The sequence below is a fragment of the Psammomys obesus genome, unplaced genomic scaffold (genome assembly GCF_907164565.1).
Source record: "Psammomys obesus unplaced genomic scaffold, mPsaObe1.curated_primary_1811, whole genome shotgun sequence".
NCBI classification, from domain to species: domain Eukaryota; kingdom Metazoa; phylum Chordata; class Mammalia; order Rodentia; family Muridae; genus Psammomys; species Psammomys obesus.
Window position 1 is genome coordinate 38,701,300 of NW_026596079.1, and position 122,608 is coordinate 38,823,907.

General features: G+C 46.0%; 1 protein-coding gene across 1 annotated transcript; it reads right to left on the reverse strand.

Moving 5' to 3' along the window:
• Window positions 1-46,721: 46,721 nt before the first annotated feature.
• Window positions 46,722-114,183, reverse strand: Baalc (BAALC binder of MAP3K1 and KLF4). Its single transcript, XM_055626422.1, has 3 exons — window positions 113,393-114,183; window positions 60,484-60,650; window positions 46,722-48,497 (listed from the first exon to the last, which is right to left on the reverse strand). The coding sequence occupies exons 1-3, from the start codon at window positions 113,550-113,552 to the stop codon at window positions 48,387-48,389; spliced, it is 438 nt and encodes a 145-aa protein (XP_055482397.1). The 5' UTR covers window positions 113,553-114,183; the 3' UTR covers window positions 46,722-48,386.
• Between the last annotated feature and the right edge of the window lie 8,425 nt (window positions 114,184-122,608).

A 122,608-nucleotide genomic window follows, 5' to 3' on the forward strand; every position in this document is an offset into this window, starting at 1 on the left:
CGCGCGCGCATGTCTGTGCGCCCTCAGACTCCTCACTATATAGACGTGATAAATGGGTACAATAATGCTTACTAATTTTTTGAGTCCCTTATGCCTGATCTGTAGGACTCTGGTATGAGGTACAAATGAACTTGTAGAAATGCACTGGCAAATGCAGGGTGACCTTGTTGTTATTCCTTATGGGGATAGAACCCAGGGCCTTGTGCACACTTGTAGCACATTCACTATGTTAAGCTACGACTCCAGCCTGTAAAGTGACTTTTATGTAGAGACTGCCATTAGCTGAATGACTGTGCTGCAAAAAAAAATGTCACCTTTCAGTACCTGGATAAAGGACACTGGACGAATAACCAGACAAGATTTGAAATCTGCAAAACATGAAAACGGAAATGAATTTGGAGGGAAGAATTCTTTCCCAGCTTTATCAAAAGTTTATAGGACAAGTTAGGCATAATGGCGTACACCGTTAATCCCAGCACTAAGGAGGCAGAGGCAGGCAGATCTCTGAGCTCCAGGACAGCCAGCCTATACAAACAAAGCCTGCCTTGAAACAAAACAAAAGCGTTTAGGATAACTGTAAAGGACCAGGCAGGACTGAAGAAATCTTGGGGCCACATGATGACCCATGCCTTTGATCCCAGCACTTGGGAGGCAGAGGCAGGCAGGTCTCTGTGAGTTCCAGGCCAACCTGGCTTACAAAGGGAGTCCAGGACAACTAGGACTGTTACACAGAGAAGCCCTGTCTCAACCACAATAATAATAACAGTGGTAGTAGTAATAGCCTTAATCTTAATATCGTTAAAAGCCAGCCAGTTTGTGTACTGAATAATGGGTTTCTATGTAGGATGGTTCTGTGTTGAAAATTAACCTTCTACATGAGAAGAGTGTTTTTCACAGAATTTCTAAGTTTCTATATAGGAGGAATGTATTTCTTAGTTGGGTGTGGTGGCACAGGCCTGGAATTGCAATACTTGGAAGGTTGAGACAGGAGAATCTCAAATTCACAACTAGCCTAGGTCATAGAGCAAAGTGAAGGTCAGCCTGGAAGATGTAGTGAGGACCCCCAATCAGAAAGAAAAGGTATTTGTAGCTCTCTCATTCTTACAAGCTTTGTGAAAACTTCTCTGATCAGGCTAGAACACCTGAACCAGACAGTGGCATTTTAATGTGATACATTTGAAATCCATAAACACAAACTATGTGATTTGGAGGAGAAGTGCCATAAGTTTATTTATACAGAAGTCCAGTCTATTTTTATCCTTAATTGCATTTAATTATATAGTGAGTGGTGATGAACTAAAATGATTTGGGGACATTTGAGGGTGGATGTAGCACTTTCAAGCAATTATCTGTATCATCTTTGACTTTCAATATAAAAAAATTATTTCAGTGACATAAGATTAAAAGCACGAACTTGAGAGCTCAAAATTGCTAGAACATGGGGCAGTGTTCAGCCTCTCTTTACCCAAGTCTCATCATCTCTAACAGACTTCTTTCAGACAGTGATGGCTTTCCTCATCTTTTTTCTTCTCAGCTCCTCATGCCTCTCTGATCTGATGCTTGGGGTGTGAGCACTAAAAGTCAGGGCAGACTTTCACTTCTAATTTGAAGAATAATTTTTCAAGGTATAGAATTTTAGGTGGGTAGATGTTTTTCTCTCTTATCATATAAAGTATTCCACTCTTCTTTTTGCACTGCTTCTGATCTGTCCTTCTCTAGTAAATTTTCTCACCATCATGTATGTTAACTGTATGTTCTTTACAGGTATTCTTTAGCAACTTGAAGAAGCTGCCTTTTAGTCTTAGTTTCCTAAGAGTCAGGTTTTGCCAAATGCTTTTTTTTTTTAAATCCATTGAAGTGATCATGTGACTTTTCTTCTTTAGCCCATTCATGTAATGAACTATATACATTGATTCTAAAATGTTGAATGAAAGAATAAATCGTAGTTGTAATATATAACATTTAAATGATTTACTATATTATTTAGTTTTAATTTGAAATTGTGTTTACGTGTACACGTGTATCTGCTTGTTTTATGTGCACCACTTGTATGCAGTGCCCACAGAGGGCCTGGAACTCTAGCTACAGGGAGTAGTGAGCTGCTTGGTGTAGGTGCCAGGAACCAAACATGGGTCCTCTGCAGCAAGTGCTCGAACCCCCCGAGCCACCTCTTCATACCCTTGCTTTATGTTTAATTAGGTGTGTGTCGTAGTTAGGGTTTTAAATGCTGTGAAGAGACTCTATGACCACGCAACTCTTAGAAAGGAAAGCATTTACTTGGAGCTGGCTTACAGCTCAAAGGTTTAGTCCGTTTCTCCTGGCAGGAAGCATGGCAGCATGCAGACACACGTGGTGCTGGAGAAGGAGCTGAGAGGTCTACATCTGATCCATAGGTAACAGGAAAACACTGTGCTACTGGGCCTAGGCTTAAGTGTCTGAGACCTCAAAGCCTGGTCCCCACAGTAGCATACTTCCTTTAACAAGGCTATACCTTTTCCAACAAGGCCACAACTCCTAATGGTGCCACTCCCTTTGACCAAGCATTCAGACAGGTGAGTCTATGGAGGCCGTTCCTATTCAGACCACCAGAGTGTGTGGCTGTGTGTGTGGATACATGCAAGTGAGTGCAGCTTTACACAGAGGCCAGAAGCACTGGATTCCCCTAGAGCTGGAGAAACAGATAGTTGTGAGCTGCCTCAACAGTGGTGGAAACTGAACTCAAGTCCTCTAAAAGAGCAGTATTCTTAGTGGTAAAGTCATCTCTGCAGCTATTTTTATACACTGTCCAATCATATTTGATAATTAAGGTACCTTAATGTATGATGTTTTTGTCTAATTTTGGTATTGGGCAATGCTTTTATAAAAGGTGCTGGAAAATATTCACTCTACTTTGTCTTCTGGAAGAGATTTTAGGGAACTAATCTTGGCTTTATTGATGCCTCATATTAACCTTGGAAATTCTCAACCATGTGGCTTTAAATATCTCTTCTGTTTCCTTCTGCTATTCCCATCACATAAATGAGCCAGTTTTTTTTATTATTATTATTATGCTCCATTGCTTTTCCCTTTTTTTGGTTGAAAAGTTTCTGTTGATTTATCTTGAGTTCAGAGCTTTTCTTCTCAACCATGTCCAATCCATTAATATTAATGGGCCCATCAAAGGCATTCTTTATGTCTGTTACAGTGGTCCTTTAAAAAAATGATGATTACTATTATTTGTTTTGCCTGTGTGTATGTACACACACCTTGTGCATGCCTAGTGCTCACAGAGCCCAAAAGAGGGTATTTGATTCCCAGGAACTGGAGTTGCCATGTGGGTGCTGGGAACTGAACCCAGGTCCTCTGCAAGAGCAATAAGTTCCCTTATCTGCCGAGACAACTCCAGTTCTTACAGTTTTTATATCTAGGAAATTTTAACATACTTTTCCATAGAGTTTCTGTTTCTTAAATTTTCCCAATTGTTTTTGTATATTTCCTACTGTTTTCATTGCAGCCCTTAGCATATTAACTTAGTTGTTTTAAGTTGCTGAACTAATAATTCCAGTGTCACTGCCATATCTGAGACTTGTTCTGATGCCTTCTCTGCCTCTTCAGACTGTGGGGTTTGCTTTATAGGGTGCCTTGTGATGGTTGAGTCAAAGGTGAACATGAAACTGCAGTCACAGGGATTTTGTAACATGGTGTCAATGTGTTGGGGGAAGCTGTCATGGACACCCAGGCTTCCATCTTAGCCTTAATGAGCCAGGGGCTGGGAAGTCATGAGAATTTCCTAAGTGTTCAACCTCCTTTGACAGGACATGTGGCGAGAGGTTGAATATTGTCCCTCCTCTGGTTGGTTTAGTTCCCAGTAGTTTAGGCTCTAGTAGCTTCTCCTGAGGGTAGGTTTGTTAAAAACAGTGGTCTGGTGCTGTCTGCCAGCTTCCTGTCGAGGGGCAACCCCTGAGAGAAGCACCTTGTAAGGGAAGGTGTTTATCTTGGCTTATGGTTTCTGTCCACAGTCACTTGGCCCTGTTGCTTTTGGGCCTGTGGCAAGGCAGCATGCCATGGCTGGAAAGTGTGGTAGAGGTAGCCACTCGCCTCACGGGAGCCAGGAAGCAGGTTGAGATAGGAAAGGGATAGGCTTTCCCACTGTCCTTGTGGGCACACCTCCTAGTCACCCCTACTCCTTCCACTGTGGGGTCTAGGGAATGGAACTCAAGCACATGAGTGCTGGCCATGTTGCCAACACCCTGTCTGTTAGAGGTTCAGCACCTCTCAAGAGCGCTACAGGTTAGGGACCAAGTCTTTAACACAGGAGCCCATGAGGAACATTCAAAATCGAAACTGTAATGTCATATTTCAAATAGTTAGCTGCTCTCCCCTCCTTCCCAGATGTAGAAGGGGACTCTTCTTTGGCTGTCAGTGGGAGACCCTGAAAGCAAAGCTCACAGAGATGGGGGTGGTCCCAAAGACAAGGCCCACCTGACCCACTAGCAGCTGGGCGGCGCCAGTTCTGGTGTTCCTTCTGTACCACTTCCTTCAGAGGACTCTGCTGGTGGGTTCTGCTTTGGCAAGCTGGCATTCTCTCTCATCACCTGTTTGCCCAACCAAGTTGGGGAAGTTTGTCGTTTGGCCTTACTTCTCTGACAGATCTAAGAAAGAGTTGTTGATTTTTATTTGCTCATGTGCTTATTTGTTAGGACAAAGTGACACTTTCTAAGTTCTTTAAATGTCAAACTGGAAGCTCCAGAGTTTCATTTTTTAAAAAAATATGTATTACTTTGGTGGTGCTGGGATTAAAGGCATATGCTACCACACCCAGCGATACTTTATAAACTGTAGTAGAAGTTTTCATTGCATTGTTTATCCAGATATCTTCAGCCCATCCCTAGGTCTTGCAAATACATGCAATAAGAAATGTCTTCATCTCTGATCTTTTTACAAAGGCTCATTCGTGAAAGCAGAGTATTCGCCTGGGTGCCCCCTTCCCTTTTGAAATTCTCTCCCATTTCCAGTTTCCTTGGAAGCTCCTCCCATGGCTCAGGTTTCTACAGGTGGTATTTGTGAAGTTAATCATGCTTTGACTTAACTTAAGGGTGCCTGTGAACATTACCTAGAGCAGTCTTTACTTAAAAACTAACATTCAGATGAAACGCCTTGCCGTTGCTTTCTGCTCTAAACTCTCAGTGCTATGATGTTTGCAGCATGGTAATTAACCTTTGTGTTACGTCCATATAGCCAGCCAGACAAGATCAACTTTCCAGTTGCCACCTCTAGTATGACTGGAAAAGTAAACGTTCAGTGCAGCAGGAACATGACACTATGGGATAGAGCCACATATTTTAATGACAGTTTGATGCATAAGATTGCCTTTGGGGAGCTCTGGTATTGTCATTTGCAAATAAACAGATTTATAATGCTGAAAAAAGTGGCTTCAGTCTTATTAATGCTTTGTTTGAGACACATTTTCTTTCTGTGAGTTTACTTTGCTGGGTTGTGTTTTCAGTGGCTTCAATAGTTGCCATCTGGTCATCTTTAATATTTAATACCTATCTTTTTATTTTCTTTTAGCAAAGAAGTCATATTAAGTCAAATAGCTGAAATAGTATTTTTCCTTAAGCTACTAGCTAACATCTAGAAAAGGGCTTCTTACAAGAAGCTTAGTAATTTATATAATAACTAAGTTACTTTCCTTTGATGTGAAAACCTAAATTTATACCTAATTGTATATCATGGGCTGCTAATGACTCTGTGTGGTTTTTAAAATTACTCTAAAAATAGATGGGTAAATGCATAGATTATTAGAATTAATGTTGTTTAAGTGTTTATACAATCCAAAATAATATAGATTCAATGATACTCATATAAAAATTTGAATGAGCTTTCTTAAAGAAATTGAAAATTTTGTACGGCATCACACCTGCTGCTGTGGTAAGAAAAAATACCCTGGCAAAAACACCTTAAGGGAGAAAGGGCTAATTTTGCTTTTCAGTTCAAGGGTGTAGTCCATTCTGGCAGGTAAGTCAGGTTAGCAGGAGCTCAAAGCAACCACAGTTAAGCAGAGGGAGATGAGTACTTTGTGAGGTCACTTTCTTCTTCTTAGTCTAGGACCCAAACCTAGGGAATGCTGCTGCCCACGCTTAGGATGCATCTCCCCATGTCAGTTACTCTAATGGAGGAAGCCCTCACTGATATGCTCACAGGCTTGTTTCTTAGTTGTTTCCAGATCCAGTCAAACTGACAACCATTATGAACGGTCACTACAAGTCTGCCTCTAGTCAGTTTTACACTCAAACACATAACTTTTAAAGCATAATATTCCACCTCTTGCCCCCATCTAATGAAACATCAGAATGCATTGAGCTGACTTTCAAAGTCACCAGTTTTTAACAATTCCAACCTCCTTTAAAACTCTGAGTCTTCCTGGGTGCGGTGGTGCATGCCTTTAATCTTGGGAGGCAGAGGCAGGCAGATCTCTGTGAGTTCCAGGCCAGCCTGGTCTACAAAAGTGAGTCCAGGCCAGCCAGGGCTAAACAGAGAAACCCTGTCTGGAAAAAAAATTTTTTTCCAAATTTCATCTAAGACCCCAGGCAATATCTTAACTGGGATTTTTTTTTTTTTAACTACATACTTCCAACATAAAAAGATACAGAAAACATTCCTATTCCAAAAGGAAAGAATAGATACACGACAAGGAATTACCAGACCAAACCAAGATCAAAACTCAGCAGGGCAACAATCAGACTCTGCAACTCCATGTCTGGCATCTGGAGCTCATATGATATCAACACATCTCCAAAGGGCTTAGGTAGCCCCTCCCCTGCAGCACCCATTCTCTTTTGGGCTGGCTGTTTTCCACCTGCTCTTTTCTTTGGCATATGTCTTGTGGTTCCTGCAACTCTAACATCCCAACCTTAGGGGCTCAGGTATTGCTGGTTGGTTAATCTTGTCAGCCTTATTGGATTGGAGATACATCTGTTGGTAGACATGTGAGAATGTTTTCTAGAAAGGGGTAACTGGAGTGGGGAGACCCCCATCTAGAGGGCAGCTCAGCATGTTCTTGTCACAGCTCAGGACTAGAGCCCTGAGGGAGAGCAGGGCTGCCCTTACCTGTTCACCTTGGCCTCTGCTGTTGAGTCCACACTGTTACTGATACTTCTGCTGCTGTCCTTTGATGACATAGGAACCCAGCTTCTTTACTTTCCAACATGAGCTGAAGACAGGTGCCTCTCCAGGAACCTGAAGAGCATGCCAAGAGAACCAATCTAGATGCAAAGACCAATTTTATATTATTTCACTTATGTACAGAATGTAAAAACGACAAACTCAGAAGGCAGAATAGAAAGGTGGTTGTCAAGTTAGGGATTAGAAAAAAACAGAGAGTTGTTAGTCAAATTGTAAGATGAAGCCTTGGAGAGTCAATTCTCAGCATGTTAATGATGCTGTCATTAACTATAGTTGATGATTCAGTTTATCGCATATTTGAAATTTTCTAGGAGAGATCTTTTTTATTAATTTTATTAATTACAATTTATTCACTTTGTATCCCAGCTGTAGCCCCTCCCTCATCCTTTCCAACCCCTGCCTCCTTCCCTCATCTCCTCCCATGCCCCTCCCACAGTCCACTGATAGGGGAGGTCCTCCTCCTTTCTCACTGGCTTCCCTCATCAGGACTGGCTGCATTGTCCTGTCTGTGGCCTGGTAAGGCTGCCTTCCCACACCTCAGGGGGAAGTGATCAAAGAGCCTGTGTCACTGAGTTCATGTCAGAGACAGCCCCTGTTCCCTTTACTAGAGAATCTCACTTGGAGACTGAGCAGCCATGGGCTACCTCTGTGCAGGGGTTCTAGGTTATCTCCATGCATGGTCCTTCATTGGAGTATCAGTCTCAAAAAAGACCCTTGGATCCAGATTTTTTGGTTCTGTTGTCTTGTGGAGCTCCTGTCCTCTCCGGGTCTTTCTATCTCACTCTTCTCGCATAAGATTCCCTGCACTTTGCCCTAAATTTGGCTACGAGTCTCAGCATCAGTAGAACAGATCTTACGAGTACCCATGTCCCTACAAAATGATAACTGTATGAGTGATGGGTGTGTTCCTTTAACTTGGTTGTGTTAATTCACAACACATACACAATTTCAAGTCATCATATTTTAAACTTTGAATATGTACAATTTTTATTTATCAGTGCCGTTTCTGTAAAGCTTTTGGGATGAAACATAAAATTTTAATAAAGCATAAAGAACCTCCCTCTATACACACAAACTGGGTAGGTATGGTGAAATGGTTAGTGACAACTTGATGAGTCAGAGTTCAACCAAGAGGCAAGGCACTGAGCACAGCTGTGAGGGATTTTCTTGGTCAGGCTAACTGAAGTAGGAAGAGCAATGCTAACTGGAGGCAGCACCGTCTGGTGGGAGCCCACGTAAAAGCAAGTCCAAGACCAAAGGGTTGTCTTTTTAATATTTATTTATTATGTATACAATGTTTGCCTACATGTACACCTGCACACCAGAAGAGGGCACCAGATCTCATTGTAGATGGTTGCGAGCCACCATGTGGTTGCTGGGAATTGAACTCAGGACCTCTGGAAGAGCAGTCAGTGCTCTTAACCTCTGAGCCATCCCTCCAGTCCAGGTTTTTTATTTGTTTGTTTTTGTTTGTGTGTTTGTTTGTTTTGTCTGTTGGCTTCGGGTCTTGCTTTGAGTTCATCTACATAGTTTGCCAACTCATCCACCCTGTTGCTGCCACTGCTGCTGCCACATCAACAGAAACCAGCTTCTTCAGGTTCCAGCATGGACTCAAGCTAAGCAGCTCTCCAGTAATCCTTCAGGCCTTCAGCACCAGAGTGGGACCATTGAGGCATCCAGCCACATGGACTGGGCAGACACCAAGTTCTGGGCTTCTCCACCATTCAGATAGCCAGTGTTAAACTTCCCAGGTCACACCACACAAGCCACTCTAACAAGCCCCCTTCTGTAGCATATGTTCATTCTGTCAGTTCTGTTCCTCCAGAGAAGCTGACTACTACATTTGTGTTAGAGAAGATAAGTGAAAGAAAACACAGAACCAAACATTTAGAGAAAGTAGGAGTTAAAAGCATTATTATGCAGTTCAGGAGTTTCTAGAGGAGGCAGGTTTTGTGGAGATATTCAGATATAAAATTTTTGAGAAATTTTGAGTACCCAACCCATTATGTGGATTAGTTTGTAGATGGTAAACTTGACACAATGGATTTTAGGTATTTTCTCTTAAGGCAGAGGCCGAGCAGGATCACACACCTTTAAATTTGGCACTCAGGAGGCAGAGGTAGGCATATCTCTATGAGTTCAAGGCCAGGATAGTCTACAAAGCAAGCTCCAGGCCAGCAACTGTTTGGCAAGACCCTGCCTGGAGAATTAAAATCTCCTTAAGGCAGAGGCAGATCATCTATGAACTAGCAAAGTGTTAGTTTCAAGACTTCCCGAGCTCCAACTCAACACATGAAATTTTATTTATTTATTCTTCTTTTTTACTATATTTTTGTTTAAAACAAATTTTAAATTTAAATGTATTTTGGTCATACTCTTCTCCTCTCGCGAGTTCTCTTCCTCCCTATCCACTCACACAAAACCCCAATACAACAACAAACTTCCCAAACCAAGACAACAAAATAAAACAACAGAAAAGCCTATGGAGTCAGTTCTATGGCGGTCTCCTACTTCTTAGCACGACGCCTGCCCTGGAAGGGTCACTCTGTCAGAGAAAACTGACCTTCCCTCTCCCAGAAGGAATAAATGACAGTTCAGTTATTAACCTTTACCAGAGTTGCTTTCATTTTTCATTAAAAAAAAAACACAGCAAAATAAAATATAAAATAAAACAAAACCTATCACATCAATGTTAGAGAAGACAAACCAACAAAAGGAAAAGAGCCTTAAGAAAAGGCACAGAAGTCAAAGACCCACTTGTTTGCACACTCAGGGATCTCATATGAACACTGAACTGGAAACCATAATATAAATGCAGAGGGCTGGTGCAGACCTGTGCAGGCTCTGTGCATGTCACCTCAGTCTCTGGGAGTTCATAGGAGCTTTGATCACATTGATTTAGAGGACCTTGTTTTCTTGGTGTTCTCCATCTTTTCATGCTATCTAAAGAGAAAAACATCAAGCCAGCCACAATCCTTTGTCTATAATGGTGTGCTGCCTGCAGGACATGCTATGGCAATGGTGACAAGGCTTATGGGAGAAACCAACCAGTAACTGATTTGACTTAGGGCCCACTCCACAAGATGGAGCCCATACCCAACACTGCTTATGACCAAGAGTCTCAGACTAGAGAGCCCAGGGACCTAGGGGAAAAGCAAATAATACTAGTCGGAAATTTTTTTAAATGTAGTGATAAAAAGACTTTTAATGCTATTCTTCTATAGTCATAGATTAGTGTCTTGTTTAGCCATAAGCAGAGAAGTTTCCTCCCACAGCAAATGGGAACAAACATAGAGACCTCTAGCCAGACATTTCACAGAGAGTGAGAGACCTTGGACCATCCATCCCTAAGTGGGAGGTCTCCATCAAATCTCTCCCCTCAGAGCTGAGGGAACCCCTCAAAGAGGAGGTGAAAAGAGTTTAAAGCAAAACAAAAACAGAGGATGCCTGCATGCCAAGCTTCCAGGATGTCATAATCAGAAACACCCATGGAGATTAGGGGAAAGGAAGTTTCTAGGTGGGTTTAGAATGAGCCAACTTTTTCTTTCTTCTTTTTTTTTTAATTTTAGAAACTTTATTAAATTACATGCAGCATAAATGTTTCCATCAGTGGCATTGGTCACATTCACAGTATCATGTAATCAGCGTTATTTTGTTGAAGAATACTGACCATTTTCTCTTTAAATTAATTTTTTTATTCATTTTACATCCTGATTGTAGCCTCCTTTCTCCTCTCCTCCCCATCCCATTTCCCTTTCCTCTTCCCTCTATCTCCCCTCTCCTCCTCAGAAAAGGAGAAGCTGCCCCACCCACCATATCAAGTGGAATCAGAACTGAGTGCATTTTCTTAACTGTGGCCTGGCAAGGCAGTCCCCCTAGGGGGAAGTGATCAAAAAGCAGGCACCAGAGTCCATGTCAGAGACAGCCCGGTTCCCTCAGCTGCTGGACCTAGGCTTCCTACACAGATGTAGCTGCTGGGCAGCTCTGGTTTCATGTGGGCGCCCTAAGAATGAGTCAAGTTTTCTTTGCATCACTTTGACAGATTTTCGAGATGGGACACTGGACGGCCATGGCCAGCCCTTAGCTCAAAGATCTTCAAGCCTGGGACAGCAGCGCCAACTGTTCCTCTATCCCTCAAACACTCTAGTGCTAGACATTCTCCTCCAGCATTGCTGCCCTGGCGCTTTACTTTTTCCATTAACTAGCTGTGAGCAATGTCTTTCCGTCAATGAGTGTCTCCAACCCTTTCCCCATGGATTGCATTTCCTCTCCCAGCCCCATATCAGCATTTTCACAAGCTGAAGTTAGCCATCCTTAAAGTGATTTCCTTGCCAAGAATAGTGGCACATACCTTTAACCTCAGCACTATAAAGATCTCTGTGAGTTTGAGGCCAACCTGGTCTACACAGAGAGTTCTAGGAAAGCCAAGACTCCACAGAGAGACCCTAGCTAAAAAAAAAAAAAACAAACAAACAAACAAACCCTGTTTCAGTATTCAAGTAATTGGCAACTGATGAAAACATCATAAAAACTCCAGTTAGCTTTGTTTCTCTTCAAACATGGTTTTGAACGATGCCTTTCCACTTGTTTTTCCTGTAAGCCTAGAATGGCTCTAAAACTGAAAACTACTGAGGGAGAAGGAACGAGGGGAAGAAGAAGGCAGAAAGAAGTTACGGAAGGTGGAGACGAGAGCCAGCGGTAAGAGGACTGCAGCTGTGGGAGAGGACCCTGGTTCGTTTCCCAGCACGGACTCGTCGGCTCATAACTGTGTATGACCCCGGTTTCCAGGCATCCCATGCCCTCTTCCGGACTTCAAGGTCACCAGGCATGCGTGCGGTGCACATGCACACACGCAGGCATAGCGAACGCCTAAAAAATAAACGGATCTTAGGAAAAGAATTCTGAGAACTTCCCGGCATAAGACAAGCATCTTGCTTCCGAGTATCCCCTGGCTAATTTAAAGGGACAAGGAGAGACTGGAGGTCCCCATTGGGACCTGAAAAAAGTATAGGCTGAAGGGCTGATATAGGAATATCCTAAGACATTAGACAGTAAGCGAAAACCAAATGATGGTCTGCCTGCATTCACACTGTGTGCCTGGTAGAATCGTGTCCGTTGCGATATGACTGCAGTGGGGTGGCGGAGGATTCTCACTGCTCAGTCACATTCAGTCGATAGTTACTGAGTCCTCATATGTTGGATATAGAAAGGCAGTGAGTCCAGGTCCTCAGGGGTAACTGAAGAAACACAAGAGGCAGAAAAATGAATGGTATTCCCGATCTAATAAGAAAATTAGACAGGCAAAGGCATTTCTAGAGAAGTTTATGTCTTGCTCATGTTTCATCCAGCTTGTCAAATGGAGTTCTCATTTAAGAAATCTTATAGCACAAAGCTATACACTGTTATTGTACTGGGCAGAAAATATTGAAGGACACATTCCTTGGCTTTTTTCCTGGTTGGATTGGTTTAACTATAGTTGAAGTGTTGGCAGCTATATTCAGCAAGAAAAATAGCAATTTGAGACATTTTTCCAGCTACCATGAGCCCTGGAGAAACTGTATTTAGAGGAGAAAACCAAAATTACCTTGGATGTTAGGCATGACTATTAGGACTGCCTTCATCAGTTTACCTGAGATTTGATTCCCTGAGAAAAGCATTTTGCAAAAGCCCACCTGTTTTTGTAAACTTTATTTGCAGGCATCCCCTTTTCTGGGAGAATGGAAACTCTCATATTGAGGAACTGATTTTTTGGGAAAGGAGCATTTCTTCTATTTGATCTCATGCTTTTGGCAATGGATCTTGTGGTTCCTTGAATGAGAATAACCCCCACCAGCTTGAAGGCCTGGTCCTCAGTGGCAGAGTTTTTAGGAGGCATGTCCTTGCTGGAGCCGTGTTGCTGGGAGTGGGCTCTGAAGTTTGAGGTGCACATCATTCCTAACGTCTTTCTGCCTCAGCTCTCAGCCATTCCTGCCGCCATGCTTTTGCTCCACCGTTGTAGATTCCAACCCTCTGAAAATATAAGCCCAATTAAATGTTTTCTTTTACAAGTTGTTTTGATCATGGTGCCTTATCACAATTTGAATAAGCGTTCTATCGTCTCTAGGATTGGCTCACTGCTCAGCCATTTTGATTCTAACTTGTCTTAATTTATGAGCATACAAAATAAAGAGTATAATCATTCATAGCTTTGGTGTGAGAATTCTATGAGAGAAGGCACATAGGCTCTTCTCATTGTTCCTGACACCTAGAGAGTTCCTGAACTTTCCACCAGGTAGAAACTAGAGCTTCATGTACTGCACTTTAGTCATGTACAGCATGCTGTCATGAAAAGAATCAAGAGAAAAGTTGGGCCAAGCTGCTGCAGCTCTTTCAGTCTTTACCACAATGTGTAAGGAAAGAGGAAAGTCAATATTCACCAAATTATGTTACAGTTAAAACAGGTCATAATTGTGGTGAGAATTTTGGTTTCTTAAAAAAAATTTTTATTATGTGAATGTTTTTGTTTTAATCCCAGGTGCGGGACTTGTGGCTGCTTCAGTTTGTCCATAGCCACTAACTGTGATTGTCTCGTGCTCTAGGAGGGGCATAATCTTTGCCAGCTGCAGATAGTTTAATTCGGGGGACTCTGGAGAGGATATAAATGGGAGAGCCCCGAGATGGCCTGTGGCAGCTGCTGCCCCCACTGCTGCAGTGTTTGCCATTGCTAGTTTGCCGGTATTCTGACAAAGAAGACTAGACTTTCCCCTGGAAGCCCGACGACTCTGATCATCAGGAAGTAGTCTACAGAGATATACGCCCCATTTCCCTTCTAACTTTCTTTTTCACCTACCTAGTGCTGGAGGGTTGGAAGAGGTTGGGGTAGGGAAGGGAGGTAGATATAAAACCCAATAAAGTAGCACCAAAACGTGCACCTACACATAACGATTGACTTTTACCTTGATGTTCCAGCACTCCTCTATCAGAAACAGAATTATGGGTGTCCTGTGGAAAGTCCATGAAGGCAAAGGCCCAAAGCCTTTCCATATTGTTCCATAATGGTGACAATATCAGCTCTCCAAGAATGTGCCACGTCCTCCTAATATTGGTGATCAAGTATGACTATTGGAAAGTTGAGTTTGGGAAGAAATTACTGTCCTCTGTCTGAACATTATGCCAGAATCTCATGTAAGCAGAGCATGGGACTTCAGAGGAGCAGTGATTGAAAAGACACCTAGAAACTACGTTTCGGGAAAAACAAGCTATCATGAGCTAATTTCTTTTTGCTCTCTTAAATATTGTTCAGAGGTGGAAAAGGTGATCAGAGAAACCTGACTTAGTAGTTAAGAGCACCCACGGTGGCTACCAACCGTCTGCAATGAGGGTTCCAGGGCATCTTACTCCTCTGGCTTCCTCCAGCAGCAGGCGCGCACATGGTGTGTAGATACACATGCAGACAAAACATCCATACACGTAAAATAATGTAAATGAAAATCTAAAAAATGTTCTAACTTTTTAAAAGAAAGAAAAACAAAAAGGGATCATAGAAAATTATTCACTTCCACCTAAATATGTCTTTTGAAAAAACAAAATGGAGTCTTGGCAAGTGACTGCACGAATGATATCTCCCACACATGATGAATAAGTCCAATGAGGGGTGGGGAGAAAGCTATGGGCCTTGTGGATTTTTTTTTTGTTTTGATTTCAGTTGTTTTGTTTTGTTTTAGCTGAATATAAAACTAAACACAAAGCTAACCCCCATTAGTGTTAACTGAGTATCCGTGGAAACAGATGATCTTGCACGACTTGGTAAAGGACCTGGTCTGCCTCTGGCCATGTCATGACACGTACTAAGAGCAGCCAGTGGAGCTGAGTGCTGGCCAACCTTGCTAGGGCTGGATGACATTTGGGACCCAGCATTCCTCATGTGTTTACCCTTTCCTCAATGGCTCCCTTACATGTTCTGTAAAAAATGTTACACATCTAATAATATATAGTTGAGCAGTGGAAATGCAGTCAGTGCCCTTACTCTGGTGAGAGAAGCCTTCATTCCTAGGTGTCTCATGAGCAGGATGGACCATGATCAGGCGCGCCTTCCACACAGTTACGAGGCTGGATCTGTCTAATGAAATGTCTAAGATTTCCTCTGGGGTATTCTGCTTTAGGCCTCATCAACACTGTGAGAGCTAAGTCTTCAGAGCCTAGTCTTCCACGAGGAGAGACTGTGAGAGATGGCGAGGTTTGGCACAGAACGTTACATTTCGTAATAAGCTAAGTCTCCGTAACATATTAGAAGCAAGCACGTCTGCAAACAGTTCTATGTCTCTTATCTAACAACTCAAGGAAGAGTTAAGCATAAACATACAAAGCAATGTGTTATGATTAAAGCCTCTTGACATGTCATAATAGTGTTGTCAAAAAAACCCAAAACCAGTCCTGGGAGCCAAACAGTAAACAGTACGAAAACTTCTCTTACTGTGTCAGGCCAACACACATTTGACATCGTTATAAACTTCCACGCTTGTGATAGTTAAGTAAATCTCCCATAACATTATGGCTGTAACACCATGCTAATGAAGAGTAAAAATATAATCTGTCCTATAAGAATAAAAAAGCCTGGAGTTGGCTGCTAGACCAAGAGACACAGAATAACGTAATGGGAGGAGTAAAAACAACAAAAATGGATGTCAAGTACCTCCCAGGTTTAAAGCTAACAGAGACACTTGGAGACATGTTTGACCAACAACTTCTGCTGACTTCCTGCTTCTTACCATTCCTCCTTCCCTGTAACCAAAGTTCTGGAAAAAATCATTTTGATGATAATGATAATGAACATTTGTTGGGCATTTACTTTGAGTCAGGCACTAGTTGAATAGTTTCATCTTTTTGTTCAGTTCTGACAATGACGCTGTAATCCTAGGCGACAGGCTTGAGTTTCTGTTTGTCTTATTCTGGGGGGTTGGTACAGGGACTCACCATGTGGCCAGAACTGGCCTGGAATTGACTATGTAGCCTTGTCTACAACTTGTGAGCCCCCTACTTCAGCCTCTCAGGTCCTGACATGGCAGGAAGGCAGCACCATACAGAGCTCTATCATTACCACTTTAATTGATGGCTTCCAGAAATAGAGTATCCTGCCCAGGATTACACAGCTAGTGACAAATGCAGGGTGGGAGGCAAGGCCTCCCGAGCATTTACTGTCCGCCAGCCACTTGTCTCAGCTCAAGTGTAGCCTTCCACAGTCTGGGGTATAACGCAGGCGCTGGCTTTCTGCAGCCCAACCTGACACCTGACATGTGGCTGTCTAGGTCACCCTAACTTAAAAAAAAAAAGAAAATTCAGTTCCGTCAGGTACATTTGTTTCAAGCACTCTATGGTCCCTGTGTAGCTCGTGGCTATTGAACTATGTCACATGGGTTGAAAGTCATTTATATCATTACTGCAAAGACTCAGAGATCATTTCCTACTGATGAACTTCCCAGTGCCATGGAAGCGCTTCAGGGAGAAGGCACCGCTCTTTTCCTAGCAACTGAAAATAGCTACGGACTATGGTGTCCTTTACGATTGAGGAGCAATGAGGAGGAGCCACTGCTGCTGGCGGGCAGAGCATGGCAGCGACAGAGCACCTCAGCCTGAGAGTGCTGAGTGCTGGACGCCCTAGAATGCTGTTTTCTTCTTTCTTCTCTAGTCTTGGGGTGAGAGCAGGTCCCCAGCTTCTCTCAGCTCTCTCACTATCCTGTTTTTGTGCCTTTCAGCACCTCCAGAATCGTAGTAGCTACTCTTCCTCGTGGATCCTCTACTTGAAATGCCTCGAGTGTTTCTGACTAGACTCCAGCTCAGTTCTTAACTAATAAATTATGGAAATGAAAGAGTTGGGTTGACCAAAAGCAAGGTAGTTATCGTTAACTAGAGTGACCGCCTAAACAATTAAAATACATGGGAAAGAAAGATACGACTCTTTTATTTAATAAACATTTATTATTTATAGAACAAAAAAAATTGTAAAGGTCCCAAGCCATAGGTCTGCTCCCAAATCACTCTCATCATAAATTGGTATCTGTTTAATTAGTAGCCTTTTTGTTGCTGGCCAATACCTGATACACTCAACTCAAGGAAAGAAGGGTTTCTTCGGCTCACACTTTGAGGTCAGTCTGTCATGGTGATTAAGGCAAACAGATGAGTGCAAAGCAGCTCGCCTCACCGCATCCGCAGCGAGGAAGCAGAGTATGATGAATACTGTGCTAAGCTTGTTTCTCCTTTTTCAGTCCAAGACCCCGGCGCAGGGAATGACAGTACCCGCATTCACGCCAGGTCTCCCCACCTAAGCCAGCCTAATCTAGAAACGCCCCTCCAGGCCTGCTCTGAGGTTTGTCCTAGCCTGGCAAAGAGTGCAACCATCGTCAACTCTTCCTAATACAGTCAAAATTAATACTAGCACTAGTGGTTAAGGGCTGAGAATGAAGAGGACGGGAAGACCCCAGAATACGCTCTTTCCTATTATCTGTTCAAGACTGCCTTTCCACGAAGGCGGATATTTGATCGCCTCTTCATACTCCTTCCACTACCTGCTGGGAAAGGAGGCCAAGGAAGGCTTCCAGCCTGAGAAAGGAGTGCAGGCGAGCCTTCTTGTTCACATTTATCTGTTTATTACGTGTCTGTGTAGATGTTTGTACGGGATGCAGGCACCTGTGTCCAGGTGCATGGAGGTCAAAAGTGTCAGTTTCCCCTGGAGCTGGAGCCCCAAGTGGCTGATGGCCACCTCATCATGGGTGCTGGGAACTGAACTTGGGTTCTCTGTGAGAACGACATATACTCGTAACCACTGCGCCATCCCTCCAGCCCCCTCAGGTGATACTTTCACCAATTAAAAAAAAAAGCAACATAGCTGGTGAAATATTTTAAACATCAAAGTCTCTGAAAACTATTATGGTATGGATGTGAAGTACCCCCGACCCCCTGAAAAAGCTCATATGCTTTCCTCCTACAAGATTCTCAACCCCAGGTACTTTGTAACAGATGAAAAACTAACACATTGTGTACAGGGCCAAAGACAATGGAGAAGCGTTCCTTCAGGAAAGTCTGTTTGCTGATGGCATGAAGGCTCAGCAATGAAGAGCACTCACTGCTCTCACAGAGGACCTAGGTTTGGTTGCTGGGACCCAGGAGGCTGTAAGACAACTGTATGAGTGTCATTCTGGCTAGATTTATGTCAACGATACAAACTACAGTCACCTGAGAAGAGAAAACCTCTATGGAGAAGAGGCCTCCTAATGTCAGGCTGTAAGCATTTTCTTAATTCATGATTTACAGCAGAGGGCCAAGACCGTTATGGGTGGGGCCATCCCTTGGCTGGTGGTCCTGGGTTCTGTAAGAAAGCAGGCTGGGCAAGCTGTGATGAGCAAGCCAATAAGCAGCACCCCTCCATGGCCTCTGCATCAGCTCCTGCCTCCAGCTCCTGCCCTGTTTGAGTTCCTGTCCTGACTTCCTTCAATGAACTATGATGAGGAAGTGTAAGTAAGCCAAATAAACCCTTTTCTCCCCAAGTTGTCTTAGTCATGGCGTTTCATCACAGCAATGGTAGGACAGATGTGCTTCTGGGAATTCTCCTTAAGGGTTCCATTCGTACTCTAGATTTACTGCCCAAGTAGATGCTTTTGGTGCCACTCATATCAGTACTTACTCATCACTCCTTTATACACTGACAGCAGCACCCATCACAGGTGCCCAGGGGTTGCCGAAAGATTTCTTCAGGCCCAAGCATTGCGCAGCTGTCAAAGCAGGAAAACTCATGTCCTGGAAACAACTCTACTAAAGACTAATGGGAATCGCAGAGTGAACACCCAGCTTCCTGTCCCTCCGCTGACAGGTCTGACAGGTTCTGTCCATCCAGCTTACTAGCCCTGTCTTGCTTTTAAACCCAGAATAGATCACTTTAACATGCTTGTAAGTCTGATGACTGCTTGGCTTTTATTGCCTTTAAACTGTTGATCTAAGTCAATAGCACTCAAGTACGGTCCTTAGCAGCAGCAGCAGCTGGGAACTTGTCAGACTGCCCGTTCTCAGCCCCTCCCTGCACCAGCAACCTGTATTTTAAGAAGCGCTCCAGGCAATTTTGATGCATGCTTAAAGTCTGAAAACCAGGAATAGCTTTCACATACTTGTAAATCCTCAGCAGCGTTCCATAGAGTGGGCCCACAAATTCCAGCCACATAAAATGTAAGTTTGCATTATTACAGGGTTAATGATTGGATTGGGGTGGATTTCCAAGTAGGGAGACAGTTCATCTCACTTGTCCTGGTCTGATTTCATTGGAGGGAACATTAGGTCTAGGTTTTATGATTATTATATTTGTTTTCAGGTATAAACATTTTATGTTGAAATTCATGGTTCATTTAATAGATGGAAGATGACACTAATTTGAGTCTAGTCCAGTGATTCATCATGATCAAGTGACACAGTGTGCTTCACAGGACTGAAGAGAGCTCAATTTTCTTTAGTCCTATCTCTCCTTGCCTGATGGCTGCATCCCTTCAAGGTGGGTTTTTCCTCGGTAATTCTCTTTTCCTTGATTCTACAAAAAAATGATACATTTCAGGACCTTTTGGAGAAGATCACCACCTGCTGACTTTAAGAGGCCTTCCTTAGTTCCCCACTGAGTTTTCATTTATTCCAGTGCTCTACACTTAGGTGGATCTACTGACCCACAAGCTGGCTAGCCGGTTAGTTAGTGTTAGACCTCCTTACACACTGGCTTCATGGCACACAGCTGGCAGACACTCAAAATTCTCTTTGAATGAACAAACACTCTAGTTTATGAAACACATTCATTTACTTACCACCAAATGTTTTATATAGCAAAATCTAATACAAGTAATGCAGGCCGGGAACTTTGCCAACATTAACGTGAATGTGCAGAGACCCGGGACCTTATAGTGCAGTGTGCTGTGCTGGTTGTCACGGAGTTCATCTTAGCTCCATCAATTTTTCAGGAGCTTCCAGCAGATGGCACCAATAAATACTGCCTCAGGACTGAATTGGAAACTGGTTGGTGTTTTTCAACATAAACTTAAATGTCGAACTGAATAGACCTTCCTTAGTTCAGCTAATAAAAATGACTGGCATGTATTTGGCACTTTCCCATTTACAAAGTGCTTTTAAATACTCGCCTCTATTTTTGCCTCAGAATCTGTCAGCTTCAAGAAGCTTTTATGCACCCTGGACCACTGTTGACATGTCATGTAGTCACAACAACAGTATAATTTATGTCAACGACAATTTTTTTTATATTAGTAATAACACCAGTCTTTCAAAGACCAAATTCTCTATGGATAATTTAGGCATGATCCCACATGTAAAGACAAAGCAGAGCACTATTAATTCCATTAACTCTTTTTCTCTTTCGTTAAACAGTCCTGATTTCTCCCATTTGTGTGTTGCACTATAGATCCAGAGACCTTGCACAATCTTAAGACGTGGGCCAAGCAAGTATTACACTGTGGATAAAGAGAAAGTGGTTCCCCTCTCTTCCCTTCCATCTTCGTTCTGGGTCCTTGGCCTTCTCACTTCCTTTCTCAGGGCGGTTGGCTCTAAGCTTACTCTTTTTTCTCAGTTTTTATTTTATTGTACATGTATAGATGCTTTGCCTCCTTGTATGTGTGTGCCCCACATGTGTGCCCGGCACCCGCAGGGGCCAGAAGACGGCTTCTAAGCCCCTAGAACAGCAATTATAGATGTTTGTGAGCTGGCCTGTGGGTGCTGGAAATTGAACCTGGGTCTTTTGGAAGAGCAGCTGGTGCTCTTAACCACTGAGCCATCTCTCCAGCCTAGCCTTGTTCTTTTATTTTTTTTTAATTTTTTAAACTTTTATTAGTTACACTTTATTCACTTTGTATCCCCCCCATAAACCCCTCCCTCCTCCCCTCCTAATCCTACCTTCCCTCCCCTTTCTTCATGCATGCCCCTCCCCAAGTCCACTGATAGGGGAGGTCCTCCTCTCCTTCCTTCTGATCTTAGTCTATCAGATCTCATCAGGAGTCTAGCCTTGTTCTTTAACGACACTCTGGAACAAATTTCTTTGCACTGAATTTGGAAGTTGTGACAGACAGGACTGGGTCACATAGGAAGTCTTGAGTGCCTGAGACTGTTTTCAACAGAAATTGGTCAGTTTTCAGGACTAGCGCTGGGGCTTACAGGGGGACCTCACATGCCTCACTCAGTTAGACAATGAACAAAAACTGAGCTGGGCTCGGTGGGTGCTTCAGCTTGCTAGAAGACACGGAATCTGTATTGAGGTTGGGTGTGAAGGTGAGTGTAACCACAGGAAGGGTCAGTATGTGGTGAGAGGGCCCAAATGACCTTCGGGAGGTTGTGGTGACACCTGTTCGGAAACTGGTGGGAATGAAAAAAATAAATGGTTTGCAAGGAAGATAAGTTGTCCCTTAAGGTTGGAAACACTTATATGTGTGTTTGTATGTTGGAATCTTCAAAAGATTGGTAACTTTTGGAGGCTCTGGCTGTAAATTCATGGAGACATCCCCAAAGCCCTTCATTTTGCTGTTTTTGGTGTCTTTGACTGATCAGTGCACTAAAGCAATGTGCTGGATGTTGTACTGTGTTTACTGGGCTGGGATCTGGCCCACAGCCTGTGGTTCTCTGACACCAAGTTAGCTCTCCAGTCCTTAAGCAATGCTTTGAGTTGGAGTTGCTTCTTGGTGAACATAGTCATAATTAAGAATAAATAAACTGAATATAACTGCAGTGAAAATTTTAATAGAATTTGCCATAGTCTTAGGAATAGTTTTTTAGTAAAGTGAGATTTTATGCTATCTGTAGTGGGAGATACTTAAAAGTGACTTTATACTGTAAATAAATGTAAAATAAAATTGTTGTGGGCTGGGGAATATAGCTCAATTGGTAGAGTGCTTGGTATGAACTGGACGTGGCAAGAGTTCCGGAACTATTCCACTGTATGTAAGACAGTGTAAGTTCAACATCAGCAAGACAAGAATTAATTGCCTTTCAGGAAAACACATTCACATGTTTTCATGCTAGATTGCTAGTGATGAGGATATAGGATGTGGAGTTGAAATAACTCCTTCGGGTTGATTTAATGCCCTGTGCTGAACAATTTGATGGACGCCATCCATCCGAGCTAGAGCAACAAACTCTAATCGTGAAAGGAAATAAAGTCAATGATAAACGATATTTTCGGAAGCTCTGCCTTTTGTTTTATTTGAGAGACTCTCCTGAGTTATCAATAAGAGTTCTGTATTCCACAGCTGGTCAAGGAGTAGACAACTGACACCTTTTGTGGGGAGGGGCTGGATGCTGACTGCTTAGGAAGACATGGGCCCCACTTCAGGGACCATGCCAAGTTCTTCTCAATGCCCATGCTGCTTTATAGCCTTCACCGCAGCCTGTGGCCTGGTGGAGACCAGGATGCAGACAGCACGTGAGCTAGTCTTCTGAGATGCTTACAAAGACTTTTCATCCTAAAGATACTCGTGCCCTCCTCAACTTTTCCTTGTGTAACCTTTCTCACTTGATGGGGCTACACTCGTGAACACACTTCCATGCGTTTCTTTAAACCCTGAAAGTGTCCCACTGTGCTGAAAGACTGGAGATAGGCAGGACCGCAGAGGTGAGCAATGGTGCGCTCACTTTCTCTTACTCCTATCACATGAAGGCTTCTGTATAAAAACACTTCCAATAAATACATCCATTTTTACACGGCAAGAGGAAATCAGAAGTAAAAATGTGAAAACTGCCAGGTGTAACTTTTTAATCTTTACATGGTCTTATGGGTAAGAAGTTTCTATGGAGATAACAGCTCAAGTTTTGAGAAGAAAGTGAGAAGACATGTGTTGGTTCCTTGCTTTTATTAGAGTGAGATCTTTTGGCAGGGGCACGCGCCACAGCCCATGGCACGCACCACAGCCACATGTCGGGGTCAGAGGCTAACCATGGTTCTCTTTTTCTCCTGTGTGGGCTCTGGGGATTGACCTCAGATAATCAGGCTTGGCAGCACTGAGCTGGCTGGCTTAGTTATCAAGTTTAGTTCATCAAGACTAGTTATCAATTTTGCGGGAAACGGTTGGCTGCAATTATTACAACTTGCTCAGAATATTTAAGTTGAATTTTGTTCTTAATTAACAACTAAATTCACATGTTAATGGAACTTGAAGACATTAGTGGCCTACAGCAAGCTAGGAAGAAGGAGCTACTGTAATGAGTGCCCGACTCTGGTTCCTGACACAAGCAGCATCGATTTCAAAAGACTAATTGTTTATGTTAACAGCAAGAGTGAAATTTCATGGGGGTTTTTCCCTCCTCCATGCTTGATTTTGAAATCTGTGACCTTGTAGGAGGGAGTGTCTTCTCCTGCTCTGTCTTAATGATGAATGGATTTCTTAAGTCTTAAAGCAAAATTCAAAAGCAATGACTTTGAAGTTGATTCTTTTGGATATGTAAGAGGATTGTGTTTAAATTTCTTAGCATGACAGAACCTGTGTCTCTCTGGTCTTCCTGTGGCTCAGGAGATTTCACTGCATCTAGTTGTGCTCACATTTGGAATTCTCTTTGGTAGGACAGTTTGGAATGGAGGAGGTTCCTCAGAACACAGAATGCCCACTCTGTACTCCAAGCTTGTCCATTTCCGTCTGTCAGAAGAGCACAGTTTGTTTGTTTAGAGGTGGATTTAAGTCGGCTTATTGTTCTGATCAGAGGGTGAGGTCATGGCTCTGCCACCTGCAGTACTTCATCAGGAATGTATTGATAGGTGGTTGTACGTTGGGCCGGCCCTGCAAACTGCTGAGGTGTGCAGGGACATCCCTGCCCAGACATGCCTTGTGCTCAGAGGAAGCCTCTGCCCTCCCTTCCCTTCTTTCAGTTCACCCTGACATCTTTCCCACACCTCTGCTTCCTCTCAAATGCTGAAGTGTACTTCGCTGTGAGAAGTTGATGAGCTCTTAGATAAAGATTTTTTAAAGTGTTTATCCTGGTTTTTTTTTTTTTTTTTTTTTGTTTGTTTGTTTTTTTTTTTTTAGAAATATATTTAATGATACAGGAGATTTTGAAAATGTAACCATTTTGGGTGGAGAAACTCAGCAGTTAAGGCACTGGCAACTCCTCCAGAGGACCCAGGTTTGATTCCCAACACCCCCACGGTGGCCACGGTCATCTGTAACTTCAATTCCAGGGGATCTGACACACTCTTCAGGTAACAGGCAGGCATGTGGTGCACAGACATATCTGCAGTCAAAACATCCACACATCAAAACACAACAAAAAGACAGAAATGGATAAAAGCTTAGTGCTCACAGACCTAGAAGCCATAAGGGTTCCAGCAAGAAGATCACCACCAGAGGAGGATCCCAAACCTGTCAGGAGCTGGAAACATATTCGTGTCTTTCCACAGTGTTAGATTTTACTGACTAACACAAATTTACAGGGTTCAGTGGTTTCAATAGAGTTAATCTGCCGGGTAACCCTGCATACCGTGGTCATCTGTCCGAGGTAAATGAAGGTTCTTTCATTGCAACCTTAATGACTGATTAATTTCCACATGGCATAGCTCAAAAACATATCTATAAATATACGACACAGTACTACTCTGGAGTCATGGCTGAGAGGGAAGCTGTGGCGTCAAAGTAGACGTGGGTGCGAAGCACAATACAACGAGCTCGAGTTGAGACTGGTGAACAGGCGATGGGCAGGCACTGAACAGGCATGTTCAGCAGCTGGGAATTGAGCCAAGTGGAAGCTCGGGACAACTGGGGATCCTCTGCTTGCTAGTCCGAGGGGCACACAAGGTATCCGATGTAGGCTGGCGTGGCACCATGCCACCGCAGTGTGAGTTGTCCGTCCCTTTATGGGCATGGGTATTACACCCATTGCTCAGTCTGGTGTTGAGAGACCAAAAGATTAAAAATCAGCAGCTATTAATATTTAAGGCCCAAACTAGCTGGGTGGAGAAGTCCAGGAATGCCCTGAGGGGAAGAACTGCCTTACTGCATTCTTTCTCCACCCACTAGAGATACAGTTGCTAGGAAACTGGCCCATGCCCCTTGGGAAGGACACCAGACCATTAATGATTGACTGGGGACCTTCCTATAGCCAGTCAATTCAAAATGTAGCACTTTGACCAATAGATGCTTGCCAGGCAGGAATCGCCCCTGCCTTGGGCATGCTGGGAGGGACCAGAATCTTTAAATCACCCAACTAACCTGAGCAGGGCACTTGGCTCTCACCACTTAGGTGGTGGTGGTGTGTGTGTGGGGGGGGGCCCAAGCTGCAGCTTGTAATGATTTATAATAAAAAGAACCTCATGTATTTACAGTGGAGTCTGTTTATTCCTGGTCTTTTGGGGTTCATGAACTGGGCAGAACAGTGTGTCTAATAAGTTTTTGGGCCCGATTTCCCCAACATGATTTCATCTGTCTTTACAGTCTCAATTCACCCAGGTAAATTTATAGGTCAGCTCGCTTCCCACTGCGAGGAAAGTCATCTATCAGGCTAATGGATGGGGTGCTGTTTGTAGCCCACCCAAGGCTCCAGCCATCCTTCTCCCTCAAAACTGAGGAACTTAGAGAAGAGCAGAGCCTGATCTTAGCAACTTCCAGAACCACAAAGCAAAATGAGCCTCTTTTCTTTACTAAGTAACCTCCTTCAAGTATTCGTAGTAATGAAAAATGGACCAGATATATGCACACTGAGTGATGTGTGACAGGAGAGTAAATATCAGTATTTAAGACTGGAACAACAGAACCCACATTTGTCTCACCATGTTACCAAGGGAGGTGGGATTAGATGATAAATTGTAGACACTGAAACCACCAAACCTTATGAATTATTTGTTGTGACAGTTTGGACATATACAAATGTGCTCATATGTGTTTCTGGCATAGCACAGCCATGGCAACCATGCCTCTGGGGGTAGCAGCTTAGGGGACTCCTCTGGTCTTATTGCCAGCAGAGTCCTGCGGTGGTGCAGAACATAGCATGGGAAGAGGTGGGCATGCTCGTGTGCAGACCTCTTTTTTATCATTTTGTTTATGTGTATTGGTATTTTGCTTGCATGTATGCTGTGTGCTTGGTGCCCATGGTGGCCAAAAGAAGGAGTTAAATTCTCTGGGACTGGAGTTACAGATGGTTGTTAGCTACTCTGTGTGCGCTGGGAATTGAACCAAGTACTCTGAAAGAGCAGTCAGTGCTCCTAACTGAGCTGTGTAGCAGAGCCCATATGTAGATTTCGTCATTATCACTCACTCTTGTGAAGCCAACCAGGATTCAATTGTGGTTCAGTCAGACTCTACCTTCATGAGCTTATCTCAGTTAAACATCCAGTCAGCTTATATTTCAAGCTGTTGACACCTTATAATGGGCATCACATTTCAACACATGAGGCCTGAGGGACACGTCAAGCCATATCAAAACCATGCAGCAAACAACAAGTCCTGGTTTTCTCAGAACTGTTTAAAAGGATTTCTGGGATACTGACCTATTTTTTATGAACCAGAAGAGTTGTGAACAAGCCAGGACAAAGTTGGCACCTTAGAAGGAACCTGTTTGTGAGCCTTAGACCATCTATGTAGGTGCTTGTTCGAGGCTGAAAAGCGTGTGTGAGTCATGGTATGAGGTATTATTGAAGCAATGTGAGAGTGAAGTTCTGTTCACTCAAAAGAACTTCCATTGAAACAGCAAAATGCTCGATCATCACCACTTTTCATGTACCATTAAATAAAGAAGGTGAAAAAGTTCTGAGCTGAATTATGTTTTAGAAACATAAAAATTATGTTTAGAAACATGATCTGACAAATTACAGACAGATGTTTCACAAGTCACACTAACTATTCAAAAATTATTCTATAGGCAAAGTTTAGTCTTAAAGTTCTCATTATATGTCATGATGTCATTCAGTCTTGGACATTTAAAATCAGATCAGCCAAGTCAGAATTTTCTATCAAATTATCATTTAATTTTTCTCTTCAATACCTGTCTTTATGTCTAGTACCCTAAGTCCTGACGATCATGGAGCCACATCACTGATAGGGAGAAGAATCCATACCTGCTGGCATCTGGGAAGCTGTTCATCATCCCAGCATGAATATCCTAGGACATCTGTGCACTCCATCTGGTCTGCAGGAATTGGTCCATGAAGGTCACCCTGAATCTCAATCAGAACCTCCACACCTAATTGTAGTGGAAGTTTTGCTTTTTTAAAAAAACTCAGTTGTGTTATGTAAACAGGTTTTTGTTTTAATCCCAAGTGTGGGATATGAATTGGCCTTTAGTTTATCCATGGCTGATAATTGCCTCACAGGGCTCTAAGAGAGGCACGGTCTTTGCTGGCTGCAAATAGTTTAATTCTGAGGACTCTGAGAGGGTATAAATACCAGAGCCCAGGAAGAGGCTTGGAGGAGGCTCTCAGGGAAGGACACTCTGAGAAAGCATTGAGGAGATGGTAAGAGGAGGAAGAAGGCCGGTTTTCTGGACTGCCGGATATCTGAGGAGGAAGAAGTCTGCTTTGGTTTGCTATTTGCTGTTTTACTGGTTCTGCTGGACTGCTGGATATCCTGACAACTGAGATTGGTATTTTCCCAAAGACTCTAACAACTCTAGCCAGCTGGAAGTAGTCAAAGAGAATTCTGCCCTGTCTCCGATCTAACCTTTCTCTCCTACCTAGTGCTGGGGTTGGCTGGAAGTTATTAGGAGGGATAAGGGATGAAGAAGAAAGGTAGAGGTATAAGGAACACAAACAAAAAATAGAATTTAAAAACTAGTGCCAACACCTAATGGCCTCTCTCAATGACTTTTGAGTCCCTCCTAATGGATAAAGAAAGGCTTGAGAAGGAAAGATGCTCTTTCACACTACTGTAAAATTTTGGGGAGTATGTGTTGGCGTAGGCTCTGCCTAGACATGCAACTACAGGGTCTGTTTTACCAAACCCATCTTATCAGGCAGGTCTGAGGAAGTGCCATGAGGCTTGTCACCTCCTGGACAGTGAGTGGAGAACAAGGCGCAGGACTGCTCTGCTTCAGGGTTCCATCAGGATGTCTGAGGTTTCTCATTCCCTCCTGGGAGATCGGTGATCAATCTGGGCAAAGAAATCTACCTAGGGACCCATAGCATCTATTTCCTCCTCCCATTTTCTTTCTGGTTTTCCCCTTTCCCAACTTGGTCCAAAGGATGTTTATCTCACCAGAGTGAGGACTTGCAGTAAATTTAGATTTATGTACCAACTTGGGCTCTTTAAAGTATAACCGAGCCTGGCATTTCCCACCATACATGCATTCTTCTTTTCTACTTTACTAACAGAGTGTGGCCCCTGTTTATATCTGCTGTATGTTCTTAAAAGGTTATATGTTTCTGGATATCTGCATGTTAGGCATGGCCACATGGAAGTCAGACTTTCTGGAATGGCCAAGTAATGGTTGGAATCAACGGAAAGGATATCCTTCCTCATATCCCCACTTTTGATTAAGTTTCTAATGCCTGGCTGTGGCTATAACAGTTGGAACTCAAGCCACCATATTGAGGTACTCTAAAGGCTTCAATCCAGACTGAAGTAAAGTTGGTGTGTGAATCTCCGGCACACCAGCTCTAGCCTGTCTTCTAGGCCTTGTACACTGTTGTTCCACTCCCTCTTGAGATTCCCTCAGTGTGAAGGTTAAGGAAAATGATCAAAGCAGGATGCTCCCATGGTGTCTTCCACTGGCTATTGCTCAGGCGGGGTGGGTGTTTAGCCTTGATTCAAAGTGACACAGTCTAGCATTTTGAGCACCTATAAGGGTTAGCGCTGTGCATTCCTCAGCCAGGGATGAGTAAGGCATTTCCTTCAGTTGTGACTTGAGATCATAGCAAATCATGCTGTGTGGTGCGGCACTCTCTTGAAAGGCCCTAACATGTAGGTGTACAGAGCTGCTGCCTGAGAATGGCTACTGCAGAAACTAGACAAGTTGGACAGACCAACTTGTTCCTCCAACAGGTTGCTCTTATTATGCCAATGGGCAAGATACCGAAGGAGAAACCCATCCCAGCACCACATAGAGGCACACTACGGGCTTCCCAGGCCAGAATTTAACGAGGAATCTCGATGACAAAATTCATTTTTATGTTATAGACTATAGTCAGGATGACTTGTGGAAGCCTCAATTCTACATGCTTTGTCCATTGTCAGACTAGGGCTAGAAGGAAGTCTCCTGGCTTTGAGGCTGTAAAGTAGCTATATAGAGATAACATTTTGAAGTTCAACTAACATGTACTGTTATTTACTATGAACACAGTATTGTGGCCATGTGGAGCTGATTTTTAAGCATTGTTTTATGAACTACAAGGGTAAATATCCCCTTGTTTAGAAGAAATTCACTGGGAAGAGAAAGAAAGATATCTCTAAAACAAATTGGTTATCTCAGGTAACTCCGCAGAGAAAGAGGGCAGTTTCACGGACGGTGGCTAAGGGTTCACCAGCTCCTGCTAAGAACCAGGCGCCATCTGAAGTGTTTTCATACTGTGCTATCAGCTCTCAAATCACGGCCCTTGTACCTCAAGCATCAGTGTCTCCCTTGGCAGGAGCCCCAGTGCCCAACAGCAACACTTAACGCTCCCACCAGATCTGTGAAGGCTCTGTCATCTCATCTCATGATCGAGAAAACCGCATCCTAACAAGAGTGCCACACAGCTAGGAGCTGAGGAATTGGAGTCTGAATAGACGTGTCCCTCTCCCAAGTCCAAGCTCTTAGACTACACCGTGTAACAGAAAACCTGCTTATATCAAATAATTTTAATAAAGCTTTAACTTACCCTCTTTATGTACATGGACTGGGGTGAGAGATCAATGTAAGGCCATGAGCCACTGGCTGTGTGAGGCTGTGTGAGGCTGTGTGAGGCTGTGTGAGGCCCTTTATTCTTTAGTGCTAAGAGAGAGAAAGAAAGAAAAATAAAGAAAGAAAGAAAGAAAGAAAGAAAAAACCTTGACCCAGAATCAGCCAACTCTCTGCTTTCTGCTCAGATGGTTTCCAGCTGTTTCTCTCAAATCCTTACTGTGACCTGTCCACCGTACCTGATTGATCTCCACAAAGGATCACTTTCTCCCTTTTTTTCTCCAGACAGGTAAGCCTTAGTCCTCTGCTCTTTTGCATTCTTTGTTCCTACTGATCTCAACCTGTCCTGGGGCTTTTCTGGTACCAGATTTATTCTCAAAGATGCCCCTCCCCCCACCCTCATCCCATGAGCCCTCTCAGATGTAATATAACTCATGACTCATGTTCTCAGTCCAGCTTCGCTGTTTCCTGATGACCTGGAAACCATCTTCCGCAGCAGCTTTCATCTTGAGACACTGACAGCCTAACCCAGAGCTGTCTCCAGACAGGCAGGCAGGCATATCTAGCCTTCCTCTGCAGTCAAGAAAAAAGGGATGGAATATTTTGGATTATTTATAGTTTGCCAAAACAAAAAAATTCACGGTTGCTTATTCTACAGGACATTTTTGCATTCTTAATTATAGTCACCATGAGTGAACCAGCAAATAAAGTCTGTGGAACACAACAGTCAATAAGCTATGAATCTAAGAACACCTTGGAAAAAAGTTCTAACTACTGTAAATTCTGTAGTATGATGCCACAACTTTAGTTAAACCATATTATAGGAGAGATGGTTCTGTGGTTAAGAGCATATACTCTTCTTGCAAGGACCCAAATTTGATTCCCAGCACCCACATTGGGCAGCTCAGAACTGCCTGTAACTCCACCTCTAGGGAATCTGACATCCTCCTCTGGTGTCTGTGAACACCTGCACTCACTGTGCATACATCCACACACACATAATTAAATTAAAACAAAGGCCTGGAGAGATGGCTCAGAGGTTAAAAGCACCAGCTGCTCTTCCAGAGGACTGAGTTTAATTACCAGCAACAACATGGTGGCTCCCAACCATCTGGTGCTTTCTTCTGGTATGCAGATGTACGTGGAGACAGAACACTGTATACATAATAAATAAATAAATCTTTAAAAAATCCTTAAAAATATTACAGTGTCCTCGGAACGGTGCTTCATATCCTGATTAAACATGACAGAAAATTGTAGTGTGATCCCGTGCTCTTCCAGTCCACTCCAATGAACACCAAGCCTGCCTTCGGTTCTCTTCTAAGCAGGAGGTGGGCAGAGCTTGCCCCTTTCTTCAGACTACCAATCCGCGGAGTCTCGGGAGCCAGCCGCCATAAAAGGAGAGGACAAGCTCGAACACTTGCAGCAGCCTGCCCTCTGCCCGCAGTTTCATGTTTTATGTGTGCTAGTTCCCTTGTTCTGTCTTTAACCTGAGCCCTTTCAACAAATTTTCAACTCTTTTTCACAAGAGCTGAGGCATGTAGACTTGAAGCCACTAGTTAATTCATTCCCAGTCACACAAGGAGTAATTCGTGGGGCCAGCACTTGACCTGCCACCTACCCAGCTCTAGAACCCGTGTTGTTTCTTCTCTCTTATGCCCTTCCCCTCGAGTTTTACAATTTTGTTTGCCTTTGGGAATGTGATCAACATTTGTTGTCTCCAGCAATGGTCTGTAAGAGGAAATTGAGCAGAGACTCACCCGACTCTCCCTGGGTTGCTTCCGTTGTAAAGTTGGGGTTAAATGAGAATGTCCAGCACCCTGTTATGCTATCCCCCTCCCAAACACATGTCAAAAGTTAATCTCCAGCAGTTATTAAGCATGCAATATAGTATAAAAAGGAATGAGTTTGGGGAGGTAGTTTTTTCCTAACCCATGAACCAGGAAGCTAAAAATCTCCAAGGGAAGGGAGACCTGGCCCCCAGAAGGCTGTGGGAAGGTGTCTGGAGCACGGGAGTGCTGGGAAATGCCATCACTGATCCTCCTCCTGTGGGAGACCTGATACCAGAGCCAAGACAGGACAGCCTGTCAGTCAGAGATGCAAAAGAGATTTCCGAGATTTACTGTTAGAGAGCAAGAAAAATGAGCCCAAGTTTGTATTCCCATATGACAAAATGCTCCTCCTCTTACTATCTCAACACAACCACAGTGACTCAGTCACAGTGATTTCCAGGGAGCGTTTGCCTTCAAATATTTGATGACAGCTTTGGAAAAGACAGAGGCATGATTCTTTTAGGTATTTTCTAGTCATCGCTCCGGGATCAAAGCTCATGATCCCATGAAACCCATGAAAAGGAACGTCTCTGGGAAATGAATTTCTTTGTGATTTACATTTTATTAATTCCTATTAGTACTTAACATAAGTTTTACATTAAGCAGCATGCAATTGGCTTTGAGCATTCACAAACTCAACCAACCAGGAGTCAAATGTATTTGGGATCCTTAGAAAATTGCCAATAAGTAAATGTGAGAAAAATAATAAGTAAATACATAAATTAAAACAAAAAAGCATCTGAAAAAATAAATATTTGAGAGATCATGAAAAGTAAATGAATTGGACTGAGAACATTTTGAATCATGTCTATTTTTCAAAGGTTTTGTGTGTTTGCCTCCAGAGTGCTGGCTTTAAAGGCGTGTGCCACCACACCCTGATGAACACGTTCTTATTGCAAAGGTCGTGGGTGCTTTGCTATAGAGGTGTGCTTTGCAGTAAGATCTTGGCAGCACTAAGCTGCTTTTCTGTTTCCTGTGCCTGCACACAACTCAAAGAAACCGCTGGTTTGGAGAAGATCCTGCAGGCTGGCGTGAATACACATCTCACAGATGTCAAAGTGGGTAGACACAGAGGTACAAATGTGGCACCCTGCCCCCACACCCAGCCTTGGGGAACTTCTGGGAGGCTAATGGGACACTAATGAAATGTGGGAATGCTCAGTAGTGCAAAAGACCAAAGACCGTAGAATAACGTGAATTTAGGAAACTCAAGAGAATTTTGTTACACCCTGTAACTCTGTCTGATATCAGTAGCAGCCAAGAACAAGCTCTGTCCTCACTTTTCCATCTGAACTCACAGTGAGCCCCGCCCACAGTGAGCCCCGCCCAGCCACTGCTTTCCTTTCTTTACCGTGGGAAACACGTCATTTGGTGGAATTTAGAGGTCTGGGGGAAAGATGGGAAAACACTGTAAGATAAGCTCTATTTTTTTTAACATCTCACTGCCAACTTTGGAAACATCCTCACATCATATGTGATTCTGCTTTATAGCAGGAGTTTTTTGGTTTTTTTTTTTTTTGTTTTTGTTTTTTTAATTGTAAAAAGCTGGCTTCATAATCTTTCCACAGAATTTGAGCATGTTTAGCTTCTTTTTCTTTACAATTTCTTGGAAATCCTAGAAGGGTGGATCCCTAGACACTACTCCCAATTCCTCACCCTGTGCTTGCAGTCTCCTTGCATTTGGTTGCTCTAGTGAGATGGCTAAGTGGAAGCTAGGGTTAGTAGATTAAAAACTACTTAGGCAGCAGGGAGTGGTGATGCTGGCCATTAGTCTCAGCACTTGGAAGGCTGAGGCAGGAATATCTCTGGGAGCTTGAGGCCAGCCTGGTCTACATAGAACTTTTCTCAACCCCAACATTCCCCCTCCCCCCAAGGACAGCAAAACAAACAAAAACTTACATTAATGAACCATTAAGAGCAGCTGCCACTTTTCTACAAGATCTTGGTTCAATTCTGTCTTAGAGTTTGTTTGTTTGTTTGTTGTTTGTTTATTTTTTGAGACAGGGTTTCTCTGTGTAGCCCTGGCTCTCCTGGAACTCACTCTGTAGAGGCTGGCCTCTAACTCACAGAGATCTGCCTGCCTCAGCCACCTGAGTGCTGGGGTTAAAGGTGTGGGCCAGGACTACCCAGAAAACACAGCAATTCTTATAAAGGGAACCACTGAAGTGGGGCTGGCTTACAGTTTCAAAGGTTTGGTCCATTATCATCACGGTGGCATATAGGCAGACATGCACTGGAGAAGGAGCTGAGAGTTCCACACCTGGGTCCACAGGCAGGAGAAGGGTCCGAACTTGAGCATAGACCTCAAAGCCTGCCTGCACAGTGACACACCTCCTCCAGCAAGGCCACACCTACTCCAACAGGGCCACGCCTCTTGCCTCTCCCCAGGGACCAAGCATTTGAATACGGTGTCTATGGGGGCCACATCTATTCACACCACCACAGATTCCCAGAACTCACTTTCGTCAGCTTGCAAACACAGGAACTCCAGCTCCAGGGGATCTGACACTCTCTTCTGGCCTCCTGCTCACTTATGGAGTATTCTACACAAACACGCCACCACCACCACCACCAACAACAAAAGCAAAAACATCTTGGACTAAGAATGACTCCTTTCTCCAGCTCCTGGATGGAGGTGGTGGTATTCTCAAGGGTAAGACATCAGAAAGAACCCTGTCTTCAGGCTTCAAGATAACGGCTTTCTCCTTGTCTTTCTATCTCACTCTACCTCTCTCGGATCCTGTGTCTTATCTCTGCTAGGCCAAATGTCACTGATTGCTTTGATACCTGAGCCTTCCTGCTAAGGCGCAAATTCACTGAGCTCCAGACAGCTCTCCATTTCCTAGAGCAGATGCTCATGCCGAGGACAGGTGACCTGCAGTCCTCAAGTCCTATCTAATTGCTGTCTAGGAATCTGAGACTTCTGGCCAGTCAGCAGGCTCACATTTCCAAGTAATTTGTATGACATTATGCAAGGTATGTGGCAATTCAAGTTTCTCATTACAATGTGGGGATTATAATCTCACAAGCCTGAGACTTGTGATTTAATGTATGTACACTGCTTGGCACTTAGGATATATTCAACGAGTTATATTTTCTTGAACCCTTATTAAGTTAATGTGGCTGGGTTTGGTGAGGTTTTCCAAAGACTTATTTTGGGTCATCCAAAGCATGTCACTGTAGTCAGGAATGATAAAGTGTTGTGCTCATGTTTGGTTTTCTGCTCAATTCCTGTTGTTTTTACCACATTTTACTTCAGCTGTCTATGATATTCAAGGTTGGAACTCTGTCCCTGTCTTCTATATGCCCCCAGTCCCTAAAACACCCATCAAGGGCTTATTAATGAACATATTAGTTGATGGAATCTAAAGTAAACATTTAGGCCATAAATTCTAATAATGCTGTATATCTCATAGGTATCCTTAATTTAATAAGCATTTGTTGAACATATAGAATTTGCAGCGTAGTGTTTCCTGTGGGACATAACTTTCTTACACAATTCATGAGGGCAACTGATCCATAAGTCGTCTTACTAATTAGTGAGAGGACTCCAAGCACTTCTGTAGCACAGACCCATTGGTTTCACAAGCACTGTGTACGAAAAGAGTCAGGGCATTCAATAGAGGGAGAGCACAGGCGGTCGAGAGAATAAAAAAGGTTTTCCTAAAAAAAAAAAAAAAAAAATGTTTTCCCGAGGATTGAGGTAGCTTTGGGGCTGGACCTTGGAAGAACAAAGCTCCAGTAGCAGTGGAGGCAAGGGTGTCTCAGGGGACACTGTACCACACAGAGAATGTGATGGGGATTGAGTAGGAGGCAAGCAACATGGAAGAGGCCTGTTGGTTGCTCCAAGGACGTGCAAGTTTGTGAGACCTGGAGACTGAAAACCTGCCATGTTGAGAAGTCAGTTGATTCAGGCAGTGAGAACTACTGAAAATGAAGGGAAAGTTGGGGTTTGGTTAGTTTGCTGGCTGATTTCTTGGTTCAGCTTGAAACAAGCTGGAGTTACCTGAAATAGCAACCTCAATGAGACAATGTCTCCATCCAGACACTCTGCAGGGCTTGTCTTGATTGATGGTTGTTGTAGGTGGGCCCAGCCCATAAGGGTGGTGCCACCGCCCCTGGGGAGGTCGTTCAAAATTGTATAAGAAAGCAGGCTGAGCAAGCCATGAGGAACAAGCTGGGAAGCATAGTTCAGCCTCCGCTTCAGTTCTTGCCTCCAGATCCCTCCCTTGACTTCCTTTTGATGAAGAGACTTCAGAGTTCCAGGCTGAAAGAAACCCTCTCCTGCCCGGGTTACTTTTGGTCTGGTGCTTTACCACATCAGCAGAGACCATAACTAAGACAGTTAGCGCATATTGAGTGTTTCCAGTTTCCGTGTGAGGCAAAGGAGGTTCAGATATTGAAAGTGGCAGAGCGAGATCCTATCTCTTTGTTCTCAGAGAAACACTGCCACCACACCCCATCTTTTTCCTTGGCAGCCTCCTTGCACTGCAAGCTGAACTGAGCGGGGCGAGGTTAAGCTGCAGGAAAGGAGGCTGCAGTTAGGGGTCCAAATGAGAGGAAGTGAGACTCTTTTATATTACACTCACCGCTGAATCATTTCCACAAACCGAACAATTTCAGACATGAGGTAAGCTTCAGTTTCCCAGGACCACTCCTGTAAAGAACCATAGACACAGAAGGGACTGACAATGGAAACTAAAGGTGGGAAGAACCAGATTTTGAAGCAAACAGTAAGCCAGCTATCTGTGATTCTAAAACCAGCGGACAGCCAGTAAAATGATTACATTTGCACTGTAATCATAATATTCTCAGTAGTGTGGTGCCCAAATTAGGCATGGAGTGTGTGGTAGAGAGAAGGGGAGACTTTTGTAGAAACCCAGCAGCTAAGATTGTGGCTTCGAGACACACGGACAGAAAAACAGATGTAAGAGATGTTTGGGACTTCTATGAGACAAAACACAAGAACAAAGGAGGCAGGGGTGCCTCCAGCATTTCTTCTAGACAATTTGAAGGATAGCTAAGCTCCTCTAGATAAGCAAAACATCTTGATAATGTTTTGCTGGGACCAGACACCGAGAATATATCAGGAAGAGAGAAAAATAGCAAACAGTGAGAAGGGATATGCAGTAGAGCTTACAGTCACGAAAGGAAATGGTACAGGCGAGAGAGGAGGAGAGCTAGCCAGGGCAGAGGCTAGCAGGGCAGTGGAGTGATACTGAACTCAGTTGGGGCACCTTGTTTCTTCACTTCTTCTATCCTATTCCTGCCATAGCAGCTTGGATTGTTGCCTCATCTTGAGGGTTACTAGTCTGGAACCATAAAAGATCATTTTTCCTGTCCTGATCATTCCAGGGTGGGCAGGAAAGCACAGTGAGTCCTGCTCTGCGTATTTCATGGACATGTAAAAAACAAAGAAAGTGGGGGGAATGCCTTTCTTTGAGGATGATAATAATGCCATTCACTGTAATCACTTCTCTGCTGTCCTGATTCCATGGCTGGTTTACTATGAAACCATGTGACCTGGCTTTTCCGAGCAGAGTTTCTCAATAGAATGAGAAAGGAGCTGGGCATAGTGGCACACACCTCTGATCCCAGCGCTCTAGATGCAGAGCCAGGAGGATCTCTGTGAGTCTGAGGCCAGTCTGATCTACACAGCAGGTTCCAGGAGAGCCAAAGCTACACAAAGAACATCTATCTTGAAAAAAAAACAAAACATAAACAAACCAAAAGAATGAGGATGGGTATGTATATTGTTTACTGAGATGAGCTCAAGCCATTGCATGAATATCATATATTACAAAATGTCTGCCTTTAGGCCTGACCATCCCTTGTCTGATGATCAAGTTGAAGACTTGGATTCATACCTGCTTGCTTTCCATCTCCACTCAGATAAGCAGATAATGCCCAAAGAGAGCTGGAGCATTCCTTCTCACGCTTGTCCTTCTTATGTATCTACTTTGCTCTCAGTGGGTGATACTATTAACCATCCAATTGTTTTTACTAAATTCGTCCTCTGTACAAATTCCAAGTCAAAATCGAAAAATTTGGTAGGTTTTAGGATGTGTTTCAGATCCATCTGCTAGCACTTCTAACAGTAGCCAGAAAGACCTTTTAAAAATAAAACCTACCTCTTTGCCTCGGCACATGAAATGCTCCAGATCTGGCCTCTGCCCTGTTCTCCCCATCACCATTCACCTCACCCTTCTCTTTCACCCTCAAATCCACGCTCAGAGTCTTTGCTCTTGTCCCTCACCCTAACTTGGACTCTGTCTTCCCAGGTCCTGTGCAGTTGGCTCTTGGTCAGCTAAGTGTCTGCTCAAATGCTTCTTCTGCAGAGGCTGTAATGAGCCCTGGGCGCAGGGTGAGTGCTGGGGACTGCAGCCACGATGACACTGTGGGAAGACCATGGGCTCAGCTGAAGGGGCATGTGGAGCGGGCCACAAGGCAACAGACAGAAAAGGGGCCCATTCCTCCCACCACAGGAGATGGAGTGGCCAGAGAAGCCTAGTGGGGAAGTCTCTGCAGCCACAGAAGAATGTCCAGGTTAAAAAAAAAAAACGACGACAAAAAACCACCACCACCAGCAAAAAAACTACAACTCCAAAGAAACTAAAGCGTAAAGTATCAGACAATCTAGGAGGTTACAGTGAACTTCCACAACTCTGGATTTCTTCTCTCACTATCCTTTGTCAAACTTCAAAAGAGCCAAAAGCGAGACACACTGGAAAAAAAAAAAAAAAAAAAAAGGATCTGATCACCTACCACAGGATGGCCAGGTGAGGAGAAACTTCACTGTTAAGTGAAGTTTCACACACAGGCTAGCGAATCTTTGAAATTAATCAAACTTCTGAATTTAAGGCATTTGCAACCTCCAGAGACTATGTGGTTGTCTGTTGTCTAAGAGGGTCCCAGGGTGCTAGAGGTGTCAGGGAAAACCTTCTCTTCCAAGCATTGTTTATTGCAGTGGTTTTCCACTCATCTCCATTCAGGATGCCTTAGTGAAGGAACATGCTTGCTTTTCCACCTGAAGGCTGATGGAGGAGAGTGGATCGGCCAGCATACAAGCTGCCCATTTGTATGTGGCTCAAGACCATGGGCTTTTGCAGCTTCCAGGGCGTTGCATAGGAGGTGAGCACTGGGGGATGAAGGAGATCCTTTCAAGGAGCAGTGCTCATGGAGCAGTCATCATCACTGGAGCATTCTACTCATCTTAAAGGATCAGTTAGAGAAAAAGCTCCATGACAGCTGTGTGTAAAAGTAGCTGGGAGCTGAGCCCAAATACATGTGACTCCCATGTCCTTGGCCTGAGGCCGGATGGTGTGGAAAGGTTTCTTTGGAAAGGTAAGGCCCCAGAGCCCACTCATTTTGTCTTAAAAATGAGCTTTGGTTTTGCTCATGAACTAGTAGACTTCTCTCTAGTCTTCCCCAAAAAAAGCTGTTGTAGAAGGTTCGCTTTTTTGAAGGGAGCTAACGGTTTACTTTGAATATTCATATTCTTCCGTATTTCTTGAATCCGTCGTAGGCATTGCTGATGTCACACCAGTGAGACCGGCTCTTCTACTCTCCTGGAGAACAGCTTTGGTATTTGATGCTGGCTTCTGGGCAATTCATTGGTGCAAAGGAACACTATGAAAACCTCAGTGCATTGCTCTGCAACGCCTCACATACAATTCTTTTATGTCCAAAGCTGTGTTTTGCTTGCTAGTTACCAGCTGGGGGAACTACCCTCCAGAGCCCACAACCAACTAGAAAACTTCCTTCATCAAACACCCTGAGTCTGTGCTTCTACCCAGAGCTGAGCCCGTGAGCCTTAGGAAGGCTTCTGGCTGACGCTTGTTTTCCACCCAGGGATTCCCAAGGGTAGTTCTGTATTGAGGAGGAAGTGTGTGTCTGGAAAATCAGTACACTGGTCTTCAAGAACAAAGTTCTTAGAGAGGCAGCTTTCTGTACATTTTCCTTTGAGAGCTAGAATATTCCTGTCTAAATCAAGCTCAGCAATAAGTCTTGTGTTTATTCTAATGTGCCAAGAAATAGTGCGAAGTACTGTACCTGGATCCTCCTAAGTCCTCCCCAATCTAAGAGGACTTAGGACTGGGAGCCCCACTGTATGCACAGGCAAACAGGAACACAGAGACCCCAAACAATTTACAAATGGCAGCAAAGGGGGGTGCTGAGGCTCCTTCAAACCCCAGAGCCTAATTCAAGATGCCCACATGGTGGCTTGTTTGGCTGAGATAAAGTCTCATGTTACCCAGGCTGGTTTTGAACACGTCAACTCCAAGTGATCCTGTTGCCTCAGCTTTCTAAGTAGCTTTCACTTCTCCTTGGAACCCGCCTAGCTCAGCTTCCACTCACTCTGGGACAGTGGAGGCCTACTCTGACAGCTTGCCTTGGGCGTCTTCCCAAATCTATTAGTATTACCCTCAGAGGACTAACATGGCAGCACGGCTCACAGGACTCCAAAGCTCTGGCTGGGGACAGTCAAGAGGAATAAAGGTGAGATTCTTCAGGCTTGGATACAGGGCGCTATGCTTTATCCTTGATTAGCCCTGGCAAGCTGGAAGTGCAGAGAGGGTGACGCTGTAAAAAGAGCTGTGAAGTCACTCGCCTTTCTCCAAGCCAGACAGGCAAACAGACCTTGACTTAGGCCAGTGGACAGACCATGGGTTTTTATCGATGGGCAGACGTGGGTTCAACCCCAGCTCTGCAGCTTCCTCGCTGTGTGGCTGTGAGGCTTGCAGGTTGCTTTCTCACATGTAAAGTGGAACTGGTAAGGCTTTCCTGGGCAGGGCTGTTTGCTGAATCAGACATAGAGAGTATAAGGCACCTAGAATGATCCCTGACATGCGAAGCAATAATTACCCTGTGGCAGAAGCCATATTATCTACATTTGTTATCTCACTTAATCCTCACCATACACCCTCAAAACGATGATGTTACTTCATTGAAGGAAGTGCGTCTCAGAGGCTGCGTCATGCGCCCCAGGACACACAGCTGGAAGACTTCAAGCTTGGATTTGCCCTCTGCAGGTGAAGCCCGAGTTGTGTCTGTTTTTACAGGCCTCTGGCTATCACTCTTTGCTCTGCAGGCCATCGAACGGTTGCTTTGTCTATTAGAAGACAAGGAGATGACCTTTAGATAATTAAATAAAATTTAAAAAGCAAACAAAACTTTAGCTATCTTCTCAGCATATGGCAATGGGATATTTAGATCAGAAAGGGCAATCATTTTTCGTGAATGCACATAGGTGAGAGGGTTTGAGTGTGTGTGTGTGTGTGTGTGTGTGTGTGTGTGTGTGTGTGTGTGTGAATGGCAGGGACAGAGTCCAACTTTGGGGTTGTTTCTTAGGGGCCATCTTCATTTTTATTTTATTATTTATTTGTTCTTATGTGTATGGATGTTTTTCCTGCATGCATGCCTGTGCTACTTGGTGTCCCGGAAGGCCAGAAGTTATTGGATCAGCTGGGAATGGAGTTTACAGACAGTTGTGAGCTGCCATGTGGGTGCTGGGAATCAAACCCAGGTCATCTGGAAGAGTAGCCAGTGCTCTTAGGTGCTGAGGCATCTCTTCAGTTCCTTCCTTGCTTTTTGAGGCAAAGTCTCTCTCACTGACCTGGGGCTTAGCAATAGTGGCTGTCGGTCAGCAAGTCCCAGAGATCTGCCTGTTTTACCTTCTCAGCTCTGGGTTACAAGTACAGGCCACCATGCCCAGCTTTTCATATGGTGCTGGGGTGGAGCTCAGATCCTGACACTGACACTTTCCCAAATGATCAGTCTCTCCGTCTCCCAGGGTCTCAGTTAAAGCTGGCCTTGAATTTACTATGTGGTTGCCGATGGCCGTGACCTTCTGTTCTTCCTGAGTGCTTAATTTATGTAAATTAGAGCTAGAGACGGACAACAGGACCTTGTGCATGCTGGCCAAGAACTCTACCCACTTATCTATATCCCTGGCCCATTCCTTCCTATAGTAAATGGAACCCCGCCAAGAGAACATGATCTACGAAAGTCAAGCTGTAAAATTTATTCTGACAGTAAACACCCAAACATTGCTGCATTGAACTCAAGTGACCCAGTAGAGGAATTGTATGAGATCCTTGATTACTTCCACATTTCCCCAGATGATTAAGCATAAGTCCCTTCTGATGCTGCCTGTCAGAATTTCCTGGGGCCAGTGGTTGTGGGCACAATTTGAAGTTAAAACTCAGTGTTATATAATGTGGAAGTTGAGTGCAAGAGAGGCCAGGAGATAGCCGTGCTTAGTGCTCAACCTAAGGCTTCCTTGCCCCACAAGCCGTGCAAATGAATGCATCCAGGCACATGGGGAGCTTGGGATACAGAGGACTTGGGACATAAACCACTCAGGCCATGGGATCAGAGGAAATTGTTCAGAGGCAAAAAGTAAACAAAAGAAAAATAAATTAAACATAGGTAGAATCTAGAGAGGGAAAGCTGAAGAGGAAATCTTGAGGACTATCAACACTTAAGGAACAGGTACAAGCAGCAAACAGAGTGGGGAGGGGAGGCAAGTGACAGGATCAGAGCTAGAACGGCCCCAGGAGGGGAGAGGTTATGAAGAACAAGAAACTGAAACAGAGAGGCCAAGCAGGGTGAGGAGTCAGACTTGTCACCGAACTTGGCAATTACAAAGTGTTGTTGTCTTCCCTAGAGAATAAAGTTTCAGTTAGAATAGCAGAACTAGATGGTAAACGCTTGAGAAGAAAATGAAAAGCAATGAAATGGTCCTAGGGGCCCTAACCACTCAATAACAATGGCCGACCTTGCTCATATTCCAGCAGCTACTAACCAGAATCTTGAGAGCCATCACAAGCTAGGCAGCATGGCTACCAGTGTTGGCTTAGAGTGTTTTAGTTGGGTCCACTGGTACAATCACCTTCCTTCTCTGGGGAGAGCGAGGCTTGGTCTTGACCGTCCCACAGTGTGGTGTGTTCTCTGTGGACCCCTTTCTTTGCCTGTGCTTGCTATGGCGTCTTCATAAGAGATAGTATGTGGTGAACAGGTTCAAGTAGAGTGGTTCCAATGGGCAGAACAAGTTCAAAGAGCAAAGATATTTGTCAAAACGAAGTATGAGCAGTTATCAAATATTACCAGTCATGAATCTGGTCCAACTCTCATCTGTAGTATGGATTTTAAAATCCTGGTATACTTGTTTATCTTAGCCCGTGGATTTCTGTTATCATTGTTGTTTTAATATCAAGTGCTCTGAAACACAACCTGCATTTTTCTTCTCAGATCTTACTGTTTCTCATGATTTACAAATTTATTTCTACTACCTGCTTGGCATATGAATTCATGTAGCTGGTGATGTCTGCCAAGGTATCTTTTGGGGGCATTTCTTTCCAAGACATTTCTTATATCTCTGAAGTAAAACAGAACATTTACCTGTTTGGGTTTTTTTTTTTTCCACCACAAAATTAATTGTGATGGCACTGAATTCAAACAGAGATTCAAGGACACTGTGAGTTGCACACTGACAACCGAGGACTTTTCAGATAGTCTAAGCAAGCTTGGTGAGAGAAGTGGTGGAAACATGTCTTTGAAATATATGGTGTTTAGGCGTGGTAATGAAAACGAGACAGGAAAAAGGAACGTGTTCATTTCAAAGCCCGTAGTGCCCCTCCCCTGGAGACTAAGCAATACAAGGGTATGTTATCAAACGAGCTACCTGCGGGGTAACTGGGTGAGTGCGTCTGGGAAAGTTCTAGGGCTCATATAAAACACAGCTCTTACATTTCCCACCGAAGCTGAGGGACTCCCTGAAGCAGGCATCCAGTGAAGGCTGCTGGGATGAGGGAGGCAGTGAGTAAGCACCCATAGCAACAGTGACCTGAAAATCCATGCCTGGGGGAAGCAAGAGAAGGTCCTTCCGCCAAGGAAGGCAGGCGGCCTGGAAGACCGCTGGGGAGCACCTAAAGGGCTCAGGGGAGGTAGGGGCAGCAGAGTCCCGGTGGAACTGTGTTCTCCTGTCCCCTGTTGCTCTTTTTCCTTGGAAGCGGGGTTCCAGAAGACTGAGCAGTGGCCTGCACACCCAACTTACAAAACACTCAGGTACTCTAGGGTATTATACGGGTTTGCTGGTCTCACAGCCCTGGTGACTCAATAGACGGAGATTTTCTCATAACTGAGAGCCTTAATGTCCGAGACCAAAAAGATCAGCAGGAAGTTCACCTGAGTCCTTTGGTCTGTATGTGGGCATCTTCCTCTGGTGCCACATGGGGCTCCCCTCTGTGTGTGTCTCTGTGCCCCAACTGTTCCTTTGTAGAAGTATGAAGGTTACAGTAGATTACGGCCCCGCAGATAACCTCAGTTTGTCTTAGCCGCCACTTTTAACACCCATCTACAAATTAACCACGTTCTGTACAGACAGATTTAGGACCCAGCATCTGAGTTTGAAGGCTATGCAGTTCAGTCTGTAACACATATAGCTCAAAATGGAATTGTTGAAAGAGTGTAATTTTAATAAATTAGCCAAATTGCCAGGAAGAGTCATAGAATGTGCAACCTCAGAGATGTCACTTTGGCATAACGATTATTCGGAGTGAAGGGCACTGTAGAAAATGTTCCGTGCGGACAGCCTGACTCCTCTTCCTTCTGAGAGCAGGACATGAAGCCCAGGGAAGCTGTCTTCTCTACACTAATGCAGCACACTTTCTTACCGCCACAGACAGGGGCTGGAGAATGCTGTGCAAACAGTCTCACTAAAAGAAGGCCTTAACGTGAAACTAGGAGAAGGATAGTGGTGAAGAAGAGGCCAGCAGGGGTGGAAAAGGGATCCAGGAAGGTTGGGGTGAATAAGATCAAAATGCAGTCTATATTTATTGGAAATCTTCAATGCGCTAGAAATTGGAAATAGACTTGGTCCCTGTCCTTATGGAGATAATGTCCTAGTACAACAAGCAAGTAATAATAAATAAATAAATAAATAAATAAATAAATGCAATAATTTCTTATTTCTGGCACCTTGAAGCATTTTAATAAATGCAGTACATGAAAGTGAATAAATGAATAATTTTAGCTGTTGGATCATATTTACAATTTGCCTCTTCAGAAACATTTCTCAAGATTAGCTGCTTGTAGAAATGATGAGTGGACGATCTGCATTTGAATGACCCTTAAAAGAAGAAGAAAGCCAGGTATTTGGGAAGACAGATTGGAGTATTTGGAGTCGGCATTGCACAGTCATGCCCCTCGGGCAGGCGACAGATGCAGACATGCTGTGTGTCAGCCACATGAGCGGTAGGAGTGTCTCCAGCTGGAGGTGCCAGTTCTAGCCCGTGCCAACATCAGCTCCAGAAAATTTGGTGTCGAGGGACTCAGGGACAGAGACTTTCCAGTTCTTCAAAAAAGATAAAACTTTCTACACCAATTTAAATTAGTTTGCTGGTGAAGTACAACCTGGAAGAGTAGATTAAATAAAGCAAGTGGTCTAAGTGGTCTAACCATATATACAGTTCAGGGCACAGGGAGGCCGCACGGAATTAGGAACGCGGGCTTCTAACTAGTTCTCAATTTGGCACAGCTATGACTTCCAAAGCCACTTACTTGACAGCCCAGTGAACCAATATTGCTCTAGTTTTTACCTCCACATTCTAAGCAGCAGGAAGAAAAGGGGACTATGAACTCGAACAGAACACACGACTATCTGAAAAGGAGAGCGCGTGTCTGCAGTGCTCAGTGAGGGCGCCTGCTGGAGCTGTGTACACGGCATTCCAAGGTTTGGGCAGCATGACAGCTGAATAAAGCATGCCTTTTATCTGACTTCAGCAGGAGAGCCCCCTGCTTGGAAACCCTGCTTAGGGAAGCAGATATGGGAGGGAGGTATTTCTGTGACACCGGGGAGCGGCCACAAATGGAGGCTGGTAGGTCTTTGACATAGTACACCCGGGTCTGGTGCGGGGAGCACCACAGAGATGGGCAGCAGCCGAGGCAGCTCTCTATGTCTTGGCAGCTATTACAAGGAGTTCAGTTTCTGCCTTCCCTGAATCATAAACTTTCTTCCTGACCTTAATCCAAGTGCCTTCTCATACAAGGTCAGGCTCACCCTGTCCGGAAGGCTGATCTGGGCCAGACCCTACTCTCTCATCGAAGCCCTCTCCAATCAATCACCTCCTGTCCTCTTAAGCTTGGGGTTGGCTCAGCTTCCATACATGACAGCTCTCCCTCTAGAGGGCTGAAGTCCAACTATGCTGACCATTCTGAGACAGGCACCAGACAGTGGGGAAAGCCCTGATCTGGAGGTTGACTTTCTTGTCTGGCATCACAGTTCACCAAATCCTGGCTGAGAAGACTATAAATACCTCTGCAAGTGTAAGTTGGAGCTAATTGCATTCCCCTTACCTAATTCACCTAATTCACGAGGCTGATTGAAAAAAAATCACAGAAATCACTTATGTAAAACGCCTTTGTTTAAAGAAAGAAAATTCTAAACAGCTGTGCATACAGTTAGGGGTCCAGTAAAGACTCTCTGTAACCATCCACATATGTTTGAAATTAATGACTTTATTGACTCAAACTCCGAAATGGAAAGTGTTATCCCGATAGGAGAGTAAGAATCCATTCCTGCCTTAAACACACATTTAAAAGTTGCCAGATGGAAATTTCAATGGTGTGACCGGATCACAGGCCCTTCCTCCGTTCCCTCTCCTCTCAAAGTGAGAATGTGTTGCTGTCTATTCAGAGACAGCTTCTCCAGATGGTAAATTCCAAACAACGTGCATCAGTGAACTGAGGCAAACGCAGAGCTGGGAAGAGAGTCAGGCCTTGCGTGGCTGCTAGCGCATCAAGTGGGGAAGCAGCATGTCAATACAGCGCGCATGCCCAGGAGAGCAAGCCCTTGACTCGCAGGATCGGAGGCTGCCAACCTTGCGGCAGAACCCCTGCCGAGTGAAGCCACTGAGGACACAGGAGTCACCGGGCTTGCTTTTGTTTTATTAGTTAAGTTGTCAGAACATGAAGTCCCCTAAAAGCCCTTTGACAAGGAGTCAAGATGAGAGGTTTGGGGAAACTGGTGTGCGTGGCAAAGGCTTGGACAGTGATCAGGCGAATGCATACATCTGTGATTAACAGAACGCTACCTTTAACCTAAAAGAGAGAGTCCACTGCAATAACTGGCCCTGTGCCAGAGGGTCCACGTCAGTCTCCTGAGTATCAGGCGCCCTGTAGTCAGTCAGAAGGTACAGCCGTGACTGGCCAGACTCCACATCCCGCCGCGGCTGTTACCATAGCCGGCACAAGGTTGGCAGTGAATGTTTAATACTAACAAATACACAGTCCACAGTTCTACTTGTGTTGGAGAAATAATTTCTGAGAAAGGGGCGAGCATCTGCATTTTAGCCTGCTTACGTCACTTCTCTTGGACTGAGTCATATGTCATCAGACTGCTATTGCTGCTAAATATGGAGTTTGTTGGTAGTTTGGCACAACCTGGACTCTACTTTTCCTAAGCCTGAGCACGCAGGCAGTCCTTTCAGATTCATGCTATGTTACACTTTGCAAGAAGATGTGTTTAAAAATGCTAGAAGAAGATTCCTATCAGAACATCATTTTACTGTGTTGGCTGTCTGTTTTCCAATCCAGTGCCTTGTCAGTCTAATGTCAACATGAATACACAGCAACTGGGTTCTGCCTTTCTAAACTAATTACTCTGCAGATACCAAAATAGCATAGTCCTTGGGGCTGTGTACAGCAAGGCCAAAGGGCCATCACATGTACGGTCATGTGTTCTGAGGTCACTTCCCTCCTGTGAGTGGTGTCCAGTTGATTACAATTGCAAATGACCTGACTGGAGGTTCAAAGGCCATGAGAATAAAAAGAAACTGGAAAGCTATGAAAACAAGCAAACAAACAAACAAACAAAATCAAACCACAAAGCTAGGTCCCAAAGGGAGTTGTAGATAGGCTCAATGGCCACAGACATGAGACATTCTGGTTCTGGAGTCAGTGTCTGGAGGCCAGCCTGGGAGGTCTTTCCAAGTAGAAGAGGAACATGTCTGTGTGTGTCATGGACACCCCTCAGGGACACTCCAGAGGCTCTGGTGGAGTTAGCCTGTGACGCTGGCACTGATCTATCTCACACCGAGTTTTTATGTTCCTCCGGTTCTTATATTTCTGGGTCTAGGGCTGGGTGGGAGCCATCTCTTCAGTGAAAGCAGTAAAGTTTGTGATGGCTGTATTTGGAAAGAAAGGAGGGAAGAGTGGGCTTTCCTGTGAAAGCCTTACACTAATGTGTGAGCCTGGTTCCAGCAAAGCTACCACTCCTGCCTTTCTGTGTTGTTCACTGACCCATGTAACCACTCGCCACGGCCACAGCAGACCATGCTACAGAAGCTGCAGAGGGAAAAACAGACAGACCATAGTTTGGCAATCCATGAACATTTCAGGACTTTTCAATACATTTTCTGTATGTGATAAACAGGAAGCTAAGAAGGTCCTCACAGCTTAGGTGTGTTGCCAGGTCAAGCCATCTCTCAAGATGCTCAGAGGCATCCAGGATTAGCAAGTGGCGCCCACTTCCTCAGGATTCTTTGACTGGACTCCACAAAGAAGTTCATCTGCTTCTACATCCAGGCACTGCTAATTGATGCAGTTCTTTGCGATTCTTTTACTTCTGTCCATCTGTCGGATGTTCTCTGTAACATTAATAGAGACTTCTCTGGCAGACATTCGTTTAGCGTCCCTTTTAGCCTGCCAAAAAGTTGGAAACAGTGAATTCAGTTCCTGGCAAATATCCAAAGTTCACATGATTTGTATTAACTTCTTGAGACAATTATAAACACACAGACAAGCTGGGAAATGACCTATGAGGACTCATTCACATAAGACCATCTTCAGAGGTTTTCCTTAATTAAAAGTTTCAATGCTCCATAAAGGAATTAAAATTGCACACATTAGTGGAGGTGACTTATGATGCCTTGATACATGCATACATACATGGATATTCTTGGGGGTTTCTCTGTTAACTCTCTATTACCAAGCTATCACAGGGCCTGGTATAGGATGTGTTCAGAGAATATGGATGAATGAGTATGTTAACTGAGAGTAAAAGGTAGTGAAAATGTTTTCACGATTGGCCTTAGCTGGTAGTTTTTTTAGCTTCAGAATTAGACTGTGGTTCAAATACAGATGATGTAGCTCCACGGGTCAGGCAGCTTCACTGCTATGAAATTTTCTCATCTATGAAATAGGGAGTAACATCATCTACCACATATGATTCTTGTGAGCATTGAATAATATAAAACATGTAAAACGCTTGCCACGATACCTGTTGTTAAGTAAAGAGAAACCTCAGAATGCAAAACTGTCTAGTTTTAGGTGAAGACAGATCTGCATTAGAGGCCTCGAATTAACTTTAGACACAAAAGCATTAACTAAACTGTAGGTTTTTCAATGTGGCCCCATTACTCTATTCCTCACAATGTGAAAACAGCTTTAATGAAGGGAATTGATTTCTGCAAATGACAGTGAGCATGAGATGACGCTGCAAGTCATGTCCCCAGGTTTATGTCACTGATCCCATTCCAGGGAGGGTCCACTGGCCAGCTGCAGAGCCTCCAGCTGCCCTTGCAGGGGTGGCCTCAGCTTCAGAGAGCCTTATCTAAGGATGCAGTTTCAGAGGTCATCCAATGTAGGAGGAAAGGAACACATACACTAGATCACCCCAGCCTGAGGTAGACAGCTCTGGCAAGTCATCTCTCCCCAGAGCACCCCATGGCTGTCTCACACTCTGCACCCCCCTCCTGCTCCTGCTTCACCTCTCCCTTCCACCAGCACTGATCCTACGGGCACTTCCTGTTGAACATCCTGTATGATGACTGGTGGCATCTGCTTCCTGACACACAGTCCCAGACTGTGAGAAGAGAGTAACAACTGGAGAACTTTCCTGCACTGGACATGATTCCATGTGGAGAGTCAGCTTGTTTCTCATACCGCACAGGCCAACCACGTCATCTGACGTGCGTCCGATGGTGGATGCATGCAGCACCAGACAACACAAACCATTCTGTGTGTTCATTTGGAATGGCAGGCAGGCCTCCAACACGAAAGCCATGCACTGTAGCACTGCTGCTGACAACCTCTGGGTCCCCCTCAGAATAGGCATTCATCTCCCCATTGCTGAGTCCTGGCTGCTAAATCAGCAGTCATTTCACACACACACATCTTCACCTGATTGGTGTCAACTATTCTAGAAGTGTCAGAGAGGTCACACCTTATTCCCAAGGATAAAAAATCCTGTCCCTCTTGCCTCAGAGAAGAGTACCATAAGCGCTACCTACACCTCACAGCTCTCAGCAGAACCAAAGCGAGGCTGTACATCTGCTCAACAGAACCTGAAACTTGGTGAACTTGAAACTCTGATCTGACCTACTTCCTCACTGTGATACAGGTGTCAACCAATTTTTTGAGGAAGAATCATCATCTTGGGATCTGCTTCTAGATAGCCAGACTTAAGATCATAGTTTATTGGTGATCCTGGTGCTTAAGGACAGCTTCGGTTCTGTCATCTTTAGTCTTATCTACTGATTTTATAAGCCCTAACATTATTATTTTCTTTGCAGTGTTCCAGTGCCTAGCACAGTAATGAGACAGAGCAAGGCCCCAATTTAATTTTGGATGAATAAATAGATAGATGGATGGTTGGTGGGTGGATGGATGATTGAGTGGATGAATGGATGGAAGGATGGTGGGTGGATGGATGTTATATGGGTGAATGGATAGATGGAGGGATGATGGATGGATTGATGGATGGGTAGACAAATGAATGGATGGGTGGATATGAGGGTGGATGGATGAGTGGATAGATGAATAAATGGATGGATGGATGGATGGATGGATGGATGGATAGTGGGTAGATGAATGAATGGGTGGGGATAGATGGATAAATAGTGGGTAGATGAACAGATGGATGGACAGATGGGTGGATGGATAGATAGCTAAATGAATGAATGTAAGGATGGATGGGTGAACAGATAGATGTATGGATAGGGAGATTGATGGTGGGTCGATGGATGCATAAATGGGTGGATGGATGGATGGGTGGATGAGCATGCTACCCATTGATACACCCTTGCTTTAATAACAGTAGTCAATACAGCTTAGAGTTCTGTTTTAATTCAGATCTTTCAAGCCTGAACTAGCTCAAAAACTAGGACAGATTTTATGGATTTATTTTTTCCAGAAGCAGAGAATGCAGTTTCTTTCACATGTCTGGTTATCATCTATCTATCTATCTATCTATCTATCTATCTATCTATCTATCTATCTATCTTTTATCTGTCTACATATATAGATACCTATCTACCAATCTACTATCCTACACATTATCATCTATTATCTATCATATATATATATGATAGATATATATATATAGATATATATAGATAGATATATATATATATCATCTATCATCTATCTACCTATTTATCATCTGTCATGTTATATAGCCTTTATCTATTCATCCATTCGTCTATCACCTAATATCTATCCATTCTCAAAACATAACTTCTTAAGAAGTTATTCCATCCTCCACTTGACATTGAATTTCTCCTTGAACACAACTGCTAACCACAGACAGCCTTGTGCAGGGTACAAAACAAAACAATGAGAATGTGTCGCAAAGAACGGTCCTGTGATGGTGAGGCCATTTCTATCTAACTTCCATAGGTTTGTTGTTACATAAAAGCTTTGAAAGTCACCAGGGAACAGGGAGAAAGAGGCCATATTTAAAATAAGCCAGCCTGACACAAGCATTTCCCTCAGATTGATGGGAAGCAAGAGAACATTCAAGGATGTAAGGATGGATGTGGCAAAATGTTTTTCTTTTGAGAAGTTTGTTGAGGCAATTCATTAAGGTTGATTACAGATTATTCACAAAAAGTGAATGCCCTTTTCTATTTCTGTCATGTACGTGTGAGTATGTAAGTGTGTGCGTGTATGTGTTAGTGAGCAGGGGCAGAGACCAGAGGTCAGCTTTGTGAGTCTTTCTCTGTTGGTTTCCGTCTTTTTTGATAGTTTTTTTTTTTCCCAGAAGCTAGGGATTGTCATTTTAGCTGTTTGGCCAGCAGGCGCTGAGATTTCACTTGTCTCTGCCCCAGACCCCGAGCCCTGAGGTCACATGTGCAGACTGCCCAGCAATCTTTACCCAGGTGTTGGGATCTAATCTGGGGTCCTCATGCTGCCACAGCAACATTTACCCACGAAGCTCCTGCTTGGCTCCTGTTTCAGTCTGTATTTAAGTTTTAAAATTCTAAGCAAAATTTTAGGAGTTGAATGATACCTAATTTCTAAGCTGGAGTAAAGAGTCAAAGGCCACAAAATGGTTGTTCTCCAGCAGCTGTTGAGTAGCTGTGGCTGTAATTGTGAGTACAGTGAGGCCACTTCCTAGGTAGAGGCACATCAGGCTGTAGACACACAGGGCACAAACTGCAGGACCACACCACCCGAGTCTCAGCCAAGCCTTTGCCACCCACTGTGTCACTTTAGCAGGGAGAAACAGAGAAAATGCCTGTTTCCCAGATGTTAGAGAAGCTTAAATTTGTCACTTACAATAAGGAGACCAACCTCTGGTTAGTGCATAAATGACTCATTTCAAAAAGAGAAGTCTCACTTGAAAACTCACGTCAAACACATCAATTATTATCTTACTCTGTTGAAATTGATGACTATTGTGCCAGCTATTAAGTAGCAAAAGTAATTCTAAAAGAGACTCAGCACTTGGGGAGGTAAAGGCAGGTGAATCTGTGAGATCAAAGCCAGCCTGATCTACAAAGTGAGTCCAGGACAGGCAAGGCTACACCAAGAAACCCTGTCTCAGAGAGAGAGTTTTGATTCCAATAATGACCATAGGAAGTTTCCAGCCATATACAAATCCATTATCGTGATTACATTAAATTTAGCAAACCTATTAGCACTGACTACTTTTTCTCCACCCCTGCCTTACATTTGTGTGTGTCTCTCTGTGTGTGTGGTCAAGGGTGGGTATCCATGATACAACACACATGTAGAGGTCAGAGAACAGCTTGCAGAGGTCGGTTCTCTCCTGCCGTGTGGGTTCTGGGAATGAAAACTTGGTCAGGCTTGAGAACAAGCACTTTTTCCACTGGAGCCATCTCTCCAGTACAGAAAAAGTACATTTTCTTGAGAAAAAAAAAAAAAAGATTTGGAGTGTAAGACATTATACCTGTGAGGACATACAGGTTGCTAACTACTGCTGTCTAGTTACAGATGAGCGTTTTAGAGTCTGTTTGTCTTGAATGTGAAATGTTCCCATAGACTCAAAGTTTTAGCACCCAGCCAGCAGTGCTGTTGTAGAATGTTCTTGAGCGTTCAGGAGGTGTGTAATTAGAGGAAGGGCTTAAGGTTTTAGAGTTCAGTCCCCCATCCTGTCTGTCCCTGCTTCCAGACTGCAGACACAGTGGACCCCGCCACCCCATGATTCTGCCACCAGCTGGCCCGCACCGCCACCATGCTCTACTGCCACTGAAAATCCTATCCCTCAGACTGTGAGCTGAAACAAACTGTGAGCTTCAAACTGTGAGCCTAAGTTAGCCCTCCCTTTTCCAAGTTGCTTTTATCAGATATTTTGTAGCAGTGATGAGAAAATTAATTAATAAAATCCCAAAGCCCAAATAAAAGGAAAAAGAGAAACCACAATGTCAGAGCTTTTCTGTCCAGACTCTGAGATGTAAGCCACTCTCTGTTTGGATAAAGCTACAGAGACACACAAGACAATTAAACCCTTTTGTTCCTTAGGACCACCCGGGCAAACCTATCTATTTAATATCCTATCTCCTTTTTAATAACAAGGAAAAATAAGTGTCTGTTTTGCAATTATTGGCTTAAAAAAAAAAAAACCTCACAGTTCTGTTTGATGATGAGAAAAACCTATTTGGCACCTTTTTCTTTCTCAGCTACCTGTTAATTCACCTCTAACGTTCTTTGTGAGCTCTGTCACCATTGACTCTTGTTAATGGGCCACCTCCTGTTTCTCACTCCTTCTGACAGCTTTTTTATTCTTGTCTCATTTTCGTTTCTGTAGGTCTGAACTCTGTGAGTCACAGCTCTGAGTCCCCTTGATGCAGCCTCTTTAATTAAGAGTCATTTCCTGGCCGCCATTCTCAAGGGTAGCCAGATAGACTGCAACAGCTTCCTGGCAGCCTGCAACCCAGATGGACTCGTCTCCCTTGGGGTTCAGAAGTCTACGATCAGCTCATTCCCTGTGCAGGGAAGGGCAGGTTGGAGGTTTTGTGGAAACTTGGACTCCAGCCTGCAGCAAAACTTGATCAGCCTTTTCTCCGTTTCACCCCAAACGGAAATAAATATGTTCTTGGTTTAGCTTGGACTCAACAAATATACCTGTACAAACCTCTTCATAATTCTTTGCAGATGACAAAGAAAAGCCAAGCTGGCTGAAAATGTGGTTTGTTCGATGCTGTTTGCTTGGATTTCTCTATAGTATTAGTATTTTTAAGTATAAAAGCAATACATGAGCTAGACGTGATAGCACACACCTATGGTCTCAGTACTTGGGAGGTGAAGGCAGGAGGGTCAGAAATTCAAGATCAGCTCCTGCTTCACAGAGAGTCTGAAGCCAGATTTGACTACAAGAGATCTTGTCTAAAAAGAAAAAAAAAATTAAAAGCAATACATGATTATAGTTTAAAAAGAAAAAAGGATGGGTGTGGTGTGTGGTAGCCCTCTAACTCCAGCACTCGGGAGGCAGAGGCAGGGGAATCTCCTTGAGGTTGAGGTCAGCCTGGCTTACTCTGTCCCCAAAACCAAACAAAACCCAACAACAAAAACTAACATGTAACTTTTTTGGTAAGCCGCGCTTATGAGAACACTTACAATATCAGCACTTGGGAGGAGACTTAAGGCCCAGTGCAGGCTACAGAGCAAGCGTGGACTACACAGTAAGGTTATGTTTTAAAAGACAAAACAAAAACTCAAGAGTAGAGAAGGAGTCCATTTTCTGGGAATCCAGGTATGGACCTGGCCAGTGTCCATCAACCTGGCCAATATTTAATAAAGCTTTTTTTTTTTTTTTTTCAAATTTGGCTTAAAAAAAAAAAAACCTGTAGAGAAGGGTACCGTACGTAACACGCTCTGGTCTTTAGAGCCTTCCCAGAGGTAATCATGCTTAGTAATTTTTGATGAAATGTCCCAGGAATTTTTCTAAGCCTAGGGCTCTATTATTCTGTCTCTCTGTAACCTTTACATCCTGTCTAGCCTTTTTGAACTGTGCTGTCATCCATTTACTTTCTACTCTTGGATCAAGTAGAAAATTTTTAACTTCAAGAAGATAGAGCCCTGGACTATTTTGTTCACTACAGAATCTAACTCAGTGCCTGTCATCAATAGACAGCTAAGAAATAAACTGAAAAGCAGACACATGCAGACAGGCTTCTAGAAAGAAGGGGAAAGCAGGGGACAGTGGCACAGACCCAGGAAGGTGGAAGCAGGAGGATCAGGAGCCCAATGTTATCCCTGGCTGCATGATGAATTCAAACCCATTTTGGGCTGCATGAGATTTTGTCTCCAAAAACAGAGTGAAAAGAGGGGAAGAAGGAGAGAGGGGTAGAAAGAGGCAGAGAGCTCCCCAGGCACAAAGTCTGTTTCTCTGCCTAAATGCCCTAGGACATTCCCACTTGCTTTACACAATTGTGTAAATCATTGATTGCTGCTTATATCACCACTGGACATGGTGATCTTACAGTGTTTGCTTGCACAATAAGGCATCTGAAGTCACTGGAACTGACGCAGTTTGCCAAGGACAACGTCCTGTAGGTGATAATCCAAAATAAAGACAAGGGCTCCTGGTTGTAGGCCTGAGGTTATTGTGTAATTTATATGCTGATTTCTGATATCTGGTTACAATCCTTGTTCTGAGAATCACCCGTCTCAATGTTGTATAAACACTGCTCCCCAACTGTCTCCTGATATGCCAATAAAGCAGTTTATAGGCAATCACTGAGCAGGGGAGAGAATAGAGCTAGACTTCCTATCAGCCACGAGAGAAGTTAGAAGAGCAAGCAGGGAATTCCTGGAGATATCAGGAGAGAGGAACTGGACCAAGAAAGAAGTTACAAAGTACAAACATCTCTGCCATGTATGCTGGGAGGAAACCAAAGTAGCTTAAAGGGTTAAAATAGAGTAATAACTGCTCAGGTCTTGTGTTGTGAAGTTTATTATTAAACAAATATAAAAGTGTCTCAATTATTTGTGTGATAGCTGGGTTAAGAGAGAAACCAAGACACAGAGTTTTATAAATATAACTTTAACACCCAGTCCCACAGCCTGATGAACTCTGATGAAGCTCATGTTAACTTCTTCAACATTATAATTCAGGTAATGGAATAGAGGGGCATGGGCCTGGGAGGTAAAGAAACAGAAGTTTAAATTCCAACACAGCCATAGCACAGCCTACTGTGTCAGATTGGACATGGCTCGTGGGCCTCTATTGTCTCAGGTGTGGAAGGATATTTAACCTTTCAGAGTTGTGGGGGTTAAAAACAATGCCACATATAGTGTCTGGCGCATAGTAAGTCAGGCATGTTAGTTTATTCCTCCCCTCCTTCTCAGGGGTTAAAAGCAGTGTCCTAAACGCTGCAACTCAAGGAAATAGTCCATCTTAGCAACTCCACCAGAGGCCAGCCGTTAGCTTTCCACAGCAAGATCAGACCTGCTTTGACTTAAGCTACTAGGCTTCATCAAGTGTCACAAGAACATTTTACTTTTTTCCATGAGCCTCAGGGAGAGAAGATCACAGGGAAGATAGCAGAGTGCCTCAATATGATGATGATATGATGATGTTGCTAGAACAGAGCTGGTACAGGGGAAGGCCCATTTTACTCTCAGTGAGCTTGTCTCGTTCAACCAGCAAGCAGTTCTTGCCGTGGTAGGTGCATTAAAACTCAAATCGACTGGATGTCAAGAAAAGAATACAATGAATAAAGAGGGCTGTGGCCCGAGCGTCTTCTAAATGAACTGGTTTTGCCGCAGGCCAAATCTCTGTGGAAACCTCTCCTGCCGCTGTAGTAGATCCCTGCCCTTTTCCCAGGCATGGGCTGCGGAGGGCTCCCAAGTGTGCCACCAACAGCCTTCCCTCTTGCTCCCCAGTGCTGCCATCTGTTCCCTCCCTCTGTTTAGCATCTTGCTTCTGTTTTCCTGAGACTCCTTTGCTTCCCAAGCTCTTCCTGATATGCTTCACACTGTCACTCTGACCCTCTTCTTTGAACCCTGTGGGTTTCACCCATCCTTCCTACACTGGGCCACACATTGCCAACCATTGTTGGCTGGACACTGGGGGTGGCACTTCTGGAGGAAGTGCCTTAGCCGAGAATTAATCCAGACAATGGGTAGTTCCTTTAGTGTCTGGTCACGTTGCCAAGAACAATAAAGAGACTGGAGAATGTGCAGCTTTGGAGACATGAAAGCCCCATGGGCAGCCAGCCACATGCTCAGAGCTTTGTCTGCCAAGAGCTGCATTCACATGGACATCTTTGCCTCCAACTGATGCTAGAAGGTTTTTGTCTGTTTTGCCTAGACTTACTTACTTTTATTCCATGTGTATAGAGTATTGCCCCTGTGCATGTATGTTTGTGAGTGGAGCATGTGCACACCCCTGCAGAAGGCAGAGGAGGGTGTCAGAGTCTGTGCAGTAGAGGTAACAGATGGTTGGGGGAGGGGAAGAGTTCTTCCAGCACCCTAGCCCGGCAAGAAGGCAGTTCAGTCCAGTAGAACTCAGTGTTGGTTCAAACTTTCAGAGTAGGACCTTGAGTAGCTTATTTTAGGCAAATTAGCACACAGCACAATTTGCTAAAACATTTCCTGGTGATAATTAACTCAATCCCATGTGAACAACAAAGTTTAGAACGTGACTACTAAACGCTTTGTAAAGTACACTCGGCATCTTCCATAACGATCAGTTCTATAGATTGACTGAGTAAAGCGAGCTCAGGAAAAGGGTCTGGGAGGATCAGGAGGGTCTCAGCCACAGGGTCAGTACAAATGTCGCCAGGCTGTTGGCCGTGTCCACTCCCAACGCTGTGGGCAGAAATCAGGTTATACCTCTCTCCCTTTGAAAAAGGAACCCTGTGTGCTTACGTTGCTGGTCCCCTAGTGCCCATCTGTGAGCACTGGAAGCTTTGTGCTCCCACAGTGGTGAACCACTGTGTGGGTGCCGGGAACCGAACCTGGGTCCTCTGCAAGAGCAGCCAGTGCTCTTAACTGCTGAGCCATGGCTCCAGCCCAGCTAAGAGTTTCATTCTAGTGTGTGTGTGCGTGTGTGGTGCATGTTGGTGTTCATGTCCATGTGAGCCATACAGTGCTCTCTCATACAGTACATAACTCTCAGGAACTGGATTTCTCTTCCTACTACACAGGTCCCTGGTGCCAAACTCCCTGTTGGATGTGAGCTCCTGAACGCTGAGCTGGCCTTGGGAGAGTTTGTTTCGCTTTTAATGGGGGAGGTGGGATCTGAGCCTGAAGAAATGGCGTATCAAGGGGAAGAGAATGCACTTGGAGCCAGCTTAGAGTTCCTGGGCTGCCTTAATGACCAGGAAGACACAGGGGGTCCCCATGTGCTGTCTGCGGGGCACAGGTGGGGAGCTGGCCAGGAAAACAAGCCAGAGATTTGTTGAGGGTTGTGAGGTCAGCATGGTCCTGAACAGTCAAGGAAAGCAAGGTACATAAAGAGCTCCCTACTGAGACGGTCAGTTCCCAGTGTGTGAAAGGTCACTGTTGGTGAGACCTGTGTGCCGTGAGCGCCTAGAGCTGCTAGTCAGAAAGCAGGGGCAGGAGGAAGTGAAGAAAGCAGGACATGGTTTGTTTGATGGGATATGAAGCAGAGAGGACGCAAAACACAAAATGCCGCTGCTCACCACCACTGGCACGCTTCATTAAGTCCCACTGCCCTTCAGAAAGGGTTGGAGCTTTGGAGGGGTGTCTGCACTAACAGTGACATCCCAGGTCCCTCAGAGCACCACGCTATTGATCATAGCACTTGCTGTCACCCTGACGGCACCTCGCACTCAGAGGAAACGGTACCTCTGCCTTTCCCACTCCTAGGTCCTTGGCACTCAAACAGTGCCTGGCATCTGAACAGCACTCAAAGGATCTTAAGAGTGCTCATAGGAACTAATGAAGAAACTCTCAAGGCTGTACAAAGATTGCCTTTAACCCACATTTTTTTCTGGTAAATCTGAACTGGAAAACTGCAGCAGGCATGTGGATGAGGCTGTCTGCTTTGCAAAGGTGCCTCCTGGAGAAGGCTATCCTAGTGCCGGCACACAGGGGAAATGCTGTAAAACGTTGACGCCATGGCTCACGAGCAGGAAATGTATGTGGCAGTGACACCGCTCACTGTGGGTTATCAGCTGGTCCCTGGTGATTTCAGGCCGACTGGAAGCTCTCATTCTATCCACTGGCGCTACCCGGCAGTGAGAAGGAAGGCGGTGCTGCATGCTGCACACTCGGGAGAAGATTCACACTTGAAATTGAATTGTGATCTTCAAAGCGCACTTGTTTTCTCACCGCTGTAAAAGGTAGTTGAGGGTAGCTTTGAACCTTTGATTCTCCTCCCTCCATCTCCTTACTACCCCGATTACCCAATACTGGGGACTGAGTCTAAGGTTTTATATTGCTAGAAAAACACTCTAGCAACTGAGCTTCGGCTCCGCGGCCTGATGATGCTGTGACGTACCCCGCTCAGCACAAAGCTACCTTGCTCACCTCCGTCACAGCTGGGGTATGACCCAGGCCATACAACACACACCTTCGTTTGTGAACCTCCGTTTCCTTGCCTATAAAACTGTGATGATGCTCTTGGGAGGATTTAAAAACCTGCAAGGCCTAATAGCACCTTGTTAAGTGCAAAACACAACTTTGAATTTACAAGCAGTTTGCTGATCAAAGTCATTAAAGGCAACTCAGTGATAGACACAAGAATTCCATCACTAGGGAAGCTGTGCCCTCAGGAAGCAGGCAGCTAGGGCTGGGGGAGGTGGGACCAATACATTTTGGAGCAGAGAGTAAATGGTGGACTTCAGGGAAGATGAGGAAATGGGAAGGGGAAGCGAAGAGGAGAAAGAGGCTGCACAGAGCCCCGGCTGGCTCCCGGCTGCACAGAAGGTGGAGCACCTCCAAACAATTGCTCCAGAAAGAAAGGATCAAAGAATGGCAGCCAGGTCCAGGACCACAGCCTGCCTTCCTCCCAACAGCCAGCGTTTGGGGTGAAGCTGTTAGGATATTTTACGAGAATCATCCTGGAGGACCCTTGCGCTAACCAGTTGCTTGGAGGGTGTGAGGTAAAATCCCAAGTTTCTTTCCTTCCGCTGGCTTCACTGCTAAGACAAGGAGGTTGTGAGGTAAAATCCCAAGTTTCTTTCCTTCCGCTGGCTTCCCTCCTAAGACAAGGAGGTTCTTGGGTGAAGCCGTACCTAAGAGCACACACACCTCCAAAGGGCAAACATCAAGGACGCATTTCTGTAGGTTCAATAAAACCCCACGGCCCACAGGAAAGGATTTGAATGAGGTTTGCAGAAATGTTTTACATGGAGAGGAGGAAAACCTGCTTTCCAAGGTTCTCTTCCCTGGACACAGTCTTAGTGTCCTGATTTAAAGTAAGCGCCACCCCATTCTCTGGTCCCCAGTTGGTTCTGTGGCTGTGTCCTACCTCTGTAGTCCAAAGGCCGTTCTGTTTCTGGGTCAGAGGGCCCGAGCTGAGGCTCTGCGAGTTGGAACACTGTGTCCCACAGTTCATCTTCTTCTCTGGGTTGACTATTCCACCTGGGGCTGCAGACCGGAGCCCACCATTAGAGGACAGTCCATCTTCCAGCACACCTGGGGAGGCAAGGAGAGGGTGACTCCAGAGGGCTGCAAACAATCCCAAGATGGCGGAGAAAAAGGCAGCTAAAAGCAAAGGGTCACTCAGATTTCCACCCTGTAATGCTATCTTTTCCTGTCAGAATACATGTATTTTTATGTAAAACAAAAATTTAAAAGTAGTTTTGTAGCGGGTCTGGTGTGGTGGGGCACCCCTTTAACCCCAGCACTCAGGAGGCAGAGGCAGGTGGCTCTCTGTGAGTTTGAGACCAGCCTGGTCTACAGATTGTGTCCAGGACAGCCAGGGCTCTGTTACACAAAAGGCAAAGAAAAAAAAAAGTTTTGTACATTGAAACTTGCTTAATACATTGATGTCAACTTTTCTGCATCACTACGCATTCAGCCATGTAACTTCTTACACATCTGCTGATTGGATGGATGGTTCATCATTTAATCAGTCCCCTCTACTAGGATATTTATTCCCACTTTCTAATAATAAGTGTTACTGGACTAATACTCCTTTTGATTAGTAATTTTATTCTTAGTATTTTTCTTGAGAAAATTCCTAGAAGTAAGGTCACTCACTTGAAGGCTACTCAGAGATATTTTTATTTTTCCATCTCCACCTATTGAACTGAACAAGCATGCCTCCCATAACAAATGCCAAGGACCATAGAACTTTAAATAAACAGTCTCACTGAAGAGGAGGACAAGACGGGGATTCATGAAATATAAAAAGTACTTTATTTGTAAGAGGGAAATGTCCAGGAAGCATGGAGGGGCTCTGCCAAGTGAGCCCACAGAAGCTGGCCAGCTGCCACGGAGCTGGGGTGGACGAGGGAGCAGGCAGCAAGGGCACGCCTTCTCCTCCGCCAGCCGAGGCTACATGGCCAGCAGACACTTGGCTCGCTACAGGGTGCTGCACTCGGGGCATGAATTTCACTTGAGAGACTCAAATCGAAGATAAAATGACTAAGAATTTTACGATGGCACCAGCTGAGCTCTGGATCCTTCTGATCCCTGAGCTCAGGGCCCTTCTGAACCCCAGAAGGACCTTGCACCATAGAGAAGTACCTGCTATAACTGAGAGGTGAGCACCCAGCTTTTAAACCGGGCAATGAAGGAGAAATTATTTTTCTTTGTGCGTTTCTGTATTTACAAGTTTTTGATATGCTTTAGAGCTAATAAATACAAGTTAAATCTACACAACAGAATCACTGAGCTTGTTGCTGACCTTTTGGGGTAACCTCTTGACCACCCTAAAAAGATTGCACCTCACAATGGTCCCAGCTGGCCTTGTTTCAGCTTTTCATCAAAACTTCTCAGCTTATATATCATGCTCAGGAGGCGAGTCATTAAGCACTTAGCTGATTGTGTGACTCATAAGTCAAGAATATAACCAACATGGCCAGTGAGAGGAAGAGACAGCTGGTGGCCGGCCATGAGGAATATGTACCCTGCGCCAGACATTGTTAGAGCCTTTGTGTGTGCTGTCCCATTTAATCCTTCCAATAGCCCTTTGAACTAGGAATCATTATTCCTGCTCAGTAGATGAAGTGGTCCCTGTATTGTGCTAGATGCTGAGCCCATCTGTTTATCTATTCCTTACCATTCTCTCCTCCATCCTGGGCATGGGAGACTTACCCTTATTTTAAATGAGTAGAAACTGAAGTTTAATTCTAGACTTGTGCTTCTCTGACACTTGGAATATAAACAATTGCTTCCTTCTAGGAAAACTCCCAAGTAGGCAGTTCTCAATTTTGGTGTGTTAGGAGACCCACTAGGGGTGTTGTAAAATGCAGATCCTCACATCCATTTGCCCAGACTCCTGAGTCAGCAAAGACTCAGGAATGTGGGTTTCTGAAAGTCCCCTTAGGTTCTGAGGCAGATGATATTCGAGACTGCAAAGGCTCATTTTGTATTATGAACATAGATATAGCACACACAGATCTACTTATCTCTCACAGGTTAATGTTCTTGCTGGTTTTGAGGGCTCTGGACAAAATGCTCATCATTGCTTTTCTCATAGTGAGTTTTAGAGAAACACAACAAGATAAGATAAATTAGCTAGCTCCTTAAAATTTGTATGCACCTAGAGTAGCTCCTTTCTGACATCCTCCACAAAATTTCCATCCCATCCAGGAGACAAAACAAATTACTGACTTTGCCAAAAGATGGGAAACAGATGTGTTGATACTTGATAAACTGCAACCAGCAGCTTCTTGCCAAAGTTTCTGGCTATTTTAGACATGAAGCTGGGTAGGAGGGCAGAATATAGAAGTTAAAAATGGTAGCTGGCAGCCACTCGAAAAACAAGTTTGCTCCTTAACCCCAGCACCTGGCTCTTCCTGGTAAAGGTGATCAGAACTCTGTCCAAAGTCATGAAGAAAAGACTGCAAGTATTTTTCCTCGATGACAGAAATGAAGTGTAGGACACTGGTAATATATTTGGGTGAATCTCTGCAATTACATCAGACGGATGTAACATCCTTGGCTCACCAAGCCCTGCCTAGGCTCAGATCCAGAACACATGCCCCGTGGTAATACTGTCTGAACTGGGGTATAAATGAAATTATTACTACTCATCCACTTACTGAGAGTCTGTTTCTAGTTTTCGGAATGAACTAGAATAGGATGCTGTCTGTCTGCCATTTCTTTAGCCTGGTGAATAACTGCAGATCACACATGGTGTATGGTAGGAGACCTTGAGCCACACCCATGCCTTTACCACTCTGCTTCCTTAAGGCACATGGCGCGTGCTCAGTTGTGCCATGCTGCTTATGCCAAGCCTCTCACCTCAATGGACTGCATCCCAGAACTGTAAACTGAAGCAAATCCCTCCCTTTCTTCATTGCTTGACTCAGATATGTTGTCTCAGCAACGAGAGAAGTCACTCACACAGTGTTCACGACAGTGCTACTCCTGATAACTAAGAAGTAAAAATGGACCAAACAGCCAGCCAGTGCTGGGTGGGCTAACATTTGGTAACACAGTGAGGTTCTGATATACCAACTAAGCCTGGAAACATTATGCTAGCTGAAAACCCAATTTACAGAAGTGGTTTATGATTCCACCTTATAAATACCCAGAAACAGGCAATTCTAGAGAAGGAAAAGTAGCTTAGGTTGCCAAGGATGTAGATATTGAAAGAGACCAAAAACGACTGAATAGGTATTGTATTTTTCCCACAGGTAATGAAAAGGACCTAAAATTGGTGGTAGATGGCTATACAACTATGAGAGTTGAAATTATTTAATAGTCTTTAATAGATTAACAGCATAGTATGTGAATTATAGGTAAAGACAACAAGTATTAAAGGGGGAAACTGTGAGCAACATATTTCAGAATGTTTTGTTGACTGAAGAAAAGAAAGAGGCACATCTGGACTTGAACAGCAACAGCTGGGGGAAGCGAATGACAGTCCCTGAAGATGTGGGTCCTGACCTGAGCGCCTGGAATCTCTGTTCCCAGAGAAGGTTGCCAGCCTGTTACATCTGCCTTTAGCTACCAGGGTCATAGCAAAACAACTTTATTTACCAAGCTCTCAGCCACAGGCAAGGGGAATGCCTGCAGAAAGCCAAGGCTGGGGACAGCAGTCACAAGCAACGGTCTGAAGGCTAGACCCTACGGAAGTGGTTCTCAACCCGTGGGTCGCAACCCCTTTAGGGTTGAATAACCCTTTTGGAGGGGGGTCCTATTGGAAAACACAGATAGTTACTATTCATAACGGTAGCAAAATTAGTTATGAAATCGCAGTGAAAATAAGTTATGGCTGGGGGTCACCACAGCACGAGGAACTATATCAGAAGGCTGAGGACACCACTCTCCAGGGACGCTGCACCAAGCAGGCGAAGGAGCAGAGTGGCAGCCTCGGCGAAAGGCAGCTTTACTTTTCCTGTGTTCTCCCAGGGAGCCTGTATCTTGTCTTTGCCCACTTCCTTCCCGCTCTCCCACCCTTCAGTGGCAGCCCGCCATTGCAAACTTCATCTCTGCTCCAAGATTTTCATAGCCCAGATCTGAGTCTGTGCTCACTAGATCTCCGTGGTAATTACTTTGGCTGCCCTGACCTAAGCGGTGATAAAAATTCTGCCCCCTCTACCATGGAGCTTGCTTGCTGTTTCTAAGGTGTGTGGCACTCCTGTGACCACAGGCCACCCTGTACTCTTCCCAGGCTACCCCTAAACACTTCTTGTCTCCTTCCCTTCCCTTTCCCTTGAATATTTCTCTTAAACACTTAAAGTGCATACTTTGTGTACTATTTTGCTAGAAGTACCACAACAAAGCAGCACAAATGGGGTGGTTTATTTTCTCCCGGTCCAAGGCGAAGGTGTGAAAAGGCTGGTTTCAAGATGAGCGTGATTACATGCTGCTCTCTCAGCACTCAGGAAGCTAGGGCAGGTTTCGCTTGACGTGGTGCGTTCCAGTTCATCCTTGTCTATACAGAAAGGCTTTACCTAAATAAGTGAATAAGTCGGGTTTTCGAAGGCCTTTCTCTTGTGTTTATAGACAGATGCCATTCCCCTGTGTCTCCGCGGCGTCTTTCCTAACATGTCCTTTATATAAGGACATCAGTCACATTGGACTAATGCCCACCGCATTAACTTTCAAAAGCTCTGTCTCCAAATACAATTCTGTTTCAAGGTCAGGGATAAAGGTTGGGGCTTCACCACAATATATTTTTGAAGATTTATTATTTATTTTTATTTTATGTATATGAGTGTTTGTCTGCATATATGTCTGTGGAAAATGTGTGCCTGGTGAGCTGGGAGGCTAGAAGAGGGCATCAGATCCCCTAAATCTGGGAGTTACATGTGGCTGTGAGCCACCACACAGGCGCTGGAACTGAAGTAGGTCTTCAAGAGCAGCAAATGCAGCAAATGCAGCCCCCATGCCTCTTAAGCACTCGCTTCAGCCAGTAACATCTTAGAGGTCCTTGTATAAAATAATGTCTACTTACCTTACTTTAAACGTAGATTTTGCTGGTTACAGATGCCGCTTCAGGCTCCATATCCTCCATGACTGGGAGACCCTCAGAGATCCCTGGGGGCTGTGTCACCCTCAGAGATCCCTGGGGTTTTCGTTGGGCTAGGTTTCTACTTCCTTCAGCCTCCCCCTCAATGCCCTGCAATTCCAGGTGTCTCTCCCACCACTCTCTCCCTCTAAGCAAGACTTCCAGGGGATGGATTGGGACACCAACCCAGCCACAAAATCTTCAACCTACAGTTTCTCCTCCTGGCAAGATGTGCTGGGGTAAAGGTGGCACAGATAGACCAAACACAACCAAAATAAATGAATAAATAAATCTCTGTCAAAGTAATGATTCCCAGTGATATTCTGCTACACTTGTAGGCAGGAGCCTAGCATAATCGTCATCAGAGAGCTTTCATCCAGCAGCTGATGGAACAGATGCAGAGACCCACAGCCAAACATTAGGCAGAGCTCAGGAAATCCTGCGGAACAGGGGGAGGAAAGACTGTAGGAGCCAGAATGGCCACAAGAAAACCCACAGAATCGACTAACCTGGGCTCCTAGGGGCTCACAGAGACTGAACGGACAGTCAGGGAGCTTGCATGGGTCTGACTTCCGTCCTCTGTGTATGCATATGGCTGTATAGCTTGGTCTTCTTTGAGGACCCCTAACAGTGGGAGTGGGGGCTGTCTCTGCTCTTTGCCTGCTTTTGTAGGAACCCCTTTCCTCCTGCTAGGTTGCCTTGTCCAGCCTTAATATGAGTAAAGGTGCCTATTCTTTTTGCAACTTGATACGCTCTACTTGGTCAATATCCCTGGGAGGCCCACCCTTTTCTGAAGGAAAATAGAAGAGGAGTGGATGGGGGAGAAGACACTGGGAAGAGAGGAGGGAGGGGAGTCTGAAATTGGGATGCAATATATGAGAAAAGAATAAACTTTAAAAATTAAAAAAAATAGGTGTTTCATGTAAGACAGTGGACTATAGAGATAAGAATGTAAAAATTACTACACCTAGTAGAATAACTATTAATAGATATTTTGCCTGTCTGTCTCCTATATATTGTCAATGCATGAGTACACATACACAGAGAGAGAGAGAGAGGGTTTTTAACTGGTGGATAATTTTCTGTTCTTCATCATCATCGTTTCTACCCACCCCTTACTTCTTCATCAGAGTGGACAACTTGTTTCCTCTATTATCTAGCCTTCAACCAGCCAATGGTTTTCAAAGTATTTACTTGGCACCTTCTGTCATGTTCTATGTAGGTACCATTTACATCTGAGGCAATGGTTAGCTGAGAGTCTGCAACTTTCCCATCCTTTTCCCTCCTGTTTCTTTCTTTTTCTTCCTGCTTTCCAGGACTTTACCTGGTCTCTCGACTCCATACCAGAGAAGATAGAAGGAAGTGGAAAGCAAAGGTTAAATTTTTGTTGGTGGGAGAAGTGGATGGTTTGAAAGGGGTGTTGACGTAACGACCTCTACGAAAGGAGATGAGGCCTTAAGAGGCAAGGCATCTTGCACCCCTGTTGTCTATTCCTCTTCTGTGACACTTGCCCTGGATGCCATTTTCTCAGGTTGCAGTGTCCCCAGCTGCCATCCCCACCAAGAGGGATTGTCCCAAGCACGCACCAAACAGCCTTCTAACCATGGATGCTCTCTTGGGGTGCCTAGCCAGTGCCGGAGCCTAGCCAGTGCCGGAGATGAAGAGTCCGAGGGGCCCTCAGAAGTACACTTTCTATCTCTGGCTCTTTGCTCAGGAAGAGTTGGTGATTTTCCTTGGCTGAAGTCCCTCAGGCCATGGTCCTGTTTCTTCTGGGATGAGGGAGCTTACCTCTATCCCTTAACCTTGTTCTACTGCAGTCCTTGTCCAGGAGAGCTGTGCTGTTCACGGCCTGCCCTCTTACCAAAAGGTTAATAGATCTAATCAGCAAAGGACTTAAAAATGCCAGCAGGTGATTCCCTCTAACTGGAACCATCAAAATCTCATGCTTAGCCTTCTCTCTGCATCTTCAGACACAGTTTTATGCTCTGCTATATCGGATGCTGTTATCCCCCCCAAATTACAGGCTGAAAACTAATTTTCAGTGCAATAGCAATAGAGATGGGAACTTTAGGAAGAGATGATCATGTGGGCTCTCCCGTAATGTGTGAAAAGCTGTGCCTTTGTACTGAAATTGGGAGGCACCACCTGCCCACTCAGGTCATGTGAGGAAGTGTCAAAGGGTGCCTTCTTTGAAGCAGGGAATACATCTTCATCAGATAATGAATCTGCTGGTGCCTCCATGTGGGGCTTCTGTTCATGACTAGCTGCTGTCCAGCTGTTTTGTTATAGCAGCCAAGATAGACTAAAGCACTGTTTTCTTTTATCTCTTGGTTTAACTGTTTCAGGGATGGCTGGCCCTTTATGAAAGCGATGGTTGATTTCCTCATTGTGTTTCTATTCCTTGACATTTTCTGGACTTAGTACAACCAGATTCTAAAGTTACCAGTAAATCATTCTCTGAGACAGATGTTAGAAATTACATGATTTTTCTTTATTGACTCTAAAAATATATTTACGTAAATGAAAATTAGGACACTTTGATCAGTTGAATTTTTTTACGTCTTAAAAATTTAAAATCCCTTAAAGGAGTGAAACCTCTCCTGTGTGTATTAGGCCATGTGCCTCACACTGGGACCCACTGAGGCGCGAGAAACATCTGCTCCAACCCTTTGCCATTCTGTAATTTAGCTGGGAATTTATGAATCACTAACGCTTCTTGAAAATTTTTTCTGAAAAGTTCCAAAATTTTTAAAACAAAACCAACAAACAACCAAACAAACCAGCATATCCTTTCTTACCAAATAGATTGGCAAAGGCTAGGGCCCCTGGCAGCCTTGCTGCCAAAAGGGCGTGCGTCACTGAGCTCTCAGCAGGAGTGCAGCTAGAATGCCCCTGTGGTGCTTGCAGCACACTCTAGTGGGGCTCAGCGAGCTCACAGTGAAGAAAGAGCAACCTCAGCCTCACTCCCCCTCAGAAACCTCCCACAACAGAGTCCCTCTGAGGACCTTCTCTGTGCTGCCACAGCAAATGCAGCCAACATAGCTGTCACTTGACAATTAGCAGGTAAATTGTTTTGCCTGTTCTGTGGGAACACATTTTTTTTTTTCTTAAGCTCTGGCTGTCCTGGAACTCACTCTGAAGACCAGGCTGGCCTTGAACTCATGAACTCATAGAGATCTGCCTGGCTCAGCCTCCTGAGTTCTGGGATTAAAGGTGTGCATCACTACTGCCATCTTCTAAATTGTTGTACAATTTAAACGTGTGAAGTAAATTGATAGAGTTAGAAATACCACACGGTGAGTCTCGAAGCAAGCAGAGCACGAGCAAGCATGAATGACGGGGCTATGCTGGAAAAGTCGGTTATATACTATGTCATTATTGGTTTATTCTTCTAGCCCACAGAAATGGACCAGGAGAATATCTAACAAGCTGATTTTTTTTTTTTTGCATAGCAAATGAGACCAGTATCACAGAATTGCTAAAGGGGTCATTGTAATATTTCTACAATTTTTTCAGTTATAATATATTATGAAATAAAAACTATTTTTTAAAAAGTTATAATATGTTCTTCATCTTCTCAATATACAGCCAGAAATTTTGTCTATGTTTTAGTTATTGATTTTACTCAAATAAACTGTGAAAATTACAATCAAATATAAAGACACATAGGGCATAAAAACATATGAGAGTTAATAAATTGATGAATTTGCCTATTCTCCAAAGTTTGACTTCCTGAAATTAATTGACGAGAGGTCCAGCCTCTGGGACAGTGGGACAGGGGCACCCATGGGGCACTCTCAGGATGTGTGTAGAAGGGAACATTCCAGCTGTTCTGATGACTAACGAGGCTCTCTGATGTGATTGAAATTGGGCGTTGTCAGTTCTCGTTAGGCACAGGATTCTCGGGCAGCATTTAAACGCAATACTGGGCACCTGGGGCATGGAAATCCACTAAAGGAAGGAAATGCAACTCCCATCTGTGGCCTTACACCGTTCTCATGAACAGAGCTAAGGACGCAAAGATAGAAAGGCTCCTAGAATGCCCCTGGTTGCCACCCTCACCTCTCTAGTACCCTGTTTTGATGCTTCCATTCCTTTTCATCCTTGAGGAGATTCTGAGGGCCTGGCACAGTCAGTTCTTACAGTGGATGCCAAAGCCAGGACTCCACAGTGGGCCTGTAGTTGGGTATTTTCCTTAGCCTCATTATTAAAAATAAATAATAAATAAATAAATACTTGAAAGCAGCTGGTGATGGTGGCACCTGCCCTTAATCCCAGAACTAGGGAGGCAGAGCCAGGTGGATCTCTGAGTTCCTGGCCAGCCTGGTCTACAGAGTAAGTTCCGGGACAGCTAGAGCTACACAGAGAAACCCTATCTAGAAAACAAAAACAAGAACAAAAGTCAATCCCCCTGCCGCTGGCAAACCCACACAACAGACACCCTTAGTGAGTCACAGTGTCTTTTCGCAGGCTTAGGCAATAGTGAGGTGTCCTGTGTCATCAATATGAACCGTTTCTGTTTGTTACTTTAGAGGGGTGGCTTGGTGGGTAAGAGTGCTCACTGGCCTTGCCCAGGACAGGGTCCCATTCCCAGCACTCACATGGCAGATCACTGCACGCCTACCTCCAGGGGACCTGCTGCCCTCTTCAGGCTACAACTGTCTGTTCTGCAAACACACGATGCACACGGTAGTGCTCAGACATACACACACGCACATAAAAGCAGACAAACCCAGGCGCAAATGTCTTGGTCCTCTGAGTGCAATAGATCAGAAGCCAAGTCACACAGCAGTGAGAGGATAAGTGATTTAATAAACTATCTTGATTTGTCTTCTCTTCCTTAGACTTATGAAGTCATCCCCCTGGTTACGTTAAACATATTCCAGGGAGCCTCTGCCAGGCTTACTGCGGGACCCACAGCTCTCAGGCCAAGAGGCAGCCAGGTGACCCTGGCAAATCTCCACTCCAGACAGGATGAGGACTACCTGGTCTGAGGCAGGAAATGATTCCAAGGCAGCTCAGGGTTAGGTGCTGTGGGTATGTGGTAAGCCACAAGGGGACAGGGAGAGGGTGGCAAGCTAAGAAGAGAAGGAATAGTGGCTTCGGGTTCCGCCCTCTGCTGGGCAGTCAGAGCAGAGCTGCCACTCACCCGGCCTGTCCACAGCTTCTCAGCCCCTTCAGGTATAGCTCTCATACCCTGCACTCTCTTCATGGACTCCTGCCTTTTCCAGCCTGGGTTTAGTGCCCGCTTCCTGTCCTTTCTGCTAGAGAGCCAGGGGACATGTGAAGCCACCCACAGCTTCTACACCACCGTCCCTTCTGCTCAGGTGTGCTCTGTACAGCTTTCTGCATTTCTCCTCAAGTCTGGCTTCCCCAGGGCCCTCTCATTCAGAGCTGGCTCCTCACTTGCCTCCACCTGCCCTTCCTCTTTGGATTTCTATAACCGTTGGAACGATTCATCCTATGCCTGCCTGGCATGCTATGTGAAAGGCTCCATAAAAACAAAGACACTGCCTGTCTTGTGTCTACATACCTGGGACATATGAGGCACTCGGGAAACGTGAAGGAGTCCTAACCTGCATTCCACCAAAGCAGGAACCTTACCGTGGAAACCAGCTGCTCTTAGGCCCATGGGTGGCATGAACTCTTTTTTCTTGGTTTGTCAGTCGGCTGCATTTGCAGAGGATGTGGGTATGAACACGAACTGTGCAGGCCGCTCTGCTTCCTCTGCTGCTCTCAGGAAGACACTGGGAGCGCTGTCAGAGATGGTGGGCCTGGCCCAGGCAGAACCCTGCTGTGGCACCCAGCCACTTGCCCCTGCTCCTCTGAAGCTTGCCGTGTCTCGTGGGGGATCCATGAAGGCTGGCGTCTGAGCACAGACAAGCACCATAATGACAGACTTCTCCAGGTACCCCTCCCTGTGCGCCCATGGGTCGGTTGTGCCATAGGACACATTCCCGTGAGTGTTAGAGCCCTCTAGTGACCGAAGCTCTCCAAAGCCCTCACTGCACCTCAGCAAAGACACCCTGGGTCCTACTTGAGGGACAGCTCCCAGAAAGAACTGGAAAATCCAGAACTGTTAAACACAGAGGCCTTTTTTTCTTCCAAGGAAGAAAACAAATGATGCCTTTTCTACCCGGAAGTCTGGGATGGGTGTGGTTTAACAACCCAGAGATCTTCTTGCTATTCCATGGAGGCAGCCTTCCTGAATCCCCCCAAATCCTAAACACTGTTTAGGCCTTAAACCTTAACATTATCTCTCGGTGAACAGAACCCGTTTTTATGAAAGAGGTCCTGTTTACTTCGTGTCCTCCATCGACAGAATCCATCCTTACGCCTGTTACAAAACCTCCCTCCTTACGTCCTTGCCCTGAGCTTTGTTTATCAGTTAATAGAACTCATTCTTTTTTTTTGGGGGGGGGAATTAGAGATGGAGGGCAGATGGGGGATTGAGGGTTGGGTGGTGAGACAGGGTTTCTCTGTGTAGTCCTGGCTGTCCTAGAACCCACTCTGTAGACCAGGCTGGCCTTGAACTCAGAGATCTGCCTGCCTCTGCCTCCGGAGTGTTGAGGTTAATGTGCGCCGCCACCACCAGCATCCAGTGAACTCATCCTTAGGGTAAAGGTCACCGGTGCTTTGCTCTAGAGGTGTGCTTTGCAAGGGAATGTTGATGTAGCTCTCCCTGCAGCTTTGTTGTGAGAATTAATACATGGAACCCTTTCCCCAGCCTTTTACTGTGCTTAAATGTATAAGAAAAATAAAGCTGTCAGGCAAACTCTGAAAGTTTGACTGTTAACAGCTCCTGTTAAAATGGGGCTGACCCGAGTTTCATTCTTCAGCTCACTTTCCCTGCTGGCTGTGAGGTTTACAGGGACCCTGCCTCCGAGGACCGGACCGGACCGGAGGGACTGCTTGGGAATGCTGCAGCAGGTGAGAGGCATCTGGGCTTCCCTTCCACTCCCCACAGCTGCATCTGGGATGCACCAGAGGGGCGGGGGCGTGTTGGATAGTGACGCCCTCTGCTGAGTGTGGAGAGGCTGACCTTCAAGCGTCTGACTGCAAAAGGCTGGCAGGCCAACTTGGCGCAACAAAAGAGAAGCCAGAAAGAGGCAGATTCACAATACCACAGTCATTCCTGAAACTGACATTTGCTCCCTAGAGCCAATGATAAAATAAACTGAGACCCTTTCTTGGTCTTGGCTTGTGTTGTTGTAACAAAAGGCACGAGACTGGGAAGTTTATAAAGAACAGAAATTCTCACAGCTCTGGAGGCCAGACCTCTAAACAGCTTTCCTTTTCTCTAATGATTGAAATTCCTTAGCCAGGAGCTATGGAAAGTCAGGTTGAAACTTCATCCCCACTGTGGTGTGAAGAGGTGGGGACTTTGGGGGAGCAATTGTCCTGGGGGCTCAATCCTACACCTATGCCCCTCTTCCACCCTGCGAGGATATAGGATCCAGCATCCCTCTGCCCTTCTGTTCCTTCTGCCATGTGAGGCCACCTCGATGGTGCCATCCCTGAGGAAGAGGCCTCCAGTGGACAACCAGTGTCTTGATCCTACATTTGGCCTCTAGAACTGTGAGAAATTCTGTTCTTTATAAACTTCCCAGTCCCAAGCCTTTTGTTACAACAATGCATGCTGAGGCAGGGAATTATCGCTTACAGTGTCATTGACACTAAGGATCAAAATGTGAGTGTCAGCAGTGAGAACCTGGTGATGGGAATCTGCCTCTCTCTCTACTCTCTGTGTCTTTTACAGGCAGAGGGCTCTTGTTCTGATGATCTCAGAGCTTGCTTTTGAGTTCAAGGGAGAGACTGAATACGATCCTGTCAAGTCACATTCTTCTGTGCCAGAGATCAAACAAAAGATATTTACATGTCCTTGCAGCCTCCTGTATTCTCCCTTTAAAAGCTTGGGAGTTTTCTGGGCTAGAATGAACTTATGCTTGCTGCTGAGCTGAAAAACCTGAGCAACTCATGGAAAGGAAATCAAAGAAAAAGCATACATGAAAAGGATTCCGTTGTGTTTAGATAAAGAAGTAAAGGAAAAGCAGAAGAACAGGGGAAGGCCTGGGAGACTATGGAAGGATGTTTAGAGCAAATCTCTGCCTGGGTTGTCTGAGTTGGAGGATTTCAAAGAGATTTTGTTGCTCAGCAGAGAATTCCTCAGTCTTAGGAGAAGGCTTTCTGGATGCACGTGCTCGTCATATAGGTTGCGGGTCTGAGTTAGAGTCTCAGTGCCCGTGGGGGAGTGACTAGCTAGGATAGCATATGCTTGTAATCTCAGCACTGAGAAAGGAGGCCAGAGAATCCCTAGGGCTTGCTGGCCAGCCAGTCTAGCAAAATCACCAAGCTCCAAGCTGAGTGAGAGGTTCTGTGTTGGCAACCAACATGGAGAATGAGTGAAAAAGATGCCCAATGCTGATCTCTGGCCCCATACTCCTCCACACACATACAATGGAAACATGACACATACCTTTTTGACATTTTCTTGGGGGTCAGAGCAGGATTTGAGTCCCTGCCTATATCTCTGAATCTCTGCTTTGTTCTTCTAGGGACCTAAGAATCTGTGAGTTTGTGGCTCAAGTTCCTGCTCACTCAGTGAGTGCTGTTGGCAGCAGACTCCCTGGCTGCTGGGAAGTCTGTGCTACAGTGGCCAGGCACTGCCTTGCAGCAGATCCCAGCTCTGCAGCCTTGCAAGCAGTCGGCCCTTTCAGAGACACCGCATAGTCACGTCTGCCGAGCTCTGGCCTCTCCAGTGCCAGGCTCTGCGGTGGCAATGTCTATCTGCAGATGGACCTGACTGCTCCATGTTATAAAGCAGAGCCCAGGGGCCCAGAAAAGCCCGGCACTAGGCAGCCAGCAAAGACTCAAAACCCAGATCTGTGTGGCTCCAGAGACATCTTGTTCCATCTACTTTCTTAGTCATTGCCTTACTACTTAACATCACTAAGCCTCAATTTCCTCGGATATGAAATGAGAATCATGCTATCAAAGACCGGTGATCAAAGAAAAGAGAGTAGGTGAGTTGGCACACAGTCAGGATTAATCTCAGACCTTCCCACCTCCAGGCACAACAACAACTTACAAAATGTTTGCTTTCAGATCCTTTCTTGAGAGCAGAGGGAGCACACGGAGTCAGTGGGAGAACTGGGCACAGCTAAGAGTATATCATCAATAATCAACTTTGCCAAATAAACATCTTTACCTCTCATCGGGTCAGGGGTGGTCCTCTCCAAAGGGACCTAGACCCGTAGCTTAACAGGCCTCGAGAGACCAGTGCAATCAGGAGGTTAGAAGTTGGACAAAGGAAGTGAGAAATCCAGTTGACAGGCAGATTGCTGTTCTGTCAGAGTCCAAGCACTCCTATGAGCAGAAGGCTGCAATGTGACTCATGTGGCAGGGGTGAAAACAGAGCCCTCACCCACTGTAGGGCAGATAATTTGAGGCTTGGCTAGTTCCTGGAGCTTTGTCATGCCGAAGGAAAATGAACAGTGCCAGAGAAAAATCTACATGGACAGCAGATCAAACAGTTTCGCACTTCTCCAAGGTGCCAGGCTCTGTTCTAAGCACCAGGGAAGAGGATTTAAAGCAAAGCATGGTGTGTGGGGCTGGGAAAGCTCTGGGTATCAGGAGTGTGGGAAAGAGGCCACTGAGGAGAAACTGGCAATGCATAGACCAGACAAGGAAACACGGAAGCACACGGAAGCCAAGCTCTTGGTGGCCATATGTCTCTTGTTAAGAAGTATGGATATTGTTCTGTGGGCAATGGCACCCGAAAACAGCAAAGAGGATCCAGATGGCTGCCTGGAGCCAGGGACCCTGGATGGTCGACTTCCTCCTTGTGATTTTTCCCAGCTGTCAGAAGTCTTTCTAAGACATTATCACCTCACCCTGGACTCTGTACCTTGGAATCTCTCTCAGAAGGCTGCAACTCAGAACCTTAGAAAGGAGCTTTTCGTTAAAAGCTCCCCTCAACTGTGGAGGCAGAAGCAGGTAGATCCTTGTAAGTTCAAGGCAATCTGTTCTACATAGAAAGTTCCAGGCCAGTCAGGACTATGTAGGGAGACCCTGTCTAAAACAAACAAGCAAAAAGCAAAAACAAGGGCAGAGTGAATGGAATTTTATGTAAGAAGTGGGAAATAGTAAGAGCTGGAGGGGACGGGAACTCCACAAGGAGAGCAACAGAACAAGATAATTTGAACACAGGGAACTTCCCAGAGACTCATACTCCAACCAAGGACTATTCGTGGAGATGACCTGGAACCCCTGCACAGGTGTAGCCCATGGCAGTTCAGTGTCCAAGTGGTTTACATAGTAATGGGAAGAGGGACTGCCTCTGACATAATTTGATTGGCCTGCTCGTTGGTCACTCCCCCCTGAGGGGGGAGCAGCCTTACCAGGCCACAGTAGAGGACAATGCAGCCACTTTTGATGAGAACTGATAGACTAAGATCAGAAAGAAGAGGAGAACCTCCCCTATCAGTGGACTTGGGGAGTGGCATGCATGCAGAAAGGGGAGGGAGGGTGGATCGGGAGGGGAGGAGGGAGGGGCTTATGGGGGATACAAAATGAATAAAGTGTAATTAATAAAAAATTTTAAAAAAAGCAAAAACAAAACAAAAAACAGAAAAGACCTCATTTGAGTGCAATTAAATATTTGAAAAATAAAGGAGAGAAAAATGAAAAAATTGGTAGACACTGATCAGGAGACTCGTCTGCAGACACACTCCAGATAGAAAGGCCTATAGGGCTCAGAATGAGGGGGGCCATTAGTCTAGACCTGCTCGCTGGGTTGTTCCTGTGACTCGTTAAGCAGCTGGTGATATGTAACTCTCCTCTGTACCAGCCATGAAGACAGAAGAATCAAGTAGAAAGCCCAGCTGTTTGATTTTGTATCTCCGTAGCATGGTAATCAACTCTGATTTCCCATTGCCTGTGTTTGCAGCCTTCGTGAGTTATTTTCAGCTGTCAACTTCATAGAGCCGAGTCACTTGGAAGAGGAAACCTCAATTGAGAAACTGCCTCTATTACATTGGCTTGTGCACATGTATGTGGGAATTTTTTCTACTGCTGATTGATGTGGGAGGGCCTGACCCACTTTGGGCAGGGACAGACCTAGGCAGGTGGGCCTGGACTGTAGAGAGAAGACTGCTGAGGGTGAACCTGGAAGCAAGCCAGTAAGCAGTGTCCCTCCGTGCTTTCTGCTTCAGCTTCTGCCTTCAAGTTCCTGCCCTGGCTCCTGTCAATGAGAGAACCTAACTGAAGGGTGAGCTGAACACAGCCTTTCCTCCCCAAGTTGCTTTTGGTCTTGATGTTTTCATAACAACAGAAAGCAATCTAGAACTCTGGGACATGAAGACTGAGGAAAGTCAGCCTATGCCACTGCTTCCTGTGACACAGATTTTCTTCAGTATTAAACAAAAACAAATGACGTCAGACAGTTCTCAAGTTCTCTATTTACAATCACTGGTCCAGACAGACCTCCAAAAGATCAAGAAGAGGGACAGTCCTCTGGGTGGCCCCAGGAGCCAAGGTCATGCTGGACTTTCGGTGTAGGCCTAGGCCTGATTTGTTCAAGTCCTACACTAATGATCCATGACCTGGAATTTCTGCTTCTCAAATGAGAAAAGGCATCTATCCATTGCTGAGGAAAAGATGTGCACTCTAGACTTTTTTCATTTGCTATTTATTTTAAATTATTTGTTTTGTGGCACATGCACCACAGCTTGTTGTGCAGAGGGCAAAGAACAACTTGGGAGTCAGCTCTCTTCTTGTACTATAAAGGGTCCTTGAATCAGTTCATCAAGTTTTGCCTGATGAACTCTAAGAATCTAGTTCCATTCTATCATGTTCTACTCTCAGAAACCGCATCCATCTTCACTGCATGGGCTTCAGTGTGGTCCTCAGTTCTCTGCACCTATCACTTCATCTCAGCCAGAAACTGCACCGCACACATTCTCCAGGCTCTGCTGGACCATGGAGACTTCAAGTGCCATCATCACCCCTAAACACATCCAGTGGGAGAATTTGAAATAAAAGTCAGAGAAGACTTTATAAGTCAACTCACCCTTGTTCTTTAGTCTCGGAGTAAAGAGAACAATATTCAATACTCAAGTTAAAGAATGTGCTATGTCCCTGACTTGTCTTTAATACAGTGTCATGCTTTATATTGTCCTTACATAAATATTAAATTGACCACCAAGAAAACAAATATAAGGTCATAATTAAAATAGGACAGGAGACATCAAAGACACAGAGGGTGCTAGATTAAAGAGGAGACTGGAGGAAGGAAAAATTGACTGTTGGAACAGCAGAGGCCAGAGGCAGCAAGGACTTTTGCTCAGACAGATCAAGGGGTGGGGCTGAGCGATTTGTGCATAAAGACGGGGAAGGATCCAGATGCACCATTGACAGACCTGCAGAGCCAGCTGCAGCCTGCCTATTCCTCTGAGGTTCTCTCAGGCAACTTGACCTAATCACATCCCTACCCTTCAAGCCGGTTTTCCTTGACTGCCCTTTCTGGGGAGCATGCCACCAGCTTGCTTGCCTCTGGTCGCAACCACATGCAAGTTTCCCCTCTCCTTCATTCTCTGTAATCAGGAGTGACACTCTTCCCTGTGGACTTCCTCAGGGCACTTCTGGTTCTCTGCTCATGTTCCCACTCGAAGAGTCCATTCAGTCCAGCTTGTCTGCAAGTTCCTGCAGCAGCTCCTCCTGGTAAGCTTCACTCTAGGTCCCTCCGTCGCTCAGTGCCTCCGACTCTTGAAAGAAGAATCTTCCCACAACACAGTTTTCTTCTTCCTGCCATGTTGCCCTGTTGTGTAAGATCAGAGCCTTCCACTTAAAAATGTATATATATAATGTTTGAAGGATATGTTGAAAAGAAATTCCCTTTGAAGTAGAAAGAAAATTACTCCAACTTTTCAGCTTTTCAGTGTTTCAAAGACAACAGGAGGATATTATTTTGGAAAGTCGCTATTAAAAGTATGAGATTTCAATCAATTTTGAGGAAAACATAAAACATGATAAATTCATATGTTAAAATGATATACCTCTGACCCTAGCCTATCAAGTCTCATCAGGACTGGCTGCATTGTCTTCCTCTGTGGCCTGGCAAGGCTGTTCACCCCTCGGGGGTGGGGGACGTGATCAAAGAACCAGCCACTGAGTTCATGTAAGAGAGAGTGCCTGTTCCCCTTACTAGGCAATCCACTTGGAGACTGAGCTGCCATCTGTGCAGGAGTTCCAGGTGATCTCCGTGAATGGTCCTTGGTTGGAGTATCAGTCTCAGAAAAGACCCCTGTGCCCAGATATTTTGGTTCTGTTGTTCTTCTTGTGGAGCTCCTGTCCCCTCCAGGTCTTTCTATTTCCTCCTTCTTTCATAAAATTCCCTGCACTCTGCCCAAAGTTTGGCTATGAGTTTCAGCATATGCTTTAATACCCTGCTGGGAAGCCCAGTCCTTCCCACATTCCTCTTCCATAGAAAAGCCTCTCAAGCCTGGCGACTGAAGACTGATGCTGTCCTGGCACCTCTGTCACCAAAACAAAGCCATGGAGACCACAAGAGCCTGGGATGACTGTTTAGCCTGTATTTGTTTCAGAGATTCCACTTGGCTGACACTGTCCATGGATCACCTGTGGACTGCAAACTGCTGAGCTCTGGACTTTCTGAAGGCTGCTGTAAACCAGCCCAGTATATGTGATTGTTCCTGCCTCTTCATATGGTCGGCGAGCCAGATGCTTCTGGTAAATACCCAGTTGCCCAGCCTTTGACCAGCTCTTCAGTCTTCCTGGCTCTGACAATGACGCCCTGGCTCTGACAATGACGCCATTGCTTCAGCTGGAAATGCTTACAGAGAGAACTTTGCTGACATTAAAAACATCTACCTGTAAGCTCCACCTGCCCAAGGACAAAGTAACTTCCTGGAATGCTGGGAGTTGTAGTTCTTGAAAAATAACAAAACCACATGGGAAATATGGCGGTGGTGTGATTTTGCCCTTAAAAACTCCCTATAGCATGGGACTCAATGCCATTTACTGGGATTCTAGAGAGTGGACATGACCAGAGTCCATCCTGGTCAGTATTTAATTAAAGCTTGCTTCAAATTTGGCTCAAAAAAAAAAAAAAAAAAAAAAGAGATATACACATCTCCATAGAAAGCAAAGCTCAGAGAGTTTATAACCTTCAGATACTCTTTGAGAAAAGGAGGTTCTCTCCTAATTATGGGTCTATAAAAAATGCAAGTGAATTATATGCAGCCAGAGAACCCTTGAGAAATCCCTACATTGAGGTAGGCATCATGGTGCACACCTGTAATCCTAGTACTTGGGAGTAGAGGCAAGAGGACCAGGAGTTCAAGTTCATTCTCTGCTACAAAGCAAGTTCAAGGTTAGCCTGGACCATGTAGGAATCTTGTCTCAAGCAAACAAACAAAACTATAGACTTCTTGCCAACCTCCTTCCTCTGACGCACCCTGCATCCCCAGCACACAGCCCTCTATTAGCTGACGCTCTTTGTTAGCTTCCCTTCCTGAACCGCAGTGTCACCCCAAAGTCTCTATGAAACCTATGATTCTGAAGCAAGCACGTGCACTAGGCTTGTCTGGTGACACTCCGGCGCCTCTCCCAAGTAACTCCTCCTGCTTTCAGAACACGGGGGCTGACCTAGAGCATGTGACCAAGGGTAAAGCCAATTACCTCTCTGCATTCTCGTGAGAGGTGTCATTTGTTCTGAGGCCATCACTGGTCCTTGGGCAGTGACTCCAGGACTTCAGTGCAGCGATGAGTAAAGGGCCTATGTGTCGCACTGGACATGACCTGGGAGACAGTGTAAGTCACAGTAACAGTCAGAGCAAGGTGAGGGAAAGAACTTCGGAATGATGCAGTTGATCCTGAAGAAGGGGCTTGGGGAATGGAGAGGAAAACATGTCTGTGTTGTCATGTGAGCCTTGAAGCCGGCCTTCCTGTTCCTTGAGCTAAGGCAATCCCCACTCTTGCTTTCTGGATACTGGTGTTTGCTTACTTATGCCACCACCAGTCCTAACGGACATGCGTGGCCCTGCAAATCCCCACCCAGGCTCCCCCCACTTGGACACCAGCACAGGATGCACTTGCACAGAAGCTAGAGTCTGCGCCAGTCTCACAGGCTGGGACAGACCTGTGGGTGGTTTGCATCACATACCAAGTGGCTGCCCCAAATAACTCACCCGGAAAAGAGAAAGAGCCCACTCTGTCTCCTGTGCTCAGCCTGACTGTGGGGTGGAGGAGAGTGTGAATAAGGCTGAGGGGATTGCCACATAAGACAAAAAGAAGAGAGGCCTCCAGTCCCATTCCGTGACTTAGCGCTGCAGGGCCCTGGGTGCCAGAGCAGCCAGTGCGCATGTGAAGGTCGCCACTGCTGGTATTTGGGGAGGCGGGTATTTAGCAGCGCCTGGGCCGATGCCTACCACTTGCCATCATCACCCACACGCCCCATGTCTGACAACCCAAAATGTCTTCTGACGGGACCAAATGCCCTCTGTAGAGCCACCCAGCTCAGGGCCGCTTTGGCATTAAGAGAGGGGGGACTTCACTGCCCACTGAAAGGGATAGTCAAATCTGGAGTGAATGTACTCAGAAGAGACATCCGAGCTTGGATGTGTGAGGCAAGAGGGGGGTGACGCAAGTGTGAGGCAAGAGTGAATGAAGACACTGCAGAGGCAGAAAGGATTCTGCTTAAAGGTTAGGCCAGGACCCTTAGAAACAGTTTGTAAAACACTCGGAGGCCTTTACAGAAGGATGGGGCTCTTGAGAAAGGAACAGAAGTGAGGGACAAGACGAATGTCTTGCCTTGCCTATCTTTCTCGTGTGTGTGTGTGTGTGTGTGTGTGTGTGTGTGGTGTGGTGTGCATGTGTAGGTGTGTGAGTCCCTAAGCCAGAGGTTGAGGTGGGGAACCTTCACAGCTGGCAGGCTTTCTCAATAAAACCCAGAGCTAGCCAATATAGTTGGTCTCACTAGCTTCAGGGATCTCCTACTCTGCCTTTTCACTTCATATCGGGTAATGTTGATCCGAACTACGACCTTCAGGCTTTAACCACCAAGCCATCTCCCTGGCCCAAAATACACCCATTGTTCTTCCTATAACCTCTGCACCCCTTGAGGATGTTAGAATTAGACTGGAAAATTCTGTAATCCTGGAACAGACAACAAAGAGCCTGGCCCAGGATTACCCACGGCTGTTCAGGCACTCGCAGGCCACTTACCCTCAGCCTCAGACAGTGAATTCCAGAAATGAGTGTTTCAGCCTGGCCTGTCTCTGGGGGCACGGTGAAGTCCGTGAGTGGAAACTCTGGCTGACAGGGAGCAAGGAGGTGTTGGTTGGGTAAACTGGATCAAGAATCTCTGAGGAGGGTGGAAGAGTATCTCTTGAAGAAGAGAAAATAGTCCCATGGGCGGCAGGGCAGAGCTTGCTGACAAGGAGTGAGGGCCTGGAGAATCTTTAAGTCTTAAAATTACAATTATTTATTTGTGTGTGTGTGTGTGGGGGGGTGCGTACCCCTGCACACACGGAGAGGTCAAAGGACAACTTGCAGAAGCCAGTTCTCTGTGTCACCTTATAGGTCCCGAGGATGGGACTCAGGCTGTCAGTCTCGGCAGCAAGCGCCTTTGTAACTCAGCCATCGCGACCGCCCAACCTTGGGAATTTCCTGAAAGAGCCAAATTCCTTTATTTGCACATTCTGATGGACCTATTATGTCCGGGGGTATCAAAATGAGACCCAGTTCCTCTACCACTGTTGGGTTATTATGCAATCTTAGGCAAGTTATGTGTCTGAGTCTTAATTTCCCCGTCTGATAACTTGGAGACCCCAGCTGTCACTCAGGACAGCGGCGATAGCTTAGAGAAGGGACCAGCACAGGCTACATGTGCTCGATGCTCCACTTCTTGCCGCTATGAAGGGAGCCAGAGCCCCTGGCCGTCCACTCAGTGGACAAATGTTCTCTAGGTGGAATAGCTAATGAGCCAATCGGGGCCTTCAGATCCAGCCGGCGGCTCCTGGCTGGTTTTGTCCCTTTGTTCTCTCACACAGTAACAGACACTTTGAACCCTCCAGACCTATAGAGCAGAGGTGGGAAAGGTTTCACATGGCAGCTTGCGTGCACAGGATGAATCCTGTAGCCAACAGGTGTGAATTAGGGGGGAGCATCGGGATATTACATGGTGGCTGTAGAACACTGACAGAGGCTCTGTCAGCCAGAGCCCTCTCCACAGCCCTGCATATTCTCACCACTCTGATGGAGTGACAAGACAGGCAGAGTGATGGCCTGCCACCGAGACCTCTCCTAACGACTGGGAGTGCCTCAGCCTGGAGAGTTCATGAGTGCCCTTACACCTAGAAGGAGGTTGATGCAGTAACCAGCTCACAACCTGGAGGTTCAGCCATCTTGATGGTGGGGGTCTAGTTAATTGATTCACATTATGTAGAGGGCAGATAGGGAGCTGCATTAACCAGTCAGAGAAATCAAACATGAACTCAAACATTAAGTTGATGGTTGCTGCGGAAGCATCTGGATTTTGAGATGAGCTTTGCTCCTTGCCCATCTTGGCGTGCTTGGTTAGCATGGGCCTAGTATGATTCGTGAGAGAGGCCCTTTGTGCTGATCACAAATCAATCCAAGCTTGATGACAAGAAACTTGTGGGTTAGACCTCTGCAAGGCTGACGGAGAGAGAAGCCCTATCCGGCAGCTGTTACAGTATGTGTTGGGTCACAGTGAGGCCGCATCAGGCTTCTGGCCTAGAGTCCTGGACAGTAAGAAGCTTGTGCTTAGCTGTTACAGCAGCAGCAGCTCACATGAAACTCTCCCCCTCTGCCTCCGAGGACTGCACAATTCATGTAGTGCTGTTCGGCACTCAGCAACTTAGCCCCTTCAGGGATACAGCCATGACTCCCATGCCGCAGACCATTTCACTCACTCTGTGCGGGGGTTAATGGGAAGACGTGGGCTAAGGTTGTGGGCTGCGTAGTTACTTCAGCTTGTGCTGGGAAAGAACTGACCATTGCTAGCGATTCCATGCTGGCTGTACCTGAGGCCTGAATGTCCCCGTGCTGCAGGCCTCCCTGACCAGAGATGCTCAGCCACGGGCTGATGCATCTAGTCCTTGTATGACTGTCCTGTGCCCTTTTCAGGTCTTCAAATTATTTTCTTCTTCCTTGGGCTCCAGTTGTCTTTATTCTCCAAAGTTCTTCCTTAGAAATATTGATTTGCCTTAGTGTCTTAGTCACTTTTTTATTGCCATGACAAAACACCATGACCAAGGCAAGTTATAAAAAAGAACATTTAATTCTGGGCTCATGGCTGCAGAGAGTTGGAGTCCATGACCATCATGATGCCATGGCATGGGGGCACTGGCAGGCATGGAGCTGAGAGCTTACATCTGGATCCACACGTGGGAAGCAGAGAACTGATGGAATTGTGTGGTCCTTTGATGCCTCAAAGCCCCAGTGACACAGCTCTCAACAAGGCTGCAAAACAGTTCCATCAATTGCAGATCAAGTGTTGCAACGTGCGGGCCTGGGGGGACCGTTCTCATTCAAACCACCACAGGCAGGTAAGGTAAAACTTCAGGTCTGTGGTGCAGGAACAGGCCCAGTGTGATCCCTTCTCATCCCAACCTCTGTGGAAGCAGAGGAGCACAGGGAAGGATTTCTGAGTGACAGGTTACAATGATGACTTCCCCCAACAACAGTGGAAGCAGTGAAACAGTGAAGCACTTGGGGGTGCAGGGGTGGGCCGCCTCCTTTCTTAGCAGGGTTGTTGGGCTTCCTCAACTCCTTCAGAAAGACTGCCTCTCCACGCAGGCCGGTGCTGTCTCTAGTTTCCCACAGCACTGGGTTCTAACCATGTACTTTTCCATTGCCCTATACTTAGCAGTTAGCATGAGAGCGAGGGCTGTGCCCAGAACAGTCCGTGTTATGTAACCGTTCCTCCACAAACACTTGCTGAGTTAAACTAGAAACTGTCCTCTCCGTGTGACGTGTGACTACGTGTATGAGGTATATTTTCTTCTTTAGTTTTACCAGACGATGAATTCCAAAGGTCTTGAACTTACTGACCTCCCAGTAGGGACTTTGCAGAAATCTGCACTTGGCTTTAATACAGCTCAGACTTTGTCACCTTGGTGCCATGAACCTTCAGTTTCTTCACCAGGGACTCTGGCACCATCCCTTCCCCCTTGTCAACAACTAATTTAGAAAGAATTTGTCTGTATAAGTCCTCCTGGGAGGCCTGCACAGAGGATGCTGTGCTTCCTGCTCTGCTGGAGAAGGCCTGTGAGAATCGGCTCCCCTCTCACAGTGCGTGTTGCTGTGTGAGACCATGATGCCTGGGCCAGCTGTTCTGATCCTGCTGTTGGCTGAGGGTGAGCAGGTAGAAAAAGCTGATCCTCGAGTCAGCCCAGCCTGAACACTGCCATGACAGGAGGCGAAATTCCCTTGCTCAGTTTTATTGTGAACTGAGCTTCTATTGCCCTCAGTGGGATGCATCCTGAAAGCAACCTTATCATCTAGTTCCACAGAGAAAGGCTACATCAGAAATATCTTCCTGTAAGGGTCTAATCATTCTCTCAACTCCCTTCAATAGGTAACGGGAATTTTTCTGTTATTATGGCCTTCCATATTCAAGGATTTTCAGTGGTCATTGAGCCCCTTTTTCCAGTTTTCTATGTTTTCCCATTTAAAGCTCTTGCTTTGGAGATCCTGACCGTTTCTCCTGGTTGAGGGTCTGCTTTCTAACCTATTTACTCCTCAGGACTTGCCAGTATTAATCCATGGGTTAGAATGGAATTGGGGAAAGGCTAAGAAAATATGCTGAAATCCTGAGTCCTTCAGACTCAGTATTTGGAGGGATGAGTTCCTGAGAAATCCTCTGCAAAGGTCTGAGCACGGACCACCACTGTACCGTCAGCACCTCAAGGCTTCCCACAGACTCTAACACTCTAGGCACTCTTCTCCCCTAAGAGTTCACCCTGAACAAGCGCTGCCCAGGCTCCTCCAGTCGGGTGCCTCCCTGGCATGGTGGGCTATGTCTTCAGGGCTCTGGCAAGGTCCAGATGTTTATGAATCACCCTTGCATTTTAAATGTTTCCATTAAGCATTTTCAAATGCATTTCAGCCAAGGTTTCTCCTGCTCCCTGCCCACACATGCATGCCATAAGGTGAGTCGAGGGTGAGCGAGCTGGCATCCCTGTGGCGGATTCCCAGAGAAGGGTGTGCCCCTCAGCAGGCCGTGCCAGGACTCAGCATGGGATTTGCTTTCCAGTCATATCCCAAGCTGTAAGGTTTGAGAAGCTCCTGACACTTCTGTTTGCCATCTGCAAACACACAAATGACTTTTATTTCCAAAACACACTGGCATAGTTTGCTGTTGCTTTGATTTATTTGGGCTTGAGTGGTAGTTCTGCTGTTTGTCTGTTGTTGTTTGGAGCTGTGCCAGAGGGGTTTCCAAAACAACCAAATTGGAACATCTGTATTTATACTTTGCCATGAAAATTTCATCCTGGGCCTGGAGAGGTTGCTCAGAGGTTAAGAGCAATGGCTGCTCTTCCAGAGGTCCTGCGTTCAATTCCCAGCAACTGTATGGTAGCTCACAGCTATCTATTAATGCCCACTTCTGGTGTGCAGATGTACATGCAGACAGAAAATTTTATACATAGTAAATAAATCTTTGGAAGAAAGAAAGAAAGAAAGAAAGAAAGAAAGAAAGAAAGAAAGAAAGAAAGAAAGAAAGAAAGAAAGAAAGAAACTTTCATCCTAATGGAGGAAGCTTGAGTAGTAGATTCAGAATCCAGCCCCTCTCCAGAGTCTAGTTGTCGTTCAGCACCTGCGGTTTGAATGTTCCTGAAGATTCGCTATGCTCTGGAGATATACTTTCCCTTCTCAGGTGACCTGTTCATTGTGAGCATGGGTCTTCCCCTTAGTTTCTTCCTCCTCTGTCTGGTGGGACTTGGAGGCGTTTTCTCCAGGACCTCCTGCTCTAGAGGAGAAGGCGGGCTGTGGGCAAGGGCACGCCCACGCATGCGCTGGCTCACTCGCTGCTTGCACCACTGTTACTAGTTACTTAGATTCCCATTCAGCTTTTCAAGGCTTAAATCGAATAGTCCTTGCTGCACCCCTTTTAAAGACAACTATGAAAAAATACTATACGCAAACTGGACTCGTCTAAGTGATCTGAAGTTGGAGCCGTTCCACAGTTTGGCACTTACATTCATATCATTTTAAAGGCTGAGTTGGTACCAACTCCATTACTTGTCTTGATATATGAAGAAAAGGATATATGAATGCGACCTCTGTATTCTGTGAAGGAAAATGACATTCTAGACGAAACCTTCATCAACTGGCATGTGACTGCACGGGGACTCTGTGCCAGAGACGGTGGAACCCACATCTTGGCGTACACAGTTCCCATCCTTAGAGGTGCCTGTGTGCCTGTCTGGTTAACCTGGCAGCACCAGTAAGAGCAATAATGATGGTGACTCAAATGATGGTCCACGCAAAAACCGAAGACTCAGTGGACAAAGTGAAGCGGAAAAGAAGTGTACTGCTTTTCTAACACCAAAAACAGTATCTGCCATTCAGCTTCTACAAAGCGAAGGAAGCATTTTGGGCAACTGCTGTCTTAAAACAGTACTGTTACTGTAAACGTCCTGGTCGGGCATGAGGCGGTGTGGCATTGTCTCTTCTTTTTAAATTGCTTTTGCCTTATTGTTGTTTATGAGTGCGCTTGCTAGACTTAATGTGCACATTTGAAAGCAAGTAGTACACTTTTAGAAAGCTGTTCAGATATTCCCTGGTCATTTAATCCTTACATTTTGAAGTTGGCATTATTATCTCCATTTCACAGGGACAACAGGGATCAGAAGGTAGAGGAATTCGCCTCAGCTAGAAACAGGTAAGCCAGAGTGGACATCACCATGGAATCCTGGTGACCTCTGATGCTTCCTTAGGGCAAGAGATTTTGGAGGGAGGGAGGGATCATTTTGTCAAATTATAATTGACCTACAATCATTTTATTAAATATCAATTTGTCAAAAACTAGTGAAATGCTTTCTTTACTAGGGGGAGTCAGAGGTCTGAAATCAGTGTTGATGGGGTGAGGTGGAAGCCAATGATCAATACTTCAAATACTGTTGGATAATTATTTTCAACTTAATCTAGATGTTTGCTGCACTGAACTGTATGCTGCCCCATGGAAGAGCAGACGCAGACATGGGCAGCAGCTGGGGTTGGTGCAGGAAGAACAGAGCAAAGAACAGGAAGCCGGGACACCGGAAGTGGAGCTGAGGGACCGAGTAGCCACCCACACTAAAGTGACCCTAGACTTTAAGGAGGGCGTGGAATGCTACTTCCCCTGATTTAACAGTGGCCTGCTGTATGCATGTATAGATATTTCACAGTGTAAGTCATAAATCTGTATGAGTAATATGCTAATTTAGAATTAAAGTAAAAACAGCCAGGTGTGGTGACATATCTCTGATCACAGCACTTGAGAGGCAGAGGCAGACAGATCTATGAGAGTTCAAGACCAGCCTGGTCTACAGAGCGAGTTTCAGGGCAACATAGTGAGTGAGACCCTGCCTCATAAATAAATAAGCATTTTTTAAAATAAAAATGAAAGTTCCTTTAAAAGAGAAACACCTAAAAAGTAAACAGTTTTTACTATTGGCTATATAGTAACAATTTGTGAATGTTTCATTTATATATTTTTTAAATCATAGACTAACAATTCCAAGAAAGTTGCCGTAGTAAACTGAAGCAGAAATAAAACTTTGGGGGAAATCTTTAGGTATCCAGATGCATTCATTAAGTTGCTAACTTAGTTTTGAAGAATGAGCATTTTGACAGGAGGTCTGTTCTTTTGGCATGAAATATACAGATTTCTGGGTCCTTCAGCAACAGTGAGTGCTGGGGAAGCTCACCTTGCCTGGTTCCCCTGAGTTCATCCAGGTATCCCTTTAACAGAAGGGTCCACAATGCCGGAAAGGGAAGTCTGCTGGGGAGACCTTTCTTCACTGCTGTCCTTAGCTCACCACAGGGCTCTGTGGAGCCAATTTTTATGGAAGTGCCCTTTGGAACTAAAAAGCTTCCACTTTACCCTGCCTACAACATGTGCAGGGATAAAGAGAGAGCAGAGGTCAAGGGAAAGTCCAACCAGTTTCTGGCCAGCCTGGGTCTCCAACCTGAGACCCACCCCATGGGAGACAGCCAACCTCTGACACTATGCTCACAGACAAGAATAGCATAGCTGCCTTCTGAGAGGCTCCACCCAGGAGCGAATCGAAACACATGCTGAGACTCATAGCCAAACATTGGGCTGAGCACAGGGAATCTTGTGGAAAAGTGGTGGGAAGGATAGGAGGACCCAGAGGTGCCAGGACCTTCACAAGAAGACCAACAGAGCCAAGTAACCAGGGCCCAGAGGGAGCTGTGAAGACTGAAGCACCAACCAAGGGCTGTGCATGGACTGGGCCTAGATCCGCTACATGGACAGAGCCAATAGGCAGCTCAGGCTTCATGTGGGTTTCCTAGTAAGGGGAGCAGGGGCTGTCTCTGACAAGGACTCTGTTACATGCTCCTTGATCACCTTCCTCCTTTCAGGGGGCCTTGCCAAGCCACAGAGGAAGAGGATGCACTCAGTCCTGATGAGACTTGATGAGCTGGGAGGGGGGACTCCCCTTTTCTGAGGAATGGGGAGGGATGTTGAAAGAATGAAGGATCATGGGACTGGTAGGAGAGGAGGGATGGGGGCTACAATCAGATGTAATGTGAATTAATTAATTAATTGAGAAAAAATAAAAGCTCCCAATTCAGGGTGATTGAAGCTGCTTCAGGGTGATCAGAAGCTGGGTGAACGCTTAGGCTGGGGTGTTCAGGTTAAGTAACACACAGGTTAGGCTCTACCCAGCAGGGTATCAAAGCAGATGCCAAACTTTGGGCAGAGTGCAGGGACTCTTATGAAAGAAGGGGGAGATAGAAAGACCTGGAGGGGACAGGAGCTCCACAAGAAGAGCAACAGAACCAAAAAGTCTGGGCCCAGAGGTGTTTTTTGAGACTGATACTCCAACCAAGGACCATGCATGGAGATAACCTAGAATAGATGTAGCTCGTGGCAGCTCAGTCTCCAAGTGGATTGCCTAGTAAGGGGAACAGGGGCTGTCTCTGACATGAACTCAGTGGCTGGCTCTTTAATCACCTCCCCTGAAGGAGGAGCAGCCTTGCCAGGCCACAGAGGAAGACAATGCTGCCAGTCCTGATGAGACCTTATAGGCTAGGGTCAGAGGGAAGGGAAGGAGGACCTACCCTATCAGTGGACTTGGAGAGGGGCATGGGAGGAGAAGAGGGAGGGAGGGTGGGATTGGGAGGGGAGGAGCTGGGATGCAAAGTGAATAAACTATAATAAATAAAAAATAAATAAATAAATTTTAAAAATGGTAATACAAAAAACAACAACAACAACAACAAAACAAAACAAAACAAAGTAACGTGTAGGACAGGAAGTCCTTAGAGGAGAGTTAAAAAATCTTCCTAAGATTCCTAAAAGTCTTTCTGTCTTCTAAGGACTTTTAAAAGTAAGTGCCTTTGTATTCAGACTAAAATATACATTGCATGGGAAAATTTGAAAAGCCAAGTTATATTCTGGCATTCTCTAGAGAGAGAGGGGCAGTAAGAGACAGGAGAAAGACCTGTTGGGTTCAGTGTGGCTGGAAGTTTTTCAGGGGTTTGTGTCAAAATAAATGGAGTCAGGGTTGGACTCCTTGTAATTGTTTACTTATTTTCTGGTTACTCCTTAATCTCAGCTGGTTTGATAATTTTCAAACAGGGTTTTTGTTTGTTTGTTTTAATTTAGGCAGGAAAATTGAGCCGAGTACAGATGTATGCTTCACAGGGCTATTGTAACAAGGAACCCCAAACTGGTGATTGTAGGAGAAAACGAGCCATGGCCAGCCTACCCGGCACACTGCGCTTCTGCATGCTTCTGCATGCTTCTGCGTCAGAACACTGAATTCTGAAGGAGCCCGAGGTGGCTCCCCTGCAGATGGGGCTGCACTGAATGTGCTTCTTTTACATAGAGAGCGTGGTGGTGGTGTGTCCCAAGGAACCTGATGGCCAATCACGGTCCACACGCTCCCCACATGCAATAATGCAGACGCTGCCCCTGAAACCCTCCAGAATGGTTTATCTGTGAGTGCTTTATCGACTCTTGGGCATTGCTCTCTTGGGGGCATGGGGAGGGGGGAGGAGATGCCTGACAGCAGGTGAACTGGAGCGTAATCGCCTTGTCTCACTGCTCTGAAAGCCCTGAGTTTGAAGTAACAGTGTCAGTAGCAGGTTCCTCATGGAGGCTGTGAGAAGGGACTGGTCTGCGGCTGGCTTCTTGTGTCCTGGATTTTAGATGCATCACCCCAGTCTCTACTCTTCCAGTGACATTCTTCTCTCTGTGTCTGAGCCTGCAGGACATCCTGTTTCCAAGGGCACTAGTCATCGGATCAGTTTGCCTTGATCCTTTTTGACATCATTTTGCTTAATTTCATTGCAAAGTCCCTTTGTACAAATAAGGGAGTCAGGGCTTGAACATACCTTTCTAGACAAATAATTCCACCCATGACACATTCCAATCAAAACTACCAAGAACTACCAAATCCATTTCCTTTTCTTTCAAAGATCCATTTTCTCTCTCTCTCTCTCTCTCTCTCTCTCTCTGTGAGTGTGTGTGTGTGTGTGTGCGTGTGTGTGTATCTGTGTGTAGGCATGTGCCTGTAAGTGTGCAGAGATCTTCAGAGTCCAGAAGGGGTATCAGAGCTGGTTGTGAGCCATCTAGCATGAGTGCTGGGAACTGAAGACACTCAGCAGCACACACGCTGAGCCATCTCTCCAGCCCTCTAATCCATTTATACATTATAAACAAGGTGTTTGGTTTTTTTTTTTTAATGGACTTTTGAATTCCAAGTACTAAATGAAAAAATTTATAATTGCAAGTGCAACTAGTTTTCTTTTACTCCAAAATCTCACTAAAACAAATATAAGAAAACATTAAGTCGTAAACCATAGGAACAAAGTGGATATTAAACATTTGGAAGCCAGGAAGAAGACCAGCAAATGCTGGCTACCTTAGCTGACTATGAATTACGCGTCTGTCTCCAGGGAGCTCAGGAGTTGGAGCACCACCTCACCTAGAGGGAGGAGAGTCCGCATCCTGAAGACACATTTGAGCACCCGAGCTTGGGGCTAGGCTATTTGACTGAAACTTCGCACCATGAAGACCCCAGGGCTCTCCTGCTTTAAGAGGCAGAGCAACTCCAGACAGGAGGAGGAGTCTGCTCAGCGAAGTCAGCTCATCTTCAAAGGCCTGACTAACAGCAGAGGCTCCAGAGAGCATGCTGAAGGCACCCTGCACTTTGGACGAAGAACCAGAAGGATTTGAGCTGGGCCTCCTCTCTGAGGACTGGCTTTCACAGTACCAGGTGATATGCAAGCTGCCAAAGGAGGAAATGCATCAATAGTCCCGCCCAGTGGGACTCCTGTGAACTACAATGACCAGCATGGCAAGACATCCCGAGAGCTGCTATAATGGCACTTATACTTGGAAGTAACTGGATTGGGGGGGGGGGGCCCTCAGCGAGAGGAAAATCCTGCCCAGTATTGTAAGCCTAGCCAATGACCCATGGCAAGTGTGGTCACTTGAGGCCCTTAGAGGAGAGCGTCCGGTGTGCTCCCACTCTGCCGTCTCCTATCTGTGCTCCCTCCCGCGCTCATAATGCTCCAGTCACAATGGCTCTCCTAATATCTGGACACACTATTCTTTCCGGTGCAAGACATCTGCTTCTGCTTTTGCTAGAAATGTCTCCCACACCTGCACCTCGAAACAACACCAGGCTGGGCTGGAACTCTCAGAGATCTGCCTGCCTCTGCCTCTGCCTCTGCCTCTGCCTCTGCCTCTGCCTCCTTCATGTAAGGATTAAAGGTGTATGCCACCATGCACACTAGAAAGCCATTTCAAATGCTGAGCTTAGCATTACACGAACAAGAAGAGACCCAGGGGGTATAGACTGTTTTTAAGAGGATTATTGACAGGCTTTTAAAGAAACACATGCACCTCATGAATGGCTAATGCATTCACTGGATTTAAATAAATTCAATAATCCAGAGATACATCCAAGTATATTTAAGCACTCGGGAGACTTTTTAAAATAAATGAGGTCTTTCCTGGCTACAGGAAAGTCAAGCCATCCACCCTCAATGTCCTGGCCAGAGGAGAGGCTTCACTCCCCAAAAGGGAATCTTCCTCCTCACCCACATACTCCCCACTTTATACCCTGACTCAGGGGGGTCCTGGAAAGAAAGAGAGCATTCTAGGAGGACGAAAAAGGGAAGCCCAGCTCTCTCCGCTCCCTGCCAAAGGTGAAGATTTGATTTCAGGACCCGCCTCCCCCTTCTTCTCCCAGGCTCTGCAACAAGACAAGCTCTGAGGCAGGGGAGGGGAGAGGCAGGGCCAAGGCCACAGCAGCGGGTGCTGCTTGAGAATTCAGCGAGACAGAGGGACAGAAGGCTGCGTTCTCCGTCCCTTCATGACACTGAGCGGAGTTGACTCCTCTCCTCAAGGCAGTTTTCGTCCAGTGCGAGGAGGGTGGTCCTCACACACATGGACAATGTCCCTCAGGGGACAGAGGCCAGCTGAAGAGCTAAGCTCCCACGGCAGATGCAAGGCAGCATGTGGGGGACACTGGGGTGACAGTGACTGCACGACTGCACTTGATGGCCCCTTCACGTAATTCTGTCACTCCAACACTCCGGGCAGAGGTATTTACTGTGAGATAACCGGCATGAGGAAGGCCCAGTGGCCTTGTAAGGGGAACAGGGACTGTCTCTACATGAACTCAGTGGCTGGCTCTTTGACCTCCCCCCCCCCCCGAGGAGGGAGTAGGTTTGCCAGGCCACAGAGGAAGACAATGCACCCAGTCCTGATGAGACCTGATAAGCTAGAGTCAGATGGAATGGGATGAGGACCTCCCCTATCAGTGGACTTGGAGAGGGGCATGGGAGGAGATGAGGGAGGGAGGGTAGGATTGGGAGGGAATGAGGGATCGGGATACAGCTGGGATACAGAGTTAATAACATGTAACTAATAATAAAAAAATAAAATTAAAAAAAAGAAGGAGATATGGGAACACATTAGTTCTGCACGGGGGAAGCCTGGGGAAGTTTTGCAAAGAGGGTGGCTTTGGAAAGCTTGTACAATACAGGGAGTACAACGAAGGGAAGATGTTTCTCATGGCAAAGCCGTGAGCCTAAAAAGACAGAAGGGGGAAGGAAGCAGGCAGGGACAGCTCCAGGAACTGGTAGGAACGGAAGACTACTAGATAGCACAGTCTCACTTCTGTCCATCAAAATGCATAGTCCGCTCAGTGGTAGATTTATATGTTTGCCAAGAATGGGCTGAAAATGACAATAAAATAAAATAAAACCAAACAAACAAAAAACACATTCACACGATTAGGAAATCCATCATGTTTTATGTTTGCCCATGAAGTTGGCTGACAGAGCTAAACACTGTAATGAAAGTATATTGAGCCTGAGCTACACATACCAAACTAAACAGCAAGGGCTGGAACTTAGTGACAGAATTCAGTGGAAGAGCATTTGCCTGGTATGCACAAGGCCTGGGGGTTGGTTCCCAGCATCGTCTGTGGAGATAGGCATGCCCTGTGTGCTTGGTGCTGACAGAGTTGACAAGAAGGTTGACTGTGTGTTGAGTGCCTTATAGACTGCCTATGCCGTCAATCCAGGGCAGGTGCCGTGCCGGGAAGGGGTCAGGTGGACACGTATTAGTCTTGGGAAGTTGCACCTGAGGCATGTGGCTGATGATAGAGGAATATTTGGTAACAGGAGGGACCCGCTATCTGATGGCCAGTGCACATGAGTTCCTTGAGAGTGAGCCTACTGAATCAGGAGAACCAACATTGGCAGGACGCCACCTGGCCGGAGGTGAAGTGAAGCTGAGAAAGAAAAACTGGATTTCCAAAGAGGGAGGAAGTGGGAAGAGGAACTTGGCCAGATGGTGTTGCTACAAGCTGCAGAAGGGTCCATGGAAATGAACTCAGACTCTCCACTGTCACCTGGAACCGAGATTCTGGGTCAGTAAAGGCAAGGCAAAGGCAGCGCCACCCTGCTAGCTGGGACGCCCTGACAGCGAAATGCCCTTGGGCCGCAGTGCAACAAGGAGCCTGCACTGGCCTATGCCAAAAGGCCATATGGAGAGGTCCTGGCACTGCCAAGAGAGGGTGCCAGCCAGCCCTGCTGGGCCACCTGAGGCCAGTACCCCAGCAATTCTGTTTCCAGTGACCTTAAGGATGTTCCGTCACCCTCAGATGGTGAATGCTTGCAGCTACTGAATACAGCCAGAGAACAAGCCTGAAGAAAAGGGCGTACTTGGTGGAAGGGGGGAAAGACAGTTTGCCCATAACCCCGCGAAGACAGCAGCCTCGCTCCAGGAAAGGCGCCCGCTGCTAAGATGAGGAAAATCCCAAAGTCCGAGGACACTTGTGCTCCGTGGGAAGGCTGTAGGGAAAGGGAGGTGCTCTCATTCAACAGGATTCAGAACAGCACAAACTCCATGGAGAGAACTTCCTCCTCCTCTTCTGGCCTCTGCGGGCATTACACTTTTGTGACACACCTCCTTTCACATCCCAACACACACATATACACATAAATAAAATCAAATTAAAAGAATAAATGAAATTTAAAAGAGCTTTTATCCCTTAACATGTACTCATGATGAAGTCACATGACTCTTAGAATTTGCTCCAAAAGTATCGAGTTGGTGAAGGGAGACAGAAGTGGAAATGAGGCCATGTTTGTCCTGTGTTGCTCGTGCTGAGTAATGGGCAAGTGGAGACCTATTAGACATGTCGCCAAATTCACATTCTTGAAATATGCAAGTAAAGTTTAAATCTTTGCAACTTTTTATACAAGCTTGAAATGCTTTTTAAAATGCCTTAGGCTCTGACCAAGGGGGTCTCAGATTGCTTTGAGCAATGATACCCAGATAACATATATCCAGTAATTCATCATCTCTTGGGGGGGGGGGGGTTCATGTTAATGCCACCTTCTCAAATAACTTTGTTACATTTCCTAGGGTTTTCATTTGGCTTTAGATTTCGGACTTTGGGATTTGGAACACCAAGAATAGTCAATGTCTGAATTTCTAATTCATGTTTGAAACAGAAAACGTAAGTCTAAAAAGCAACGGCTTACGTGAGACCTTTGGCTAACAAGTTCAGCAGCTTCTATTTAAGTGTCTTCTTTAGAGCACTCGCCGGGTATTTCCTGAGACCTTACATAACGGCTGGCAGCCCCCTTTTCTGAAAAGAAACACCTGATTCACCACAGTAAGCTCCAGAACAGAGCTTCATTCATCCACTCCCCAGACTCAGAGCCAACCAGACGTGGAATGACTGTCTAAAGACACTGCAGCTCGGCATTTCAGCCGGTGGCCGTCACTGACAACTGGGAAAGGGTGAGCACAGTTCAGAGGGACATGGGGGAGGTGGCTACTCTTCACACCAGCAAGAAGCAGCACCCCACACTCAAAAAGGGCACTGTCTGCATCAGGGCCAGCTAGAAAAACAGCCCAGGTCACAGGAGCTCCCTTGTGCCTCTCTACCAACAGGGGCCTGAACTCAAGGAGCAGAAAGGTCCATCATCCCCAGGACACCAGGGCAGAGACAAGCAGAAGGGTAATGAAATTAATCCCTGGGCACCCCTGCCCTACAGTGGATGATGTCACAAAAATGAAGAGCGTCATGTGAATGACGGTCTCTGAGGTGCATTGTTTAACATCCCAGTGTTATCAGAGGTTATTTGGCAGCCTTCAAAAGCTTCCTTCCATCACTCATGTCTGTGCACACGTTCATTCCAGGACTCGGGAGGCAGAATCAAGTGAATTTCTGTGAGTTTGGAAGACCAGCCATCTTGGTCCACATAGAGAGTTCCAGACCAGCTAGGGCTACTTACAGACACCCTTTCTCAAAAACAGAAAAAATGCAAAAACGTCCTTGAAAGTGAGGAATAAGCTTGTCTCGTTGACTCGTTCCTTGGTTGTTACACAGCACCGAATATTTGGAATTTGCAAAGGAGTTTAGAAGTGTTTTTGAGGACTTGGACTAGTAACAGCAAGTCACCCTCTTTTCTATATTCTGTGCCAGCTTTGGCCTTAAAACCAGCAAGTCCAAAATCTAATAATAGCAGAGGTCTCCCTAGGACAAGAGCAGCCTGGCGGGATGGCTCGGAGGATGCAGAAGCCTGATGACTGAATTCAGCTCTTGGAACCCATATGGAGAGAGCCTGCTCCCAAAAGTTGTCCTCCAACTTCCCCCCCCCCAAACACGGAATAAATAAAAGTTAATTTAAAAATTGGAAATAGAGCTGGAAAGATGGCCCAGCACTAAGAACACTTGCCACTCTATCATGAGAACACGGGTTTGGTGCCCAGCACACCTGCTGGACAGTTCACAGACTCCGCATCTCTAGGTCCATGGGATCCAGTTTCCTCTTTTGGCCTCTGTGGGCACCTACACGCTTGAACATATCACACACATACACAGAAAGAGACAGAAAGAAACAAGAGAGAGAAGAAAAAAATAAATAACATTTTAAAATTTAAAACAAAAGTAGTCATTGGAATACAAACAGGCTCGTTTGTGAATTGTCTGTGGCTGAGAGGGAACTGAAAACCGCGAAGCTGAGAAAGTCCAAAAGAAACCCTATGCAGCCTAAATCCTAGAATATTTACTATCTAGCCTCTGACCTTGACCTCTGGTCTCCATGAGTTTATGGCCAAAAGCAGCAGCAGCAGCCTGTGACTGAGCTGTAGGGTCAGGAAGGGAAGCTCTTTGGGAAAAAGAGCCTCAGTCTAAGAGCTCTCTGGTGAAGGTGAGTGGAGAACCTGCAGCAAAGCTGCTGGAAGACGCTGGAGAGAAGCCTTCAGTGCAGGCTGGCATCTGCCTTCACAGTGTGCAGTGGGGAGTTGCGACACTCTGAGAATAGCATGACATGGATCCCGGCTGTGTCAGAACTTCCCCCAGCAAGAGTGAAAGGCATTGGACCGGGCTGCGAAGGGCCCAGTTCGAAAGCTGTCATAACTATTAGGGAAACAGCGATGAGGAGCTGAGCTGGCAGCCGGATGAAAGCTGCCACGGAGGAGAGACCCCCGGGTTCCACATGAGACAGGCCTGCATGCTTTAGACAGGCCCGACCTCTGCCCCTCCCGTCTGCAGGGTGGAGATGACTGAGGCAGGTAACAACCGTGGGCTGTTTGGCCCTGGAGAGGCGCCCAGCGAATGCAAACGACGCCGATGAGACAATGCCGACATTCATGTGTGCATGCTCACTCATCCCTTATCAGCCCCACCAGCTGATGGGCCTCACTGCTGCACCCTGACTGTCTGGAAAGTGAGTCTGAGAGAAAAATAACAGAACATGGTCTTAGTTCCAGACATGCTGCTGTTCACTGAAGTCCTGAAACCTGCATCCCTCCTCTTAGGAAGGGTGCATAGGCCACCACAGCTTCTTTGTAACCAATGCCATGCCCCGTTGTTATGGCAACCAGTTTTCCTAACAGCCTTGCTATTTTCTACAAACCTTCTGGTTTCCTCATGTGCTAAAGCCCACAAGCTGGGAATTTTTATTTTTTAACTTCCACAGGGAATGCAGTCAGCTCTTGAAATTTGCCAACTGGCTGTCTGAAGCTTCCCTGACAGAAGCCCCCAGGTTGAGCTTTGCCCTACACAAGCTGGGTGTAGCGATATACACCTTAGGAGACAGAGGTAGGTGGAGCTCTGAGTTTGAGGCCAGCCTGGTCTACAGAGTGAGTTCCAGAAAGAGGTGGGAGGGAGAGAGAAAGAGAGAGAGGAGAGAGGAAGAGGGAGAAGGAAAGGAGAGGGGGAGGAGGGGAGAGAGGGGAAAGGGAAGGAGGGAGAGGGAAGGGGAAGGAGGAGGGACAGAGAGAGAGAGAATGTAAACTCCACAAATGTTCCCTCTCATGAGAAACTGTTTCCATGAAGCTGGTACCTCAGTCTCTGGTCCATATTAAACTTGCAAGAAAGTAAAGCAGAAGAGACCCAGCACAGAATTCATTCTACAAGTTAAGGTTAGAATAGCATTGCATTATTTTGAAATTATTGCCAGGAGTGGGGGTGAAGCCCAGCGGTACATGACTTGCCTGGTTTGTATAAGGCCCTGGATTTACACCCTGAAACCTCAAAAAAAAAAAAAAAGTTATGTATTTTAGCATTGACACATGTACCTCAGACTCACGCTTGCTATGTAGCAGAGGATGACCTTGAACTCCTGACCTTCCTGTTTTTTACCTCCAGTGTGTTAGGATGACAGTATGTCCCTCACCTGGTTTTAGGAGGGGTGTGGGTTCAAACCCTGGACTGTGTCCACACTAGGAGAGCACTCTACCAGCTAAGCTATATCTCCAGCCCCTACACAGTATGGTTTTAAAAATGTTTACCTTATATACTCACATGACACATGAAAACATTTTATATGTTATTACAGCAGAATCTTAATACTAACGGCCATGTCGCCTTGGGTCTTGGGGCTGGTCTGTCTCTCTCTCGTCGATTCTTCCTTTCCTCTCTTCCCTTGCTGACTTCTCTCTGACCATGAAAGGTGCAGCCATCTTGCTGGCTTCCCCTTCTTCCGTTCTTCTTTGCCAGAAAAGCCATGAGGCCTTGCAGATGGCATGTTCTCAGCTGGAAGCACTGGTTCCCAACGCTTCTCCTGCTAGGAATACCCGGTACCATTCCTGGCACTGGTAAAAGCTCACTTGGCGCTGGGAACGTGGCTGTCCAGCTAAGGGATACACTCAGAAGAAAACTCCGCTCTGCTCTTCCCTTACTTCCCACTGAAGACAGTGTAGGAGCTGGGAGGTGGCTCAGTGGCTACGCACACTTACTGCTCTGGCAAAGGACAGGAATTTGGTGCCCAGCACTGATGTTGGGTGGCCTGTAACGCTGGCTCCACCTTGAACCTTTGCCTCCGGCCTTTGGGGGTGCCTGCACTCATGTGCACATACCCAGGTGAAGACCCACACACATACACAAAACTTAAAAAATAAAAATATTTGAAAATAAACAAACAAGACAGGTATCTTGTAGCCATGAGATAAAGTCTAAGTGCTAAGGATGACAGAGCAGGAAATGCAAAGGAGCCTGGGAGTCCTTGAGAGCCTTCTCGGACAGTTGCAAGTAAGCACCTCCAGATTCAGCTGCAGGTCCTCTGCTTGCTAAACTGCCTTCTCTTCATGTAACCAGGTACCATTTCTAATGTCACAAAAGAGTGACAAAGGTCTTTTTCATTCAACAGATGCCCACTTTGCTGAGCTCAATGCTACGTGCTCGGGTTCCAATGAGTGAGTCACTGAGGCCTTGACCTCGTGAGATCAGGAAGCAATGAGACAAAGACTAATGCTAGGAAGGAAGTAACCAGTCACTGGGGAAGGCTGGTTTCCCCAGGAAACGACATAAGATGTGAAGAAAGGGGTGGGGCTAGGCATGTAAGGCGAGGTGAAGTGCCCAGAGCAAGCGCATTCTAGCAAATGCCACGGCCTGGTACTGAGGAGCGGCTCAGTGTATGCAAAGACCAAAGAGCCCATATCGCTGGGCCTTCCTGAGTGAGAGATGCTGGAGATGCAGCAGAGAACGTGCTAGGTGAGAGGACCCTGGGAAATGAAGAAAGAAGTTGGGATTCTTATTTTACAGACAGGACAAAAGGAAAGGCCTGGAGAGATGGCTCAGGGTTAAGAACACTGGCTGCACTTCCACAGGATCTGGATTCAATCACAAGCACCCATGTGGAGCCATATGAGGATCTGTGACTTCAGTTCCTGGGGATAGGATGCCCTCTTCTGACCTTCATAGCCATTGATTGCATCTGTGTGTTGTACCGACACTCATACAAATAAATCAAAAAACCAAAAAGAATCTGGGTGCTGTGGCACACACCTGTAATCTCAGCACTTGGGGAGGCAGAGGCAGGTGGATCTCTGTGAGTTCAAGGTCAGCCTAGTCTACCAAGTGAAACCAGGACAGCCAAGGCTACATAGAGAAACCATGTCTTGAAACGAAGGAGGAGAAGAAGAAGAAGAAGAAGAAAAAGAAGAAGAAGAAGAAGAAGAAGAAGAAGAAGAAGAAGAGGAGGAGGAGGAGGAGGAGGAGGAGGAGGAGGAGGAGGGGAGAAGAAGAAAGAAAGAAAGAAAGAAAGAAAGAAAGAAAGAAAGAAAGAAAGAAAGAAAGAAAAGGAAGCAATCAGAAAATATTGGCTAAAAGTAACAAGACTTGACTTCCATTTAAAAGATTATTTAAAAAAATGTGCTACCAGCACAGTCTTTAATACCAGCACTTGGAAGGCAACGGCAGGTAGATCTCTGAGTTCAAGGCCAGCCTGGTTTACGGAATGAATTCCGCCGGAATAGCCAGGACCACCCAGAGAAACCCTGCCTCAAAAAACCAAAAACTCAAGTAAAAAATTATTCTCTGTGCTAGTCTTGGTGGTAGCATACCTGTAACTCCAGCACTTGGGAAGCATGGGGCGAGTCCAAGGGGACTCTGGAATCTGGCCTGCACAGTGGGACCCAGTCTCAAAGAGAGGTAGGAAAGGAAGGGAAGAGGATATTGTTCTCCCTGTGACAAGAAAATTGATGTCAGGGTCTCGGTGGGGGCCGGTTATTGCAGAGGTCCATGTGGGTGGGCTGATGAAGTGGGTGATGAAGTGGGCTCTTTGAGGGCCAGTGGAGCACAGAAAAGACTGTCCCCTAATCAAGCTGCAGACAAGGTCTCCCTCAAGCTGTCACAGCAGCAGCTTTGCCTGTGAACTTAGCCTCCTCCCCTCTACTCAGACTGGAGGAGAGGACAGTAAAATGGTTTAAACTCTGAGGTGGCAAAAAGATGGAATACTAGGGGGACAAGGATCCTCACTCCACAATGAGAGTGCTAGAGACTCAGAGGAACAAAAACTAGAAATCTATTTTTTTAGTTCTGTAGAAGTAGGGGTACGCAGGGTTAGGGAGCTGCTGGGGAGAGGGGAGTGGTCATCCTGGACAAATGGCAAAAATCACCAGCACACAAAACAGCGCTCTACAATCCCTGATTACAAAAAAATAAAATAAAATAAAATAAAATAAAATAAAAAATCTGTGCCCTTTCTTCCCATAGACTGGTGATCTAGAGAATCACAGTCTCTACCACTGGTCTACACAGTCCACACCCAAAATTCCCCACCTTGTGGGGGGTTGAGATGCCCCCTTTTCCTGACACAGGGGTTCAGTCAGGTAACAAACTGTCTAACTTTTGTTCTTTCTCCTCTCCCTCCCCGACCTCAAGCAGGGTTTGTCTGCATAACCCTGGGTGTCCTGGAACTGGTCTGAAGATTAGGCTAGCCTTGAACTCAGAGATCCTCCTGTCTCTGTTTCCCAATTTGCTGGGATTAAAGGCGTGTGCTGCCACCACCCAGCTGGCCTGTCAGGAACTTTTCAACATAAAATAAAATTTAGAAAGTAGCCAGGCAAGCAGGTGCCAGTTTAGCCAGGGAAAACAGGGCCCTCGTGCCTCCTGCTTATCTATGAGTCACTGCCCAGCTCTAAATGTACTGGAAACAGGCCGTAATGATTTATTTCTTACTCGGGTGAGACCATAGCAGAGACTTCACAGCAAGAATTTGACGTCTTTTGGAATTCAGAGAGAGTGCACAGCACTCAGGCCCTAGGAGAGGCTTATCCTAATGGGGAATTAACAGACCGGGGTGAGGCGCAGCTCCCAGTTTAGAGCATGCGCCTGTGCTGCAAGAGACACTGACAGCACCACACACCTGCCTCTCCGGCGGTCCCCGGCAGCTCAGGCCCAGGGATAAAGGAAGCAGAGGAGCTGGGTGACCTAAGACTCGGCATGATAAAGCCAGACAAGGCTGAGAAGGTCAGCAGAGAGGTCCTGGGTGATAGGGTGCGGCCAGAGCAGAGGCTGAGTACCCTCACGGCCGGTTAATTGTCTGGAGGTTCCCATCCCACCAGAGAAGCTGAAGGCCAGGATAGCCGAGACCTCCGTGTACCGATCAAGGTCACACAGCTAATGCCTGCAGTTAAAGTCAGATTTCTTAACTCTATAGCTATACTGTCTTCAAGCAAAGCAGCAAGGGAGATGCCGGGCAAAGAAGGAGAGATGAGAGGACAGGGCCACAGCACATGCTGCCTTGGTGGCATAGAGAGGAAGTGTGGAATGCCTAAGCAGAGAGACCTCAGGGGCTGCCTGTGTGGACCCAGGAGGGTGGCTGCATCAGAGCACAGGGCAGTGGTTCAGAGATGGTAGCTAGGTTCTTGCTTGGATCCCAGCCAAAGGCATCTGGCTAGCAGCACTGACTCAACCTAGCTCACTGTCTACCAAAATGCTGATGCAGACACTAAGAAGACCAAAGCGTCACCATGAAGAAGGCTGACTGAACCCGAGTCTGCGGAAACTTGCACCATTTGTAAAGCAGATGTGGCTTCCAGCTTTGCTTCCTTGCACAAAAGCCTCCTGACCAGGCATGGCATTCCTGCCCTGGAGGACCAGAGCTGGGAATGGATGGAGTTGTATCAGACAGAATAGAGAATGGACAACAAGCCTGACTCCAGATATTTGAGACTCAGACATGGAGCTGGTACCTCCAATTACACCCCACCCAAACACAGAGGCTGTGCTGGCTAGTTTTACATCAACTTGACACAAGCTAAAGTCGTCTGAGAAAAGGAAACCTCAATTAAGAAAATGCTTCCATAACATCAGGCTGTAGGCCACTTTGAAAGTCAATCTAGCGATGTCTCAGAAAATTGGGAATCACTCTACCTCAAGATCCTGCTATACCACTCCTGGGTATCTACCCAAAGGATGCTCCACCGAGGACACTTGCTCAACTATGTTCATAACAGCTTTCTTTGTAATAGCCAGAAACTGGAAACAACCTAGATGTTCCTCAACCAAAGAATGGATAAAGAAAATGTGGTACATTTACACAATGGAATGTTACTTGGCTATTTAAAACAATGACATTATGAAATTTATGGGCAAATTAATGGAACAAGAAAATATCATCCTGAGCGAAGTAACTCAGATCCAGAAAGACAAGCATGGTATGTACTCAATTATAAGTGGATATTAGCCATAATGTAGAGGATGACCATACTACAATCCTCAGACCCAAAGAAATGAAGTAACAAGGACAGTCCTTGATCTCACTGAGGAGTAACCTTATTAAGAGTCCTAACAATGGGAATATAGAGCCTAAACAGGCCATCGCCTGTAACCAGTCAAGATTTCCAGCGGATGGACTGGGACACCAACTCAGCCACAAAACTTCCTACTTACAATCTGTCCTGCATATGAGTTATGCAGGGCTAAGAGTGGCACAGAAATTGGGGAAATGGCCACCAGCCATGAGAGGGAGCGCATCTATGACAGTGCCAGGAGCCAGAGGCTGGATAGCCCAGAGACTCACAAGAGAACCAAACATGAATGGGAAAAAAAAAAAAGCAATGAAATGATTCCCAAAGATATTCTAGATATTGGTGCCTAAGCCAGAGAGGCTTTCCCCAGCAAGTGATGGAAACAGATGCAGAGACCCACAGCCAAACATTAGGTAGAACTGGGAAATCCCACGGAAGAAGGAGCCAGAGTGGTCAAGGGTACCGCAAGAAAACCCACAGAATCAAAAACCTTGAACCCACAGGGCCTGACAGACTGAACCACCGACCACGGAGCCTGCCTGGGACTGACCTAGGCCCTCCACACATATGCTCCGGTTGTGCAGCTTGGTTTTCTTGCCGGACTCCTAACAGTGGGAGCAGGAACTGTCTCTGACTCTGCTGCCTGCCTTTGGGACTCTTTCCCCCTACCGGGTTGCTTGTCCAACATTAATAGAAGAAGTGCCTAGTCTTACTGCAACTTGATATGTGATGTCTGGTTGATATCCAAAGAGGCCGGCCCTTTCCTGAAGAGAAAGGGAAAGGGGGTGGGTTGGGGAAAGGGGCACCAGGAGGAGAGGAGGGAGGAAAAACTGTAGTAGGTATGTAAAACAAATGAGAGAGAGAGAAGAGAGAGAGAGAGAGAGAGAGAGAGAGAGAGAGAGAGCACGCTATAGGCAAACCTATAGATCATTTTCTTAATTAGTGATCAATCAGACCATTGTGGGTGGGGCCATCCCTGGGCTGGTGGTCCTGGGTTCTATAGGAAAGCAGGCTGGGCAAGCTGTGATGAGCAAGCCAGTAAGCAGCACCCCTCCATGGCCTCCTCATCAGCTCCAGCCTCCAGGTTCCTGCCCTGTTTGAGTTCCTGTCCTGACCTCCTTCGATGCCAAATAGCATTGTGGAAGTATAAGCCAAATAAACCCTTTCCCCACCAGGTTGCTTGGTCATAGTGTTTCATTGAAGCAGTAGACAGCCTGACTAAGACAGAGGCCATCATGCTTCCACAGGATAGACTGTACCTCCCAGAGAACAGCTGGGGAAAAATATAATCAGGCAGCATGCCCCTCCTGCACAGCATGCACAAGGTGACATATGCAGGATGCATTTATCACAGGTGTGTTTGCCCTGCATATAATTCGCTGGCACTTAACTACCTTTGCCTCAGAGTGAAAGGAAAAGAAGAAAAGCCCTTTCACTCATCCAAGGCTTTCTTCCCTTGATCTTCCTCCAACAAAATAGATTCTCACTCCCAGCACTTCCACAGTTTAAAGGGAGTGAGTGACATGTGTGTGTGTGTGTGTGTGTGTGTGTGTGTGTGTGTGTGTATTCACCACAGGTGAGTGCAGGTGCTTTAGAGACCAGAGAAGTTAGATCTCCCTGGAGCAGGAATTACAGCCTGAATGGGACCCCTGTGCCCCATTCTCAACAACGAATGCCATCTCTCCAGTCCCACTTTCTTAATTTTAATAAGGAATACATATTTCCTTTCAAATCAGAAAGCAACGTTATTCGTCCCAGAGACGTCCATCTTCAATGGGACCTGGTGATTCTGAAAGCAGTGGACCCTACAGTCCCACTCTGCAGAGATGGGCACACAAGGGCCACCAAGGCACAGGGAGAGACGCGTTCAGGGCCACAGAGCTGCAGGAACCCAGCCTTCAGTCATGTAAATGCTGGTAGGGAGTGCCCATACTGAGGAACTAATTATCTAAAACAAAACAGAACAAATGGGGAGAAAGGAGGGCTGGGGATCCCTGCCGAGGTGTGCCATTTGTGGACATCTATTGTGGACACTGCCCACAGTTTAGAAGCAAGAGAGCTGAGTTCCCATCAGGCTCTTCCACTTCCTGGCTGGGTGACCCTCTTCAGCCTGTTCACCTCACTGAACCTCAGCTTCTTCCTCCTGAGAAACAGTGATGACATGGTTTATAAGCTGGCCCTCATTTGTTTATTTTGTCATGGTTTTTTGAGACAGAATCTCACAGAGCCCATGACAATCTTGAATTTTCTAGGTAGCCAATGACAACTCCTGATCTCCTGATCCTCCTGTCACCACCTCCCAAGTACTGAGGTGACAGCATGGATCTTGTTTTGGTCTGTGCATCGTGCATGCTAAGCAAACACTTCAATAACTGAATCACAGCCCCATCCTCTGTGGGGTTGTTTTGTAGAGTAGTATAAGTAAATTAAAAAAAAAAAAAAAAAAGATTCACACACACACTAGATACTCAATAAGTGCTTCTCAGATCTACCTAGCAGTGGAATAGACACAAGCTTGGGAGAAAACACAGAAATCCTCTTACTGTTCCCAGAGTCCAGTGTCTCTATTCAAAACAAGGTACCACACACCGCCTGGCTCAATCATCGAAAATCCCACCAGAGTTGTCCCTCCTCTGAAGACAAGAAGCCCAGAGTGTGGACAGAGTGTGGACTATGCTGCTTCCAGAGAGCTATGAGAGGGCCTGTGTCCCAGGCTTCCATCCCGGACTCTGGATTCCTGCTGCATCCTGTGGTACTCAGGGCGGCTCTAACACCTTGTCTTGAGGAAGCATCACCCATCTCTTCTTCCACCTCCACACAGAATTCTCTCCATGTGTTTGTATCCAAATGTCCCCCTTTATAAGGACACTGGTCACACTGGATTAGGACCCTCCCTCATGACCTCATTTTGTAAAGATCTTGTCCCCAAGTAGGGTCATATACCTGTGTTTCTAGGTTAGGATTTCAGCATATGAATTGCAAGGGGTGAGTTATTTCATCCATTTGAGCTAAGAATATGCTCAATGGATCTATATTACAGACAGGGGTCAAGATAGCTTTTAGAGGGTCAGAGAAGTTCTGTGGGTGTCATGGCATAAATGGAATTTGTGGTTGAAACCAAAATGTCTGCTGGGGGTAGCTAGATGCTCTGGGTCAGATGCAGAAAGGCACCAGGGAGTTTCAGCCAAGAATAAGGAGTTCCGACAACCAAGTTTGCTAATGAGGTGCACAGATACTAGATGAAAAAGGACCCTGAAGGTATCCATGCATGAGGAGCTTCTGAGAAGAAGCAGCCAGGCATAGGCCCTTGATGGTGGAGAGAACGCCATCCTTTCTCCACCAGGACCTATAAAGTCAGGAGGCGAGTGTGGTCTGCGCTGCACCAAGCAGTGGAATCACCTCAAAGCATAGCTGGTTAAGTCAGAATTATTTTACTGAGTGTCCAGCTGGTACTGCCGGGGTGTCTTGTTTTCTCTGCCAGTTAAGGCATTAAAAGGCACATAGCAGCAGGGGAAACCTCAGACACAGCCGCCAGAATCAGCGTGTAAAGACAGGGGAGAGGAAAGACACATAGCAAGACATGCAGAGAAAAAGACCCTCTACAAGGTGGGCTCAGGAAGCTGGACCCTGTCTCCTTGCTGGGTCTGTTGTTGTTGTTTGTTTTTGGTTTTGTGTTTTAAGATGCTGCCTCCTCCTGAGAGCTGGAGGGGGAAATCTTCCTTCCCCAATTTAGGGCTGGTCAGTTGGAACAAAGACAAAGTCTGATAGGCCCACAAGTTTGGGTACACATGTTCTGGTCTGGCCTTGAACTTGTTGGACAGGTCCACAGGCAGGGTTATGGGGTACCTGAAGAGATATACTCCAGAGAGGCTTAGTTATGGGGTACCTAAATAAGTCAAATGGAGTTTTTATTAACTGCTGGTGAGACTGTCCCAAGCAGATTAGTGGGAGCAGCCTGGTTTTTATGGGCAAAAACTACAGTTGTGACATATTCAGAAAGCCAGCTCTGAATAAGCTCTGAAAAAGCAGCAAGCAAGTGCTGTTGACAGAAGCAGAGAGACAGCAGTTAGATGGTCAGGCAGTTAACCTTATGTCAGAGCCATATTGTACAGGAATTTATGGCTGGTCCAGAGCCCAGCTTTACCCAAGATAATTTTACTACTTAAAGTATTCTTAGGAAAACTTTCATGAGATGGCTGTAGTTCAGTAGCCCACTACAGGGGAACCTCACAGTGGCAGGAAAAGCCTGCCAGGCCTTTGTCTTAAGCTATCAGAGTTTTGTGTTGGGAGGGCAAGGAAGAGGCCAGCCATCTTGAAAGCTCACCATCTTTATTGTCTAGTCATAGCCCCTTTCTCCATCCTTCTGCCTATTGAGAAATCTATCAGCTCTTCATCCCCAGAAAGGGTGGGCAATGCCGTATAGCCTGTGCTGACACTGTGAGCAAGAGCAGCCGTGAAAATGCAGCACTTCCTAAAAATATATAAACAGTTTGGGTTTATTATCATCTGATTCATGGAGTAACGTTTACAAAACAAGCACACAAACAAATCTCTTATAACAAGAAGATTTTGCTGCTGAGATGGTTCAGTGGATAAAGGCATTTGCCATGCAAACCTGAGATTAATCCTGGGAACTCACAGAAAGGGGAAAGGAGAGAAATGGCTGCACGAAGTTGTCCTCTGACATCTGTGGAATGCATGCCCACACCTATCATTCATGCTTTCACATGCACAACAATGAAAAGGAAAATAAAATAAAAGCCATGTGTTGGGCTAGAGAGATGGTTCAATGGTTAAGAGTACTATCTTCCTTTCCAAAGGATCCGGGTTCAATTCCCAGCACCCACATGGCAGCTCCTAACTCTGTAACCCCAATTCCAAGGGATCTGACACCTTCACATTAATGCACATAACATGAAATAAAATAAATTATTTTAAAAAGATGATTTTTTTAAAAGCCATGTTTTTAGCAAAAGGGAATGTTATCTTATTATACAACAACTAAGTAGGCAAGAACCTGAAAAAGATGAGTAGATGGAACTGATGAGGAGAAATAACTTTTTCTCTGGGGTCTACAGGAAAAAAGCAACACATGAACTTTTTAGGTTATTCTTTCAGGAGAGCGCCTCTAGGACCCAGCTCAGCCATGCACTCCTTTACCTAGCCTACCCATCACCCTTGAAGGTGTCAATCATTACTTTAAGACAGAAACACCAGTAGTAACAGGAGTGTAGAAGGAGCTGGGGCTGGGGTGGGTGGTTTCGGGCACAGGAAGACCCAGGTTGGGGGTTCTCCCCAGGACTGCCCCTCTCAGGACATATATCAGGGGAGCCAGGCTCCCTGTCTCCACCTTCCCTCTTGGAAGGGGCCTTGGGAGCAACTCTTCTTCAGGTTCCTTGGCACTTCTGTGGTCTGTATACACAGTCATTCCCTGGGCAGAACGAACTGCCCTTAAAGTTCTCCTGCATGGTGGACCATGGTGCATGGCTTACATAGCTCTGTGCTGAATGTCTACATGAATGAACAGAAGAACTAATAAACATCTTTCTTCAGTCTATAAACATGGGGAAACAAAGGCCTCAAATGTTCTGCTAAAAGTGCTATCAAGGTGAGTGAAAGTCAACAAACTTAAGCAGTAACTGGGAACCACTAAGATGAATTTTTACAACAATAAATGGAAACACCCTAAATGAGGGTTATGAAGCTGAGCGTGTTAATGCAAGATCCCCAGGTTGCGGTGGAATCACTGTTCCATATTACTGAGTGCTATCTATATTCCAGTGACTGTCCCAAGCACTGGGTTTATAGCAGAGAAAGCACAATATTCCCAATATTCCCAATACAACAGGATTTCAATAAAATTAGAAAGAAAGACCTAAGGGTTTTAGTCATGAGCTAATGTGAGTCATCAAGGAAATATGCAAACCAGCCTTCACGAAGTTTACCAATGCCAGCGAAAGGGCAACAGTTCGTATCTCATCCTTGTTGTTCACATTAAGTGAGGTGATTTGCAGAGTGTCAGCTACAGTGCCTGACCTTTCAGAAGCCATCTTCTGAAAGGCCAAACATCTTCACTTTATCTGTCCTCTAGCTTATTTGGGCAAATCATTTGCCCAAACTCCCCAAACTAGCACAATTAATTTAAAACTATAAAGAACTAATTGAGAAAATTTTGAGGTGTTTTACTCTCTAAATAGATTAGACACTTGTAACTTTAAGGTGAGATTGGCAATGACATGGCAATGGGACCAGGTGGGTTGTGGCAACGTCAGACTCTCAGTCTTCTTGGAGAGACCACACACACAATAGAAGAAAAACGAACAAGTCAGTCGAGCAAACCAATTCTATAAGACTCCATCCATGCCAGACTGATTCTGTTTCCTACTTCGGTAGAGTTTGGAAATACAGGCAGACGAAGGAGATCAGCTGCTACAGCCTTCAACTCCGACTACTAACCATGGAATCTAAAACCTGAATCTTGGTTGTTGGAAACAGCCTCCAAAAACAGGAAGCTGAGCCTCAGGGTCAGTTGTGAGGGAGAGGGATGGGGGGGGGGCAGACAAGACACTCAGTTGTGGAACTGGTATAAAAATAAGCCTCCCACCACCCACGGTAAAATTCAGAACTCTTACACAAACGCTGACAGAACACTCGTCATATGACACACACTCAGTCTGGAAGGTGGGAGAAAGCTGAAGTGAGAGTCAAAGGAGCTGTGCTTGAATGGAGCTTCTTGGTGGGCGTGGTTGCAAATTTGGGGTGTGGCAAGCCTATGAAATGCTCAGGCTGGACCACAAGCTTCCGTAGAGCAGAATAATGTCTGGGGAGTGACTTTCTATTTTTCAGCAGAAGCTGTGGGGTCAGAAAGACACTTGGGAGGAGCTCAGGAAACTCATTCAGGTCGGGTTGTCCAGTTGGAAAAACTACAAGGAAGAGAGGAAAGGGAGAATGTACCAAGAGCTGAGGCAACTGAAGGGCGGATTTAGCCCAGCGCCAGCTTAGTGAGAATAAAACCATCAGTTGATTCTCAGCCTTCTAGAGAAAACCTTCATGAAACCTGACATGCCCTGAGCACAGAAGACAGAGACGAGTCAGTCAGTCCTAAGGTTAAGGTTGCCAAGAGAAAGGTAGCTCTGATTTGACGTTCAGCAAGAGGGGCCAGGACCCCAGGAAGAAAGGATTCTTGAGTACTGAGGGACCTGGAGGTAAGTGGGTGAGGGAATTTCCAGATGGGGACAATTCATGGGAGAGTCCCTTTTCCCTGGACTGGTGATCTCCAGGGCCCTCTCCAGCTCTAGCTCCTAGGACAAAGGCATCCTGGCTATTTTACAAGGTGCACTGTCGAGTCCAGGCTCCCCCCCACACACACACATTTGGCTGTCTCCATCAGAAAAGGATGATTAGGTACAGAGACTGGCTTTCTGATTTCATATAGAGCATGGCCATGGAAAGCCAAGGGGTTGTGCTCAGTAGAAAACCTCCCACAGGTACACATAAGGCAGGGAGGCTGGAGGAAGAACAGAATGGGGAATCCTGGCTATGGCCCAGGGTAGCAGAAACCCACAGATTCAAAACTTTCTCAGATGATGCAAGTTGGTTAAAGATGATTATTTCCAGACGTAAAAGCCACGGGAAACAAGCCCTTCTTTTGTCTCCACCCAACACCAGTCACTCCATAGAACTTAGACGCATGCAAAACTCATTCACGCCTGGTCTGCAGAAGTACCCCTCCACTCTGACTGAAATTTCTAGGGAAAATAAAATGATGTCGCCCCTCTAAGACACTGCCCCTGAACTGCACTGAGCCCCTCCTCTGGGTGATACTGCCTTCAGGACCGCCGGCCTGTAAGGCTGCAACCATGTTTGGAAACTGTTCCACCAATGAGTGTGCCTGTCCTGTGCCTCACATGTGGCAGGAACCCAATTTCATGATAAAACACAGCAAGAATAATGAATAAATGTTGGAAAAGACTTGAGGAACATGTGTGTGCTTATTTAGCCAATCTGCAACAACTTTGACACCTGTACAATACACACACACACACACACACACACACACACACACACACACACGCACACACAGAGTGGTACCCCGGCCTTGGACCTTGCAGAGATGCGTGCCACTTTCTTGGGGAAATGCTGTCACGGCTAACGTGGGAACCGTCAGGGGCCTGCCCCGCCCTCCTGTGCTGCGCTTGGCCAGCACACCACTCGGGAACCTGATAGACCCGTCAGTGCGGCAGCACTGGTGTAACAGCTATTACGGTCCCTGGGAGTCAAGCAATTTTAAAATCAACCCAGCGTTACCACAGTTTCCTCGGGCAAGCAGCGGAGGCTATGCCTATCGTCACAGCTCCCGGGAAGTGGGGATGGGAGCCTGGAGAAGGAAGAGTACTCAGCTCAAGGCCAGTCTGAACAATATAGCCAGATTGGTGTCCTTTAAAATAAAAATAAAAAAGCAAGTATTGCTACCAAAGGTATCTGTCTATTCCCAAGATTAGAGTAGTAACAACAGAATGGGATCAGGCAACAGTTAGAACATTAAAAACCTAAACAGTGATCTATGTAACAAGAGGGGAGGTTTGATTGTTTTTCCTTTTGATGTCACCATCACATTTAGGGTCAAAGGTTACTCTAATTCAACTGTATCCACCTCTGCAATGTTTTTGTGAGTGTCTTCTTCAAAATCAAATCCTGACCTGTGACTAAGCCAGAAAGTTCTCTGCGTATCCTTGTCAGGCTGCTGCTGACCGAGGAATGACCGAGGCGAGAACATTTGCAGTCAGTCTTTTATACCCTGCTTCATATAAAGCATCCAGGCACAGTGGGATAGGAGGTAGGTCCTGTCCTGTAACAGAACGGCTTGGAAAGTGAGCTCTGGCCATGCATTGTACTAAGTCAGGCTTTTGAAGGCCGACAGTGGGGCTCATTCCCAGTAGGAGGGATGGAGGAGGAGACAAAAAGACTCCACCTTGACGATTCTGCTCAAGATCCATGTCTATACACCAAAGGTGTGAGGCCAAGTGGCCCGGTGGGTGGAAAATCGCCAGACTGAGCACACAGGTGGCCAGGGGGAAGCTGGACCAAAGCTGGGTAAAGGCCCACCGGGTCAGCTGGGAAACGCGTGGTGAACTGAGGGCTAGGTTTGGGGCGAAGTGGGCTCTCCTCTCGCCCACTCACTCATCCCCAGAGCCAAGGCATAGGCACTGGCAGGCAGAGGCCAAGAAGTGTTGTGTGGCAGGATGCACAGGGCTAGCCCTCCTCTGGAGGGCTGCTCTCCTTGACTGGCTCCGGGGCTTGGGGCTGCCAGCTGGTCAGTCTGCGCGTCCCGCTCTGTCTCTCTGTCTGTCACCCCACCCGCAAGCACGCCGCGGGGTTCCCGGCTGCCCGGGGCTCCCGGCAGCTCCGGCTCGTCGCGGGCAGCCGGGCCTCGAGGGCGTGGGGCTCACTCACCCGCGTGCAGGCCGCCGGCCTCGGGGCCGCTGTCCGCGGCGGCGGCGCTGGGCAGCGCGTCCGAGTCGGTGTAGGTGAGCCAGGTGGACTCGGTCTCCCGGGTCCAGCTCTCGTAGTAGCGCGGCTCGATGGCGTCGGCCCGGCTCCCGCCGCAGCCCATCCTCCCGTGTGGCGGGCGAGCCCGGCGGCCGCTCGGGTTGAGGCTGCGGCTGCGGCTGCGGCTGCGGCTGCGGCTGAGGCTCAGCCCGGGAGACGCAGCTCCGGCCCGCGAAGAGGAGGCGGCAGCAGCGACATTGGTCCCCCAACCACCGAGCCGCGCCAGCCCCAGGCTCCCCGGGAGCCGCCGCCCCTCCTCTTCGCCTCCAAGGCCCTCCTCCTCTCCACTCTTCTTCCCCAGCTCCCCTCTCCCACCGCCTCGCCACCGGTCCCTCCTTCAGGGCTCTGGGGGAGGCTGCACTGCGGGGTAGCAGACAGGGGGTGGGAAGGGGGAAAGGGGTCCCTCCTCCATCTTCAGTCGACCTCCTAGGCTCCCATCCATCCATCCATCCATCATCCGTCCACCCAGGCACCCACCCACTGATCCAGTCATCCCTCTACCCATCCTTCTGTGAAACCATCTTTCCGTTCTGGGTAGGTCTGAAGCTCACAGAAAGCCGTCCAAGTTTCCTGGCCACTTATTCTAAAAGCAATGGATGAACAACACTAGAAAATAGGGGGACAGTGCTGTCACCGCAGGTTGAGCTGGAGTCAGTGCCTACTCAGAGTAGGAAGCAGGGCCCGTGATTTCAGACACCAGGGCCAGCTGCGCCAGCGAGGACTCCGATGCTCCCTGAAGAGTAGTAAAGCAGCATGTTGTGGTGACCGCGGCTCAGACGGAGGAGCCCAGTCTCTGGTGGGGTCCCTGAGGCAGGCGTTCCCAGTCTGTAAGTCAGAAAGGGCATAGACAAGGAGACTCCAGACAAGGCCTGGGCTGGCCTCTCCTTCCCTGCGACCTCCCTTCAGCCTCTGAGGCAAAGGGCATAGGCTACTTGGGATGGGTGGCCCAGCCTGGGGCAGATTTAAGATTCTCCGCCACCTCTGGATTCCTCTCCTGAATAACTGTGGCATAAAGTGAGCCGGGTCTTCATGAGGTCCTGGGCTCAGGCTCCAATACTAAATTGATGATGTTGATGATGATGATGGCAATGAAAGTCCAAAAGAAGCCCCTTTCTGAGAACCAGAAGTCTCCGCATTTGTACCAGGGCCTGTGCCTTCTTCCCTCCAGCAGCAGCAAGCTTTTCTCATGACCAGCTGTTACGGGATGTCAGCACCTGAAGCACGGCCAGAGCAGGAGTACTTTACTTTGAAGATGCTTGAAGAGCTCTAGAAAAGAAAAGAAAGCCCCGGAACTGGGACCTGGTGAGCAAAGGAAACTGTGAGCATGAGAAGGGGTAGAGCAGCCTAGAGCCAGACAAGGGGGAAAGACCAAAGGAAGGAACGTGGGCTTTATTGAAAAACAGTGCAGTGGAGGGGGGAGTTGGATGTGGGGGGCTGGTTGGCATCGGAAGGCTTTAAGTTACGCCTCAGCAGCAGCAGCAGATCTGCTCTGGGAAACTATAACTCAAAAAGAGTACCGAAAGCCTGGCTCGGTGGCACACACCTGTAATCCCAGCACTTGGGGAGGCAGGGGGAGGCAGAGGCAGGCCGATCAATGTGAGTTAGAGGCCAGTCTACAAAGCGAGTCCAGGACCACCAAGGCTGCTCAGAGAAACAAAACAAAAAAGCAGGTGGAGAATGAATGAGCAGAGGGGCCAACATAGATCTGGCGAGCATTTGGAGAAGAAAGGATGGCCAGTTACTGAGGAGGAGAGCATCCGAGGTGCCCGTGAGGTGCAAAGGTCTGGAAAGGACAGATGAGTCTAGAGACAGCTGTCCGTCTTTGCGCAGCTTTCCTTTTCTTCTGTTTAGCTGCAGGCAGCTAAAGTCCAAAAGCATCATATACAATAAAAGATCCACATCATAACCACAAATCACTCTAAGCAGCAAGATGAAGTCTTATGCCATTACAATCTATCCTTCCTGAATATGAGTCACCCTTTACCCAGGGTCCAGGCGCTATACACACCTTCCCTGGCATAATTCGGATTGAATATCCTTCAAAGGCCCATGAGCTAAGGCTTCAGTCCTCAAGTTGGCTCTGTTGGGAGGCACTAGAAGCTTGAGGTGTGGAGGCTAGAGCGAAGTCCTCAGTGACTGTCAATGAAGAAAACACTTGTGTGAGTATCTGTAAAGGCTTAGCTGAGTGTCCAGCATCTGGAAAGTACCCATGTTGCCCTCATGGGACAAGCCACACAACAACAGCATCTCTCGGAAGGAGAAAGTCTCAGAAATGGTTGTTCTCACAAGACAATGCTCGTGCATTTGCCTGGCACAGTGCTAGAGTTTGGTAAAGGTAGTCACCTTTATTTTTTCAACTTCTTTTTTTTCCTTCCCTTCTGACATTATTACTGATGAGCTCCTGCGAATAAGATTTCCTCTTATCATTCCTACATAGTCATCAACTGGGCCAAGTTCTGTTTTTCCAGGGACTCGCTTCTGGTTGGTATTTAATAGCAAAGATTCAGGGTGCATTTGTCCCAGCCCCAGCCTGTCCTTCTGTTCACCAGTTGGAGCTAGTTAGGGAGAAAGATTTGTGGTGTCAGGCATGGACAGCACTATGTTATCTGTAAGCCTCACTTGTGGGAGGCTAAAGGAAGAGGATGAAGGGTTCAGGGCTAGCTGGAACTAAACAGTGAGAGCTTGTCTCAAATAAATAAGGCTGCTAAAGTCCTTGCCTACCTTGCATAAAGCCCCAAGTTCAATCCCTGTCACCACATAAAACCAGGTATGCTGTGTGTAGATATAAGGTTATTGTGTAATTCAAATGCTGATTTCTGTACCCCCATATCTGGCTGCAATCCTTGTTCTGAGCATCTCCTGTCTCAATGCTGTGTAAGCACCATTCCCCAATTGCCCCTTGATTTGCCAATGAAGAAGCTTACAGCCAATTGCTGAGCAAGAGAAACTTACAGCCAATCACTGAGCACTGCTGGACTTCTTGCCAGTCAGGGGAGGGGAGTCAGAAGAAGAAATAAGAGATTCAGCTACGCACAGATGTTCAAGAGGGGTCAGAAGAGAGAGAGAGAGAGAGAGAGAGAGAGAGAGAGAGAGCGCTCAACAAGGAAAGCTACAAAGTGTAACTATCTCTGGGATGTATGCTGGGAGAAAGCCAAATTAGCTTAGAGGGTTAAGAATAGAGTTAAAATTGCTCAGTTCTTGTGCTGTGAAGCTTGTTAAAATAATATAATAAAATGTCTCAATTTTTGTGTGATAGCCCAGTTAAGAGAGAAACTGAGAAACAAACACAGTTTTGTAAAACTAACATTAACAGTGGTATAGGCCTGTAACCCAAGTACTTGGGAGATGGAAGAAGGATGATCCATTCAAGGTAATCCCAGGTACACTGGGAGTTCAAGGTCAGCCTCAGCCATGTGAGACTCTGGAGAGAGAGAGAGAGAAGTGGGGAAGGAATATGGTATCTTTGTGGAACTGTCCAAAGTGAGCTGAAGTCTCAACCAGGCCTCCAAACCTCTGCTTACTACATGGCCCTTTACTCTTTTAATTATAATTCTCTAGCTGGGACTAAGTTTTCTCCTAAGCTTTTACTAACAAATTTTAATAAATTAAGTGTAACTGTGTAAAACCTAATAAATGTCATAAGTTACATAGTATCTGTTCAGAATCTTTAACCTGACTGCCATGAACTAACCATGATTTTCCACAAGGTGTGAAAGTTTTGAAAAAAAGAAGGAAAAAAAGGAAGGAAGGAAAGAAAAGAAAGAAGGAAGGAAGAACGGAAGAAGGAAAAGAGGAGGGGAAGGATAGAGGGAGAGGAATTCTGTGAGTAGATTAATTCTGTTGGGAGACACTTTCCCAGCATGAGCGAGGCCCAGGGTTTCATCCCCAGCACTGAGCCTGGTGGTGCACACCTGTAATCCCAGCACTCAGGAGGTAGAGGCAGGAGGCATAAGTGTTCAAGGCCATTCTCTGCATTCTCTGCTACATGGCAAAATGGAGGCTAGATTGCTGTGCATTAAGATACTGTTTCAAGAGAAGAAAATGTTAGAAGAGGAAGAGGAAGAATTCTAAAGAATGAAGGGCTGCCACTGGAAATGAACAAAGCGTCATCAAAAGTCCTCGGAGCAATGAAGTAAATTCTGTATCAAAAAATTACTGCTGAGGGAACTGGAGAGATTTCTCAGTGGTTAGAGCACTGGCTGCTCTTACAGAGGACCTGGGTTCAATTCTCAGTACTCACAGAGCAGCTCACAACCTTCTGTGACTCCAGTCCTGGGGATCTGCCTTCTTTTGGCCTCTCGGGCACTAGGCACACAGGTGGTGTGCAGACATACATGCAGGCATAAAGAACAAACTTCCTCTTTCCTGAGGGGTATTTGTCATATGACAAGAGTCTCTAGATAAGATATCTGTGGCTTTAAGACCCCAACTGGTGGGTACCACCTCTGGCTTGTTTCTATGGAAACAGGAATAAGCCTTTAGGGCATAAAGCCCTTCTTCCAACAAGGTCTCATTTTTCTGGCCCAGCACAACTGGGCAGTATCCAATTGTGGTGAATAGAAAGGAGACCTTTGGTGTGGCAGCAAGCAAAACAGAAGAGAGGGCTGAACAAGAATTAACCTCCGTTTCAGGACCTGCCCTCCAAAGGAATGGAGATAGGAGCGCTTCCTTATCCTGAAAAGGTAGTCCAAGCAAGGAGCAATAGCAGCAGCAGCTCTGGGCCAATGGGTATACATATTCTCTCTATACACCTACGTACCCAGTATTTGCTTTTAATCCTATATTCTCAGCCTCTGCTAGTCCTGCCTTCTCCCTGCTCCACATTCAGAGGGCATACAGGAAGTGCAGCCTAAGGCCTCACTCCACTGAACACCCTTCCAGGCCCCCAGGCTTGGACAGCAGACGGCTTCTTGTTGGTCTACAACGTGTAATTTAGTTATGAGGAAAGAGAAGCCAAAATAGCATCCCAGAGCATAACACTGATTTAGTTTCTACTTCTGGAGAAAAAGTCACTCTGTGTTGGCTACAGGAGCCCTTTTGTGCACATTTGGCCTTTGAAAAAGAATTGCATCCCCCAGGAATGGAACAATACACCTGGGATGCTGGTTGTTCCGGTGGGTAAATTCTGTGACAGGCATCGAATCTGAAAAAAGAAAGCTAAAACAAGAAAACTTCAAGGGGAAACTGAGATTTTTATTTGGTATAGAAGTCTAGAAAAGATGAAAAATGAAGGAAATGGGGAGGAAGGAAAGGATGAAGGTAATGTGGGAGGGAAGCAGAAAGAGAATGAGGAGGACAGAGAAAGGAAAAAACAAAAGGGAGAATGGGAACAGACTGCATGAAGGGAGAGAGCGAAGAAAGGATGGAAGGGAGGGAAGGATTCGATGTTGTCACAGAACATTTATCCATCCGTCTAAGTGAAATTTGAATATGAAATTGAATACTGTGCTGTTGATTTTTCCTCCACCTGGTAATCTTTGAACCAAACAGTTCTCAAGAAAAGAGTGAGCAGCCCTTTGAAGTAACCCTAGGGAGGTTCAGCAGGCTCTTCCCAAACTGTACCAGTCCTCTCCGTGCCTAAGCACTACCCGGTAGCACGCACCCCACGTTGGAACACTGGGAAACGCCCCTCCCAGTGTCCAGTGTCTGGTATTACCACTTCTCCTTTTGGTTGTAGTTGTGCTTAGCGTGTTGGTGAGATTAAAAAAAAGTTCTCTCAACAGAGTATGAGCCACATGTTAGAAAGGAATTGGGAGAGAAAGTGGAGCAATGGTAATTTTTTAAAACTTTATGAAAAACTTTGGTTTGTAGGCTGGTTAGAGGGAAAGGTTGCTAAGAAGTGAAAATAGCTCCAGAAAGACATATCCCTGCATAAGTTGTTCTGAAGGGAATTCTGGGAGTATCAGGCAGGTGTGTGTGTGTGTGTGTCTGTCTATGTACATGTATGCGTGTGTATGTGTCCGTGTGGCAGATGCACATGGATTGGTGGGAGTCTGCCGTCGTGGAAGGCAGGGGAAGATGCGGGCATTCTGCTCTACCGCTCTCTCTCCTAGTCCTTTGGGGAAGGGTGTCTCTCGGAACCAGAAAGAAGGCTGGCCCCAGACACTGCAGACATCCTCTTGTCTCCACCAACGCTCCCCACAGCTCCAGGGTCACAGGTCTATGCATGGCCACACCTGCCTTTTTACATGGGTGCTGAGGACTTGAATTCAGGTTCTCATGAAAACCCAGTCACCTCCCCAGCCCTGAGACAAAGACTATTTCTCCGCTCTGTCCCCCAGGCTGCCCTGAACTTACTGTCTTCCTGCCGGAGACCCTCAGGTGCTGGGCTTACACACACAGCCATGCCTGGCTGGCATTCCCTTCGGGATCCCCACTGTTTCTCCTAACAGTTCACTGAGTTCATAGTGCTACCCTGCACACCCTCTCCTCTACTACAGCAAAGAGAGCTGAGGGATGTGCTAGCTGCTAACATAAATGTCAAGAGGAGAATAATTATAGCCTACATTTCTGTCAGTAAACGTGGAACCTGACTTCTCTTGAGGAAAAAGGAAGAACAGATTTCCTGATTGTGACTTCTCCACACCGAGAGCACTCTCTGTGCCTTGCACCCTCACTGTACCTTCCTGTGCAACTGACGAACATGCCCACAGTATGCGTTTGTCCATTTCTGCTGTTGCAGCAAAAAAACAAGAACAATTAGTTTCCCACAGCTCTGGAGGCCGGAGTCCAGAGCTGAGGTGCCAGCAGATTCGGCGTCTGGTGAGAGTTGCTTTCTGCTTCTCAGCTGCCACCTGCTTGCCAGGTCCTCACAGGGTGGAAGAGGTGGTCTCTAATCCCTTTTACGGTAATTGAACCTAATTGCTCATGACTTAATCGCTTCTCCCAAAGGCCTCACAGTGGGAGAGTGATGTTTCAACAGATGGTCACACACAGAGGCCATAGCAATACAGCAAGTACCTCTAAAGATGACCGCGACAGGGGGCTAGAGAGATGATGGTTAAGAGCACTGGTGCTCTTCCGGATGACCCAGGTCAGGTTGCGGCCCACAGCCACCTGTAATCCCGGTCCAGAGGATCCGACGCCCTCTTCTGGCCTCCCTGGGCACTGCATGTACAGGGTGCACGGACACCTGCAGGCAAAACACCCATACACATAACATATAAATAAGCATAAGTGTGAGAATCAGCAGGTACCTGCGGATAATCTGACGAAGGAAAACTGAAATAGACAAAACAGATTTGGGGTGAGGCTCATAACAGAGACTGCTAACACAGCGCCAGGAGCTTGGGAGAGTGAGCTTGGTTTGGACGGTGAAGTTCAATCAGTGAACCCAGTGTTCTCTAGCCAGGGCCTGAGCATGAAGGCGAACTGCTTCTTGAGGCTCTTAAAAGCACTCAGAAATGGCCATGTAGAGGGAAGCCAGGCCAAATCAAGCACTTTTGGAACAGTCTTCCATTGCTTCTTAGAATGGGTGGGGTATTAACTATATGACTCAAGGCGACCACTCCAGAGCAAAGCGTGGGCAAGCCCACGGCACACTTGGTCATCATTTCCCAGCAGTGCCATTTGCTTGCTCAGTTACAATTCATGCAGGAAAAAAAAAAAAAAAAAAAGGTGAGAGCTGGGAAAGCCAGCCACCTCTCCTCCTGTCCACACCCCTGTAGCAGTGTGAAGCCGTCTCTTTCCTGTCCCCACCCCTATAACAATGTGAAGCCACCTCTCTCTCCTGTCTCCACCTCTGTAACTGTGTGAAGCCTGCCTTTCCTTCCTGTCCTCACTGCTGTCCTTATCCATAAGATAATGTGAAGCCCCTTCTCCCTCCTGTCCACACCCCTGTAACAGTGTGAAGCCATCTCTCCCTCTTGCCCTCCTACTCCACTTGTAACAATGTGAAAAACAGAACTCACTTTGATTTTGTAGGACTTCAGTCACATGAAGAGTGATTGGCTTATTCTAAATGGGAAAGAAAGGAAAGAAAGAAAGAAAGAAAGAAAGAAAGAAAGAAAGAAAGAAAGAAAGAAAAGTGGCTTCCTGATTAAAGGAAGTAAGTGGACAGAAAAAAAGGAGTGAGGCAGACACCAGGCCCTTCATGGTGATTACCCAGGGAAAGGATGGCCTCCTCGGAAAGCCAGAGCAAATGGTGGAAAGGAAGCTGAGATGGCCTGCGGGCCATCTTGAAGGTGAAGGTTGTCCATGTGCATTAGCTCCTGGGAGATAGTTGGTAGGCAGGCTGATCTGACTCTGCCAGGGTTTGGAAATAACAGAATCAAAGACTAAGATAGATTTTGCCTTCCATCCCACTTCTACAAGGTCCCTTCCTAAAAGGGTGTCCTGCCTGATGACCACTGGGCTGGGGATCAGGGGAGTGCTCATGAGGGGCTCATGGCTAGGAAAGGAACACCCCAAGAGGGCAGCATTGGTCCTCCAGCTCCTGTGCCTGGTAATAGCTCAAATCCATGCACCACTTGTGTTCTCTGTTACATGTATAAGAAGCACTTTCAACAGTGATTGTCCCACTCGGCTCATAGAAAGGTGAGGAGCCCTGTTTTCATAAGAGCACCGAGTGTGAGGTGAGTGACTTGTCCAACATCAACCTCAAAGTCAGCATTTAAGCCCAGGTCTCCAAAGTCATCTCCTTTCCTGGAGCTGTTCTGGAGCCAGCTGCACACAGCGTGTTAGGGTCTGGAATACGTGAACTCTGGTAGCATGCAAGCAACAAAGGGTGTGTATTCTGCACAAGTCCAGCATGCTGGGGCCGCCGCCTTTCCAACACGGTGGAGCTTGAGGCCCCTTTTAAAGCTGGTGCTTCTGGAGGCCACGTGACTCTGGTCAGGACTTAGGTGGTGTTCAGACCAGTAGTTAAGCAAACTTACCTCCCCAGGCCAGATGTCTTGGCTATTTCTGATTGGTTGCTCCTTTTCTGTGGTTTTCTTTCTGTACCTCTTAGGCCTGGCCTGTCTAGCAAGAAAATAAAGCCTGCCATGGAGTTGGTCAGACTTTTTAGCAGGCTCTCTTACACTGGGAGCTGCTGTGTTACAGTGCTGGATGGAGAGTGTGTCAGGAGCCCTTGACACACACACACACACACACACACACACACACACACACACACACACA

Excerpts from the sequence above, each read along its gene's own strand:
- Baalc (XM_055626422.1), bottom strand. The coding sequence starts at position 113,552 with ATGGGCTGCGGCGGGAGCCGGGCCGACGCCATCGAGCCGCGCTACTAC. Across the intron at positions 60,651-113,392 it reads GGCCGGCGGCCTGCACGCGG|GTGTGCTGGAAGATGGACTG; the intron begins GTGAGTGAGCCC and ends TTGCCTCCCCAG. Across the intron at positions 48,498-60,483 it reads ACGGCCTTTGGACTACAGAG|GCTAAAAGGGACGCTAAACG; the intron begins GTAGGACACAGC and ends ACTTTTTGGCAG.